Source organism: Lemur catta, chromosome X, assembly GCF_020740605.2.
Source record: "Lemur catta isolate mLemCat1 chromosome X, mLemCat1.pri, whole genome shotgun sequence".
NCBI classification, from domain to species: Eukaryota; Metazoa; Chordata; class Mammalia; order Primates; family Lemuridae; genus Lemur; species Lemur catta.
This window is the reverse complement of record NC_059155.1, coordinates 12,919,065-13,031,892: the sequence shown is the minus strand read 5'-3', so window position 1 is coordinate 13,031,892 and position 112,828 is coordinate 12,919,065. Positions and strand designations below refer to the sequence as shown.

At 40.2% G+C, this 112,828-nt stretch overlaps 1 protein-coding gene across 1 annotated transcript; it reads left to right on the top strand.

Annotated features, from left to right (window-relative positions):
* Positions 1 to 1,146: 1,146 nt before the first annotated feature.
* GUCY2F (guanylate cyclase 2F, retinal) lies at positions 1,147 to 96,096 on the top strand. The gene is made up of 20 exons (XM_045538608.1): positions 1,147 to 1,367; positions 8,475 to 9,289; positions 19,103 to 19,404; positions 31,704 to 32,058; positions 33,468 to 33,552; positions 37,403 to 37,499; positions 42,036 to 42,167; positions 50,777 to 50,866; positions 61,659 to 61,835; positions 64,413 to 64,569; positions 70,148 to 70,297; positions 73,341 to 73,489; positions 75,758 to 75,921; positions 76,696 to 76,888; positions 80,196 to 80,370; positions 83,763 to 83,861; positions 86,856 to 86,950; positions 93,319 to 93,407; positions 93,499 to 93,587; positions 96,005 to 96,096. Exons 2-19 carry the CDS (start codon positions 8,560 to 8,562, stop codon positions 93,584 to 93,586), a joined length of 3,327 nt encoding a protein of 1,108 aa, XP_045394564.1. The 5' UTR covers positions 1,147 to 1,367; positions 8,475 to 8,559; the 3' UTR covers position 93,587; positions 96,005 to 96,096.
* The last annotated feature ends 16,732 nt before the right edge of the window (positions 96,097 to 112,828 follow it).

The window sequence follows — 112,828 nt, the reverse complement described above, 5'->3', positions numbered from 1 at the left end:
AAAAATGAAAACAATATGTCCATATAAAAACTTTTACACAAAGTTAATAGGAGCATTATTCATTATAGTCGAAAAAGTGGAAACAACCTCAATGTCCATCAACTGATACATAGGTAAACAAAAGTGGCATATCCAACAAAGTAGAATATTATTTGTCTATAAAAAGGAATGACATTCTGATTCATGCTAAAATATGGATGAACCTTGAAAACCGTATGCTAAGTGAAAGAAGCCAGTCACAAAAGACCACATATTGTATGATTCTATTTATATGAAATGTCCAGAATAGAAAAGTCCATAGAGACAGAAAGCAGATTAATGGTTGCCTGGGACTGGGAGGAAGGGAGGAATGGGGAGTGACTTTTAAACAAGTATAAAATTTCTTGTGGGGATAACGAAATTGTCCTGGAACTGGAAAATGGTGTAGGTTGCACAATCTTGTGAATATACTTTTTAAAAAGTCCCTAAATTGTGCATGTAAAACGGATGAATTTTATGGTAGGTGAAATATATCTCCGTAAAGCTGTTATTAAAAAAAGTGTCAGTCATATAGTAACCCTTATTTAATAGAAGTCATTATTAGCTGTTAACACCTCAGTTCTCACCTTGGGAATTCAGAACAGGGCCCTGAGTAGATGGTGCCCAGGACAGAGAGGGACTGATAAGGGCAAAGGGGTAGATCTAAAGTATGGGGGGTGTCGGTGTGTGTGTGCAGAGGTGTGGGGGGATGGAGGGGGTCTCTCTTGGAAGGAAAGTGAGTGACGGCAATTAAGGGGGATAGAAGAAGGAGGCAAACATCACCTACTTTGAGTTTTGCAGGGAGCCAGCCTGCATCATATGAAAGATGGGCTGGTATCATATCCTGGGCTGGAATCACGGCTGATGAAGGTTCTGGCATTTAGAGCTGTCCTGGAGAAAAAGTGACTTGTGGTTATTAGACAGAATGGAAAAAGGAAGAACACAGAGGCAAAATCCAAGGGTATGTGAGTCTGACTTTGAAAGGTAGAAGAAGGCAGTAGTCTGTGGACGCATTTATCTAGAGGATTCTAATTGTTCGTTAATCTCTGGGTCATTGCATTTAGGTCAGCACTAACTCTGCTACAGGTGGGATCAATTTAAAGGATTAGATGTGTCATTTTAAATCCTAATCCAGGTCTTGGTCTGGGGATGCTGAAGAGTGATTGAAAAAAGGTTTATTATCGCTCTCAATTATTTACCCCATTAATGGAATTTATCCACAGATTAGAGTCCTTGGCAGGATTATGAATGCATAGAGGATGCGTGGAAATAGACACACTGAGGTAGCTATGCCAGAAATTTGCATGCGCAGGCGGGAAATTGAAGACATTTGAGCGGTGAATTACATGGTAAGTTGACAGCTCTTGTTTATAAAAAAGATTGTAATGGGGAAAAAAACACAGCCCACTTGTGAGCTCAGACTCTGACTGAGATACATTAGTTTTACTGCAATATGTATTTAAAAAATTAAAGAAATGAATGAAAGAGAGGAATAAAGAAGGAAAGGAGGGGGAAAAAGCCTTCAAGACACTTTAAGTCAAGATTTGGGCTCAAAGTCTCATCCAAACTTTCATTTAGTTTCTATCATGATTCTTTTTTATTTCTTCCTGACATTGTCTTGTATAAGCTGTTAACTTGATTCATGCTGTAACTGCAAAGATCAATCAATCATTCATTGAAGTCCTCAACTTGACAAGTTAGGATGAGGAACCACTTCTTCCCTCAGAGCTATTTGTCATACTCTTTCTTTATACATGTTTAAAGAACAGCCATTTTCCTTGTGAAACCAGGCTTCCCACCAGATTGTGAAAGCTACCTGAAATGAAATGATGCATCCCTATGCTCTAGCCGCTTTCCATAGAAGCCTGATCCCACGCAGGTGTTAGTACCTGAGTTACCTAGGCAACGGCCCCAGAACAACTGCGAATCAGTCATATTCTATTTCCAAAATTTCATACCTTCAAATTTTGTTTTAGTTATGCCCACATTTCCCGCTAACCTCAGGGAAACCTTCAGCTGGCTTGTTTTGAAGACAATAGACAATGTGATTTATACAAGAACTCTGTAATTTTTTCTTTAAACCCAAATCAACAGGTGAAGGCTTAGGGCATCCTCCCTCCTTCCTTCCCTCCCTTCTTTTCTACCTTCCTTCCTTCTTCCTTGGTTTTCTTTTTTTTTTTTTAAAGAATACATTTCTTTCTGTAAAGTCTTGAGTTGGGAGATCAAGGCTAAATCCTACAGCAACATAGAACTTTCTGGTTCTCCAGGGAGTTCTTGCAGAGTTAGAAATATCACCCAATGGGTGACATAGATACCACAAAGAACGTAAGGGCAGACCTTCAGCTTTGGGGTTGTTTATCTTGCAGTTAACAGAGAGAAAAGAGCAACAACAAGTAAGAACAAATGGTAAGGGGCATTTTCTGACATGTGGCTTGAGGAAGGACTCATGTTGTAAATGTATAATCTTGAGAAATGCTAAGAAAAAAAAGCCAACTTTTTAGAATGTTGGATGGGGCAGGCATTGTGCTTAGGAGGAATAACCTGAATTATATTATAAGTGTAGTTTATTATATCTCAAACAAGAAGCAATATAATTATTCAAAGTATGTGCCTAAACTATCGACACAGTTTTGCCATCTTAACGGTAGCTTGTTTATGCCAGCAGTGAGTGGTGATGAAATCACAAAAGGTGTTTTCCACAGCTTTTGTTGACAATTGAATATTTTTCCTTGCAAGAAGTGGCTCAAAGCCTGGAAGAAGTGGTAGTCAGTTGGTGCAAGGTCTGGTGAATACCATGGATGACAGAGAGTCTCTGTAGTTTGAGCAGCGTTGTTTTTGCGACATGTGGTCTTGTAAGAGGATTAGCCTGTCTCTATTGACCAATCTCAGCTGCTTAATCAGAAGCATCTCCATCATTTTATCCAACTGGTTGCAGTAGACATCTGCTGTAATGGATTGACCAGGTTTCATGAAGCTGTAGTGGATAATACCAGTGCTGGACCACCAAATAGATGCCATTAGCTTTTTTTGATGAATATTTGGTTTTAGACTGTGTTTTGGCACTTCATCTTTATCCAACCATTGCGCTGAATGCTTGCAATTGTCAAAAAGAATCTATTTTTCATCACACGTAACAATACGGTGTAGAAATTTTTCCCTTTTATGTCGTGACAGCAAAGAAAGGCAAACTTGGAGACGATTTCTCTACGCTCATTTAATTCATGCGGTACCTATCTGTCTAGCTTCTTTACCTTGCCAATTTGTTTCAAATAGTCCAACATTGTTGGAATAGTAACGTCAAACCTTGATGCTAATTCATGCGTAGGTTGAGATGGATTCGCTTCCACTACAGCTTTCAGTTCATCATTATCCACCTTGGTCTCAGGTTACCCACATGGCTCAACTTCAAAATTAAAATCACCAGAACAGAACTTCTCAAACCATCTAAGTACCGTGTGTTCATTAGCCACATCCTTCCTAAACACTTTGATGATATTTCAAGCTGTCTGCGCTGCATTGGTTGCATGATGGAACTCATATTCATAACTAACATGAATTTTTGACTTATCCATGGTTTCACAAAAATTGCTCTAAAAAAATTTGAATGACAATTACAAGCCAAAACACAAGTGTGAAAGAATGAGGTCGTACCTTCACAATAGAAAAAAAAAAGAAGTGTCAAAATGAAAGGTTAGAGATATCAACTGTCAAACTTAGAACTTAAGGAAATCAGACATTTCATATTTAATAACCTAATACCATAAAAATGCCAGCCTTATACCTAGAATAGACAGCTGATCACTCCCTTTACCTACCTGCAACCAATGCTTGTCATTGGAATAATATTAGAGATTAATTTTTTTGGCATAAACTTCTCCTCACCCCCTATTAGAAAACAAACACCATTGATTGGGGAGGAGTAGAGGAAACTGTCAAATATTATCATTCATTTACATATTAGTGCAAATTACTTAAAGAGCTTCTTTCTCTAGAATAGTTTTTCTCTCCATTAATGGAGAGGGAAGAGAGAGAGCTGGGCTAGAAGTTTGAAGACAAACTTTACCTATTGGATAATTTTGTCAAAGGTGGGTCCTGACCCAGGCCTAAAATAGAGTCTTTCTAAGAACATAGTAATATAAAGTATTTCATTTGTGCCCCACTATTCCTATTCACTATTCATTCAACAAATATTTGTTGAGCACCTATTATGTGTCAGGCACTGTGCAGGGCACTTGAGATATGATGGTGAGCAAAAGCACGCAGAGAACTTACAAACATGGCCTTACATATGAACCGTGTTGGTGGACATTATTGCTCTGTCCCTCCAGAGATACATGATCGCTTTACTTGGTGAGATGTTTTTTGACCAGGCTTCTATACTCATATATATATATATATACACACACACACACACACACACACATATATAGTAGTTGCAGTCCTAACACAGACAAGGTTCTCAATGTCCGTGTTTGTTAATAATGATGATAAAATAATCAATGGTTTTGAGAACTCAGGTTTCAGTGTAGCATTAACTCCAGTGTTGTAGGAGAGAGGGGTCTTCACATTGTAGGTGCTTGATAGAAGATTCCAGGCCAAAATAAAAAATGATCAGGAAGTGGATCTGCCAGATGGAAGTAAGTGCAAACCACTTGGGGGAATCCAACTCCAGCAAGAAACTAATTAGAGCAGCAAAGGCTAGAGAATGTTGAATGAACTCAGAAAGCAGTTTAACAAGGCAGACATTTACAAAACTAAGTGCCTGGACGAAGTACAGAATCCCAGGATCACTGTACGTCAGAGAAGAAAAAGACTTGCAGATCCTCTAGTCCAACTGAAGGGGGACAAAAGAGAGACCTATAGGGGAGAACAATTTGTCCAAGGTCACATGGGGAGTTAGTGGCAGGACTGGGTCCAGGACCCTGGCCTTCTGATTCTCAATGCAGTCCTTTTTCCAAACAAGCAAGAACCAGTATTTACTGAAAGACAACTGCATGCTTCACATTCCAATTTGCTTAATCCATTATCTCAAAAGTATTAAATTAAATTTACTCCCATTTGCAGATTAGGGAGTTGAGAATCTAGCACGTGGTGTGCAGAGTGCGTGGTATGCGTGTGTAGCACGTGGTGTGAGCAGTGCGTGGGAGCTAATATGCCAAAGGGTGTGCTCCTGAGACTTCCATTCTGGTACGTGAGGATTAGCTTCACGTAGAATATAATGTGACTGGTGCGTCCCACCCCCAGATGTGCAACACTGTGCCGAGTGAGGGGTAAGTGCGCAGTCCCAGGGCTGGGCTTAAACACTAGTGGTAAATTTTTTCTGGTTGGATAATGAATTTCTGGTCACTCCTCCCAATTTACTTTGCCCCTCCCCCCTTTATCTAACTTAGTCTTTCATGGGGGACTAGAATTTCATTAAACCACAAATGAATCATTCAAACTCAATTGGAGTAGCATAGAAGTTATATTAATTGTAGTCTCTTTCACTTCATACATTAGGGGCTGCCTGCGGGCATCCTAGTACTAGTGCTCAATCAACTGATATGCAAATACCCAGTCTACCATGCTGTGCTGCCCTCAGGCAAGTTACTTATCCTTTCTGAACCTCAGTTCCATCTTCTGTAAATAATGGTGATAATACCTACTTCAAAGGGCTGTGATGAATTTTTTTTAATTCTTTTAAAATAAGGTAATACATGCAGAGTGTAGCCTAGTATTTGCCACATAGCAAGAACTCAGTAAATCTTAGCCTTTGTCAATCTAAGTGCTAATTTCTGGATTAAACATCTGGCTTCTGGGAAAGAACCCATCAAATTGGTGGGTTTGGGGGAGAAGAGGCAGTTGTTTGGCTTCTTTGACTTGCCACTGTGAGTAGGCCTCTGTTCCCCATATAGAGCTGTCCACACTGCTGCACACTCCTAGTGGTTGAAAGAGTGAGGTCCTATAAAGACAGTGTTATACAGTTCAATATCCTTGAACTGTATGACAATACAGACCAGAAATAGGGACTTGTCCCATACTATTTGAGAAAAGGGGTTTCTCCTAGAGTGCATTGGCTCTCAAATTTTCATAAAAGAGCAAATATTGGGGGTGGGGGAAGGTGGGAAGAAAATCATGTGGCTCTTGACCAGAGCTCAGCTTGTAGTACTGAGTTGGAAGCTCTTTGAAGGCTGAAGATGAAGCTCACATTTCATCTATCCTATATTTTACTCTCATACATTCAATATAGTCAGTGCACAGAATAGATCTATTTGGTGGGAGAGAGGCTGGACTAGATTATCTTTGAGTGTCTAGAATAAATTTGAGGTTCTTATGCACATAATGAGCCCAGAGCCATCTTTTCACTACCCCTAAAGCAAAGTTGGAAGTCTCACTGCCGCCTGCCCCCACCTACCCCACCAGAGCTCACAAAACCCTCAGCCTCTGGCTCATGTTGCTTCGTGAGATGTTTCCTCCCCCAGGTCTTTCTTGACTCTCATTTAAACCAGCTTTCACCTGTTTACAAATATTGGGACATACTATTGTGCAGAGTCTTTAAGATCCACTAACTAGGTGTGCTTCAGATTGGTCTCTTGAGGAGTCAGGGTTTCTCATAAAATTGGAGTGAGGATTAAAGATAATGACCAACAGGGCTAGCACAGCTAGAATTGTTGCTAGCAATAAACAACCAGTTGGGCCTGACCCATACACACCAATGCTTATTATCAGCCCTGAAGAGAGCCATCCCATTATTTGATCTTTGATTAGAATTAAGGATATACTAAGGATTTTCCTCTTTAACATCTCTCCCAAGCAACTGATTCTTCTCATTATGTCTAGAGAGGTTATTCCTAACCTTGGGCCAACTTTAATGTGTTATTCATTCATTTCACAAACATTCATCTGATATCTACTATGTTGGACACTTGGCTAGGCAATAGTGCTGTAAGTAGGACCTCTAGGAGCTCCCAGTCCAGTGGGCTCTGTTCTCCATAGAGAGTTGTCCTCACTGTTGATCACTCCTTGTGGTTGAAAGTATGAGGTCCTGCAAGTACAGAAATATCAAACAGTTACCTATCCTTGCCACAACATAGACCAGAAATAGAGAAGAATCACAGTGATACTTTCTCTAATGAGCATAAGTATGAGGTACAGATGGAGAAACAATGAATTCAACCTGAGGGTATTCACTAATGCTGCACAGAGTAGAGAATACTACAATTGGATCTTGAAGGTAGAGTTCTTCAGAAGAACCCAGAAAGGGAGCATGGGAAGAGAGAGAAAGGAGGACATTCCAGGGAGAGGGTATGACATTTTCCAAATCCTAGGCTTGACAGATGATGTGACAAAACTAAGAGAAATTCACTACAGTACACAGTGGGAGATGGGGTTGTAGACAAAGGCAAGGGCCAGACCGAGAAAGGCTTTCCATATATCATCTTAAAAGGGTTCTCTACACTTGCTGACTGGACTTCATTAATTCCCATTCATTTTTTACTCATTGTGGTCCCTCGACTTTGCAGCCTTACTTTCTGAATCCAAATCCAGTGGACACATTTCTATCTTTAGCTTATTTGACTTCGCAGCAGAGTTTGACACCAATAAACACTTTCCATCCTCAAAGTTTCATTTTCCCTGAAGATACCATTATCTCCTGGATTTTGCTGTTTTCTGGACCTCCTTTCTGTCTGACCCTTAAGTGTTGTAGGTTCTCAGGGTTTTGTCCTTTGTCTTCTTTCTTTACTCCACAGATCTCCTATATATAAATATATATATATGTATATATATTTATCTCTGGGTCTTTCTGCATGTTGTTCCTTCTGCTGCTTGGAAGGCTTTTAGCCCCAACCTCCCATGCAACTCTATTCACTTGGATAACTTATTTTTTCAATACTGAACCCAGAGAGACCTCCCTCTTCCTCCTCTCCTCCCCTGAAATCTGGGTTTAGGTGATCCTCCCTGTCTTCCTCTGTCTGAGCTATCTCAATCCTAGCACTTTTTACTCTGTATTGCCATTATATGTTTATATCTGTCTCTCTCCAAGAGGGCTGTATGGGAGAGAAAAAAATAGACATATTTAAAACTATAATAGTAATAATAACATGACTAATATAATGCTAATGACATGCCAGGTCCTGTTATAAGCACTTGCTGTATGTTAACCCATGTAATTTTCACAACATTGTAAGGTGAGCAGCTATTACTGAAGTTGAATTAATAGGACCTGGTGATGAATTGAATGTTAGGGCAGAGAAGAAGGGGTCTCAGTGATTCCCAAGTTTCTGACTGAAGCAAGTGGGCAAACAGTGGATAGAGATGCTGAGAGAAGAAGTACAGGAAGAGGAGGAGTTTTGTCAGGGTGGGAGAAATGAACTTCCAGTTTGGGGACTGCCATTCCTTTGCCATTCTTTCATAACCGATATTTCCAGAAGCTTCAGAAATAATGTGGGTAACAAACCTTTTCCTCTGATTGACAGGCATTTGGAAACACCACTGCCCATCTTGGGAGAGCAGAATAACCCTCCAGTAACTCATCATTAGCTTGCTGGAAGCAGGAGGGCTATGTTCCTGGGACCCTGGCCTTTTTCTCAACTTATGCTCTTGTTTGCGGTTCCCAGCAGACTGCCAGGACACCATGGCCTTGCATCCTCCAAGCTCCTGTGGTGCTTGTGTCTCCTGGCCCTCCCGTCCCTCCTGCAGCAGGTGTGGGCACTCCCCTACAAGATTGGGGTGGTGGGCCCTTGGGTTTGTGATCCCTTGTTCTCAAAGGCCCTGCCTGAGGTTGCTGCTCAATTAGCCATTGAGAGAATTAACCGGGACCCATCTTTGGACCTGGGTTACTCTTTTGAATATGTGATTCTCAACGAAGACTGCCAGACTTCGAAGGCCCTCTCCAGTTTCATTTCCCACCACAAGATGGCCTCAGGATTTATTGGACCTACCAACCCTGGCTACTGTGAGGCAGCCTCGCTCCTGGGAAACAGCTCGGACAAAGGGATTTTCTCTTGGGCATGTGTGAATTATGAATTAGACAATAAAAATAGCTACCCGACCTTTTCTCGGACACTCCCTTCTCCCATCCGGGTGCTTGTAACTGTCATGAAATATTTCCAGTGGGCTCATGCTGGAGTCATTTCTTCAGATGAAGACATTTGGGTGCACACAGCCAATCGAGTCGCAAGTGCTCTTCGGAGCCACGGCCTACCTGTAGGGGTCGTCCTGACCACAGGACAAGACAGCCAAAGCATTCAGAAAGCTCTCCAGCGGATTCGTCAGGCAGATCGAATTCGCAGTAAGTGCTTTCTCCCAGCTGAGGTTTAAATGTGGCTCCAGCGAAATATATTACGATCTCCAAAAGGTTTCCTACCCTCACACCCTAGGATAGCACATTCCTTCCCATCTTTATGCCTTTGCCCCTTTTCACTCACACGCAGGCCCTGAGACTGTCCTGCTTCGACAGAGCCTATTTTACGCACTGAATAAAGGTACAAAGAACTCTGTGGTTCAAATGTCCTTGGATGTGGGTGCCTGCTCTCAGCACCTCGGTGTGGAAGAATGGCATTGAGAGCACTGTGGCCACACACCCTCTCTGCCCTTAGGACCCTGGTAGTTTCAGTCCCGCCAAAGTGGGCGGGGGTCTTCTTAGGACCTCATTTTTGTTTGTTCTGGTCACTGAGGAGATATTTGGCATGGACTCCCTTCTGGGTACTTTCTTACATAGGTGCCCAGTGCCCTTGTGGGGCACTTAGAACCTTTCTTCTTTGGACTCCAACGTGACCACCCTTACCCCTCCTCACAAAGCAGGGCTTTTTTTTTTTCTGCAACATACCACTAGTTGATATGGAGGACACCTAGCTGATAAATGACAGCATCTTAAAATGAAAAGACTGCCTAAATTTTAACATGTTTCCCCTTCCAAGGGAAGCTTTATGTTCAAAGATGATTCTTACAGAAACTATGCACAAAATGCAAAGCAAAGGACTTGAGTCACTGAAGCTACCATTCCCAAGGTGAGCGGGGTGGATTTTTTGGGAAAAGGGGCCCCTTCCTGGTCCTCTTGAATCAGGTCTCTTTTACTTACACTTAGGGCAAGCCCTTGTGACACCTCGTTTTGATTTTTATTCTATTTCAATTTTTAAGTCTCCACTTTGCCTTCCTCTGGAAGTGGCAGTGATTTGTGAGAACACTGCTCATTCATTCCCCTGTTGTAACCACTCTACCACTTTAGGATGGATAGCTCCAGAAACGAGTTGTCAAACTGATTACTGCTAGGATTAGTCCTGGTCCCAGTCATTTCCTTAACATAACAATGGGCTTGTTAGAGAACAGTCCAGCTTAGGCCTGGCCTTTAACCAGATGCCCATTTTCAGTTTCAAGTGTCTCCAGTATTGGACCTTAATTATGATCATTATGGAAGGATGAGGGCAAGAGGACTTTTTAATTCCACAATGACAGTAGTCTGCTTCCAGCTCCAGTTTATAAGATCCTGTAATATTAAGCAATCAGTGTAGCTCTGATTACTTCATAATAGAGCTTGATATTTTCAAAGTAGAGCACAGAATTATTTTTAAAGATATAAAACCATTTCCAGGGAGGAACCATGCCAGAAACAGGCTAGCATATTTAGTGTCAAAACTTTATAATATGTTACAAATATTCGTGAAGCCCAGTGTCTCCTGCAAGTTTACATTCCATGAGTGTTTCACATCCCACCCATTCTAAATAGTATACTTTGAAATGACATTTTGGCCTGTACCATGAAATGTTAAATAAATCTAGGTCATGAAAGCTCTTTGGGCTGTCAGACTGAGAAGAATTAGGATTGAGTGCTCACCACCCACAATCCCTTTGAGGCAGGGAGATAGCAAGTGTACATATTATTACCATTAGCGATTCATTCCTTTAGGTCAAGGGTTCTCACTCTGGCTGCACTGGAACAACCTGGACATCTTGTCAAGATGACTAGTGCCAGAGTGCCACCTCCAAAGATTCTGATTGAATTGGTCGGTGGTGGGGTCTCAGCAAGCACATTTAATATTTTAAATAGCTTCCTAGGAGCTTGTAAAGTGCAGCCACAGTTGAGAACTACTGCTTTAACATAATAAAATGCAAGTAAATTTTCCTCATTTTAAGTTACCAGTCATTTTTGTCTTAATAAACTTTGTTTAGTCAGATTTGTTTAGTCAGATTGTTTCCTTTCTAACAGTGTGAATCAGCCCACTACGGGAATGAAAATTTTGAGATTGGTAGGAGGGACCCTAGAGAGGTTGATTATGGAGCAAAGGAAGTCCCTAAGTAGCGAGGACAGCAACAGGAAGTGGAGGAGGGACTCAGAGAGATAAAGGGAGTGAAGACAAAGGTCTACACTCCAGGATTTTTCCTCTGGTTTCTGACAAAAGATAGGCAGATTCAGATGAGGCATGCTGGCACTTCAGTGACATGAGTCAGAGTGTGGGTGGGAGTGGGGGCAGGTAAACTGAGCTGTCCGTTGGGCTGTGGCCTGAGTACAACCTTGGGCAGCTCAATGTGCAGTATTCAAAGGAGTGTGTGGTACCCACACTTGGTACAGCCACGTGTTGGCATCTGAGGGCATGCCAACTGGTGGGTGAGGTGTGGCAGTAGGAGTTGTAGAAAGGGAGTGAATGTTAAAGTACTATAGACCTTGTCCTTGTCCCCTCGATCATCTGTTCAAACAGTGCCCAGCCAGTGGGAGAATGAGAAGCAGTTTCCAGAAAATGAACAAAAATGGATCATCAGGGCTCTAGCCAAGTGGCGCAGGGTTCAGGGCATATCTCTGCTCCCATTAGAAAACTGGTTACCTGGGTGAGAAATTGAGCCAGAAGCCAGTGAGTAGGGATTAAGCCAACATGGCAGTGAGGAAGGTTGCAACGCACCAGGCACAGCACATACCAGACTAAATCTCTAGCTAATTTTCCAGTTCTTCTCAACTGGTGAGACCGAGGCAGCCAAGTAGTCCTGACTGTTATTTCTCTTGACTGAGAAGGACTAAAATGGCACTAAGCTTTTTGTATTATCTCAGCTGAGAAGGGCTGAGGAAGGCAGGGCCTGACCTCTTCCCTATTTTGCCTATGGTGAGGCTACTTCTTAACACTGTGGGTCCCCAAGCAAACCTTCAGACGAGGACCCTTTGTAATGTACAAAATACAGTGCAAAGGGACCCCTTCCTTTGGAGGGGCTGGACAATATTTGGAAGTAATAGAAATAGTTGGAAGGTTGGTTTTGCCTGATCTGATAACAGTGATGGCAATGCCATGTCACAGTGGCAGTGATGGTAGTAGTGATGGTGGTGGTGGGGAGGGAAGGGAGACAAAAGCAGCCTATTACTGGCTGGTATGCCACCTTTTTCTTATACATTAATGTTTCCAATTAGGAATATCACTGGCACCTTACTAGAGTTAGAATGTCAGAAACATGTTTAAGTTGTGCTTACTTAACACCAAGGTGATGATATACTTAATAGTAAAGGCAATAATAACAATAATAATAGCTGTGGGATCTTGGGAGGGGAAAAAACAGAGGTGTTATTAGATCCTACCATAGAGACAATAAAAGCAACCATAATATGACTTTACATGTAAACCAATCTCTACAATTTATTTACAAGGCATTTGCACATAGATCATCTCATTTAATCCTCAGGATTATCCAGGAGATAGGTGTTTTCTTTCAAGTTTTATGACACCTGTGAGTCTCACAGTAACAAGTAGGTAGGTGTAGGCATTATTAACACCAAAGAATGGGGTAAAGTCCCAGAGTAGGGGGATTTGGCCTCTCCCAGATTCTCAACTCATTTCCTTTAAGCCTTGGGAGCAATTACTGATTTTCCTTATTTCTGACAAATTCAAATAGGAGACATATTAAAGACAAGGGCCTCAACTTGTAGTCAGGACTGCTACGTGTGGTTATGTAGGTTGTGCCCTGAACAAGGCAACCTAGCTGATTGGGCTTGAGGACTAAAATCCAATCCACTCTCTGCTCCTTAAACCATGAGCCCTGTTGAAGGTTTTTGTCCAGTGGCACAAAAGAGCATCCACTTACCAAGCAGAGCACCTGTAGGATTGCATTGACCCAGAAGGGATTCTTTTTCTAATTCCTACAAAAGATAGCAGGAGGCCCTGCCTACAGCTCGTTAGAGAATTTTTCAAATGGCTGTTCCAAGTCCTCCTGTTTTCTCCACATTTTTTTTTTTACCTATCAGCCCTATGCTAGGCTGATTGTGAAATCCTTTCAATTTGGGCTTACCATGATGTTGGACCATTTGGGACTTCCTTTAAATCTTTCCAAATTGGGAACACTTTGTTATAATATGATCTTAAATAAATATGACATAGTCATATTGGCCTTCTCTTGTTCTTCCAAAATTAGATATCTGGTTGCTATCATATTGCCAGGGACAGGATAGCTTCTTCCCATCTATCAAAGATTCTTATACATAAGAAAAATAATAATAATGGCAATGATAATAGTTAATATTTACTGAGAATTTAGTATGTGCTAGCAATTTTTCAAGGGCTTTGCATGGACCATTTCATTCAATTCTTGCATCACCCCTATAAAGTAAGGCCAATTAATGTTTACCTGCTTTATGGATAAGACTTCTGAGGCTAAGAGGGGTTAAATAATTTATTTAATGTCACATAGCTAGTGAATGGGAAAGCCAGGATATGTATTCAGATTAAAGCAGAGGCTCTCAAATCTAAGTATGTATTAATACCAGAATCCCATGGAAGGCTTTTTAAAACACAGATTGTTGGGTCCCTCTTTCAGAGTTTCTGATTCAGGAAGGCTGGAGTAAGGCCCCAGAATTTGTATTTCTAACAATTTCTCAGGTGATTCTGATGCTGCTGGTCCAGGGGTCACATTTTGAAAACCACTGGTCTAATGATAGACCTATGCTCTACTGCCTCCTGTCCACTTGAAATCTGCTCCTGAAGCATAATCACTTGAGATCCTGTGTTCTGTATATGGTGCATAATTCATCCCTTCTGTTTTTCTTTCTTCACTTCTGGGCCAACTGGTGAAATTCTTTTAAGTGCCTCAAGGTACCAGGTGTCAGCCCTGTTTTCCTACAGTAGTAACAGTGATCCTGATCATAGTATGACCAGGAGCCTTAGTGCTGATAGGGAATTTGGTATAGGATTTGGTATAGATAAATATAAGTAAATATAAATGGTAAAAGGACAATTTGCCTTCATGAATAGGTCCACTATCAGTAATGATTTATTGAAGATTCAGCACAAGAGGAAATCTCTAAACATCTAGGCTTCCTGCATTTAAGAGACCTTAAATGTGTCTTCCATCATGCTGAGTTACTTGGACCAGTTCAACACTGGTGGCAGTTAAGTAAGTGGTGGCCTCAGGACTTAAGGCCGAAAATGTGTGGGGTATCCGCAGCTGACAGAGATAGCCACACATCATCTAGTGTAGTGATCTTAAAGCATACTTTGAGGGCCTCCTGCATTGAATCACACTTGGGAGTGGGGCATGAGAAACATACAAAGCCTTCCACCCTCTTCTTTAACAGCCATTTTATAGACTCGTCAGGAGAAAACTGAAAGGAAGAGGGTGTGAATCTACTTCTTTCATAATTTGGCCAGATAGGGGTGAGTCCTGGGGAAATGTGAGACTTGGGATAAATCTACATGTCCCTCTCCTCCTCTGGCCTGCCTTCCCTCCTGTCTCTCAACAACGGTTAAAACAAAATAGGTTAAAATGAATGTCAGTGGCAGAAAATGTCACAAAAGGGTTAAAATGAAGATCAAGGACAGTGGAATGGGGGGTTTCTATAGATTGGGAGTGGTATTGAGGGCTCACAAATATGAATATAGCTCCTAAGGATGTCTTTAACACTAGCTAATGGAACCATTTCCATCTCACAATGTGTCAGACTGGGTCCAGTTTCCTACATGGAGGACGCCATAGCCAGTAATCTGTAAGAAAAAAAAAAGTGAAGTTTGTCTTCTGAGAAACACAGTTCTTCTATCTCAAAGAAATATTGGATAGAGTATTTAAATATAGGAAGAGAAATAGGAGTTGAATGACTTGGGAATTGGCTTCCCTGGAGTTTTATTATATTTTCTTCTGTTGGCATTGAGGGTGAGAGAGAAGGTCCTAGACTCCCTGCCATAGTCAGTGCCATAATATGAAGAGAAAGCTACCAGACAGCAAGAGTGGGGCTCAGGTAGCTCAGAGAAAGTGCCAATATCATATCCTAATGAGATGTGATCTCAGGAGGGTGTATTTCTTGGTCCTTGTTTTGACTAAAGAGTAGCTTGACAGGGATGGAAACTTACAAATTAGTATTATTATTCAGTGGCTACCTGTTGACCTGGGCCTTGTCTAGGATTTAAGATTTCTGTACGCTAATCCTTTCCTGACAACAACTTACAGGTCAAATCCCATTTTAATGAATGTAATTTTAAGATAATAAAGCTATTTAGTAAAATTATCTTGTAGACCAGATCCATCTACAAATCCCTGTTCATGAAGCATTCAATCTATTAAATTAATATTCTATTGTTTGAATTCAGTATTTATACTTTCTACTTTAATCATGTTCAATGGCAAGTTCTTGCCATACAAAAAATAGATGAGCCTGTGTTCATTCCCTCTCAAGGTTTCTATTTCTTCATCTATAAAATGTTGAGGATGCATTGAACTAGTTGGTCTCAAAGGGTCTTCTTAGTTGTAAAATTTAGACCTTTTGTCTTTTTTTTACTGTTTTATTTTTTAATAGAGACAGGGCCTTGTTCTGTTACCCCAGCTGGTGTGAATGGCATGATCATAGCTTACTGCAGCCTTGAACTCCTTACTTAGTTCAAGAGATCCTTCTGCCTTACCCTGCCAAGTAGCTGGGACTATAGGCATGTGCCACGACACTTGGCTAGGACCCTTTGTCCAAAATGTCATCAGTATGGGCCAATAAAAGAAAATTTAAAAAAATTAAAGAGGAGGACTCAGATTGAGGTTAAGGTCTTGGGCATAGTTAATGTACTAGACATTAAAGACAAGCATGGTAGTATCTACCTACCCAGCAAATATCACTTCCAACTGTTCCTCCATCCTAACAATCCAAATATGCTCATGTCTCACATATCAAGGAACACACAAAAAATACCCAAATGTACAACCTCTCCTCTTGAAGAATCTATTAGTTTGCCAACATTCGTCTTAACAACATTCATCATGTGGATAACATGTACAAGGATATGGAGATAAATAAGACACAGTTCCTGGCCTCAAGGAGCTAACTTCAATAGTAGAAGCTGACATAAGGGCAATCGATTTTGTAAGTGCCATGATAGAAGTTAGTTCAGGGTAAGGTAGGGGCTATAACCCAGTGTCACAAGTCAGTTTCCCTGGAAAACAGTCTGTCAGATGAAGCTCTGAGTGCAGGAAGCTTATTGGATGAGTGCTTTCAAAGATACCACCTGTGAGGGACACAAGGCAGTAGCATGGGGCAGAGAGAAGAATTGAACTGCAGTATAGTCACAACAAAGGCATTGACCACTCCCAAGGGGAGCTCTGGAGCTGGTATGACTCTTCAGAGTTGTCCAGAATGGAGATAAGGAGACTGGGCCATTCTACCTCCATGTTGAATAGTTATTAGGTGCAGGCTTATCCAGAGGAAGAGGTACAGTGTGTGGTAATAATTATTTAACAGCCAGATATTCAGGGGAAGAAAAGCCATGATTTGTAGTGTTTGCTGATTTCCATTGTGTAATGACTTTCGTCATGGCCAATTTCAAGCTACCAACGTGATGTTAACTGGCTCACAAAATCCCTGAAAATTTAACCACAGGCTCTTGTGAACTAGCACCGGCCCCAGCATACTACATTGGGAGAGGTGGCTCTCCTTAGCTGAGGGAAATTCTCAGAGAGGTATCAGCTATCAGATGCTAACATTCCCAGCAGCTAGAGGAATGAGTGCTTCAGTCCTGAAGTGTGTATCTGGGTGGTACACCATAATAACACCCACTATACATAGTGTATGTTAAAATATTTGCTGTATTTCAATTACCACAAAACTCTTAGTTCTATTTAACATTTTCCATGTAGTAAAGTAATTTTAATATCCTTTTAAGTAAATTAAATGGAATTGTATCTCTGTTGGGTAACCTTGATCAAGTCATTTCATCTCTGCTTTTGTAGAAGAAAGGTGCTAGGTAATACTGACCTACCTGCCAAAGATATCTGTTGGACAAACTAGCCAACTACCTGAAATACCTGACTTTACTCATTTTTTCCCCATCAGTGGACCTGCGACTGGAATAATTTGACCAAACCAGTTCATATTTAATGGTATAGCCAAATGTAGAGAGTGAGGGACCTTCAGTTCTAGTTTCTCCTTCTATAATAAATCCAACTCTTGCCTTGTCAAACCTCTCTGGCGCTCCATTTCCTCATTATACGGTGTGTGATTGCGAACAAGTGAGCCTGAATTCCTTGTGTGGCTCATGAACTAGCTCCAGATATATCCCTAGAGAATATTAAGGCAGGTTTGAACATCAGAATGCATGTAGAACCTCTTAGGGTAATTATTTTGAAAAAGCTAAAGGTCATTTGAAAACTCAAGTTATGTTGTGTTTGTGTGCGTGGTGTGTTTAAATCAACTTCATAACTTACTAGTTGCACCTTAATAAATGAAGGTACCAGTTCCAGCTCAAAGGGGAAACTTTCCGGGACTATTTAGCAAGTGTAAAAAAGGTTTTTTGAAAATAGATGAAGCAATATGTAAATGCCAAAGACCAGTCATTGAACTTAGTTAAGCACACTTAGTTCCTGAGATTAAAGGTTCCGTGTAAGCATGTATAATTAATATTTACTAATGGCAATAGGACCTTTGTCTTTCTTCAAGAAGCTCAGAATACTTGCCAGGCATTATCTAATTAAACTACTCAATGTACCTGTGAAATGCATTGGAATCTACATTTTAAAGATGTGGGCACTGAAGCACAAGTAGGCTTAAACTAAACTCATTTAGCATGCCAAGAGAGAAATTGGATATAAGAATTTCAGTCTCATGATCTAGCTGCCATTCTTCAACCGTGGCCCACTCTAATCCACTCTATTATAGCATAGCCTTGCCAAAAAGCATAGACTCATGAGTCTAGGAAGAATTAAATTGAGTGAAAATTAATTCCAATTACAGGGAAATTAGATTTTAAAAACTTGAACATATCACCCATAATATTATAGGTTGAGTATCCTTAATCTGAAAATCCAAAATTCGAAATGCTCCAAAATTTAAAACATTTTGAGCATCAACATGACACTCAAAGGGAGTGCTCATTAGAGCATTTCGGATATCAGATTTTTGCATTAGGGATGTTCAACCGGTAAGTATAATGCAAATATTCTGAAATCCCCCCCAAAATCTGAAATATTTCTGGTCCCAAGCATTTTGGATAAGAGATACTCAACCTATAGGAGCATTTATAGATGTGTGTGAATTAGTATCCTTTATTGCCTTGGTAACGGTGAGAGCAGTTGGTCAAAATCTACTGGAGTGCATGTTTGTAGGAGATGGACAATAAAAAACCAATAGTGGCTATGGTAATATCTGCCATCCTCTCCTAGCCTTCTTATTCTTAGGTATGATAGTAGCTTCTGTTTGTTGAGTGCTATGCACTAAGGCCATAATATGAATTGTTTCCTCCAGTCTCCACTACCACCCCATGAAGTACATAGTTTCACCTCTATTTTATGGGTGAGGTAAAGAGAGGTTAAGTAACTTACCCAAGGGTAATAACTTGTGGTGTTAGGATATAAACTTAGGTCTTCCAATCCCAAAGCCTCTTTTCTATGGTACCTCCCATTTATTATACTAGTTCTTGTTCCTGTCTAGTATTAGGCTCTGCAGCCTATAGGCATATCTTTCTTGTCCCTATGCCCAATCAGGAGTCCCTGAACATACCTCAGCCTCAGCTAAAGACCTCAACATCTTGCTCATCTTGGAGGCATAAGATATACATTATTTATAAATTGTTTAGAAAACATTTATTTATTTGTTCCATCTGTAGTTGCTGGTACTGTATTTTACTAACATATTGCTGCCATAACTTCCTCTCTTTGTTGGTTTCAGTAATCATCATGTGTATGCATTCGGCCTTGATTGGAGGAGAGACTCAGATGCATCTCTTGGAATGGGCTCATGATCTGAAAATGACTGATGGAACGTATGTCTTTGTTCCCTATGATGCCCTGCTCTACAGTTTACCTTATAAGCACACCCCCTACCAGGTCCTGAGGAAGAATCCAAAGCTTCGGGAAGCCTATGATGCTGTGTTGACCATTACAGTGGAATCCCAAGAAAAGACATTCTATCAAGCCTATACAGAGGCAGCAGCTAGAGGTGAAATTCCTGAGAAGCTGGAGTCAGATCAAGTAAGTGCAAACTCGCAAGTTATCATGAGCTGAGAATCTAAAACATCAGGATGGTAAATAATTTTCCTACCAACAGTCTCTATTCCATAGGAAGCCCAATCAATAGCAGGCAACCACAGGCAAATTTAAAAACACCTTTAGTTTGCAAAAAACATTTATAAAACAAAGACACATTGTTGAAGAATTATTTTTTATCTTTAAGCAACCTGCAATGACAGCATACAGTCATGAAGAATAAATATATTTAAGAACAGGGAAGCAAAACTTTAATATATACTGGTAATGTTCAAGGGGAACTAATGAAAAGAAGTCCTATTTGTGACTCAAGTTCAGAACCAATTCAATAATAAGATAAATGAGCTGGTATATAGGAAACTATTACCTTTATTATTGATAATGCTGGTATTAGAGGATGTGGCTTCTACCTGTAGGCATTTGAGCTTCCCCATACTGAACCTGAGGATTAAATAAACTTCTCCACCTGGTCACTGGCATTACTGGACCACTGTAGTCCTGCCCCATGAGAGCAGGCCTTTTGTAAAATGTACAATCTGGAGAAGAATAGCAGAGCACATGCTCCCTGCAGATAGCCCATTCCCAGAGAAAGAAGGTAAGATGCAGATATTTAGTTTTCCTTCCAAACTAACCAGTCAGATCAAGTCATTCCTCTTTTGTGGGGAGGAATGAATAAGTGGATGAAGAGAGGCCAGGAATTTTTTTGCTGGTAGACCTATCTCTATATGAAAGGAATCATTTGGAATGGGGAAGAAGTCCTTCCTTCTAATAGACAAGAAATAATATTTAAATATGTATAGATGAATGTATATATAGATATATTTCAGCTTCAAATCATAGCTAATGAAGGCTTAGAGAAAGCAAAAGGGTGGGAAAGGGAAGATAGTAGAGAAAAGAATGGAGAGCAAAGACAAAAACAAAGAGAAAGAATACAAGGAATATGAGAGGAATGTGAGAAGGCAAAAGAAGTCAATTAAATTAGAAAAATACAGAGGAATTTCTTTTTTTTTTTTTTTTTTTTTTTTTTTTTTTGAGACAGAGTGTCACTTTGTTGCCCGGGCTAGAGTGAGTGCCGTGGCATCAGCCTAGCTCACAGCAACCTCAGACTCCTGGGCTTAAGCGATCCTACTGCCTCAGCCTCCCTAGTAGCTGGGACTACAGGCATGAGCCACCATGCCCGGCTAATTTTTTTGTATATATATTTTTTAGTTGGCCAGATAATTTCTTTCTATTTTTAGTAGAGACGGGGTCTCACTCTTGCCCAGGCTGGTCTCGAACTCCTGACCTCGAGCGATCCACCCGCCTCGGCCTCCCAGAGCTAGGATTACAGGCGTGAGCCACCGCGCCCGGCCTACAGAGGAATTTCTAGAGGTTGGAGGTCAGATGTAGAAAGTAGGCATTTTCAGAAGTATTTAGAACAACACATATATAAATTTAAAAGCGCTGGCATTTGCTAGCATACTGTATTAGTCATATTGCGTCTGGCTACGAGTAATAGACAGCCCAATACAAAATGACCTAAGTAATAATTCTTTTTCAAAATTCGAAGGTAGGAGTGATCTAGGGTTTTTTTGTTTGTTTGTTTGTTTGTTTGTTTGTTTTTAGAGATAGCCTCTTGCTCTGTTGCCTAGGCTGGCCTTGAATTTCAGGGCTCAAGCGAGCCTCCCACCTCAGTCTCCCAAGTACCTGGGACTATAGGCACGTGCCACCATGCCAAGCTAATTTTTAATTTTTTTTTTGTAGAGACAGGGTCTCACTATGTTGCCCAGGCTAGTCTCGAACTCCTGGCCTCAAGCGATCCTCCCGCCTTGGCCTCCTAAAGTGCTGGGATTACAGGTGGGAGCCAGTGTGCCTGGCCCTAGGGTCAGTTAATTTAACAGCTTAATAATGTCATCAATTCACCAGGTTCTTTTCATCTTTCCACTTTACAAGCCATAGTATGCTAACTTGCCCTCATGTGCTGGTTTCTCTCATGCTCTCAAGATGGCTGCCAAAATTCCAGACATCATATACAGGTGGAAATGTTCAGAGGTGAAAATGGGAAATGTCCTTCTCTTGTATCTCTTTTCAAGAGTGAGGAAATCTTTTCTAGAAGCTCCCCAAGCAGACTTCTCCTCATACCTTCTTGGTCACAATTGTGTCCCATACCCATGCCTAAAGCAATAATCTAGAAAGAGAAATGTGACCACTGTGGTTAAAAAGTGTAAACAAAATATATAGCTGCTGGAAAAGTGTGAACAAAATTGAGATTTTGTTGGAAAGGAAGAAGTGTGAACAAAATTGAGATTTTGTTGGAAAGGAAGAGGCGGTCAGATAGGCAGCTGATTGTGTCTGATACTCATATTCTTTTTATCCTCCCTTTAATTCTTCATCCTGTCGGCTGCTTCTCTGTCTGCATAGTGATTTAGAGGAAACTTAGGTTTACATATCTCTTTCTGCCCTGAGGATTGATAGCAAAGATTTTGGTGATTCTTGTTCTAATAAAAAAAAGTGACTAGCAGAGATATTAACAATGCTGGATTCGAACTTTATTACTACTGATAAGTTTATGATAAATATCACTCTCTTTTAGGAGACACACACACACACACACACACACGTAACTGAAAACAACTGGTCAATTAAGTTGAGAATTGCAAGAATCCCTCAAATTGCTAAGAATGGTTAGTCAAGCCAGTTGTTTGATGTTGTATTTATAGGCAAGGAACCAGATGGTGAATTTTTGTACTTTCTAGCCAATGATATGGTATCATATATATACAGCCTAATTCATCTTTCTACTTTAATCATGGGATGGAGGGAAGGGGGAGGGGTGTGTGTGTGTGTTCATGCATACATGTGTATATGTGTGTGTATGCTGTTCATATATGTGAGCAGATATAGTGATACAAAAAACTCAGACCATCTACTCTTGATATTTGCTCCAATCCCTTTGAGCTTGTGGAAAACATAAGGTAATTAAGGCAAAAAAAAAAAAAAAGACGCCATTAGCTTGGTTGCTAGGCAGCCTGCACTCTGCTTTAGACAAGGAATAGAGCAAGCTACAACAAAGAATTCAGAGCTTATAAAAAAAAAGCCTGTTTGGATGCATTTTTACTCCCCACTTTGCAGGTGCTTAGGCTGGACCTTCATAACCAAAGAATGCTACAGAGGGCTGAGACAATTATCTTCACATCTCTGATAAACAAAACCTTGTTTTCCCTAAATTACCTTGCTCAAATATATTTTTGAAGGCAGCCAGTATATCAGAAAGAGCATATGATAAGGAATTAGGCAAATTTGGGTTTAAAGCCCAGCTCTCATTCTTACTAGCTGTGTATCCTTGGGCAAGTTACTTAGACTTTTGAGTCTCAGCTTCCCCACATGTAAAATGGGTTAGTGAGTTATATCTTCTGGGATTATTGTGAAGATTAAACAAAATAACATGTATAAAGTGACTTCCACTCTTTCTCCTTTGAGGCCAGGATGACCTTATTGATTGATGGTGACTTGGCATCTAAGTTACAATCTGACTTCAGCTTCCTATTCTCTTGAAGTATTCTGATTACTGGCAGAAGGTCTCTCAATATTTCCAGCTTTCAAAATTATTTTGCTCTTTGAATTTTAAATGGCATTTTCTCAGATCAAATTATGTAGTTCAGGTCGGATATGCAGTGGCTCACACCTATAATCTTGGGAGGTCAAGGCAGGGGGATTGCTTGAGCTCAGGAGTTCAATACCAGCCTGAGCAACAAAGTAAGACCCCGTCTCTACAAAAAATGGGAAAATTAGTCGGCCGCGGTGGTGTGTGCCTGTAGTCCCAGCTACTTGGGAGGCTGAGGCAGGAGGATTGCTTGAGCCCAGGTGTTTAAGGTTGCAGTGAGCTATGAGTAAGCCAGTGCCCTCATGCCCGTGCAACAAAGTGAGACCCTCTCTCAAGAAACAAAAAACAAACAAAAACAAACAAAATAAGTTATGTAGTTCAATGTTTGCCTACCCCTGAGCTTTTGTTGTTTTTTTCCCTATTCAGTCAACAGGTCAATAACTATATATTGAGCACCTGTGATGTGCTAGGTACTATGTTGAACTCCAGATAGAACAGTAAAAAGACAGATAGGGTTTCTATTGGTGATGTGTTGGAGCCAGTTCACAAAAGTTGACTGTGTGCAGCTTTTCCCAAGCCTGCATTCAGTGACATCATGTTGGTAGCTTGAAATCAGGAATGGTAGTAGTATCTACACCACAGAAATTGGCAAACGCTATAAATAAAACCTTTTTTTCCTCTCCACAGAGCTATTGTTAAACATTTACTAACACATCACTTGTTTCTGCCCTTCTGGGGCTTAAATTCTAATGAGAGAGGTAGATAGTAAGGGAATGCATTAGCAAGATGGCTGTATTTCTCTCTTACCCAATAACTTTGAAGGAAATTAAAATTTCTATATATAAGGTATATTGCCTATAGCAGTGGTTTGCAACATCTTTTAATTTATACCCATGCTTCTTTAAAAGGTAAAAACAAACAAAAAACTATCAAAGTGATGCATGCATATAATTTTAAAGGTCAGGAAATACTAAAAAGTTTATATCAATAACAAAGCAGTCCCTAGGCCTCATTCCTACCCTTCATCAGAAGCCACCACTTTCTTGCTTTTCAGCTCTTTATTCTGGTATTTACTTCTATGTTTCTAAACACTATAGTGCTCCTGGTGTCTCCTGATTAATCAATTTTGGGCATTATTTGTTGCATTCCTATTATAGTTGAGGATTTTTAGCCCTTTTTTACTTCCTTACCCTCCTTCAAACCCTCAATATGGTTATGTCATAATTTTTAGCTAAATCCATATTTAGTACTTTTAATACTGTGCCTATGTAAATAGCATTAATAGCTGATCCATGTAATATACTAGAGTTATAGTTCATGTCATGTATAACTTTTTATTTTTTAATTTGCTCACCTTAATTTGAATTTCTAAGTTTTTCCACACTTTCTGATAAGACTGTAAAATCCTCTCAAAACAATTTTATACTTGGTAAAGTCTGTTAAATCCCTTCTCAATTTCATCTGTTTTTGCAGAGGCTCTCTGTCCTCCTATTCCAGTCTAAATGTGTTGTTCCCTAAGGCTGCTGCACAAGTGTTATGCTGGGATCTGCATTTTCATCATCCTGGAAATTCCCTTTCTCTCTCTTTCTGTGCTGCATCCACTATTTCATGAATCTCATGACTCCCATTTTCTTGATTTACTCTGTCATTTTTGTGGAGCACATCCTCTAGTAGTTTCTGAGAAAGCTACAAAGGAGGCAAATTTTTGAGATTGTGCATGTCTGAAAAGTTGTCATTCTATACCTTCACTTTTGATTGATAGTTGACTGAGTTAAAAATTATTTTCCGTCAGCACTTAGAAGGCAGGACACATTGTCTTTTAATTTCTACTCTTGATGTTGAGAACACCAATGTCATTTTTATTCCTAATCTTTTGATGCAACATATTTTCATTCTTCTCCATTCCCCTAGAAGCTTTTAAGATTTTCTCTTTATTTCTGATGTTATGAAATTTCATGATGATGTCTGAGTTCTTGACATATATTATGCCGCACATTTGGTGGGGCCTTTCACTGTAGAAGCTCAGTCCTTCTGGGAAATTTTCTTCTATTATTTATTTGATAATTTCTTCATCAACATTGTCTTTGTTCTCACTGGAAATAATACTATTAGTTACATATAAGATTTCCTGGGTTGATCTTTTAATTGTCTTATTATTTCTTTTGTATAGTCCATATCTTTGTGTTTAGTTTTCCTTCCTGGGAAAGTTCCTCATCTTTGTATTCTAACTCTTTTAGTGATTTTTAAAATATAGTTTAGTTATCATATTTTCAACCTCTAAGAATTCATCCTTGCTGTTTGATTATGTTATTTTAATGGCATCCAGCTTTTGTTTTATCAATATAGTATTTTCTCTTATTTCCCTGAGGATAGTCATTATAGTTTCTTTGAAGTTTTCTTCTTCTTTCTGTTTTATCTCTATTTTTCCCCAGTTCCTAATTTTTCATGTTTCTTTGTTTTGGTCTTTCTGTTTCATGTTGGAAGCTTTCCTTAGGTGTCTGGTGATCATGGCTGTATGTTCATATTTGATAATGAAGCTCTAAAAGTTAGATTTGAAGGTTTATGTGCATGGTGGGTCTGTTGACCAGTGGGCTTCAGTATAGGGCAATTGGCTAATCTGTTATTTTTTGTTTGTTTGTTTGTTTGTTTGTTTTGGTCAATATCTGTAAGTCTTGGCTCTTGAGCTAGTCACTTTCTTCAGAGAAGAGTCCTCCAATCTCCTTCTTGGGAGTCATAATCCTATCTGCCAGTATTCTAGAAGCAATGTTGAGGGAATGAGTCTGGGATTCTCACCATTAAGCACGAAGACTTGTTTTGTGCCTCATCTCACTTCCAACTTCCTTCGAGTCTAATGTCCCAGCTCTGGGGCTGCTCTGAATCAATTTAACCTGCTCCCTGCAGAGGTCTGCTCTTCTTGATACAGGTGTGAATGGGAGATGTCTAAGTGCTGCTTACACAGACATTCAAAGAGCTCTCCCTCTTTCAGTGTTCAGCCCCTCCCCCACTTCTTTAGTACTTAGTACCTCTAATTACTAAGCCTTTCCAGGATTCTGAGGGGGCAGACTTGCTTGTTGCTTATCAATATTCCCCTCTGCAGGTACTTAGGTTTGACTGCCCTCCACTCTGCTAAATCAGTTACCACTTCTGTAGCAGCTTTCCATCTTCATATTCTGTGGTTCAGGGTTACAGATGTCTCCTAATACCATTAGATATGGAGGTTTAGTGTTTCTGTTCTTTGTTCTCCTTGTTATTTGAGATTGATGTTTGAGAGGAGGAAGAGAGTGAATAAAAGAAACTTGATTTCACTATCTTTAATCAGGAAGTTTATAGAAAGTCATGAAAGAAAAAAGAAGTCACCAAAGGATGCATGTGATATTCTTTTACTGGTAAATTTACCATAGCCCATTAATTTAGCAAGTATTTATTAAGCTCAGATATAACATGATGGTTAAGGGCATGGACTTTGAAGGCAAACTGCCCTAAGTTTACTTAAGTTCTTTATATCTTCTTTTCATCGTTTTTAAATTGGGAATAATAAAAGTACCTACCTCACAGGGTTGTGAGAATTAAATGAATTAACACACTAAAGAGCTTGTCTGGCATCTAATAACCTGTCAGTAAACATTAGCTATTATTATTATTATAAAAGTTGTTATGGTTATTATTACTGTGGGTCAAGAACTGTGCAGGGGATATAATAGAGATCAAAATAGAAACAAGACCTTCCCTTAATGAAGGGGAACTGTTTTATCATTTCAGAGTGCTAAGGACATTGAGTCTAAAACTGGGACTCTAATACTTATTGGTCACAAATTCAAGACTGAGATAAGGGACTTGAAACACTACACTTCCAGGATGATACTACCAGAGCCCTGTGCTCCTCTTCTGAAATGCAAACAATAGCAGCTGTTATGTATTCAGTGTTTACTCTGTATCAGGTAGTTTACATAAATGATCCCACTGAATCCACAGAGAAAGCCTACAAATTAGATATTAATATCTACATTTTACGGATGAGGAAACTAAGGCTCAAAGTAACTTGCCCAAGGTCATACAGCTAGCAAGTGGCAGCGCTGGGATTTCAACCCAAGTCTGCTACCAGAACCTGAATATTTAACCACACATTAGGCTTATTGTAGTGTTTTATTCCACTGTACTATAATATCTAATGCTAATGCTTTATTCAAGCAAAGTAACATTGCTAAGTGACTAATACTTTGATTTGAATAGATTTACTGGCTTTTTTTCCTTTGATATAGGAGGTACTAGGGCTTTATGAGGACCTGTGAAAAGAGAACAGTAAACCAGAATAGAGGGATTTAGCAGGTGGGACACCAGTGACAAAATTCCTAATTTGGTCTCAGGATGATTGGGCAAAGATTGTCACTTTGTACCTTTATACTTTGGCACAAATTAGACTTCTGAATTTGGTTCTGATGCTAGCATTTTTCCTTTTCATTTTATTCCCAATGCTTGTTTTTAATGAAATTCTATTGGCTACAAATGCATATTGCTGGAACACACATTTTGGATATTTTTTCCAAAATTTAGCCTTATGTGGTTAAGCAAAGGAAATCCTCTGAATTTCTTAGCAAGCTTGGGAACCAAAGGGCATTGTGTTCATGAGCATCACATCAAAGATATTGATCTCTTGACTAAGTCCAAAGGTGGAGATCATGCATTATTGGAGGTACCACCTTTAATAACAGGAATTCAATTATGCTTTGGTTTCTTGATCTCTGTGTGTGCCTGGCTTTTTGTTCAAAAGTGATGTTGCCATTTTTTTTCTCAAGTGATGGCTTTCCATGCCATATTTTAGTGTACACTTCTGAGGACAAATTTCTTTGAAAGCCAGTTTTGTGTCTTCTCAAGCACAGTAAATATGAACTGATGATAGACAACTTAACAACAGCAAGAACTAGTAAATTGAACAAATTCAGATATCACTGCTTCTGATCCAGACCTTATTTTCTAGGATGAAAGCTCTAAAAAGCCTAGGGTAAAAGTCTAGGGTAGAGCATATAAAGTTACTGAATAAAAATCAGTGATGTGATTTAGTTATCATTCATTTATTCATAATTAAACAACTCATTTAGATTTAGGTCTATACAGTAGGCAAAACAATAGACTGAGTCATCAGTGGTCTCACCATTCTGGGCTATGGTATCTACAAGGTCATCTGTCTGACCTGTTCCTGCCAATCCCGTCTTACTTCTTTGGAGCTGTAGTGAGAAGCCAGGACAGAAGACTGTGGAGAATGTCCCTTCTTCCCTTGTCCCATCCTCTATCTCTTCTCTTTCTCATTATTTGCAGGAAGTGCAATTAGAGACCTTTTGTGATTGATACTAACAGCGTGCCTTTGACTTATGGGAAAAGAAAATTCCCGTTGCTGAAGGGCACAGTGGGTGAAAGAGGAACTCAAACCAACTAGAACACAAATCCAAGCCCTCGGAATGAGAGTGGGGCATTGTGTGTGTGTGTGTGTGTGTGTGTGTGTGAGAGAGAGAGAGAGAGAGAGAGAGAGAGAGAGAGAGAGAGAGAGAGAGAGAGAGAGAGAGAGATGTGGTGGAGGCTAGAGAATCCTGAAGAACAGGTTTCAGGTTTCAGTCATCTTGGAAAGTTGCTGTCAGTTAGCTCTAACGGGTTAATCCGAGAGCACAAAGGGCAGCACAGTTTGGCCAGCTGAAAACCCAGTGTGATGGGTCAACTCAGAGGCGGGGGGTGTTGTTTTTGAGTTCCAATCCTTGCTTTTGTCTGTGGGTAGATGCAGTTTCTTTCCCAGAAGGCTCTGTGCCTTTCAAAACAGAATACTAGTATTCTCTCAGCTTTCAGGGGCTTGCTGCCCTGTGGTTTTATACTCATTTGTTTTACTAGTATTGATTTTATACTCCACCTTCCATCCTTCACTTATTGTCATAACCTACCAAAGCCCTAGAAAATAGCCAGGCTCTTGCAGAAATCCTAAAGACAATCAAATGTCCGAGAATGTCAGGAGGGGGAATTAGTGAAAATTTCTTAAGAGACCTCAGTGTGTTCTAGGCAACTAAGTGTGGATGCCTTGGTGGCAGCACATGTCATTCATTTATGATCTATTTCTACAGAGTGCATGTTGAGGCAAGGTGGTAAAAGGAGATCATTGCAATAAAATTCAGGAAACTGAGATATTGATTTCTGCTCTGCTACTAGTTAGCTCTGTTATGTGGGCAAGGTTTTTGGCCTGAAAAACTGGAAGAATGGAGTAGCTATTAACAAAACTGGGGAAGACTCACTGTAGATGGACCAAGAAGATTTGTGGTGAAGATCAGGTGTCCAATTTTGAGTATATTCAAATTTAACCAAGTAGAGATATCAAAGTAGGCAGTTGACTACATGAGTCTAGAATTTAGGAGAGGCATCTGAGCTGGAAGTATAAATCTGAGAGTTATGGCATAGATATGGTATTTAAATCCATGAGAACAAAAGAGATCATGCAGGGAGTGAGTGTAGATAGAGAGGAGAACCAGACTGGGCACGGTGGCTCATGTCTGTAATCCTAGCACTCTGGGAGGCCGAGGTGGGAGGATCACTTGAGGCCAGGAGTTTGAGACCAGCCTGAGCAAGAGCAAGACCCCATATCTACAAAACATAGAAAAATTAGCCGGGCATGGTGGTGTGCGCTTGTAGTCCCAGGTACTCGGGAGGCTGAGACAGGAGGATCGCTTGAGCCCAGGAATTTGAGGTTGCTGTGAGCTAGGCTGATGCCATGGCACTCTAGCCTGAGAGACAGAGTGAGAGTCTATCTCAAAAGAGAGAGAGGGAGAGACAGAGAGAAAGAAGAGAAGAGAAGGGAGGGTAAGGGAGGAGAGGAGAGGACCAAAGACTGAGCTGTGGGGCACTCCAATGTGAAGAGATCAGACAGATGAAGAAGAACCCTTATATAGGCCAAATCAAAATGACTGCAAGCTAAATTTGGTCCCTGGACTAGATCAGGAGTTAGGAATTTTTGTAGGAGTTTAGAACCACAAATGATCACAGGGAACATCTACTCCAATGAAGAATGCTAAACTAAGAAACAGGAGACTTGGGTTTTAGTCTTTATTTTATGCTCAGGTGAGTGAACTTGACAGAACACTTAACTTACCTGGGTCTCCCTTTCCTACCTATGAAGTAAGATAGCTAGACCAGATGACTTCTGAGGTTTAGAGATACATGATTCTGTATCATCATTTCACAGAGGACAAAACTGAAGCCCAGAGAAAGGTGATAAGTGACTTGCCCAAACATCCTGGCATTGGGAACTGACCACAAGACAGTGCGTTGTCTTCTATACTGTTGGTTTTAAACCCTGTGTGCATATCAGAATACCTGGGGAGCTTTTAATAATACTGATTACTCGGTCTCATACTTAAAGCATCTCTTTTTGTTGGTCTGGTTTGGGTTTGGAATTGATATTTTTGACACTCTTCAGGTAATTCTAATGTGCAGCTAGGGTTGACAACCCCCTGTTCTACATTAACAAGGCATGGAAGTGTCTTGCCAGCCACTATACCTCTCTGCATCTTGACTTGTATTTCCAACACAAAAACAATTCACCCAATTAAAAAACCCCCTCTTTGTGATCAGATGAAGGTTGTTACAGGAGTTTAGCTTTCTAGACCTTGTGAAACCAGAGTAGCAAATATCAGCTTTCCCCGAAGCTCAGTAAAATGGCATGACCATAGCTTTCTTGAACTCCATCCTAGAAGTGAAATGTTATGGAAAACCATGAAACCATGGCCAGATGTGTGTGGGGTGGTTGTGGTGGAGGGGGGTAGGCTTAGAGAGGGGAGGAATTGTTCATGCTTCCTCTCTGCCTTTTTGGAATGAAGATACAAGGTTTGCTGCAAAAATAAACTTACAAGGTTAATGAGAAGTGCATAAGGAATAGTATATAGATATTGTTGCTTTTACGTTATTTATTTAGCAGGTGTAGTCTTACCATCCACCATAGCAGTCTTACCGTTTTACAGTAGCTTCTCACTGAAGTTTTGCCACTTTGCACGCAAATAGGATATAGGATTTCCTGAAATCCTACATTCACTATACACTACAAACTTTGGCTTTACATAAGTGGGTGTATATGTGTTAGTGTGGGTGTCTGCATGTGTGTGCCTGTATGTCTCTGTGGGGGGGGTATATGTTTAAAACAGGATTCAAGTGTTCACTTTCTCTGGGGAACATGTGTCTAGAAAAATAGACATTTTGAACTAAGACAGAATACAGATACAGACTGTAGAAACACATTATTTGCAATTTTTCCACACATACCTACCACTCTAGTAGTGCCAGCAAAATGATTTTAGCATGTATAGTGCACTAGTAATTAATCTGTTATATTTTCTTTGAACTCCCCTGGTCTATTCCATACTTGTTTTTAAGTGTCCTTTATAACTCTAAATCACTTTCTTAGTTTAGGAGCATAAAACTCTATTGTGTATGACTTGGTTTACTCATAAAATTGTCATATTTGATATATTTAAAGATGTGAAGGCCTGGGGGAGAAAAACAAAAATTCAGGGGAAAAACCAAGCAAGTCCTCAGAAACAATTTTTTTTCCTCTGGGTCTTCATAGCTCTACTCCACTCAGACGTGCAACCCATAATAATGAACACAGGCTTGGAATATACGCTGAGATCGCTCTAGGGTGACTAGGGCTCAAGATAATTGTAATTTTTAAAAATAGGTTTCACCGTTGTTTGGAACCATCTACAATTCAATTTACTTTATCGCACAAGCCATGAATAATGCTGTGAAAGAAAATGGACAGGCTAGTGCTGCCAGCCTGGTTCAGCATTCCAGAAACATGCAGTTTTATGGATTCAACCAATTGATAAGGACAGATTCAAATGGAAATGGAATTTCAGAATACGTAATCCTGGACACCAACTGGAAAGAATGGGAACTCCATAGCACCTATACTGTGGATATGGAAACGGAGCTGCTACGTTTCGGAGGGACCCCTATTCACTTCCCCGGGGGCAGGCCCCCTAGGGCAGATGCAAAATGCTGGTTTGCAGAAGGGAAGATCTGCCGAGGAGGTAAGCAATGGAAAAATCACTAGTAGTCAATTTGGCTCAGCTTGGGTTATAAGGGAACCTCTCTAGGAGAAGGCGTATTTTACTATTGAAACACTCATAAAATCAGTCATTTGCATTCAGGTGACATAAACTTCTTGGCATTCTATCTAGTTAATTTAAAATAATAAGAACAATGAGAGGTACTTTACAGCCTGGAATAATCATCCACCATTTAAAAGCCTCCCCATCACTCGTTTTTAAAAGTATCCCACTCTTTCCCAAAGAGGTTACTTCCCAAAGAAGGCATTAGCCCTCTTCTTGGTCTTTTGTAGGCTATGACCTGTGATTGTTTCCCCCTGCTAGAAAAAATACCTATCTGTCCCTTGATGCATCCAAATCCTGCTAATCAGGTCCCACCACCACAGAAATACTATGTCTATATCCTCACCTCTTGGAACTCCCACTGAAGTAAAAGTCTATCCCTCACAGCTTAGCACAAAATTGCTTTTCAATTGTATATTGTGTATCGATTTTATCTCCGCCCCCCACTCCCAAATATATTGCTCCTTGAGGGCAGGGACCAGAGCTAACAATTGTTATGTCCCCCCAACTGCCCAACACAGTAGGCATCCAGTTAATACTTGCAATTTGATTGGTGGAACTCCTCTAGCTTGTGGAAGAGGGGAAACTTTGTCAAATCTCTGAGAGCCAGAGGGGAACTTTGGAAGGACCCATATTATTCTTATGCAAGTGTACACCACACTCTTCCAAAACCAAATGCATCTGTTTGAAATGGGCTTTGCTTTCTATTTTGATTTAGCATGACATACCCAACCACCTCTTCACTCACATCATTATATATTTCCCTCTGAAATCTTAGTAATCTATCCAAATATTTAGATTTTATGGAGGTCAATTTACATGCTGCAGAAAACACTAATTATCAAAACCAGACTCACCCTCATCCTTGAAGGACAAGTACTATGTTTTTCATCTATAACTCATGAGGTCTGTGGGCTTGGATGAATTAAAAAGGTCTTTTATTTTATGAAGGCAACATAATACTTACCCTTCACAGGTGAGATAACATATTTATTCTCAAGAACTCTATTGCTGTCCAACTTAAATTAAGGTACTCAAAGTTTTCCAATCGTGGACTTTTTCCTCCAAAGAAACACCTTGGTCAGCCTTAATTCATGTGATTTGTTATTGTCACAGTGGTGAGTGGTTTTGCTTCAGAACAGTGAAATTGCTTTCTGTGTCCATAAAGTCAACAAGACAGACTGTGCTATAGAAAAATGGAATTAGGTTAGGTAGATGCAGCTTGATTTTAGAGTCACCAGAAAGCATGAAGAGTCACTCTGTGGTGCCCTTTATTTACTGCCTTTTTCTGATAATGACATTCTTCCTCTTCCTCTCACTCTCTGCAGGTATCGACCTTGCCTTTGCCATCATGGTCTGCTTTGCTTTGCTTATAGCCCTGCTGACTATTAATGGATTTGCTTACTTTATAAGGTACATTTTTTTTGTTCTTTTGGTATATAAAAAATACAAGCCAATAATAGCCTTGTTAATATTGATTTCCAGGAAGTCATGTTTCAGTACAATTGCCTCATTACATGACCCACTGATTTTCTTTTTTCCATAGTGATTTACCATCACTACTGGCCCTATTTAGAGTGAAGTGTTTTCATGATGCCAAGAATAACTTCCTCAGCTGTGTTGTCAGTGTTGTAGCCTGTGAGTAGATCTGGCTTTCAACACAATGGTGAAATAAGGCCCATCTACTTCCTATCTGTGCTCCCTCTTCCCCTGGCAGAATCTCCTATAACCATCTCCTTTCCCAAATGGTATGTACTGGTAGGGAATGGAGTTGGGATATTTTAAGGAATTCCAATAATTTAGGCAGACTTTGGCCAGAATCCAACCTCTAGCAATAATGGTGCTAACTCACAGGGTTGTAGTGGGGATTAAATAAACTAAAGTAAGTAAAGCACCTAGAACAGTACCTGACTCATAGTTGGTGCTCAATAAATGCTAAATCTCACCCCCTTCCCAGGAACACGAGACTGTCGTGGTGATTGTGGGGAGCCCTGGATCCTCACTTTGACACTCATGCCTTTTGTCCAAGGTATCACATTCCAGATTTCTACTGTTTTTCTTCCTTGAACAAAAGCTATCCTATCTAATCATCAACAACATCATTATTATCAAGTCTTTGTCTTCCTCCCTCAGATCCCTTAACAGGTCACTAAATAATCTAATGAGCTATTTCAGAATCAGGGATAAGTGGCTGAAGATAGCTTAAGAGGTTAACTCTTTCTTGTAAACTTTGCATTTTAACAGTTGGACCCTCCTCTCCATACTAGAACAACTGGGAGAGAGTGAAAAATGAAATCAGTCACAACCATCCCACTTTACCCCTTCCACCCTGCAAACCACACCTTTGTCACCTCTTTGTAAGGGTGGTCCTGACAACAATATGGCATGGATTGGTAGGGAATGGAGTGGGCCTATTTTAGTGAGTTTCAAGAAAAAGTGTCTAGAGTATATTAAATAGCTGTGTGACCTTGGGCAAGCCATTTAACCTCTCTTGGCCAGAATTTTCTCATTTGTACAATGAAGGAATTGGATTAGTTGATGTTTAAGAGCCCTTCCAGCTCTGATATTTTAATGAATCTGTGAAATCCTGGATTGAAACCATAACAGGTGTTACTCTTAGTGTTTAATATGTTGGCATCGCTGTGAAAAACTACTATTATCCAGTCTCTCCAGTGTTAGAAATTTGATAAAGCCACACAGCATAGTAGGTAGCTTATGAATCATTAAAACACACTTGATAAAGACATTAGTTCAAAGGAAATTTTTCTTTTAATTTCTATGACTGTGACATGTTCTTGCCAAGAGAAGAAATTTAATATCTTTAATTTAGCTGCAGCCAAAGAATAAAGTATTTGATTAACATCATTAGTGAAAATAAATGCCATCCAATCCAAAAGCTTCTCCCTCTAGAGAGATTTGAGGAGTAATAGATTCTGTCTACCCAATGTGAAAACATCCAGTGGCAAAGTGAAAAGGGGAGTCACTCAGCTGCTTATGTTACTTGTCAACCTCCCAAATGACAGTTGTCACTGGTCTTTCCCACTGAATGGACTGGTTCTTTGGGCTTTGAGTCTTTGAGTTCAGTCTGCAAGTTTTGGAAAGGGAAGGAAAAAAAGAAAAAAAACATGGAGGGGAGGGGTTTGTTTGGAGTTGGTGGGCTGAAGGGCAAAGATTGAAGAGGAAAATGATTGGAGAGGAACATGATTAGAGAGGAAAATGATTGGAGAGGAAAATGAGTTTGAGACAATTGGTACTTCAAGCAATCATAGAAAATGCAGAGATGGGAGAGAGGTACATCATTTCCCAGAGTCACTTGGTCCTTGGTTCTTCAGCTAACAAAGCACAAAAGATGCCCCCTCTTTGCTGCCTTCCTCCCTCTCTCTGCCCACCACGGGTGCAATCAAAAGAGCTGAGCGGCTGATGAGATTCTGTAATAGATGGTGATTACTTGCAGGAGAGTGACTCTTTGTTCCTTCCTTTTCTGTGTGTTTTGATTGTTTAAGCTTTTTTTTCAGAAAGAAAGATGTGCAAAGAACCCAATCACCCCAAAACAAAGGATTCTTTGAACTCCTCCTTTCTCCCTACTCGTCCGAACCAGATTGCATCGCCTTTCTATAAAGCTCTCTCTGCTTTGTTATACTAATGATCATAATGGTAATAATGAGCCCTTATACTTTCATAGTGCTTCATGCTTTTCAGAACGCTTTCAAATATATTATCTCATTTGATTTTCAAAACAACTCTGTAAAGCGAGTAATGCGAGGACTATTATCCTGCTAGATAGATGAGGACACTGAGGCATGAAGAGGTTAAATTATTTATCCAAGGTCACCTGCACCTGGCTAATTAATGGCAGAATTTGTACTGCACCCCAGGTCTCTGGATTGAGAGTCCGGTTTGCTTTCTGCTAGAGTGGACTCTGTAGCATGATTATTTTTACAGGTGTGCCTGTATTAAGGCAATTCACTACACATATGAAACAGATAAGTTAGGGAGTGATACTTTACTTTGCCAAAAGATTCATGTGTTCTACCCAAGAATTCACTACAGGGCTCTTTTAATTTTCTCTGCAGGGCAGCAGCTCCCACAGTGATAAGGGACATATTTGTTGGCAGACAATTAGAAACACATTAATTGTTTGTTTACAAACCAGTGAAATCACTGAGAAAAACTGACTGGGTTGCTGGTACTTAAAGCTACAGTGACATGGTAGACTTCGTGGAACAACTTGACAAAGCATTTTGTCAAGTTGCATTTCAGTGGTTGTTTTCTCCGCTGTGGGCTCTTGGCTTTAATACATTCCACAGAGTGACCATCATGGGGTATGGAAACAGAGAAGCCAAACTGTAGTTGTCAGAGCTCCCAAGACAAAACAGAACAAAGCGACCACACCAACTGATCTAAGGTTCCCTCTGTATCTTCAAGTTGCCCAGTCAGACCTACCTGACTGTGTGGGTAGACATCATAAACTCCTATGTGTCTAGTAATTGATTTGTAGAAAATAATTACATTCACTGCAAATTAATGGGGATGTTTGGAGAGAATCAGGTTTAAACTGTGTCTATGTAATGCTCAGACAAGAGACCAATTCAGTAAAAGGAAAAAAAAAAACCTCAGTCAGCCCACTTATTTGGAATCATGGAGACAAAGCAACCAACTGATTGAATTTTTCCACCTTTCAACCTGTTGCTTTGGCAACGCACAGATGCAACTGTGCAAGACAAGTGGTCTTATGGGCAGAAATCTGGGCCCACAGCCAGGGACCAAGGATTCAAGTTCCAGCTCTGCCTCAGGCAAGGGGATCTCACACAATTTGCTTAATTTTGTTTTGTTTCTTTAATGTGTTTTTGTCTATAAATGGAGATTAATGATTTTTGGCCCTTATATTATTAGGATGGATACTCTGGCATATAAGAAAGGCTGTTGAGTTCTTTAAAAGTATTCAGAGGTGTTGTTTTGAATGTGCCCTTGATGTGGGATCACAATTTTATTAGTCTGAGATATCATTCCCATGCAGCACCCTCACTCCTCTCTTTTGGTGTCTCTCCAAGAGCATTTTCATTTTTCTCTTTTGGTCTTTATAACTCTATAAGTTATGAGGGCCAGGGTTGCTGCCTCCTTTTGTATTATGGTAAAAATTCATGTGTTATTACCTTCATAATTATCATGTATATTCTTTAACTGCTATCTAAGGTCAAATTAACCCTAGCTTTGCAAAAACATCCAGTCCTCATGTGACCTTCTGATTTCATGTCTGTTTCAGGCGTCGTATAAATAAAATCCAGTTAATTAAAGGACCCAACAGAATTCTACTAACTTTGGAGGATATAACATTTATCAACCCACATTTTGGCAGTAAGGTAAGGTATAACCCCTTTTTGTGCTGCCCTGTCCAATATGGTAGCCACAAGCCCCAAGTGACTATTGAGCACTTGACATGTTGCTAGTCTGAATTGTGATGTGCCATAAGAGCAAAATACACAGCGGGTTTAGAAGACTTAGTATAAAAACATGTAAAATATCTCATTAAAATTTTAAAAATGTTAATTACATATCAAAATGATATTTTAGATATATTAGATTAAATAAAGTATATTATTAAAATTAATTTTACCTGTTTCTTTTTATGCTTTTTAATGTGACTACTGTAAAACTTAAAATTACAAATGTGGCTCATGTTATGTTTCTATTAGATAGCACTACTTTAGAACAGTGTTGTGGAATTGAATGCAGTACACTTTGGGCAATAGTTTAGCTTTAACTTCATGTAGTTCTTGTATATTTGGACTCAACATTTGATTGTTAGTTCCTCAAGGGCAGAGGTATATTTTTTTAATGTTAGCCCACAGCATCTGACAGGGTGCTTATGATATGGTAGGTGCTTGTAAAAGGTTGGTGAATTAATCAACTAGTGAATAGAGTTGAGTTTCACCAAAAGTTCTGTTCTGTTTGTGATTGTGTTGTAATTGGTGATCTTCATTAAGGGCTTGCTACTGTGCCCTACCCCTGGGCTAGGCTTTGGGAGAGATGACATGTAGTCCCTGCTTTCAAGGGGATTATAATCAAGTTAAAGAGACAAATCATACCGCGTAAGAGTTGATAGGTGTCATACTGCACAGAGACACTAGAAATGCAGTAAGACTTCAGAGGAAGCAGATCACTGGAGGAAGGTTTTTCAGAGACTCAGCATCAAAGCTGGGTCTCAAAGATAGGATTTGTCTAGGTCGCAGGTCAAACTGGTAACCACTTTTTTTTTTTTTTTTTTGAGACAGAGTCTCACTCTGTTGCCCGGGCTAGAGTGCCGTGGCATCAGCCTAGCTCACAGCAACCTCAAACTCCTGGGCTCAAGCGATCCTCCTGCCTCAGCCTTCCAAGTAGGTGGGACTACAGGCAGGCACCACCATGCCTGGCTAATTTTTTCTATATATATTTTTAGCTGTCCATATAATTTCTTTCTATTTTTTTAGTAGAGACGGGGTCTCGCTCTTGCTCAGGCTGGTCTTGAACTCCTGAGCTCAAACAATCCACCCGCCTCGGCCTCCCAGAGTGCTAGGATTACAGGCGTGAGCCACCGCGCCTGGCCTGGTAACCACTTTTTGTTTGACCTTCACAATTATAAAAAAAATAGTCGCTAGAATCTTGAAATTGTGAAATTACACATAATAATCTGGATTTCTGAGTTTTCTTTAGAAGTTGGAAGATCTACCAACCTTGGGTCTCATTGTGGCAATTGGCTGTAACTCAGAAGTAGTTGTCCTTTTTAGAAGAGGCATGCCCTCTGCAGTTTGATACAGTTCCCATCACTCTATATTGTCTTAAACTCAATGAACTTCATCTTTTTATATTGCATGCCTGGCCCTTATAGGCATGCTAGGCAGAGGAAACAGCATAAACAGAAGCTTGGAGAAGAGACTAGTCTTTGCATATTCTAGTATGTTGATAGCATGATATAAGAAAAATATGCAAACACATTATATCATCCCCATGTGCCATTTGCTCTTCCTACACAACTGGACCAGACTTGAGAACTAATTATTATCTCAGTGACCAAACTTGTCACATGCATAAATGTGACTCTGAAAGGTATGTTTAATTAGTTGGCTGGGTAAGAATGGATTTGCATGGTAATACCCTGTGCAGTTGGAGTCAAATGAATCGTTTAGCTGTTTGATTTAATTCTCAATTACAATTCTAATTCTTACTTGTTTAAATCATCAGATCCTTTTATAAGGTTGATATCATCTGCCTGGAAATATATTGCTGAAAGCCAAAACTATTACTGTGGCTAGAAGCTACACTCCATCCTCATGCCATAAAATCTTACTGATATTAGTCTCCATTTTTGAAGCCACCAGAGGAACCTAGGACTCATGGTGGTAGAATTTGTCTGGATTGGCCATATTCATTATGCCCTTGTGTGAAATTTCCTACATTAAGTAGAAAGCATAGATGCTGAAATAATAAGCTCTGAAGCAATGCCAATACATAACCCAATACTAAGAAAAAAGATGTTCAATTCTGCAACAAGATATTTTATCCAGAAATTGGTAATGGGTAGTAAAAGTAGAAGACTAGATAGAAGTTATTGTTAAATGTAGCAAAATATAATAAAGTTTTGGTCAAAAACCATAAACCTATTTTTAAATCGCTACTTCTTTAGTGGTATCCATGTCAAAATGACATTACATTTCAGGCCAATTGCCTAGTGTTTTGGCTCTAATGTATCAAAACAATAAATATGGCTCAATTTTGAACTGAGTTACCCTTTTTGCGTGTAGATATTGTAGTAGTCCAGTGTAGTCTGTAAAACTTCCACCTATGCCTCATCCCATGGTACTGAGATATAAACTATATTTGGGTGACTAAAACATACCAATTCTCACAAAATCACCATAAATAGCTGAGTAGTGCTACCTTCAGATGAACAAAGTGCCTATGGTTTTAAAATCTTGCTCATGATGATAGATCTTTTTTCACTTGTGCATAAATTTTGACATAATGAGAGTAAAAAACAATCATCACCCTTTTTTGCCATAAGAGTAAGAAAAATGAATAGCAACAGGGATTTATAGGCCTCATAGGGATTTTTTTTTCACTATTTTGGCCCAGGTGGAAAAGGATGGCATTACCCTAGGAGAACATAGCTGTTGGCCTCCAGATCCCTTTTGGCATTTGGCTTGTATCAGGGATTCTGATGGAAAAAGATAGGGGAAGCATACATTTTCCTTAATTGCTGTGTAGTCACAAACTTGCAGCTGGCTGTGTCTAATCAGTCAAGAAGCCAAGCCAAGAATTCCATCCAAATGGAATGTCTGAAAGTGTAAACTCTTGGTGAATATAAAATTAATTCAGTCTAGAAAAATTGGCAGGTCAGGAGAAGTCAGGTTAGGAAAGGAAGTTTTTAGAAGAAAGTGAAGCTAAAGTTCAAATATGTATGTGGATTTTGGCAGATTCTCTTGCTTTCTCCTTTGCCCTTCATGGAGAGTTTTATATCTCAATATACAGATCTAGGTGCTCCTGCTGAGATATGAAAATAAAGAATGAAAGGGAAGTAGATTCCTCTCTGGCCTTGCTCTGTTGGGGAGAGTTCAGGTTGATGCAAGGGTTATGTGAAGAGTCAAGTTTTACATCTTGTCTGAATTTTGAGCTGTTGGGATTTCAGTACATTGGGGGATGAGTATAGTTTACTATTGTTTTGGAACTTTGACTGCAATAGTCTTGGTAGAAGGAGCTTAACTCAGGGCTAAGTCAACTAGTGGTCTTCAGTTGATCAAAGACCATTAAGGGCAGAGTGTTGGAAAGTACTTAAGACTAATTTTTATTGGCAAGCAAGAGTGAAATAGAACATGATATGGTAGAAAGAGCACAAGACCAGAAAATAGAACATCAAAATTCTTGTTTCAGCCCTTACATATCCCTCTAGGCCTCTATTTTTCCTCATTACGAAATGAGAGTGTTGGAGGTGGAGGTGAGTGTTGGCCTAGACGATACCAAATGTTAACTGCTAGCTCTGAATTGCTATAATTTTAAGAAAGGCACATTTGCAGATATGGAGAAGAATATGAAGAACCTGTTGATTTATTACATCTTCATGTGAAATAAGTCTGCTCGTTCAGTTGAAAATATAGAAGTTCAATTTTAAAGGTTAACATAGATTGCAGATAACTCTTCTTCTTGTCATTCTACTGTGAAGTTCCCAACCCTCTCTTACTAGACTTATGTGTATAAGTTAACAAATCAAGGAATAGAGAATTTGGCCTACTTAAGCATCAGACTCATAAATCATAGGCAGATGATCTACTCACTCTCTACCATATTATTGCTTTCTGGGATACCCTCTGCCATAAATCTTACCTGCACAAAGAAGGATGCCATTCAGGATAGTATAACAAAATGAGCCAGTTCTAAGAGTTAGGAGAGTGGGATTCTATCCTAGTTTTGCTATTTTCAAAATGTTAGATTTTTATAAGCAACACTCCTTATAACTAAATAATTGACTTGCTGTATGATATTGGGCAACTTATTTCACCTTTTTTGGTCACAGTTTCTTGTCTGTAAAATGAGGATCCTAGATTCAGTTATGACAGGTATTCTTTCTTGCCCTCCACTTCTATGACTAATCCTCTCTAGGAGATGGAAGCACTTGCAAATCTTTACCTCTTTTGGTGGTATATGGAGGTTAAGCAAGGTACCAGCCTTGAGCTAAAGAAAAAAAATGTTCGGAGGGACAGGGAAAATTAATCAATCTCATGTTTATAGGGTTCAACTCATAGAGCTACTTTCTTAGTAATAAAAAAGGGAAAACCAATAAGTATAGTATCTATACCATAGGTCAATATTCTATGCCAAATCACGAGTATTTTATTCATAACCTTCCTTTCCTAATCCTTTCTCAGAGAGGAAGTCATGCCAGTGTAAGCTTCCAGATCACCTCAGAGGTCCAAAGTGGGAGGTCCCCAAGGCTCTCCTTTTCTTCAGGGAGTCTAACTCCAGCTACCTATGAAAATTCCAACATAGCGATTTATGAGGTAAGACATTCAACAGCTATCTAATCTGCTGCCTTCTTGGATTTTAAAATGAGGAAAGGAGAAAGTGATTTAGTAACTAGTCTTTGGGCAAAAATGTTGAGGCTTTTGGCAAGTGTTTCCAGTTTTTTTGTGTGTGTCCACTTATGGACTTGTTTGGTGGACATTTTTGACAATTCTTTTCCTCAGCAACTAATCTATTTACTTATGACTTCATTGATCTTTGAACTCCATTTATGTACTATGCATGTACAAAATGTCCTTGAGACCCAAATACTTAAACATGTCACTCATTCCAGAAGATATATAGATAATAAGAGAAGAAATGACTTCCTGAGTCTACTGTTTGTGATAAGATGTCTAGAGACATGCCTGTACAGGGTAGGGTTTGGGGTTCCCTTCTCTTCAAATTCTAGTTGCTCTTCTTACACCTGTTATCCTCTGATATTACTGAAACTTTAAAAAATTATTCATTATTTCTTTCTCTTTGCCTGTTCTGCCTCTTGGAGTAACAGGTTACTTTGTGCTGCATAAAACAGAAATCCTCTTTATTTTACTGAAGTTTCTGTCTTTCAAGCTTTAAGAGGCCACTCCATACCCCTTGTTCTATGATACTGGAATTTGGCAACCAGAACAAATCTTGCATCAGTTGGAGAGATGAGCCGTTTCTTCTCAGCAGGAAAGAATTAAGCAGGGAGTAAAAGAGAAACTAGACTGCCTTTCTGCCCCTCCTAAGTAAGATCTGCCCAGTGTGGTTTCTTTGTTTTGTTTGAAGATACTCCAAAGAGCAGCAAACACTCTCAACTTCAACAGTAACTACAAAGAAAGTCCAAAATAGGACAGAATGAGATTTTAGATTGTCAACCACATTGGATTTTCCAAGTGAATAATCTCCTCCATTGGATAAATAATTGACAGGGGACTTGCTCAGGTTTGAATATGTTCCCTTCAAAATTCTGATGTTGACACTTTATGGCCAATGTGATGATATTAAGAGGTGGGGCCTTTAGGAGGTGATTAGGCCATGAGGGATCCCCACTCATGAATGGGATGAAGGCTCTTATAAAAGAGATTTCATGCAGCGTTTGGCTAGCTTGTGCTTCTGCCATGTAAGGACACAACATTCCTCCCCTCTGGAGGATGCAGCAATAAGGTACCATCTTGGAAGCAGGGAGCAGCCCTCATTAGACAACCAACCCTGCTGGTGCCTTGATCTTGAACTTCCCAGCCTCCAGAACTGTGAGAAAGTAAACTTTTGTTCTTTATAAATTACCTAGTCTTGGGTATTCTGTTATAGCAGCACAAATGGACTAGGAAATTGGCACCAGAGAAGTGGGTGTTATGATAACATATACCTAAAAATCTGGAAGCAGCTTTGGAACTGGGTAATGAATAGAGGATGGAACAGTTTTGAAATGAATGGTAGAAAAAAACTTATATTACTGTGAATGAAATATTAAGGGCAATTCTGGTGAGGGCTCAGAAGAAGAAAAGAGCTGTACAGAAATTCTGATTCTTCTTAGAGATTACTTAAGTGGTCGTGAACAGAATGTTGGTAGAAATATGTATGATAAAGGCCAGTATGATGAGGTCTTAGGTGTAAATGAGGGATAAGGTATTGGAAACTGGAAAAGAGGCCATTCTTGTTATACATTGGTGGAGAGCTTGGCTGAATTATATCCATGTCCAAGGAATTTGTAGAAGGTAGAACTTGCACACAATGAACAAGGATATTTGGTGGAATTAATCTCTGCTTAGATTCAGGGTGCTGCATGGCTTCTTTTAACTGCTTATAATAACATGCGAGAAGAGAGAAATTATTTAAAGACAATTTATAACCACAAGGGAAGCACAAGGTAAAGATCTGAAAAATTCTCAGCCTGGTCATGGAAAGAATTAAAAAGCATGTTTAGGAGAGAAAACCAAGTATGTGGCCAAAAAAATTTGATAAGAAGGTTAGTATGGATAGAGGGAAGCAAGATGCTATTCATCAAAACAATGGGAGAATGATCCTAAAGGCATTGTGGAGATCTTCAAAGCTGCTATACCCATCACAGACCCAGTGTGCCAGCACCTTGAGGACCTAACAGTTTCAAAGGAGGGACCCAGGGTACTGAAGGGGCCCAGGACACCTGTGAGATCTCAGGGCTTGCCCCCCAGGACTGACTCAAGTCTCTGTTTCCCACATTCTGGTGCACCACTCCTCGATCTCCCCAGCCATGACTCAATTGGGCCTAGGCATGGCTCAGGCAACTTCTCAGGAAGGTACAATCCATAAATCTTGGCAGTATACACATGGTGCTAACTTTGCAGATATGAGATATGAAGACATGGCTGTCTCCATTTAGGTTTCAAAGGATGTTTTGGACAGCCCTGGAATGGAGGCAGCAACTTGCCACAGGGGCAGGGCCGCTGCAGAGAGTCCCCACTAGAATAATGCCCAGTGGAACTACAGGGTTAGGCCCACAGCAAAGAGTTCCCACTAGGGCAATGCCCAGCAGGACTGTGGAGTCAGGGCCACCACAGAGAGCCTCCACTAGGACAATACTTAGTGGAGCTGTGGGGACAGGGCTTCCCCTGAGACTCCAGACCTGTGGAATCACCAGAATGCAATGCCAGCCTGGAAGAACTGTAGGTACCTGACTCCAACCCATGAGAACTATGCGTGGGTTGCACCCAGCTAAGCCATAAGGATGAGGTCCACTGTGGCCTTGGGGGCCCAACCTCCACCCCAGTGTGTCCAAGAGTTGGGACATGGAGTCAAAGAAGATTATTTTCAAGCCTCGAGATTGAATATTGTTTGCCTTGTTGGGTTTTGGACTTATTTGGGACCTGTTACCCATTTCTTCTTGCCTATTTCTCACTTTTGGAATAGAAATGTCTGTCCTGTGCTTGTCTCACCATTGTATTTTGGAGATACATAACTTGTTTGATTTCACAGGTTCACAGCTGGAGAGCAATAGAGCAATTTGCCTCGGGATGAACCGTGTCTTGAGTCTCCTCATATCTGACTTAGATGACACTTTGGACTTTAGACTTTTGAGTTGATGCTGGAATGCGTTAAGACTTTTGGGATAGAATAAATGGATTTTTCATGTGAGAAAGACACAAATTTGGGGGAACAGGAGTGAAATGCTATGGTTTGAATGTGTTCCCTCCAAAATTCAGGTGTTGCAACTTAATGGTCAATGTGATGTGGTATTAAAAGGTGGGGCTTTTCCTCCAGAAGGTGCAGCAATAAGGCACCATCTTGGAAACAGGGAACAGACCTCACCAGACAACCAAACCTACTGGTGCCTTGATCTTAGATTTCCCAGCCTCCAGAACCATGAGAAAATAAACTGTTCTTTATAAATTTCCCAGTCTCAGATATTCTGTTATAGCAGCACAAATGGACTCAGGCCTTCAAAACCAAGATTGGCATTGTTTTAGTATACCTGAGGGCTTTGACTTAAATTAGTGGCAGGAAACTTCTGGATCTTGCCTTTTTCTTAATTTAATCAAAGAGGAGATTTGCTTCAAATATAAACTTGAGGTATTGGAGAATTGGCAGCTCTACTCTCTCAAAGACCTAAGATAAGGTAATCAGATAGTTTTTGAATGTCAAATGGAATGAGCTGATGATGGCTTTACAAATGTATTGACACCTCTAAGAATCTGAAGTAAATCTCAATAATCTTGGTTTTTAATCTGTAAAATGAGGGGTTGAACTAAATTCTCAATCCTGGTTGCTCATTAGAATCTCCTTGGGGAGCTTAAAAAATTACCTATTCTCAGGCACCACCCCCAGCAATTCTGATTCAGTTGGTATGAGATGGAGCCCAGGTATTGGCATTTTTTTTTTTTAAATTCCCTGATATGTGCAGCCACGGTTGAGAATTGCTGGTCTAAGAGACCCTGTAAGGCTTTTTCTGGCTCAGATATGCTATGATTCTCTGATTCAGTAGAAGAATTTATGTGTTAAATTGTGGTATGTTTTATTTGGTGGGGTTGGAAGGTTATAGTGTAGAATTGAGAAGAGAAAAAATAAACATCTGTATGTAACTGGCCTTTAAGAATCTGTCAGATATTTTCTCATTTTGGAAGGAGGCGGAGAGCTTAGTCCCCAGAATGACTGTTGGTCGGTCAGATCATGAGTATTTCTGAACTGTGGAGGCCAAAGGGGGCCTTTATCTCACAAAAGGAGGGTGTTAGTGAGAATAATAGCACATGGTGAAGTCAAGATTAGGCTGATGGCAGGGTGTGAATAAAGACAGCTGAGGCTAGAAAACTGCCTGGCGAGGGCTAAAGAGGACTCTGGGAGGGAATATAAGTCAATTGAATCAACATATCAAACAAAGAAGTCCAGTGTACCTTCTGAAACGGTCCTCTGTTAGGAGTGTTATAAAGAAGGCTCATTATCTAGTTTCTGTTTAAAATAAATAAAAAATTTCTAATAATTGTTATTGGAAGACTCTGAATTTCCTGATAATGTGCCTGGGGCAGCAGATACCTAACAGCAAAAGACAGGCTTCTCTAGGACGTGCCATAACATCGTACTACACTGACACATATTCACACTTTGTACACACGGATGCATAACCTTAGGAACTGCACAGGAAAACCAGCCCTTATTTTACAGATACCCTTTGAAATGTGAAAGGAAAGCCAGATGAGCCAACTGCTGAGCAGAAAGAGCTGTGAATGACAGATGTAGTGGGGACATGTCATGGTCTGCTCTGGTAGCCACAGTCTGGGGGAGAGGGGGTGAGGTGGGCAGCAGTGTAACCCTGACACACTCAGGGAGAACCACTGAACTCATCTTCCCTCTTCATTTTCTGACTCCTTCTGCCTCTCTGCCTCTCAGCCTTTCCTTGTGTTTTCTTCTTTGTCTCACCTTTCTCTCTGTCCCCATTCATTTCCCTTTCCCAGAGCCTTTTTTCCTGTCTTCCCACTGTCTATATCCCTTATAGCTCTCTCTCTCCCCCCTCCCTTCCACCAACCACCTTCTCTTTCTCATTACAGACTCATAGATCATCAGAGCTAAAAAGGACTGAAGAAACCATCTAGTGAGTCCAGCTCTATCAGTGAGGAAACTGAGGTTCAGGCAAATTGAGTGGCTGTTTTAAGGTCACCCTTGAGTTTGAAGCAGAGCCAGGTCTAGGATCTAGTTCTCTTGGCTCTTAGTTAATACACCATGGCCTTAGTTCAAAACTGATGGACTTTAAATTACTTCTAAAAACTTTAGTGAATAGAGTTTGATGTTTCTTGTTCTTAATTAAAAAGTGAATGATGAGTGAAGTATTTTATCATTCTCTTTTAAAAGAAAAAACCAAAACAAATAGTGCATGTGTGGTGAAGATAAAACCTGCCCATTTCCTCCCTTTTCCTCATTATTCATGAAGTAGGACGCACACAGACTCAATAAAAATTTGCTTGCAAAATTTATGAGAATTATTTAAATCTTAAAACAAACACACACAAATCCCCCAAACCAAAGAAAGCCCAATGAGAAGAAAGGGCAACAAAGTGGGAGATGGGGAACCTTGGTTCAGTTTCTGGCTCTGCTACTACCTAGACTTCTGACCTTGGGCAGTCACTTAATCTCTTCAGGCTTCAATTTCTTTGTCAAAATATTAAGGGATTGGGCCTGGGATACCTAAGACCCTTTCCAGCTCTCACATTTGGTGATTTGGCAGGAAAAAGCTCTGCTTAGCTGCTCATGGCAGTTAATAAGCCAGAGAGAAGGCTAACCCATATCTGCAATAGGGCTAATTCTAGGAAGAAGGTATCAAATACCAGGTGTAGGGCAGGGTCAGGACTGCTAGTACTGATGTTCAGGTTGTGCACTGCACGGGAGCACCACGTGTAAGAGAGTACTATACTATTCACATTGTAGACATACACTAACTGATATGTGAGTGGTGCAAGAGTGGGTATAGAGATTCTGGCTCCCCTTTCTAGTCCTGGAAAGGGGTGGTGGAAGAGCCTTATCACATCTCCATCTATACTGGCACATCTGACTATGCACATACACAGTCACTGGTAAACACATGTGTAGCTGCATATGCACTATTTCAACTATGCCCCAGAAATTCCTCGAGGATACTTTTCTCTTCTGCTTAATATTTTTGGATGTCCAATTCCAGTTTCTCACTCCCACCCCAATAGCCTAACTCCAAACCTGACAAAGAGGCCTCACCTGGCAGGCAGAGCTTGGTGATTTGTGGAGCATCCGTACTGCTAGTGAAATGTGCTCCTTGGTGTCTGGGGGATGTGTCAGTAAATGAGAGTGTGGCACATGCCTGTATGTATACAGCCAGGGCTGCTGCCTAGCATCACAGGGCTGCCACAGGCTGTACAATAATATACTCACATAATTCGGGGTTTTTTTGTTTTTGTTTTTTTGTTTTATTTTATTTATTTTTTTTTTTGAGACAGAGTCTCACTCTGTTGCCTGGACTAGAGTGCCATGGCATCAGCCCAGCTCACAGCAACCTGAAACTCCTGGGCTCAAGCAATCCTCCTGCCTCAGCCTCCCGGGTAACTGGGACTACAGGCATGTGCCACCATGCTTGGCTAATCTTTTCTATATATATATTTTAGCTGTCCAGCTAATTTATTTCTATTTTTGGTAGAGACGAGGTCTTGCTCTTGCTCAGGCTGGTCTCAAACTCCTGACTTCGAACGATCCTCCTGCCTCGGCCTCCCAGAGTGCTAGGATTACAGGTGTAAGCCACCGCACCGGTGTAATAATTCTTTTTTTTTAACTTGAGAGAAAGCACCCTTTTCTAATTAGCATGAAGATGTCATGGCAGCTAGCGTGACCATGGGCCAAGTAACATAGTTGCAAAGGTGCTGGTAAGGCTTTTTTGTCCACCAGTATTTCCCCACACATTAGCTGATTTTGTAAATTCTCAGTTAGACTTTTATTCTTTCAGCTTAAGATTTAGCCTTTGATCCCTCTAAAGAGCAAAGTCGTCTGAGTGGTAGAACTTCACACTTGTGTCAGTCCCTCCTGACCTCTATGAATGAGTTTTAGATCCCTGACTGAGAGCAGATTTTGATCAAAGAAACTTAGTGAGAGGTAAATGAAGAGCGTATGAATGAGGGGAGTATCACAGAAATGGGGAAAGGGGAAAGCGGAAAGGGGAAAGGCAAAGACTGGGGCCGTGGGTTGCAAACTTTAACATGCATCAGAATGACGCAAAGGGCTTATGAAAACACGAATTGCTCAGCCCCTCCTCCACAATTTCTGATTCTGTAAGTGTTGGGTGGGGCTTGAGAATTGGTCTTTCTGACCAGTTCCCAGGTGATGGCTGCCGCAGGTAGTTCAAGGCCACACTTGGAGAATTGCTGAGTCAAATGCTTTGATCATGCTTGCAGGCAAGCACTGCTCCTGGACTACCCTTCTGAGCTCTGTGAGCACTGAGCATGGCCAGTGTAGTTCTGTTCAGCAGAGGAAGGTCTTTGAGAGGCATTTCCTAATTAAAAGGCTTTGAGTTTCTTGGTTAGTAGATGTTGACACAAAGTGAGGGCAAGTAACTCAGAAGCCTGCAGCTCCCATTAGCCTTTGCTCCCAGCAGGTTTCCAGATGCAGTGCCACAGCTGGATATATTCCTTATTCTTGGAATTTGACTGCACAGTGCTCTCTGCTTTATTATCTCTACTTGATGACAAGTTGGCGCAGCCGGAAATGGAATCTCCAGGCTATAGGTAATAGATGTGAAAGCACTTTGAAGAGTAGAGACCATTGTGCAAATGTAAGGCATTATTACTATTATGAAGAAAAGGGAATATATATTTGTACTGTTTTTTTAAAAAAAAATTAGGTTGGACAGAAACTAAATAGAGCTTGATGACTGATGAATCCTTGAGGCTATGCACATAGAAGAAAATTATCTATCAGGCACTGGTGCTGAAGGGAAGACAATAAAATAATTGTTGTTTTTGACTTGACAGCAGCCTTAGAAATAGCAGTTTGTACTTAATAAGTACGAAATAGACTTTTGAAGGAGCCTAGATTACTCATATTACTATGGTAGTACATTTGTGCATTCAAATGAAAATGTTTAATCAGCATTTAAGCCAAATGGTTTATGATTAAAGCATAAGAGCACCCCCTCCCACATACACACAAATGGCCTGTCCCACAAGAGAAAAATGGATCAAGGTAAATGTAGGAAATATTTGCTGCACTATATCTCCCAATCTCCCACCTTACATTTCCCTCCAGACGCCTCAAGGCAGTGGGAATTACAACTACCAACCATCAACATTAATCGCAGGGAACCTGGTGCTACATCATTTAGTAGCTATGAATAAGTGAAATGACCTAGCACTTTCTGCAGTTAGTTAAGGAAGGCTTTACACAGCGTGGTATCATTGCTTTTCTGAAGTCTGCACACTTGCAATTGTTTCCCTGTCTTGAGTAATTGGAATTTTTAACTTTAACTTCTGTGTATGACCTCAATTTAGCCCAGAATACAGTGTCCAGGAGGTTGAGGATGGGAGAGGAGGAAAAAGTCCATTTGGGTTGGTAGTATAACTATAGACCATTCATGTGGAAGGGACATTGTTCTAAAGCTTCTGGCAACTAAGTCTCATCACTATTCTCTACCTTTTCTTTCTAGGGTGACTGGGTATGGCTGAAAAAGTTTCCCCCTGGAGATTTTGGAGACATTAAGTCCATCAAATCAAGTGCAAGTGATATGTTTGAAATGGTATGAGAAGCTCTCATTTATATATATTTCCACAAAAATCAATCTATTCTTCTCCAAAGTAACTAACCCCAGCTGTCTAGGAAGACCCCTTAACAAATCAGTGCATGGTAACTGTAGAGTTGTTACTGGCTTGGTATGATCATGCGATTTAATGGCAAAAATATGGGTTCTGGAGTTAAAGAGACATGAAGTATTCAAATCCCAGCTCTACCACTTAAGAGCTATATTAACTCGGGCAAGTCATCTACAGTACCTGAGCCTTAGTTTCTTTATTGGTAAAAGGGGTATATTAATGTCTACTTCCTAGATTGGGATGAGAATTTAAAGAGACAAAACATGCAAATCATCTTGCAAATTTTCTGGCACATAGCTTCTTTGTAAAATGGTAGCTATTATGATTATTTTCAAGTAAATATACCATAATCATTCAAAATCCCCATTTTTGAGACCTGGAAAAATCACCTGGTAATTTCTAATTCTGTTCAAAGAGTCCTTGGATAGTTTACTTAAGGAAGCAACCTGTAGATAAGACAGGGATGCAATGATCCCTTCCAAACCATTTAAAATCATGGCTCCTCCTTGAACTTTGAGTCCATACAAGATTCATGGATACTGTTTTGGGTTCCTTCAGACTCTTGAGAGTGGGATTTTAGAAGGTAATCATATATTTCTCCACCTATATGAAGCAGACAATTTCAAATCATTCTAACAAATCTGAATGAAGCACCTACTACATCCAGAGCACTGTACGAGTGAAAAAACAAAAGAAATGGAAGAGATGTGACCCATTGAGGACAGGATGTTCCCTAGGGATCAGGATGAGATATTGTGATTTGATATTTTTCTTGTATGTGACTTTGATGCTTGGAGATGAAGGGAAGATAATGAGAGATGAGTCCAGAAAGGAGACCAAGGTCAGAGCTAAAATAGGCAATTCCACACTGGTTTGATGATCAAGGATGCTACACAGCAAGCTAGATCCAAAATATGGAACTAAAATAGTTCCAAACCTGGGGAAGCTGATATACTAGAAGTATGGAAATAAGAAGACAGGTATTGACCCAAGGTAGAGTGTGTCCATGACATCTTTTTTTTTTTTGGTAACTTTTAATTTGGATATAATTTCAAACTTGCAGAAAAGCCGTAAGAATAATTCAAGGGACTCTTGTATACTCTACCCAGATTCAGCAATTGTTTGCATTTTACCCAGTTGCTTTATATTATCTGTTTACATATTTATGTACATTATTTTTCTGAACCATTTGAAAGTAAGCTGTAGATACTAGGCCCTTTTACCTGTAAATACTTCAGTGTGTTCCCTAAAAATAAAGACATTTTTGTACATAACTACAGTATAATGATCAAAATAAGAACATTTAACATTGATACAATACTATTATCTAAACTACCATCCATATTCTAATTTTGTCAATGGCTTTAATACAATATATATAGCTAATTTCCCCCCAGGTCAGTTTCCAATCCAGATTCACACATTGTAGTTGGTTGTCATGTCTCTTTAGTTGCCTTTAATCTGAAAGTTTCTCAGACTTTTCTTTGTTTTTCTTCACCTTGATATCTTTAAAGATTTCAAGTCAGTTATTTGGTAGACCATCTCTTGATTTGGGTTTGCTCAGTGTTCCTTGTGGTTAGATTTAGGTTATGCATCTTCAGCCAGAACACTACAAAATTGATGTGTCTTTTTCAGTACACTGTATCAGGAGGCACAATGTCAATCATCCCAGTATTGGTAATGTTAACTTGATTATTTGCCATAGTTGATTTCTACCAAGTTTCTCCTCTGGAGAGTTACTGTGTTTATCCCATTGTGATTAATACATAATTTGGGGGGGAGATACTTTGAGTCTATGTAAATATCCTGTTCTTTATCAAAGTTTTACCCACTAATTTTAGCATCCATTGATGAATTTCTATTTCCAGCATTCTTTCTACATTTACTGGTTGGTATTTTATTATAAGGAAAAACCTTTCCTTCTCCCCCATTTATTTATTTATTCATTCATTTATATCAGTATGTGTGTATGGGTTTTTATTTTATTCAATTGGTTAGGATCTATAATCTATTATCTATCTATCTATTTTTCTATGTAAAACCATAAGTTCATACTGAAGCCTCTAATTCTGATCCAATGCCAGAGCATTCATTTTGGCTTTTTCCTTTTCCGTATTTGTAACTTTGTTCTCCAACAAGTGAGAAAACTGCCTCCCATTCTCCTCATGACATCTTTTTGTGTGTTCCCTTCACTAATTTGTGTGGCCATGTTAGGCACAGAAAGCAACTCAACCTTAGGGAAAAGGCCACGATTTTCTAGACTTTACCATGTAGAAGCCCGTAATTCCTTTCTAGTGGTTTTATGAAGCTGGAGGTAGATCTGACCATACTACCATTGTGAGTCCATCACTGCCTTGACTATTTATGTGCATTCATGATCTTGAAATGACAGGACTGGGTACCAGGGGCGGGACTAGAAAGCAGATCTTGGTGATCCAGGTATAGAAAGAAGCAGGGCACAAATAGATGGATGTTCTTGAAAGGCAAACAGCTGGAGTCAGAAGGCCAAATGGCTCGTAACTTTCAACATCTTTTAGGATTCCAACTTCTGCAAAAGTGTATGCAAGATCATCAGGCTGTGTCTCTCATTCTCATGTTGTTCCCCTTCATCTGGAACTGATTAGCATACCCCCTGCTCCTCCAAAGACAAATGGAGAGTATCCTGGCACTCTTCCTGGGCAATTCTCAGTTCTTCAAGGTTCTCTCTGTCTCTCTAAGAAATGTGAAGAGGAAGAAACTTCTGTTGCTGTGAAACAAAGTGTTAATTTTTGGGAAAAAAGTTTTGGATCAATCTAGAACCTCTACTGAGAATATCATCTTCTGCATAGCCATTTCTTCTCCAGTGGTGGCTGTTATTATGCCTCAGTACCTCAGGATCATGTGGTGGAATTGTATTCCTCGCTCACTGATGATGCTTCTCCAACAATGGTCCCCTTCCCGTTGTTAAACACACACACACACACACACACACACACACACACACACACACACGCATGCATGCACACACACAAGGTTTTGAAGCTAATACCTCTCTGTTTTAACGCCCTGTCCATCACCTGATACTGTCCTCTACTCCTCCCCCGATGTATTGAATATTTTGAGATATGGCTCATGATCTTCCTCTCTACTCCAAGACCTGCCATTATGCTGGCAACATCAATGTCCATGTAGACATCTATATATCTTGGCTATTTCATTCTTTGCCATATTGTCTCTAATATTAATAATCTCCTCCATTCTTCTTTGGCCAGGCACTGCTACCATTATACCTTGGGCTTTTTCATCTTCTATAACTGCCACTGAAAATGTTTCACCTCCAAAATCATAAATTCAACCATCACTACTCTGACTATAACCTCCTTTTTCTCCCAATGATGCCTATATTTGACTACATCAAGTCTTCTAGTCTAGTGACCTATACTTTCTTCAAGCCCATAAGCCTTTCCTTTATTTCCTTTCTTTTCCAATTTAGATTCCATAATTCATCATTTGAACACATTCTTATTTCTGTCATTTTGGTCAGACACACTTGCAAAATTCCAATTCTGTATGATCCCAGCTCTTAACTTTGTGCCTGCACTTGAACAGCCAAATATTGTGGCAGAAAGTCATGCAACAAGGTATGTTGTTTCCACTATAAATTCATGGTTTCTTATCTTTAAATGTCCCTTACCACTATCTTGTAAGTCTATTATACTTAACTGGTTAATTCACTTTCTGTAACCCATACATCAAAGCTTCTCCATTCTCTTTAAATCCCCAATGTCCTTTTCTTTCTGTATTTTTACTATTACCATCCCTGTCCAAGCTACCATCATCTCCCACTAGGATGAATTATCTCATTGTGTTTTTCAATTTTTATTTTTAATTGCACTGAAAAACACATAACAAAATTTACCATTTTAAAGTACACTGTTAAGCAATGTTAAGTATATTTGCATTGTTGTGCAGCATATCTCCAGAACTTTTTCACTTTGCAAAACTGAAACTCTGTACCCATTATTAAATGACTTTCCATTTCCTCCTCCCCACAGCCCCTGGCAAACATCATTCTATATTTTTTCTATGAATTTGAGTATTTCAGATATCTTACATATGTAGAATCACAGAGTATTTGTCATTTTGTGACTTACTTATTTCACCTAGCATAATGTCTCATTGTTTATGAAATACATTTTTTATTCAGGTATAATTCACATAAAATAAAATGTATACATCTTAGGCATTCTGTTCAATGAATTTTGACAATTGCATATATATGTTCCCCCAAACAAGATACATATTATGTCCATTACCCCAGGAAGTTCCCTTGTCCCCCTTTTCCGTCATTTCTCCTGTCCCAGAGGCAACCACTGTTCTGGTATGTATTAATATAATTTAGTATTTCCTTCTGTTCTTAGATTTTATATAAATGAAATGATACAGTATATTTTATGCCTGGCTTGTTTCTGTCAATGTAATGCTTTTTAAGATGAATTCATAATTTTGCATATATCAGTAGTTCATTTTTTGAATTGCCTAGTAGTATTTCATTTTATAAACATATCACAATTTGTTTATCATTTTCCTATGGATGAACATTTGGCTTATTTCTTGTTTTTTGGATAAGGCAATTATAAACTTTTTTAATTGTGGTAAAAAAACACATAACATAAAATTTACCATCTTAACCATTTTCAAGTGTACAGTTCAGTAGTATTAAGTATAGTCACATTGTTGTGAACCGGATCTCCAGAATTTTTCATCTTACAAATTTGAAGCTCTATATCCATTAAACAACTCCCCTTTTCCTTTTCTTCTAACCCCTGGTATAACTACCACTCTACTTCCTGTTCCTATGAATTTGACTACTTTAGATACTTCACTAAGTTGAATCATACAGTATCTGTCTTTTTGTGACTGGATTATTTCACTTAGCATAATGTCCTCAAGGTTCATCCATGTTGTAGTATGTGACAGGATTTCCTTCCTTTTAAAGGCTGAATAATAGTCCATTGTATGATCCATTCATTCATTGATAAACATTTGCGTTGCTTTTACCTCTTGGTGATTGTGAATAGTACTGCTTTGAACATGTGTGTACAAATATGTCTTTGAGACCCTGATTTAAATTCTTTGGATATGCATCCAGAAGTGGAATTGCTGATTCATATGGTAGTTCTATTTTTAACTTTTTTGAGGAACTTCCATACTGTTTTCCATAGTAGTTGCACCACTTTATAATTCCACCAACAGTTCACAAAGGTTCCAATTTCTCCACATCCTTGCCAACATTTATTTTCTGTTTTTTAATAGCAGTCATAGTAACAGGTGTTAGGTGATATCTCATAGTGGTTTTGATTTGCATTTCTCTCATAATTAGTGATGCTGAGCATCTTTTCATAGACAAGTATAAAGATTTTTGTACATGCCTTTTTCTAAACATATATTTTCACTTCTCGTGGGCGAACATGTAAGAATAGAATAATTGAGTTATAGAATAGTTGTATGTGTAACTTTATATGAAACATGCAAATAGTTCTCCACGTTGGCTATAATATTTTACATTGTCATCATAAATGTTCCAGTTGCTCTAAATTCTCAGCAACATTTGTCTTTTTTTTTGATACTTTTCTTTCCAGTGTGTGTGAAATGGTATTTTATTGTACTTTAATTTGCATTTTCTTGATGACCTAAGTTGTTAAGCACCTTTTCATGTGTTTATTATTTATTTGTATATTTTTTGTGAAGTATCTGTTCAAGTTTTTGCTCATTCTTAAAACTTGTGATTTTTTTTGTCTTTTAATTTTTGAATTATAGACATTCTTTATATTTCCTGGATAAAGTCTTTGCTGAAGTATTTGTTTTGCAAATATTTTTCTCAATTTGTGGCTTGTCTATTAGTTTTCTTAATGATGTCTTTAGATGAGCAAGATTTTTAGTTTCAAGGAGTCCAAGTGCCCAATTGATCAATTTATTTCCCTCCCTCCCCCTTTCCTTCCTCTGCCTTTCTCCTCTCTTCCTCTGTATGCCCCTCCTCCTCCCCTCTATTTTAGAAAGAGTTTGTGTAAGATTGGTATTATTTATTATTTAAATTTTTAATACATTCCATCAGTAAAACTATCTGGTCCTAGGATTTTCTTTGTGGAGATGTTTTTGAAAACAAATTCAATTTTTTTGTTGAATATGGGACTATTAGGATTGTTATTTCATATTGTACCACTTTTAGTAAGTTGTGTTTTGCAAGAAATTTGTCAATTTCTTTCAAGTTGTTGACTTTATTAGTATAAAGTTGCTTAAAAATTCCTTTATTATCTTACTGATATCTGTAAGATCTGTAGTGATACCACCTCTTTCATTTTTGACATTAATAATTTGTACTTTTTTTCTTGATCAGTCTTGTTAGAGATTTATCAAATTTATTACTTTGCTTTAAAGAACAAAGTTTTGACTTTGTTAATTTTCTCTACTTTTTATCTGCTTTCTAGTTCTAAGATCTCTGCTCTTGTTATTATTTCCTTCATTCTACTTATTTTTTTGGTTTAATTTGTTCTTTTTCTGGCATCTTAGTGAGAAACAGAGATCCTTGATTTTTAAGTATTCTTTCTTTTTTAATATAAACAACATATTTCCCTTTAAGCTCTGCTGTAGCTGCATCCCACTAATTTTGGTATGTTGTATTTTTATTTTCCTTCAGTTTAAAATAATTATGATTTTCGTTGTTATTTCTTTTTTGTGCATGTATTATTTTGAAACATATGCTTAATTACCAGATATTCTGGTGTTATGACATCTCAGGAACATTTTAAAATGCGTAAAAGCATCTTTAAGGTAACCTAGGCCAGTGGTTTGACCCAGGAGCAGGTGTCTATGGTGATTATATGCTTAAGGGTTTCATGCCAGATATGAGGCTAACAAAAATCTTGAGAGACAGCGCTCTTGAACATTTGATGGTAGCCAGCTAGGAAGGTATTATGGAAGAGATAAAGTGCATGTCTACCCAGTAAATGTTCATCTTCCTAAAGAATCTTGCTAAAGCAGGTATTCCAAACATTCTCTGCATCCTGTGGTTGTCCAGAATCTTAGTAGGACATGACTCAATGTAGGTATCTACCTGCTTCCTATATAGGATATTCTGTATTGGTTATAGCTGAAGACAGTTGACTGTAAAGATGACGGCAAGGATCTAGACCTGAAATTTTCCCATGCTAGGACTTCTAGTGTAATGCTAGATGTTGTAACAAATAGACCTCTAAATATTTAATGTCTCAAACATGGCAGAAGTTTAATTCTCACCCAAATAAGAGTACAAAGTGGGTGGGTATTCTTGCTAGGCAGGTGACTCTCCTCCAATATGATGATTCAGGAACCCATGCTATGACCATCTTTTGGCTCTGCCATGTCTTAGGGCCTTGTCATCATCTACATTTATCCATAGAAGTGGGGAAATAATGGAGAAGGAAGTATATTTGCTTCTTAAAAGCCTTAGCCAAGGAATGGTACATATCACTTCCTCTCAAATTCCACTGATACATATGGCTATACTTAAGTCCAAGAAAAGCTGGGAAATGTGAATTAGTTCTTTTCCCAGTAAGAAAAAGAAATAGATTTGTTTTGAACAGCTAGCAGTCTCTGATATAACCACTTCATATTGTGCCTTCCAACAGAGTTCCAGAGCCTAGTACTTTTAGCTTCTTGGTTTGTAAGAGAATAGAACCTTAGAAGAAGATGCCTACTTTGCTATGTGTGGGCTGAATTTCCATAGCTGCCTTAACTGGTTTAGGTTGCAGTGGACTAGGAGAATTGTTGTGGGTGCCAGGCTTTTATGCTTACAAGGCAACCTTGGTGGTCAATAGCTGCCATTCCCGCCAGGGGTAATTTAACCTTGGCTTGGATCACCTTGTTGGAGAAGCAAGCGTATTTTCTAAGTCCCCCCATATCAATAAATGGCCCATCATCCTTTGAGTGCTCAAAATAGAATAATCCTTGATTTCATGCTCTCCTTCACTCCCCACACCAACAAGTCATCTGATTTGTAGCTCCAAAATACACTTCAGATCTTCCCATTTCTGTTCATTCAACATTGTTACCATTCTAAAGATATATATATATACATATATATATACACACACATACATATATATCTGTGAAAAAAATATATTTTTATACACAAAAACATATATATATATATATATATATATCTGGGAAAATATATTTGTATGGTAAGTTTCTGTAATTAATAATTTCTTAATGGTCAAATTCACCAGACACTTTTCTTTATCTTACCTGACCTCTCTGGTATTTATCATGCTTTCCTGAAATTCTTTCTGGCATTTGTCTCAGTTTCTTGAAACTTGTTCTGTGGTATTAATGATGTTGTTCTAAATAGGCTCTTCTCCACTGATCTGGCCTCCCTTGTGAGTCTTTATGCAGGCGTTCTTCCATTTCTCATCCTCTAAATGCTGCTATTTCCTTTTTCTCTTTATTCTATATGCTTTCCTTGGGTAATCTCATCCATTCCCATTAATTTCATCTACAATTTACATGCTTACAATCCCCACATCTATTTATCCTGTTCAGTCCTCGTTCCTGAGCTCTAAACCCTGAATATGCAACTGTCTTTGAAATAGTTTCACCTTGCTTTTATATAGGTAATCATTCTCAGTATGTCCCAAACTCAATTTACCATCAGTCTTTCTCACCACCAAATTTGCTTTTCTAACTGTCTTAGGTCAGATTCCCTGAAAGCTGAGCCAGTGAAGGAAATTCTTGTTCAAATTACTTATTAAGAGAATGCTCTCAAGAGAAAAGAGTGAGGGAAGCAGGATAGGGCAGGGGTAGAAGCTAAGCAAGTATTTGATCTCAGCTGGAGACTAGCAAAAGTATGATCTCATGGGGAAATGCTGGAGCACAAGTTATACAATAAGTCCCACCTTGAGGCTAGGGAGCTAGACTTTTGTACCATCCCCAGTCAATCAATTATTGCCTGAGGTCTGTGGGTGGGGCCTCGCCTCTCAGGTAAGGTGTCTCACCTTTGGTTTGGGCTCCAGAACAGTTTTCCTGAAAATGGAGTAACTGTGTTATCATCCAGCATTCATAACAGTTGGGGGATGCATGGTAAAAGGAGGGATATGGGTGAGACACCAGCACATCCACTTACTATGCCATCCCTAAATTCCCTATATTCATGTATAACATTACCACCTACCCAGGAATCTAAGTAGAAATCTGGAAGTGATGATGGAGTCTTTTTTTCTCTTTCATCTCCCTTATAATAATTTTAGAGGGCAAGTATTGAGCGTCCATAATATAAATTTCAAATTCCATAGCGTGGTTCTCAAAGGCCCATGGGATGTGGCTCCTGTCCACTTCTCCAGCCTAGTGTTTCGTATTCTCTCCCTTGCACTTTGTTCTGGCCACCATAAACATGTTGCAGCTTCCTCAATATAACATGCTCACACTCTCAGTCCCTCTCATCATGTTACCTCCACTTAATTAACTCTTACTTGTCCTTCAAGACAGTCCAGATATTGCCTCCTTAGGGAAGCCTTCTTTGACCACCCCAAGCGGACTTAGATACTTAACATCTGAGTCTTCTCAGCATCCCATGCCCCCTTTCTTCAGAACACATTGCCCAGTAAAATATAATTGTCAGATTACTTGTTTATCACTCCTCATTGAATGTGAGCTCTTTCAGGACAGGAATTTCATCTCGTTGGTCTCTGCTTCTCCAGCATGCAGGCCAGTGCCTTGGACATTGTGGGCACATACTAAAAGCTTCTCACATCAGTAAAAATAAATAAATGGATGTAAAGGGAAAGTGTAGCCAAAATTTTAGATGTTTCTTCTGAAACAAATTTTGTAAGCTCTGGATTGATGTTTATATAGAGAAGTTATTTTAATAGGTGCTGGGTATTCACAGAAAGACAACCTATTCTACCTTTTACTGTACTAATCCTCTTGGGTCGCTGAGCGCCATTCTAGAGAGTCCCAAAGGAATTAGGGAGAAAGCTGCAGCTCCCGCATTCACTGTAAGTATGTCAAAAGAGATCTCGCTCTCCGAAATTTCTCCTTTTAGGCCATCACATTTGTTTTCTATTGCCGCTATAACAAATTAGCACAAACTTAGTGGCTTCAAACAACCCCAGTTTATTTTCTCACATTTCTGTAGATCAGAAGTCTACGCAGACTCAGCTGGGTATTCTTCTTAGCATCTCACAAGTCTGAAGTCAAGGTGTCAGTTATACTGGGCTCTTATCTGGAGGCTTGGTGGGGGGAACCATTTCCAGGCTCATTCAGGTTTTCAGCAGAATTTGGTTCAGTGCATTCATAGAATTGAGGTCCCCATGTCCTTGCTGGACGTCAGCTGAGGGTGGTTACCAGCTTTTAGAGGCTGGCCACATTCCTTGGCTAATAGCCTCCTTCCTCCATCTTCCAAAGCCAACAATGGTGTGTTGAGTGCTCATACTCTGAATTTCTCTGACTTCGTCTTCTGCCCTCCTCTTCTACTTTTGAGGGTTTATGTAACAAGATTGAACTCACCCTGATAATCTCCTTTTTGCCATATAACATAACACAATCACAGGAGTACTGCTAGGGGTTAGAGATCACGGGAATCACAATTCTGCCAACCACAGACACCAATCATAAGAAGAGTGAAGAGAAGGTTATGTGCCCTCAACTTTGGTCCCCAATTGAGACAGGACAACTGTGACTCTCCTCTCTCCCTCCCATTTCCAGATGAAGGACCTCCGTCATGAGAACATTAACCCTTTATTGGGCTTCTTCTACGATTCGGGGATGTTTGCCATTGTGACAGAATTCTGTTCCCGAAGGAGCCTAGAAGACATATTGACAAATCAGGATGTGAAACTCGACTGGATGTTTAAATCATCACTCCTGCTGGATCTCATCAAGGTTAGTGGAAAAACTGAGGAAATCTTGAATTTTCCCTGTAGATTAGAACTTTAATGTTTTGGGATTTTTTTTTTCTCAGATCATTGTGATCATTTCACTCCTCCACCTTCCTTCCCAGGGTTCGCTGCCCCCTGCACAGTTCTTTTGTTCATATCTGTTAGAAGGTATGGATATAGATAGAAAGGGTTTGCCTCCCCGGAGCCACCAATTTGAGGGCCAGCTTTTTTTTTTTTTTTTTTTTACTTCCTATTGCCACTGAGCACTTTTTTGCCTTAAGCTATCCTTTCTTCCATCCCATTTCTCTGCCTTGTGGATGAGTACTTTTGGTGCTCATTCCCAGATTCTTTGATGCTACTTAACCCTACCTCCTACCTAGCTTTCACCTTCTAAAAGGTGGCTCAGTCTAGAACAAGGTGTTGGGTCTTTGCATGCTATAGCTGTGGTTGTGGAACTTGGCGCCACTGGAAAGATTACTTGTTCTATCAGGCAGCAACTCCATTCTTTGAGTTAAAGCCAGCTGACACCCAAGGAGGTTCATGGATAAGTCCATGGATAGGCTTCTGCGGAGCCCATGGACTCCATGGAATAATATACAAATTGTATGTATGTCCCTTTTTATGGAGCTGATCTGGGTAATCAATGACATCTTGAGCTTTTTTTTCTTTGAGACAGGGTCTCTCTCTGTCACCCAGGCTGGAGTGCAGTGGTGCAATCATAGCTCACTGTAATCTCGAACTCCTGGGCTCAAGTGATCCTCCTGCCTCAGCTTCCTGAGTAGTTGGGACTACAGGCATGTGCCACTATGTTTTTTTATTTTTTGTAGAGACAGAGTCTTGCTACATTGGCCAGGCTGGTCTCAAACTCCTGGTCTGAAGTAATCCTCTCTCCTCAGCCTCCCAATGTGCTGAGATTATAGGTGTGAGCCACTGCATCCAGTTTTTGTACTTTTCAATTCCAGAATTTCCACCCATGAGCTTCTTGCATATTGATCACAGTCTTGATTTCTGTATGCTGCCCTAACCCTTTTCCAGAGGGCTCGAAAGGGAAAGATATTGTCTCATTCCAAATCCCTGTTAAGATAGGTGTGATTAGCCTCCTTTTAACAGAGGCTCAGAGAGGCTAAATGGGGTACATTTTGTTATATAGTGCCTGGCACACATAGTAGGTACTCAATAAATATTTCTCAGCCAATTATTAAGTGGCAGAGCTGATAATAGAATCTAAATCTCCTGATTCCTATGTTAGTGCTCCTTCTACTCATCCTATAAGCAAAGCCCAGTGAGTTAAGGAAGAAGCCTCTGAATGACAGTCCTCCTAGGCCCATGATGAATGAAATCCAAGCATTAGACAACCTGGGGGAATCTTGCCCACTGTAGACTCTGCTTAGAAATATTGGAGAGTGCATACTATCTGAGAGCACAAGATCTAAAGCAGCCAAATACAAATAGGTGTCAGGCTGTAAAATAGAGCCAGATACTTAAAAGGACTCTTAGCATAAACAGTTCTGAAATGACTGCTCTATTATATGGATGTATTTATATGCAGAATGATTAAACCCATCTGATCAAGAGACTTGGTAGACCACATTTGAATGTCACATGAAGGCAGCCAGACAAGCACAGAGATCAGTAGAACTCAGCTTTCTTCTTCTTTTTGGTTGTCTGTTTTTAATTGCAAAAATAATATATTAAATTAAATTTAAAAGTCAAATGATATAAATATATATTGGAAAAATAGTGACATTTACTCAGCCCTTTTTCTTCATACCCCACCACCAAAGTTATCTGCTGATAACAATTTGATAACTAGCCCTATAATTCATTTCATGTGTATTTACATACATTATAGATGACTTTTTAAAAAATATAAGTGCTGTCACATAGTTCTGCAGCTTGCTATTTTTCACTTACTTTATGGCTTAAAATTGTTTCCATGTCATTACATACAGATCTATCTTATTCTTTTTAAGTGTTGCAGAATATTTCACAGTGTGGATTGTACCACAATCTAGCCAGTGCCTTCTTGATGTCTATGTATTTCCAATTATACACTATTATAAAAGCAGAGCTACAATGAACATTCTTCTTTTTGTTTCTTTGTGCATATATGTAAACATTTCTCTGAAGGAGAAGTAGAATCCCGGGGTCACAGAATAGGCATATTTTAAATTTGCATAGCTATTACCAAATTGCCCACCCAAAAGTTTGTACCAATTTCCATGCCTGCCAATAATAGATGAGAGTGGGTTAGACCTTTTGGGGAAAATCAGAATCTCCAAATTCCTGGCAATTATATGTGTATGGATCCATTCTGTGTCTGAAATGTCAATAAATCTCCCAGTAACACAATTCTCTATACACACAGGATATGATTCTTCATCGAAGCATAAAATTTTAGAGCTAAAAGGGACCTGAAAACCAATTCATGTTGTCAACGGTTTGCTTTGCCTGCATATAAGAGAAAAAGGCTGAATTCTGGATCATAATAGCTTATGCCATTAAGAAGCTCAGAAAGTGGCACTAAAAGCACAAAATAGTTAAATAAGTTGCTAAGTAAATCCTGTTGTATCATCTGCAGGGCATGAAGTACTTACATCATAGAGAGTTTACTCATGGGAGGCTAAAGTCTCGAAACTGTGTGGTAGATGGGCGTTTTGTACTAAAAGTGACAGATTATGGCTTTAATGAAATCTTAGAAATGCTGAAACTTTCTGAAGAGGAACCTTCTGCAGAAGGTAAGCAATGAATTGTACCCTCTGATGCACACAAAGTAACTCCAAACTTCAAATGAAAATATGCACTGAATTAAAGCCTCGGGCTGATTTCAACACCCTACTTTTGTTGAAAATCCAGCCTTATTTCCAAGCCAAGGGACTTGAATGAAATCTGCCTATTGTAACCTGGGCCCAGCCTAGCCTTCTGAACAAAGCCGGTGTAATAATGTTCAGTTCCTGCTGTGGCAGGATTAGGCTGTATTGTTTGGAGACCCCAGTAGTCCCTGAAAAAACTTGCTGAGAGCTAGGCACACAGTAGGTGCTCAATAAATACTTGTCAAATTGAATGGAGGGTAATTTGGCAGCTGGACCCCCACAAAGTGCATTCTAGAATAGGATGTCACTAGAGCATACTGGCACTATCTCTGTCAGAGAGGAAGAAACAAGGAGGGAGCCCTCAGCAAATAAATGCTCCTATAGGTTGTATGGGATGGCTTCAGACAAAACTGTGGGCTTCTAGTAAATAAGTAGACATGCCTGCATCAAAGTCAAATGAAAATGTAGAGACAAATCTCTAAACAAAATCTTTTATTTGGGAAAACTGAGTTGCAATTCAGGGCATACACACAGACCAGGGTTGTCTTTGGTATACTCGAAGAACAAAGAAAGGTTGGGAGTTTTATTAGAAAGAGAAATGGTATATATTATTTGGAAAGAAAATTCACAGGCACTAGGAAAGTTTCTGGGAGAGGGCAAGCTCTGATTGGTGAGTGGTGACAGTCGGTAAAACTAGTCTTAGAGTCAGGGCAGTTTGTTTCAGCAGGTACTAAGTAAAACAGGTCTTAAGGCTAAAGCAGGTCATTTTGGCAGCTGGCTTGAGGGATAATCCCTCAGCAGGTGCTTGAGCCTCAAGTGCCTTTTTTTCCCTCCCCCTGGTCTCTCGACTTTAATTTAATTGGATATGACAAGATAACTCCAATTCATACCATCAATTTTCATGCCTGTAACGTCCATTTTGTGTTTTTGTCTTCTATCTAGTGCACCAGTGGCAGCACTAAACAATGCCTGTAGGGGTCATAACAGGTCAAAGAAATAGGAGAAATCTGAGATGGGGGTGGATGGGTAAGAGACATGGGTGAAAGGACTGATGGGAGAGAGGGAGGAAGAAAGAGAAGGAGGAAAAAGGAGAGAGACTGAACAGGGTTAAATACATATAGGAAACTTGGGCATTAAAAGTTTTAACCAATATTGCAAGGATGAAGAGGAGAGATAGTGACAAAAAACACAGAAACAGACAACCCAAAAAAGAGACACAGGGAGAGATACAAAGCTACAATATGTATTCATATTCTTAAAAGGATCATTAGCATTATAAATTTAAAAACTGCTGACTTTACTACAAGATAGGAAAGAAGAATGAAAGAGAGAGACACATGCACAGAGACAGACAGTTCAGTCATTGGTGGCATCATCTTTGCTCTTTACAAGACACGTGGAATATTAAAATTTATGTAGTCATCTACCCCAACTTTCTTATTTTACAGATGAGAAAATGGAGACTCACGATTTCCTCAAATCGTGCAGCTACTTAGCAGCACTTCTAGGACTTTGATTTAGGTCTTCTCAAGTCTAGCCCCTATGCTGCAGAGATGGCGAGACCTTAGCATTTTGTCAAAATTAGTCATGTGTAAAAGCTAAAACACAATACCCAGCTTCCCAGAGTTCCATTTAATTCACTGATTGGCAGCCTTCGAACTTAAGAAAATCTGGTCTTTGACTGCATAAAGGATAGCTGCAGTGTTTTCTTTTTGTTGTTGTTTTTTTGCTCTGTTTTCTTTTTTGCTTTTTTTTTTGCTCTGTTTTCTTTTTGATTTTTTTTTTTTTTTTTTTTTTGGCGGACTGTATCTGTCTCTGTCTCTCTCTCTTATCATTTCACTTCACTCTCTGAATTGCAGTGGCAACCTGGATATCCAGTCCCTTCTTCACACACTGCAGCCAGGAGGAGCTTTCTAAACTGCAAATCTGATCATGTTACAACTGTGCCTAAATCCATTGAATGGCTTCCCATTGCTCTAAGGATAAAGTTCAGATTCCTTTACATGGCTTATGAGCTGAGCCCTGCGTGGTCTAGGCCTTGCCGACCTCGTACGCTTAAGCACTACCCCTCTGTCTCTACACTCCAGCCATACTGAACTACTTCCATTTGTTTATTTACACCAAGTTCTCCCTTACTTCCAGATCTTCGCACACACTATGTCCTCTGCCTGGGACACTTTTCCCTTCTCATTCTGTCATGCACTCATCTGGGTCCAGCCAAATTCTACTCCATCTTCAGGGCTCAACTTAAGTATCACTGCCTCAATAGGCTTTCCATGACCCCCTACACTTGGCTAAGTTGCCCTCTTTAGGATCTTTGAGGGCCCTAAACCTTGTTGTAATACCATACTTTGTTAGTCTTACTTGTTTAATTCTTCCCTACCCAAACTATAAGCTCTGTGAGGGCAGGAAACTGGCTTGCCTCCCTCAGCACCTTTCACAGTACTCGACAGAATAAATATTTGTTGAACCAATATCAATGAATGAATGAAATGAAACGAAATAAGGGAACTGGCCTTCCTTAGATGACAAGGCTAATAGAATCTTATAATTGAATTGTCCTTGGAGGTCATCTGGCTCAACTTCCATTTTACAGATAGAAAAACTGAGGTTAAGATAGGTGAGCTATTTAGTGGCCAACCTGCGATTTTGAGTCCAGGTCTCTTGACTTCCAGTTCTGTGTTCTTTTATACTATACCACACTAGCTCTTCAAAGTCAAATTTATCACCATAGCAAGGCTCAGAGTTAGTACTGGCTCAAGCAGATACAAAACAAGCCAAAGTAATTTTTATAGTTTTCCTGAGAGTTCAAGTCTAATGGTAGCTAGTGTCTCTTACTTGGTTCTGGAGAGGGGATGAGGAAATGGGGATGGGTTGTAAGTGTATTCATTACTGCCCACTCTCAATTATATAAGTATAGTGCAGAAAAAGCCTCATTTTATCCATTAACAACATACATGTAAGTGCTCTCTGAAAATACTATTTGGTAATGATTGTATTTAATCACCCAGCTTTTTACCAGAGAGTTTTGCCCTCTTTTCCCTTCTTGTGCTTTTAAATGTGCAGGGAGAAAGGATGCCAGGAAGAAGTAGCTGCACCATTTTCCCTGCTCCCAAATAGCCACCCCTGCATTCTCTCCCTGCCCCCAAACCATGCTGCCTAAAACCTCACAGTCAGAAATGTATTCTTTTGACTAAAGTAGCATTCAATCTTTTCAGTTTTATTTGTAAATAGCAGTCCTCCTAGGCAGGGAGACGTAAGAACAAACCACTACAGTGAGTGTGTCAGAGACTTTCATGGGGGTGGGTGGTGGGTGGAGGGTCGGTGGTGTCTGGTGGGGGGATAATAGCAGGGGACACTTGGAGAGCAAAGAGAAAAGGTGGGTGCATGATGGGGGGGGATGAGGCTGGAATTTCTTATTCCACCATTTTGATAAGGATTGGCTGAAAATAAGAATTTCCAGGGTGGGTTTCTCCTTCCTGGGTTTCACTAAAAATTAAAATCATCTCTGACCTTTTGCCTTCCTTCCTGCTTCATAGAATCTTGTCGGCTGGGCTCCCTTCCCAATACCCAAAATTTAACAAGATGAAAAGTTAGCCATCACTTTCCCTCTGCCACCCTCACCCTTAGCAGACATTCTTCTCCAACCTCCCTATCTGGACATCACCGTGTTGTTTCCTCCAAGTCCCTCTCCTTCACAAGGCACAGTGAGCCTGTTCCCAGCTCTGTCACTTCCTTCTCCATTGTAGCCTTCCAGTGTATCTGGTTCCCAGTCCTGCTGCTGCCACCCCTGCCCCCATTCAGGCCCCTTTCACCTCACTGCAGTTCTTACTGCAATAACTTCTTAGCTAGTCTCCCTGACTCCAGCCTCTCTCCTTCAATCCAGCTTGTGCAGGTTGCCAGATTAATCTTCCCCAACACAGCTTTCATCAAATCCCTCCCCAACTCCAGCACCCCTACAGCCTTTTGTATTCACTCCAAATGCCTTCATTTGGCTCTCAGGGCTTCTCACCTTCTGCCCCCATTCTTCCAGCCACCCCCCTCCCCCACTTCATCAACCCCATTTCTCCTTTCTCATTATTCCTTAACAGAGCCCTTCTCTTCAGCCAAGCTAATCTTCTTAGCACCCCTCCCACCCGCAATTTGCTCCTTTCTGCCTCTTGTTCTTTTGCACATACTGTTCTTTCTCCCAGCAAAGCCCTTACCCTCTCAGCTCCAGAAAGCTGCATCCTTAACCTTCTTAACAAGCACATTTAAGATTTAACTTTTCCAGGAAGCCTTCCTGGATTAATTTGACCAGCTCAGTTTTTTATTAGTTTGAACCTGATGGAATTGCCAATATCCAATGATTTTTGACGCACAGAAATGGCAATTTCATGTGATTCAACCTAAAACACCTTCCCTCAACTTTTGACTACTCTATTTATATTGTTAAAGTATATTTCTTTATATATTGCTCAAGGTACCCCCCCTCCCTGAAAAATTTATGACATTCCGACTGCCATAAACTCTGAAAACAGAGATAATCTTTTGTCCCTCATGGGGCCTGAAATGCAGCAGAGCACACAGTGAGTGTCCAATTTTGGCTTTTAATAGATTCATTTCCCTATACTCTCTCTCTTGCATTGCAGGTAGGTGTGCACATGTCTATCTTGCCCACTGGTCTGTGAACTCCTCAAGGGCAAAGGCGAGGTCTGATTCACCTCTGGCACCTCCCTATATATAGCACAGTGCCTGGTACATAGTAGACCCTCAATAAATATTTTCAGAACTGAGTTGAAGGAATTGCTGCACCTTTTTGCACTGCAAGGAACAGAAGCGGCTTGAGGATCCTCTAATCCTGTGGTCCCCAACCCCAGGACTGTGGACCTGGATGCGTCCGTGGCCTGTTAGGAACTGGGCTGCACAGTAGGAGGTGAGCGGTGGGCAAGTGAGCGAAGTTTCATCTATATTTACGGCCACTTCCCATTGCTTGCCATCCCCCACACCCTGGTCCATGGAAAAATTGTCTTCCAAGAAACTGGTCCATGGTGCCAAAAAGGTTGGGGACCACTGCTAGAGAAGACCTGGAGAAAGCAAGTTGTGAATCCCTGAGTCCCGGCACAATCAAATTACCAGACACATATAGATCTCCGTAAACAGCAAATCCATGGCAACGGGTCTGGCAGTGCACTTGCCTTTCTCTGGAAACCTGCCAACTGCTCATTGCAGGCTCGAGAGAGCAGGAAAGCAAGCACCAGTTTCTCTACATGGAGCTTCTCTGCCCTTCCCCACACCTCTGCTGTGTCTGCCTGCGTGGTCCTGGGGTGGAGAGAGTAGTATGTTTTCTCTGTATGTAATTCCTTAGATGAATAGATTGAGACCCTGGGGGGCCCTGGCATGCCAGTCTGTCTAATAAAAATATAAAGCAGTCAATAAAACAGCACCCTTGGAGCGCTTAAGGGCATTGCAGATGTTGTCAGTTAATCTCCCCTGCATTTATTACACAATGCTTTCTTTTCAGAGTTGCTGTGGACCGCCCCTGAACTGTTGAGAGCCCCAGGGGGCAGCAGGTTAGGTTCTTTTGCAGGAGATGTCTATAGCTTTGCCATCATCATGCAAGAAGTGATGGTCCGAGGTGCCCCATTCTGCATGATGGATCTGTCTGCCGAAGGTAAGCAGAGGTGAGAAAAGGGCCCCAGGGGCCCACCATGACTCAGATCATCATGCTAACCCAGGCTGTCGTGATTTGCCAGAAGAGTGTTTGTACTAACAGCTGCTAGTCTGCAAGCACACCATGTTGTGTGCAGGTGGGACTTGGAGGCAGACAGCTTTAGGCATCTGGAAGAAATTCCCCCCACCCAAGAAGCTGGTCCTTTTTCAAAGTGTGACATAAGCCAAGGGTCTATAGGACCTATATTAATCCCTCTGCTTTTTTTTTTTTTTGCGATCTCCTTTATGCTTTTGAGACACTCTCTGCCAAGTATTTTAACACCCCTCCCGATGCTCCTGGATGCCAAAGTCCTCACACTCCTTCCCTGTGACACACCACAGCCTTCCATCCTCATCTCCTATCAAGACACTTGGCTATCAGGGAAGAAGCACCAATGGATGGTAAAATCAGTGGGCAAAAGTTTGAGCGGAAACAGGATATCTGCATATTCTTAAAGTGTGAACCCACAAGATACTTACTAATTACAAATGGAAAAATAGTAAGTTTGCAAATGGAGGATTCTGTAGACACCACCTTAACCAAGTGATTAAGGTTACCATTAATAAAGTATTACTAGTAATAGGCATATCAACATCATGTACCCCACTAACATTATGCACTAAGAAGGGCACATCACCTCTGTGGTATTCTCACCAAGAAAAAAACGCATAACTTCAATATAATCATGAAAAAATTTCAGACTAACCCCAGTTGAGTGACATTCTACAGAACTGGCCAGTACTCATCCAAAGTATCTAAGTCATGAAAGACAGGAAAAGAACGAGGAACTATAATAGATTGGAAGAGAACAAGAGACAACAATTACATGCAATATGGGAGCTTGACTTGGATTGTAGAACAGTAAAAGGACATTAGGGGAAAACTGATGAAATTCAAATAGGAACTCTAGTAACAGTATCATACAAATGCTAATTTCCTTTTTACTATGGTTCTGTAAGTTGGTAACACTAGGAAAAGCTGAGTGAAGGGTATACAAGCAATTTTGCTATTTTCACAACTATTCTGGAAGTCTAGATTTCTTTTAAAATATAAGCTTTTAAAAATGAAAAAAGAAAAACAAAAACCACTTAGCTATTCTTTGCACCACTCAGGGTCTGACATCACTCTTCTACTTAAAACCCTCCAACTGTTCCCTGTCACTTGTTAAATGAAGCTGAGACTCCTCACATGACATACAAGGCCCTTCACAATCTGGCCACTAGCCACCTCTCTAGGCTTATCATTTGTCACTCTCCACACTCCAGCTAAACAACGTGACTGGCAGTGCCCTCAAAGCATCATGGTCTCTTCTACCTCTGTGTCTTCATATGTGCCCTTCACAATAACTAAAACTTCCTCACCTTCTTTCCACTTTACCTCATCCAACTCATGTAACCTCCTCTGGGAAGCCTTCTCTGACTCCTTCAGTATGGGTCAGGTGCCCACTCTGTGCTCACCTGTGCCTATCTCCACTAGAGCACTTATATTGTTTGCCATTGTTTATCTCAATTGGACTGTAAGATCTTCAAAGGCATGAATCATGGTGTGCTTAAGCAGAGAGGTGACCCATTCAACTTGGTGGTATTCTGAGAAAGGGACAAGGACTTCCCCTGCCAGAGAATGAATGTCAGTCATGTTCCAAGAGATTCATTCCCATGGAATCTATCACACCTAGAGCAGGAGAAACCATTACTGGTACAGGCCAACCTGAGTCAAAGGAGCAGAAGGTGGGATGTCACAAGGAGCTGAGAAGTCAGAGGCAACAGCTGAAATTCTTTCATGGAGGCAATGGGGCACTTATTAGAGTATGACGCAGCACTGTTGGAGTGTTACAACCAATGCAGGGGTGGGAAGGGCACACTGGTAGGGCAAGCAAGGTTTGCGTGAAGATGTGGAGGTTAGAATTGGGGTGGCAGGGAATGGAATGAGGATGAGAAATGAACCTGAAGAAACAGTTGGGGGCACGTTAAAGAGCTTGAATTTTATTCTGTGGGTAGTGAGGAATCATAAAAGCCTTTTGAGCAAGAAAGTGACATGGCCAGGTTTGTGTTTTCAAAATGGTTTGGAGATGGCTAGGCTGGAAGCAGAGAGATCAGTCGGAGGCCCAGTGTGGGTTGCTGGGGATATTGAGGGCTAATGACTTTCTCCTGCTGCCAGGGAGTTTTCTCCCTTTATGAAAATATCAGTCTGGCTGATCTAGACCTTTGGTCACTAATGCCTGTTGTGTCTGAATAGGGAGTTTGGGAACTCCCAGGTTGAGGTCTGAGGCATTTGGAAACAGGACAGTGTAGTAGATTGAGACTGCCTGAGTTCAAATTCAGACTCTGTCACTTATGACTTCAGGCAAATTACTTTCTCTATGCCCCAGTTTTCCCAGTTGTAAAATGAAAATAAGAGTGCCTACCCCCCTCTCTGTAGTGAGAATCCAAGGAAATAATGTATGCAAAGTTTTCAGCCCATAGTCTGGTATATAGTAAATGTTCCACTAAAAATGGAGTTCATAGACCAGCAACCAGGAGGATCATGATGAGGCCTTGAACTGTTTACTGCAGTTCTTAATTCCTTTTGTCTAGAGGCCATGCAGGGCCCAAATCTTGGACCTGGGCTGGGCGTAAGCCTGCAGAGAGGCTAAGTGGGTCTACTGTGAGGACTGGAAGGCTTAGATGATTTGGGAGTGGGTGAGAGCAGCCAGGTCATTGAAGTTTAGCATTAGAATTGACATCACGTAAGCTGTATCTAAAACCTAGCAGAGGCAGGATAAAGCTGTGCCTAAATGATATCAAGAGTTCATTTGATTAATTTCTCACCCCCTCCCCAACAGTCTGATGCAGCCTTTGCTCAAATACAGTCAATATTACAGGCCACATAAGGAGAGAGCAAAGGAGATGGCCCTTCTGTGTTTTCTCCTGATCCATCCCTTTCTTGGCTAAAACTCAATTATCTCCACTGAATTTTGGTGTTTTTCCCATAATTTGTAAACCTTTCTCTTATTGCATCTGTACAGAAATTATACACAGGCTTAAGAAGCCTCCTCCTGTGTACAGACCAGTGGTTCCTCCTGAGCACGCTCCTCCAGAATGTCTCCAGCTGATGAAGCAGTGCTGGGCTGAGACTGCAGAACAGCGACCGACTTTCGATGAAATATTTAACCAGGTAAGGATTCTGAATCTTATTGCTAAGAAGCCATCCTCAAGCCAGTCTACCTAAGGCTAACTCCTTGGGTCCTTGTCATATTGTGGAAGGAACCTCTTGCAAAGGGTAAGGACATGCCTCTTGGAGAAGCAGCCTGGGGGGAGGGGGGCTACTTTGAAGCCCTTGGTGCTAGAGCCTCAGCAGCACATCATCCAAGAGTCCAAGTGTTGGTTCTGGTGCTCTTCTGTGTCTGTCTGAACCTCTGCTCCAGACCGTCTACAATCTGTCCTAATCAACCTTTCAAAGATGGAATTGAACCACTTGTCATTTGCAAGGCAATGGCACTGAGACAGTTAGGAGATGGGTATCATGGAATACATGTGACTCCTCACTGAGCTGTGTTTGCTGAGATCCCAGGGAACTCTGACGAGTGTACCATTTAAGTGACACCAGGTTGTTTTGGGAGAGTCAGGAAAAATATGGGATGTTTAGAAAGAATGTTCAAGATGAAGGAAAGTGCAAATGGGGAGTGCAAAATCAGGAGATTCCTTGGGTTCCCAGGGAGCTACTTGAGGCAGTAGGGTACATGAAAAGTGATAACCTCTCTCCTTAAGATATTGAATTTCTAAAGAGGTTGATTTTTTCCCTAGAGGTGGAGATTGGAAGGGGACATGGAAGAACGGATAGAATGAGCCCTGCTGAGAAAGCTAGGGTGCAGTTCCTATGTTGGAGCATGCAGGTTAGAGCTTTGTTGAAACGACAGGACACCGAAACTGAGGGTGCTCTCTATGAGTGCTGTGTCAGCTCTGGCAGGGAGGCTTTTGAACCTGGCTGGAGTACAGCACTGAGATGCTTTATGAGTGGCAGGTATCTGAGGCGGAAAAGACAAAGAGTTGGACTCAAAGCCTGAGGGGCCCTGCTTATGAAGTCATCCGTATCCCCAGCTAACAATGCCTCCATTAGCCAGCCCGGCTGAGTTTCTTGAGGACACTCGAACAGGTGTTCAATAGTATGGAAAAGGCAAAGAACCATGAAGGTCAGATTTCTAAAAAACTTACCATGAGGCAGGAGAAAAAGCATTTGCCCTTGTGTTGATGCTAGAGATGTTATTTCAGAAGGCAGCAGAGAAGCTGGTGATAGATAGGAGTGCACATCATGCGACTTTCAAACAAAACATCGCGGGGGCTGCCCTCACTAAGATGCTTCAGTGGAAGTTTAGACTGTCTGATGACAGGGCTAGCCTCCCAACTTCCTGCAATTAATAAAGCTTAAGTGAGAGGAGGAGGAGTGGGAGGTTTTCTAGGGGAGCCCAAAGGATCTGAACTGGCTACTGAATTTATCTCCAGGACTTTGGTGGACATGTAGATGTGAACCAAGCTCAGAAGGAAACTCCTAGTGTTGGCCTTGGGACATTGGATGCTAAGTGGAGCATATGTGTTCCTGCTGTATAAGAGGGCTCATTGGAACAGAACCGTAGGTGTCTGCTTAGCAAAACCAGCACCAGTTTTTTACTACTGCGAACACAGCCGTGTGCATGCTGAATATAGCAGCATGGAGAGGTTGCCACTCATCTTTGTAATACTATGCCAACCTCCTTGTTTCTATAGACGGACAAGGTCCCAAGAAGGTGTATTGAAAATTTGTGGCATGCAGCCACCTCTAACAGATCAGGGCATAGAATGGGTCAAAACCAGTTAAATAGTTCCACATGACCCTGACTGACCTGAAGAACAGGTACCAGGGGACACCATTATTCTTGGACCCCATAGTAAGGAATAGGGGTAGATCTTATCATGTGGATCTTGAGCCCTCTTTAAGAGGTCAAGAAACCACACATTGTCCAAGAACTGGCAACACAGTAGCATTTGAGGATAAGGATGATTCAGTAGGCTGATTATCTAGAAGAGTAAAACAGCACTTCTGCCTTCTTTCCCCTTACCCCACCCACAACTTGCCTGGGCTCAAGACCAAAATCTGTTGCCTTTGAAGTGTCTACTATTCATGTGATACTGTCTTAGAACTGAAGGATCCTGCCCAGAGCACCTTTGCTGAGACTTGAAAGAATCAGAAGGACAGGGGAAGAACTACTGGGGCTGGGGTGGGGAAGAGCCCTGTGAATGAGCCAGGGTAACAATGAGGGTGGGTGATGACTTTTCCTATTTATATGTGGTTTCACCTTTCCTGCACTGGCATTTTAGAGGAAAAGATTTGTGGTAAGGGGGCTTGCTCCATCATCTCTGAGTTTGGGGAGTAAGCATTCCCTGGCTCCTTTTTCTGTTTTACTTCCAGTTTAAAATTTTCAACAAAGGGAAGAAGACCAACATAATTGATTCTATGCTTCGGATGTTGGAGCAATATTCTAGCAACTTAGAAGATTTGATCCAGGAGCGGACCGAAGAGCTGGAAATTGAAAAACAGAAAACGGAAAAGCTTCTAACACAGATGCTACCACCGTATGTGTGAACACCTGAGGAGTGTGAATCCTTATAACAGTGTGTTCTATTAAAAAAAAGAAAAAAAATTACCCATCAACTAACTTCTCCCTCCCCCTGTTCTACACCATCTCTCCTCCTAGTAGGTTTGAATCACACCTACAAATCAAAGTAGAATTGGAAACCAAGGGAGCAGAGCATACATCCTAATTTTTCACTACCTGTGGATCATGCGGGTCATTTAAGTTTTTGGTGCCTTGGTTTTTCTATGTCACTTTGTGACTTTGCCAGGAGGTTGACTAATTAAAAGAAGGCAGTTCTTTAAGCACCTAGAGGAAAGTAGCATGTTTTTTTTTTCCAGGTCTTTTCCTCCCTTAGTTGAAAACCTTATCTATTGCTACAATTTCCAAATTTTCCAGGGCACATTATCATGTTGTAACCTGATCGTCTTGGAGGTAATTGAGCAAACTAGTCTCATGAAAAGGCAACCACCTGGGAACATTCCCCAGGGGGCTGAGGTAGAAGTATAGAGAGTTGAAAAAAACTCCACGAAGGCACGGACCTGGTCTGTGTGCTCAGCGCTGTATTCCAGCACCTGGCATAGTGCCTGGCACGTTGTAAGCACTCAAAACATGTTTGCAGAATAAATGAACAAATTAATGTTTTCATCTAGGTGACATTTTCTTCATAGTCATTTACTTAGCTGTGATTTTTAGAATAATTGTGTTCTAGCAGGTGTATGTGGCACGAAGGGAGGCAAGTGTCCTCTTAGGAATAGCTATGTCTGCTTTTCAGATCAGTTGCTGAATCTCTCAAAAAGGGCTGCACAGTCGAACCTGAAGGCTTTGACCTGGTCACCTTGTACTTCAGCGACATTGTGGGCTTCACCACCATCTCAGCCATGAGTGAGCCCATTGAGGTGGTGGATCTTCTGAATGACTTGTATACACTCTTCGATGCAATCATTGGCAGTCATGATGTCTACAAGGTAGGTTAATTAGCAGAGAAATACATAACAGAGTGAAATTTTTACATGTGGCTCATTTATGTGTATTCCAAAATTGAAGGATACAATTTTATAGAACGTTGTTATTTAGAAATAAAAATTTAAATGGTACATCTCTTTCGTTGGTATCCCATTGGAAACAAAAGCCAGATAGAATGCATATAATTTCCTACTTTACAAAATAACAACTCTGAACCCAGTAAGATTGCAAATTTCTTTTGAGACTTTTTTCCTAGAACTGGGATGAAGAAGAGGTTGAGGCCAGAAGAGTTATTGCATGTCAGTGGCTGAGTACCCATAGTGTAGGCAGTATTGTGCGAGGCACTGAAGAGGATAAAGAAGAAGTACTGGTGTTTTTCTCATAGTTGGTGACTGTTACAGAGTTCATCTTCGTATAGTTTGTGTGGAGCTTATATATGCTGTTAAAATTTGTTCTCCTCCCTTAGGTACTGTTTTTAGACAGGAAGGAACTTGGTATTATACCAGGGAGCTATTAGACCTGAGGCTCTTTGGGACTGCTACAGCGTAACCAAAGGGCCCCTTTTCCTTGGTCTAAGGTCTACGGAAGTGATTAATTATGAGTAAGCCCGTACCTCCACCTTCCCCCACTCCTCCAGCCTGTTAATTTCCACTCTTTCTGTCAAAGGTTGCAGAAGATGAGTAGAGAATAGATGATTACATTCACTCATTTTGGTATCATGCTTCCTTACTCTTGTTTTTATATGCTGTCTTGTCTCTAGGCAAAAATGACTAAAAATCTTATAGCAGTAGGGGGGCATTTCCACGTTGTCTGCATCATGGATACTTGTCTTATTGATGGAGAAAGATGCCTTAGGCATCCCAAACGTTAGCTCCTCTGTCCCAGGACTCAAGGTAGAGCTGGAGAATGAGTAGCTCCATTCATTGGATCCTTCACAGTAGTCTGAAATGTTCCAGCTCTCAAATCAAACACAGGCAAATGTGTTTATCTCAGATTAGACAGGGCCCTTTCAGGTCAGGCAGAGAGCCTCAGGGCTAGGCCAAGCCACCTAAATAGGGTTCAGAAATAGACATCATATCTGTCAATCGCAGGAGTTGCAAGCTAATCAAGAAGCATACATGGAAACCACGGTGAAGGAAAAATCCATGGAATCAAACTACCTGTCTTAACTTGTTCAACTCAAGCAGCCTGAAGAGAAAAACAAATCACTGAAAGCTAATTCAGTTGAAACTAAAATCAAAGATGATTCAGCATGGGCAGTAACACAGCTACTGCTTTAATCAATCCAGCTGATTCTGTTCATATAATTGTTGGGGATTTTAGGAATGAGGCCATTAGATATTTTGGTACTTCTTTGTTGCAGTGGGGAGTTAGTGGGCTATTCTCACGACAGAGCAGGGCTATATGAATCCAAATATGGAATCTAATTTTTCAGTCTTGTTTATTAAAAACAACACAGTGCAAAGGAAATAAAAATTGAACCAGGAGTGAATGACCAAGCCCATTTGTATTTTCATTTTCTTTACCTGTAAAATTGGAATCACCTCCCCTGGCACTTGATAATCTGAAATGGAAGTGAGAAGGCTGCTGCAGAATTATGATGTTTGTTATTTGTTTTCAGTTTTGGTTCTCTGCCACCACGCCCATCTTAACCAGATCCCTTTCTAAGCCTCCTCTTCCCTTTCATTGTCTTAATGCTGGCTGACGCCACCCACAATTCCCCACAGCAGTCTATACACCAAGGCCATGTATGCCCATGTTCTCTGCTTTTCTAATCTCCTCATCCATATCCTTGGGGTTTCCTGGGTAACTAACTCATCAAAGCTGAAGGGTCAACCACCAGTCTCTGATAATGGCCAGCCATTCAGTTTCTCCTCCCACATAGCATTTGCATGGCAACCCTTCCTTCCTCTGTGCAAGCTGGCATGCGTATTTAAGGGCAGGAATCCTTTCCTCATATTGCACCAGGCAAGGGAGTACCCTGGATGGAAGCATGTTGAGGGACAAAGTCCTATAGGTGTAAAGGGTCATTGTTATTGGCTATATAGAAAGCCATGATGAGGAGCCTATTGTTGATTGCTAAACTTCTTTCTCTGGGGCTGAATCATACCTACAGTCCAAAGGCCGGTTTCAAGATATACTCATTTGGTGATGACGATAATGATGATGATGGTGATAGCTTGCACCTAATATATGTTATCATCCACCAGACAGCTTTTAAGTGCTTTGACATATATTAAGTTATTTAGTTCTTAGAAAACCCTACGAGGTAGGTACTGTCATTATCCCTGTTGTATGGATGAGGATGCTGAAGCACAAAGAGATTAAGTGATTTGCCTATGGCTACACAGCTTGTAAGTGTTGAATCTGGGATTCTAACCAAGGCAGTACGACTTCAGAGTTTCATGCTCTTAACTACTGTATTCTGTGAGTGCACTTTTCTAGGAAAACATGAAATTTAACTGGATCCAAACCTGGAGTAGCACCGTCTGGCCGGCAAATTTCATAAAAGTTCTTTCAGCTTACTTATCTTTTAGATTTACCTGAATAGCTTCAACTTACCGGTCATCTAAAAGAGTGAGCACAATTCTGTGGGGAAGATGAGGAACACAGATTTGCATTTATTTCCAGGTGTCTAGGTCGAACTGCCCCCTGCCAAGTAGTTGAGAGCCAATAATGCTGCCCCTCGGGGAGTTAGCAGTAGGAGAAGAGGTGGGAACTGGTGGGAAAAGACCCAGTTCTCATACCCAACAAGCCTGCAAAACTAACTTCAGCACATTAGCAAGGCAAAGCAGCTAAGGGAACAGACTCTTCCTTGTTCTTCTTTTCCCTTTCCCTATACTCACCTTAAGGCTGCCCTTGCTTATTTGCCCATAATCCTCTAGAGAAATGCTGGCTGGGGGAGCATCATAGGGTGCTCCCCCAGGGACATACTAGGGACAGTCCCAGAAATCTCCCCTTTTACTTTTCCCAGGAATTTCTCAGAGCCTGATATTTTTCTAAGGTCAGTCAGGAACCCATGAAGTACCTACACTTATTTCAGAATCTCTAGGTGTGGGGCTGAGACATTGGTATTTTTAATAAAGCTCCTTAAGTGATTCTAACGTGCAGCCAGTCCTATGAACCATGGACAGCCCCTCTCTCTTTCCTCACTTTATAGGAAGACAATCTGGCCTCCATCATGCCCTTAAAACTCTGTGAAAAAAAAAGAAAGAAGCTACTTGCTAATTTTCATCATACCCTTAAAACTCTGTGAAAAAAAAAAAAGAAAGAAGCTACTTGCTAATTTTTATTTCCTCTGATTCCCAGGTAGAGACCATTGGAGATGCCTACATGGTGGCCTCAGGCCTCCCAAAGAGGAATGGCAATAGGCATGCAGCTGAGATTGCAAACATGTCCCTAGATATTCTGAGCTCTGTGGGCACCTTCAAGATGCGACACATGCCAGAGGTGCCAGTCCGAATTCGAATTGGCCTGCACTCAGGTAATGACAACCAGTTAAAGCAAGAGAAAACATTCCCATGAGCCTCGAGGAAGACTAGAAAGGGAAGGAAGAGAAGGTTGCTCTCCCCTGACTCCTGGCCGCTGATTATCCACGTGTCCTGGGTTGCATGCTTCCTTTATGCCTACCCAAGTTTACTCTCTTCCCAGAACCTGCACTACCACAGTGGGAAGCAGCTATTTTTCTAGGCACTAAACCCTTTCTGTCTACTATTCTGGTTAGAGCCAACACTTCCACTTTTGACTATGCTGCAAGATCAACAGGTATATGTTGTATTGAGGATAATTCATTTAATTAGTTAAAATCTCAACTTCTGAAGTATTTTTCTCCTACACTTAATCCCCTCTTTCTTGATTATCTTCGAGCTCCCCTCCTTCATTGTATCCTTTCCATCTAGCTTCACACATTCACTGGTATCTTGACAGACATCTCACGATGTCGCCTACTAGCTCCTCTTGCATCCTTCTCCATTCCCCATCTCTTTCTCTTTGCTATGCTATTCTAGTCTCCTTTTCTTCCCCTATCCTTTTCATCCCTCTCCTACAAAACTTATTAAAAGAATGACACTCACTGTGCCATTGCTTTGCTATCCACTCTTGCCATAGCACCTTTGCAATCTGGCTTTGGTCCTCACCACTCTCCCCAGCCCTTGTCTGCCCTTACCTCTCTGCAGCATTTAACATTCATGACAAGCTTCCCTAAAACGTCCCTCAATTGGCTTTCATGACACGCTCCTCGCTCTCTGCATGCTGCTTCTTTGCTTCATTTACTGGTTCTCTTAGCTGCTGCTGTTTTCTAACATTTTCTACAAAGCTTTCAGTCTGGTGATCTCCTTGCTTTCTACACATCCTCACCTCTAATTTGTTTCTCAACCCACTCCAACCTGGCTTTCATTTTCTACCAGTGTCTAATAATTCCTTTTGTTTCTCTCTGTTCCTTATATTGGTATTCCCCAAGGTTCTGTCCCTATCCACTGGTTTTCTCTCCTACATACTCTCCTGGGTGATCTCATTTATATCTATGGTTTAACTACCACTTGTGTACTGATGACTTCTAACTCTATAGCTTCAGCATAGTCTTCTTCCTTAAACATCAGCCTTATATATCCAACTTCCTGCTGACATTTCCACCTGCATGTTCCATGTAGATCTCAGACTCAACGCATCCAAAACAGAATTATTTTCTTCCTGTACAAACTTCCCCCTCTTCCTGTATTTATTCTCTATTTCAGTTGGTGGTACCATCATTGACCAGTTATTCTAGTTAGTCTTGAAAGTCAGTCTCCTTGATTCCTCCCTCACTCTGACCTTCAACATTTAATCAATTACTAAGTCTTGAATGTTTTACCTTTTAAATATTTCTTGAATCTCTCTTGTCTCCCCTTCACTCTCACAACCCGAGCCTAGGGCACCAGCATCTCTTGCCTGGATCACTGTAATAGCATCTTCTTGCTTCCACTTTATCTCTTTCCATCCATCCTTCTCCTAGTCATTAGCATAATCTGTGTTTTCTTGTTTTTCCTTCCACTAGAGTTTAAGCTCCTTAGTGGCAGGAACCATATCTTACTCATGTTTGTATCCAGAGCGCTTAGCACACAGCAGGTGTTCAATATTTTTCTTTTAAAGACTAGTCCTCTTCTCTCATTCACACTCCAGTTTCACATCTCCAACCCCCTTCAGCATACCTCTTCTTGTATGATTTACTATTATTTAAAATTTAACATATTTAAAACTTTAAGTTATCTTTCCCCACAAACTGGCATAAACTCATAAGCCCATGCCAATTTTCTCATGGCTGTCAATCAGACAGCCAAGTCTGTTGGTTCTCCTTTCATAATGTCTCATAATATTCTCTTTCATAATGTCTCTTTTATCACCTCTTTTTAGCCACCCACTTCCCATCATCTGCTCCTTCCCAGTACCTTGTGTTTGGATTACTGCAACAGCCATCTAAAGGGTTTCGTTGGTTTTATTTTTTCCCCTTTCAATGCATTCCATACACCAATCTGAGAAAAAAAATAAAAGAAGAAAAAATCCTTTTCATTATGTTATTTCCTGCTCTCAAAATTCTCTAGTGGTTCAAGGTCCTCCATCTTGTGCAACCTACTTAATCCAACCTTGTCTCCAGTTTCTCCCCAGCCACACGAATTAGGCAGACTGGTTTCTCTGAGAGTTTCCTAAAATTCCATGCTCAATCCCAACCATGAGCCTTTGTTTATTTTCCTTTTTCACCTATTCAAATCCTACTCATCCATGAAGACCCAGATCAAATCCTACCTTCTCCATTGGACCTTCTGGATGGAGTCAGATTCTAGTAAGCACTTCCCCCCATTTTCTAAACTATGTAGCACTTCTCTCTGTATTGTTTACCTTGCTTCAGCCATACATTGTCTCAGGTTGTTGCTTAATTGCTTCCTGTTTGGTAGTCTCTTCTCTACAATTAGACTTGGACCTCCTGGAGAGCTGAGACCATGTGTTACATTTCTTTCTTATTCATCTCTGTGCCTAGATCAGTACTCAGTGAGTGCTTCTGAATGAGTGAGAAGTGAATTAGAATGAGAATATAAATTGTGTAGACCTTATTTTTATTCTCAGCAAAAAGAATTTTTTGAAACAAAATACTTAATTACTTTCTTTAACTCAGAAAAGAGCAAAAAGATAATGCTGAAAACTTTAAACATAGAAACAGAGCAGAGACCAGAAAAGTGAGGGTGAAGAACTTCTAGATGCTCCCAAACTGACTTTTCGGTATGGCTGCTGAAATTTTTTTCAATTACCCTGAACACCTAACACAGCCATATTAAAATGTAAGAAAAGAAAACATTCTCAAAGGAAATAGAAAATATTCTTGGATTGTCTATGTATACTGCTCTTCCACACCCCTAATGCAGGTAATAGAAAGTCAATTGTTTGTATTCAGATTTTTTAACCTTCTTAGCAATAATTCTCTTGCTGTACACAGTTTGGGAGAGAGACAGACCTATGATATCCTTTCTTCCAACCCTGTGACAAGAAAGAGTCACATTTTTTCCCTTGCAACAAACATGTTTGGATCCTGAGTCCCTGCTCAGGCTTTTCTGGTTTGGGTTGATGTTTATTTGTCCCTGTTGACAGATATAAGCATCTTGGTTGTAACTGTTACTTGGAACAAAGATATAAATCAGAAGGGTAGTCATGTCTGAATTGTTATAAATTTGCTTTCCTGTAGGGCAAAGAGTTCGTTACTTAATATAGTCTTCCTTCAGATTCCCAGAGCTATTTGATGGCAACTTTTATTCTTTTACAAAGCTACATTCCTTCCCGTTTGCAGAATTCCTCTATTAGCATTGGGCACATACTTGTTGACGGTAATTACAATCACCTGCTACTCTATAGGGCCGGTTGTTGCCGGAGTGGTGGGCCTCACCATGCCCAGATACTGCTTGTTTGGAGACACTGTAAACACAGCTTCTCGAATGGAATCAACAGGCTTACGTGAGTACCTGTAAAGGAATGGATGGGATGGTACCATCCTATAATTGAGAAAGTGATTCTTCCTCAAGAGAGGTGACAGGGAGCAGAGTACTTGATGATTTAATATTTTAAAGAAAAATAAAAGGTAATTTGAGAAGATTAAGATTTATCACACATTTTCCTGGTCTCTAATGGTAAACCAGTAGGGGGTGATGTTGGACTGAACATGTACCTTTCTTACAGAAATGAAGCTGTAGCTAAGTAACACTGAAACAGCCAGTGAATTTGATCAAAACAACTAAAAACGTCTTTTGGGTAAAGGAAAAAATTGGCCAGGCTGGCGGGTTTGTGGGAGTCATACTGAGAAAAGAATTAGGTAAGGGACTGACATTTTCAGTCTTTCAACTAGTTTGTGGAGGCACAATCAAGCCAGCTGCCTCCTAATCGGCTGCTGTTTGCTGCTCTAGTCCTCTTTTTGAACTAGTTAGGACCCTAGGAGTTCTGGCTTCATAAAATAGCCCCCTAGAACTTAGTTAGAAATAATCCCTCAATCTAAGGAGCCTTGGTATTCTGAAATAATTAATTCCAACTTGCCTGTATATAAAACCTTTAGCTTCTATCAAAACAAGCATAGTATCAAAGATACCATTCTTTCCCCACTTCTTTGAGGGAAAAAAATGGTCCAAACCATTATGATATTTGTCTGTTCCTGGCAAGATGCTGGCTCAACTCTTCCTTGGTTATTTACTGACACTACTGAGGCAATGTCAGAATCACAATGTGCCTTTTACTTATATCATGGTTGAACAAAGCATTTTTTTCATCCTATTATAGGAAAAGCATAGAGAACATTAAATTCTATGTACAGTTTTCATGGATTTTATACTAAAAAAAAGGAAAAGAAGAAAAGAAACCACTTAAGCCCTTAGCAGTCCTGGCTTTGGCAACTACTAGGCAAAACAAGCTCTTTCCATACTTCAGCAACATACTCAAACTAGTCCCTGATGCTATGGTGGCCTATATCACAGTGGGTGGTGCCCTGCCTGACCTCACTCCCCATCACTCATGTGTAGAAACAGGCTTACACAATGGGCCCAGTCTTAGTCAATCTAGCCTGTGCAGCCATGATTAAGGAGGCAGCATGGAACTTAGAAGCTGTTGTCAGAATAAATTTTCTGACATCTGGGAAAGTCTTCCAACTCCACAGATATGGCAGAGGCCATGGAAGTAGTCATCCAGGAACTGCTGCATGAATATGACTTTGTGTATGACTTTGCTCTTGAAGTGCAACCCAAGATGAAGTGAAATTGATCATGGAACCGCAATGCAGATTTGGCACAATACTCTGGACTGATGTAAGCTTGTAGAAGGCTGAAGTCATATTTTGGTCTGCACCAGGGAAAACTCCACACATTTCACATTGGAAATATAGAGTTGAGAGCACAAATTGAATTTCGAGATTTAGGCAGCACCTGTCCAGTGATCAGCTAGGATGAATAAAATGGAGTGAATCACCCACAGCAGGTGTTTATTAAGCATTGACTGTGCAAGGAAGGCATTGTGAGGGATACAAAGAAGCATACACACACAATCCCTGCATGAAAGGAGCTGGTTAGTGTGCTTTTCTAAAAGCTAATGACTGTGACCCAAATATGGTGTTAAACTCCACAACTGAATGAAGATCCGTAAAGAGGTAGCCTCTAACCTCACATTGGATATGAGATCAGGACATGTCACAAGTCCATTAACAAAAGATCAATTTCATCAGTATCTCCCTTGTGTCCAGTTGACTCCACTAGAATTCTGGAATGGAAGTGACTAGTCAACTCGCCCTGGAATGATCCTTCTTACCACACAACTGGATGAACTGTCTTACCACTTCTTATCATGCAACTGGAATGAGCTCTTTCTCTTTTGAGCTGTGTGTTCCCCACCAGCAAGGTTACTCTACTAAAAGGCTCCCTGAACACCAGATACTGGTGGCATGGCACACATAGGGGCTGGCTAGAGATACACTGGCTATGCATGTGGCTTTCAGGAATAGGACAACTCTTTTTGAGCAGGGGCTTTGGGTGACCATGCATTAATGAGAAAGATACAAACAATGGTACTGAGCTGTCAAGAGAAGTAAAGTCATGTGAGTATACATGGCAGAAATTTCTTCCAGTTCTTTTCAGCCATTCCTTCCTACTCAGATTGTAATCAGCTTCTAAAAGAATGATTTTCTCAAGCATGTGTGAAAACAAGTCTTGGACTTTTATTTAAGACTCAACCTTAACACAGTCTCACTTCATAGGGTGACAGTTTTCAAGAAGGTCAACGTTCTTACCTCAGTCAACAAATGATTCTTCTTCATCAAAGAATTGCACTTAGGTTCTAAATAAAATTTTAAAGTGGTAGTTCCCAATATAAAGCTCTTATCCCAGGTTGGGATCATTGGTTGGCAAATAATACATTCATGTGTGTACATAGCTAGGTGCACCCATCCAAAGGTCAGCTATGAATGTACAGTTTCCACAAAATGTTTGTTGATGGAAGTCTTGGGATATTTCTCATTGATATTTGATTTTAAGTATGACAATATTGAGAGATAGTTGTAAGGCTGTATATGGAAAAGATAACCTTTTGCCTCTTGAATAAGATTATGTGAAGCTTGGGAGTTCAACCCTAGTAGCAGCCTGTGAGAGAAGCTGCTGAGGCCAAACTTCCCTCAGAGGAGGTCACATTTCAGCTGAGAGCACACTTGTGGCTACTGGTTTCTCCCTCTCGACCTTCGAGTTAAATTAACACCTATGTATTGCACGGCCTTTCATCTGAGAGTGTCTAGGAGGCTGATAGGTGCTACAGCTAGCGCCTTATTTGGGCCTGGTGAAGAAGGCCATCACTCCCGCTCCTCCTACTGTGAAACCCTAACTAAGGTTCTCTCTCAGGACTTTGCTTAGGGGCTAGTTCATTTAGAAGTGGGGACATTTATTACATTGATATTAAGCCAAAGTCATGCCTCTCCTTTTATAGCTTATCGCATTCATGTCAGCCTCAGCACTGTTAAAATTCTTCACACTCTGAATGAGGGCTATGAAGTGGAGCTTCGAGGAAGAACAGAGCTCAAGGTATAATGTCCTTCTGTTTTTTGAACCAAACTACTTGGGCACACTTGCTTCTGGAGAGGTCATGGTCTGCTGAGGGAGTTTACCTGGGAGTCTGGGACTCAGAACTGTAATTTGGGCAGATCTCTAGCCCCATTTGGGATTCACAAAAGATTGTTCCCCTTTGCCTCTGTTTTCTTATTTTTAAAATATGGCTAAAGTGGGGAGGGTTGTTGAGGTTCCTCCTGCATTTTCAGACTGTGAGTAGCATCTTTTTCTCCTAAAGAACTATCCAGAATTTGGCTTTCCAGTGAGCTGCAGTATTATTTACATTTTCTAACTTCTGTTTTGTTTACTCTTTGGCAGTCCCAGACATAGTTCAATAAGTCACAGATTGGTGAATCTGAGTTTTCTATTCACCTGCTCAGTGGTCACCCTTTCTTTCAATCCACAACATTGGCTCACTATTTACAGAGAGGCTATATTTCTTTCCCCAAGAACCAGGAGTAACAAAGTCAATTTCTATGAAAGACGAACATTTTATAGCACCTTTTCTCTCTGTTAGGGCTTATCAGTTGATCTGGGATTCAGGATTAGAGTAATTTTCTCTCTCTTTTTTGCCATTTCCACTGGATTCTCCTTATCTCTTTCTGGATGACCCCAAGACCACTGGCTGACCTAGTTGTAAGAGACCTCAAGGACCTAATAATCTAACCCCCTCATTTTCACATGAAGAACCAAGGCCCAGAGAGATAAAGTAATTTGAGCAAGGTCAATTGATAGCAGAATCAGGCTAAGACTCAGGAAGTCTAACTTCCTGTTTAGTGCCCTTTCTATGACACCATGCTGCATGATTTTCTCAGTGATTATTTTTGGGCAAGGCAGAGTCAGGGCACTGAGTGATGCACGATTTGTTTCTGTCATTGCTATGCCTTCTATAAATGGTAGCAATTTACACGTAACTACATTTCAGAAGTTAAAGGTTGGAAGGCTTAATTCTAGTTGATCGCTTCCTCTTCCGGTTAGTACTAGTTTGTCTTTTCCAATAGATTCTTAACATCTTTCAGCAAGTGGGATGAGTCATTTCCAAGGGAATGTAGGCTCCTTTCCCACCTCTGCAGAGAACTCAGACAGTGAGATGATGGGGGTGGGGATATTACTTGGGCAGTGAATCAAATTGCCCAAGGCTTTTGTGATCCCTCTATACATTCTGTTATTTTTCAGCAGAGGAAGATAAATGCAGCTTTGTTTCCTGAAGCACTTTGCTCTATACTGCTGGGCACAGATTCTTCATTTAAAAGGTGAAGAAGTGCCACTTTCAAAACTGAAAGAGGAAAAATGTGCCACCACCGCCATGGTTTTTATTGCCCCACGGATTCCATTCAGGAGCACTCACATCTTTGGGTGTTTCAAGTACGAAAGCAGGACTTACTTCAAAAGAGTACTTTGCAGCTTCATGATTTTCCCTAGCCCAGGGAATTTGGGAACATATTGCAGCAAGTTGAAGGAAGAGCCTTTCCCTAATGCCATGTTGGGCTTTGGTTCTTGGGACAGGGAAGAGAAATTGAGGGGGAGAGACTGATAGAGAAGAGGAGAGAGAGCCCCAAAGGAAAGGAAGGGACAATAAGAAGAAGGAAGTGGAGAGGAAGTAAGACCGAAAGAAAGGACTGGAGAGGAGAGGAGATCCTTTGTCTCTGTACCCTCTGCCTCTCCACCAGAAGCAGGTATATTGCACATTGCATAGTAGGGGTTGGAGGGCAAGAAGTTTCTAGTCCACTGGGGACATGTAGCATTTCCCCAATAAGACCATATCACCAACACGCTTCAGAAATTCCAATTCAACATTTTCACCTCTCACCCACTCTGCTGCTGGACGCAAGAGTTGCTCCAGTACATGGGGCAGAAAGACCACATTTAATGGCCAGCCAGGTGTGATTTCAAAGTTGATGCCTAGAAACCTCCTTTCCATCCAGCTGGCTGATGCTTGAAATTCCTCTGTTAAAGCCTTTTGTCCTGGGCTCAAGGTTTGGATCCAGTAACAACATTCTCCCTTCCCCCATCTCCTTGATGAAGTTGTTTTCCTTAGTGGAATCAAAGATGTGCATTTGGTGAGAGAAAAGAACATAGGGCAGTTGAGTAACTGGGTAGACTTGGGGTACAAAGAAAGAGACCAGGCCGGGCGCGGTGGCTCACGCCTGTAATCCTAGCACTCTGAGAGGCCGAGGTGGGTGGATCGCTCGAGGTCAGGAGTTCGAGACCAGCCTGAGCGAGACCCCGTCTCTACTAAAAATAGAAATAAATTATCTGGACAACTAAAAATATATATAGAAAAACTTAGTCGGTCATGGTGGCACATGCCTGTAGTCCCAGCTACTGGGGAGGCTGAGGCAGGAGGATCGCTTAAGCCCAGGAGTTTGAGGTTGCTGTGAGCTAGGCTGATGCCACGGCACTCACTCTAGCCCGGGCAACAAAGTGAGACTCTGTCTCAAAAAAAAAAAAAAAAAAAAAAAGAAAGAGACCAACATTAGGAAGCTGAGGTCGCTTGGGAGAGGACTCATTTAGAGATGAGAAGCTGGGTCTCTCTGCCCACTGCAACTTCCATTTGTCCTTCAGTGACAACAAACTGTCAATGCTTAACTGGCCAATTCTGCTTTCACAACATTTCTCTCCTGATGGGCTAGTGAGTGATAAATCATTTTATTACCTCTTCTCTTACATGAGTCCTGTTTCAGTCACTATTTTCATGCCAAGTTTGATGCTCTTTGCTTGCTGAGATTTTTGTATATATCTAGGCTTATCAGTTGTATTTAGCAGGGACTTTTAAGTAAATTTACATTCTGGAAAGACTTTCTCAAATGACTGTTCTCAGCCTGTTTATATTGTCATTGCCAGAGGTGGACACTAAAAATGTTTTCAAAAATGTTTTTATTATAAAAATATCACAGCTTATGGAATAAAAGAAAAATTAGATAAAAAAGAAAAAACAAAACAAAGAAAAATTTTTATTGTAAATTGACAATTTATAATTATGTATATTTATGGGGTATAAAGTGATGTTATGATTTTTTAATCATGTGGATTAATTAAATCAAGCTAGTTAACATATCCATCACCACAAATACTTAACATTTTTTGTGGTGAGAACATTTGAAATGTACTCTCTTAGCCATTTTGAAATGTACAATACTCTATTATTAACTATATTCACCATGTTATGCAATAGATCTCAAAAAAAGCTATAATCCTCCTGGTAGCTGAGATTTTGTACCCTTTGACCATCATCTCCCCATTCTTCCCACCTCCAGCCTCTGTAATCACCATTTTACTCTCTGCTTCTATGAGTTCAGTTGTTTTAGATTTCACATATAAGTGAGAACATCTGATATTTGTCTTTCTGTGCCTGGCTAATTTCACTTAGCATAATATTCCCAATTCCATCCATGTTGTCACAAATGACAGAATTTCCTTCTTTTTAAAGGCCAAATAGTATTCCATTGTGTATATATATTATAATTTCTTTATTCATTCATCTGTTGATGAACACCTAAGTTGATTTCATAACTTGGCTGTTGTGAATAGTGTTGCAGTGAATGTGGGAGTGCAGACATCTCTTTGACAAATTGATTTCAAATCTTTGGGTAAATACCCAGAAGTGGGATTGTTGGATCATATGGTAATTCTATTTTTAGTTTTTTGAGGAACCTCCATAATATTTTCCATAATAACTGTACTAATTTACATTCCAGAGGTGAACACTTTCTGACCTTGTCTCTGAATTCTGGGGTTAAATAGTATTTCATTCTCAGTTCCCTAAGCATTAGTATTTGTTTTATTTCCCTCAATCTCTTCCACCCCTACTCCCAACCCCTAATACACAGAGGAGCACTCGTGCACACACAAGTGCACAAATGCGCACACACACACACACACATCGGCAATTGAGATAAGAAATAATGAGGTTGTATTGACAGATTCATGAAGGTCAGAAGGTCTGGCCTGTGATTCTTGCCCCGTCAATGACTCAATGTATGACATTGGACAAGTAACTTCATCCTCTCTCTGAGCTTTTGTTTGTCCACATAGAGGCCTCTTTTGACTTGTGGTTATCAGGAAGCTCATTAATCTCGCAAGCTTTAAAATTCCCAACAGTTGCTTTTTGGCCTCTAGACTGGCCTTTTGACTCCAGTGTGTTGGAGAAGCTATGTGATGTGGAGGGAAGAGCCTTTAAATTTGGAGGGTAGAAGAGTTGGGTTCAAGTCCCAGCTGTGCCTGCCTATTAACAAGTCATTTAATCTCCATGAACCTCAGTGTCTCCATTCACAGAATGAGATTAATAATAAATTTACCTTCCAGAATTTTTGTGAGGATTAAATAAGAGAGGAGATGCCAAAGTGTCTTAAAAGTGTCATGCCATTATTTGGGGGATTCCTGGGACTGGCCAGGGACTGATACTGGGTCAAAGAGTTTGTTTTAGGCTTTAGTTTTTGCCATACTTGTTTTTCCTCCCTTCAGTGGAATTGTGGAAGTGGATTGGATAGACATCTAGGATTCGAAGAATTCTCTTGGATGAGCTCCAAAACCTCAGAGAGCCCCTGGAGCTCCCCTACATACTTTTTGATTTGGAAACTTGCCTAAGCCCATAACACTTCTGTCCTCTTTTGCAATGATTAGTTTTGGCATCCCAGTGTGTCCTAAGACCCACCCAAATCTCTGGACAATCCTGGCATCCACAAAGCTCCCTTGGGTATTGCATGCTGTTGTGATAACTTCTAGATCTCAAGACAGTCAACTATGGCTGGGGCTGGGGATCCTCTCAGTTTAAACTTTAACAGTATGTTTTACCAAAATGAAATCCAATGATGCCTTGAGTATTCCAAGTGCACAAGGGTTGAGAATACTAGTTAATAGAACAGTCTGATTATTTACTGAGCAACTGTCTGATTAAGACACTGTACTATGTCCTGTGAAAAGAAGAAAGAGCTTTGGAGGTAGAGCAGTTAGGCTCAATGTGTTTAGAACCCAAAACATGGCCTGATAGTTGTTTTTGTTTAACTACATGGTGAGCTCCTTAAGGACACAGGCATCTCTATATTCCCAGCCCTGGTACAGGAAGAGTGGAATAAATGCAAGAATGAGTGATGGAATATATTTTTAAGTTGTTCACCTCCTCTGAAAACACAGTGGCCCCAAATAGTCCAATTATTTGAGGTTTAGGGAGAGTTGGTTGCCATTTCATGGAGGTTGGGCTATAGTCGTATTCTTTTTCTACTTGCCTCATGGAGGGCATGTTCAGAGCCTTGAACAAAATATTCACAAAATGCTCTGAGATTCTCCAATTAAATGTGCTAATTATTATTATGGTTGTTATCATTATTATTAAGGGATAAATATACACAATGTAAAATAGAGAACAGTGGATTTGATATTTAAAGGGGGCCAAGCTAATTGGAATTTCTAAGTTAAACAATTTCTAATTGTTCCAAATGACAGCTGCTGAGCATGAGACCATATTTCAGATTAATGAGTTAGAAACATATCCCATTACTTTTCTCCATATTAGTAAACACATTTTTTTCTTATGGATTGGAAGAAATGAGAGGACAGACAAAAGAAAATTGAAAGAAGAAGAGAGAAGCATGTCGAAAGGAAGGTTTACTGGAAACGGGAGGGCAGAACAGAGGCAGAAAACTTGTCTCCTCTGAGGTCATCACTCAGGCTCTGGGGTAACTAGCTTGAGTTTTCACTCTCTTTTTCTTCTCAGACCTATGGTTGGTTCTTAACACCAACTAACAGGACTATAGATGGGTACCTCCTTGGGGTCTCACCCTACCTGTACGCATCCCTTGGCAGAAGGAAAAGAACAGTGCAGAAATGTAGATATCTCAAGGCAGCCAGGATGCCCTAGGCTTAAAAACAAAGTTTCACAGCCTGTTTTCCATTTCTATTCCCTTTTTGGGTTTTGCAAGAGCTGTTGGATGACAGGGTGTGGGGGTAAGTAGACTCTGAATATATGTACCCTAGATACAAAAGACAATGATCAGGGCAAAAATGACAAACGAAATCTTCAATTGAGCATCCACATGTTTGGTTGCTGTGACACCAGACATCCACACATTCCCGAAGATGGAGCTCTGTGGTGACAGTAGACAAAACATCTGGAAAAGTGTTCACTTTTCATTTGGCTACTCTGGAAGCCTATGGAACTTGCCTGAGCCTCAGGTACATATGGTAAGGAAGCCCTGTAGGAAAGAAGAATTCAGGGACAGGTGACAAAGGGAAAGCAGAGGCAATTTGTGAGCCAGCCACAATGCCTGTATCCTATTGACCAGAAGGAATTCTTTTGGAAAATTGATTATAACATGCTTAAGATTTTCCATATTTTCTATAATAAGGGCAAAGGCACAGAGGAGACCTTCTGGCTGGTTGGAAAAAAAGGCTTCACGAAGCCTCTTCCTGTGCCCCCACCAGTGGGCAAAGATGGGTAAGTGAAGTTCACACTTAATTGGAGTTTTCCTATGCCCTGCTCTGCTACACTCTTCATTACTAATTTTGGTGTGTCCTCTGCCCTACAGGCAGTTGGGACATGGCCTACAACCAATGGAGATAGCAGCCTTCCAAAGAAGAAAAGCAGAAAGGCAGTTGGTGAGAAACAAGCCATAAGGTAATTGCCAGGAGGAAAACGGAGCACAGGAGCTTGCCAAATTTTTAAACCTGGGGCTCCCTTTGGCATGCATGCCAGTCTCAGCCTACACCCTGTTGGCAGAGTGTGATGGAGCTGGGGGATTTCCAAGCTCCACTGAGGTGGGCAAAAACCTTGTTTGGGAGAGGCCTGTTGCAGAGTGAGCTGCACCTCTGGGAAGGTGGCTGCCCTGGCCTGAGAGAGACCCTTGTCTCTTGCATTGATGACACATTTGAATGCTAACAAGGCTGGCTTTACTATTCAATTGTCAGGTGGGTGCACCTGTGTCTTTCATTGTCGAGCACTTGGGCCACATGGTGAACTACATCAGGTCTTTAGAGACTTACATCTATCTACGCAACATAACAATATTGTGACTAACCCCTTTTCCTGGGATCTATTGGCAAGACCATCTTGGAGGGGATGCTTATGTCATTTCCTCCAGAGGTGCTGCCTGATCCCTTCCAAGGTCAGCATTGCCAACCAAAATAAGATTGGCTACTCCTTGACTGCCTAGCTTGGATTCAGGATAATTTCTTGCATCCCTCCTTCCCACTAGGATGGTATAATTCTGAAGCAGCAACAAGAATTCTCCCCATATATTTGTCTGTGAGGAATCCATTGCTTCCTTGGGCTCTTCTCAGTATCTCTTCTCTTCTTTATCTTGCTTTCTTATTCTCTCTTCCATGAAACTTTGACCCTGCAACTGCTTGCTACCTCCACATATCCTAGGAAATCACAAGATTCTAAGGTAAACATTAGGGAATCTCCACACACTCTTGTTCCCTTGTTCTCTAGCACAGGGGTCCCCAACCTATGGTGAGTTGAACACATTCATTCCTAAGAACATGTTCGAGTTTGCAGCAGAAGATACTGCAACTGATGCACTATCATTGGCTGTGTACTTAGTGCTTTCCTGGCATGCAGATGGATAGTAGCTTAGGTCATTTACAGATTCACTCATCTGGATCCCCTTGACAGAGGGCCAGCTTCTGTGGGCTATGGGTATATGGAACAGATTGAAGCTGCTGGCCCAAAAGAGGATTCCACCTCTGGTCCTGGCCTATTAGCACTTATGTTTTAATCAGCATGTTAACTGACCACAATGACCTTGGTGGCCTGTGCAAATCACAAAAATCCCCAAGAAGAGCACCCTTGAGAGATTTCAGAAGGCTTGTCCTAAATCCAAGAGCTCCCAGATACCTCACTTATCTATTAAATGCCCTATGCCGATATCGCCCAGCATCACCACCTATTCCAGAATGTTTCCTACTTTTTGTGAATTTAGAGGCTGACACTTACTGGGACACAACTTACAAAAGACTTACAATACATATGAATGCCTCTGACCTGCTGCTGCCATCATGGGAGATGTTGGGGAAAACTTGAAACCTTTAGAGTGTCCCATGGGGTCAGATAGGGAGGAAGATAAAAGGTGCTGTGAAAGGGGCCACAACTTTGGTCAAATGATTACAGAGCTGCCTCTCAGGCAGGGCCCTGCTATTGTCCTGGTAGCTCCTACTTCATGTCCCCAAATATCCACCACTTCTCAAACCTGGTTTTCCCTTTGTCTGGTTACTTTCCCTAAAATTTCACCAACTACCATTAATGGGGCTGACAAGCCTCCTCTTTTAATCATAGATGCGCCTTTTGGAGGGTGAGGAACAATTAATCACTCATATCATAATGAAAGTGAACTGAACTAGCTGTTCAGGAGGACTTGGCAGTTTCATTTTGATTGGGACAAGGAGCAATGAGGAAGTTGGCAGTTTTGAAGAATGGAGAGTCACAGTGGCGGGCTTGGGAGAACACAAGAGCAATGGATCCCTGGGAGATGGAAGAAAGGTGAAAACAAGTATTAAGGTGCAAAAGTCACTTTGGATTCCACCTCTTTTAAACCTTTTCTTTGAGTTTTCCTTGGACCCAAAGAACAAGGAGAAAGCACATTTTTCCTCCTGCTCTCAGGACCCAGGACACCCACCAGAGCTATAATATAACTCTGTTCCATGTGGGTTAAATCAGTCTTTGTGGACTGGCTAGAAACCTGACCACCACACATATAGCACCGTTACTATGGAGAAAGGCATTCCAAGTTCCAAATCATCAACTTATAAATGTTTAGAACACACCTCGTTAGTAAGTTGAGGACCACCTATATATTAACATGCCCTCTTTTTGTTGAATTTGTAAAAACCCTTATAAATAGCAATATCTTATTATGCAAACCTGACACATGTAATAACATTTATTTGTTCAACAATCCAGGAAATTTTAGCAGTTTGCAAGCTGTTCATGGAGTAGAGTGGTGATACGGGGCTTGGAATCATTCATATTGAAATCTTGTGAAAGGCCTAAGATAGAGAAGGTATGCTTACTGTTTTTTTCTTTTTCCCACCCAGGAACAAAAGACTCCAAGATTTGAATCTTCTCATGGTGAGGCAATGGAAAAGCTCACTCCAGTTTGACAAATTGTTCTGCCTATATAAGAAATAAGTGAATGACTATACCTCAGAGGATGACCAATCTCTAGAGTTATTCAAGCCTAATTCCAGTGTGAGCGGGCCCCTGGGAAGTAACTTTTATAAACTTTGCTTATTATTACCAAGCTATCACCAAAAGGCCATTTTAATATAAACTGCAATGGATGTGAACCCTAAGGAAGGGTAGAGAACCACCTCCAAGTTTAGTCACTCCAAAATAGCAGGCCAAACTTGGACTAAGATAAGAAGGTCTCTCTTTTCACAGAAAAAAGTAGGAGGCACTTTGTTTTCTTTCTCATTTTGTTTGAATCTCTAGAAAGTATTTAATGAGCATAATTTATAACTCAGATACTATGAGATAAGTGCCAGGAAAAAAAATCTTCCAGCAAACATACATCTGAATCCCGGTCCACTGTGACCTCAGTTGGGTGGAATGCATAGGGAATAGGGGGGAGAAGAGTCTGGTTAATTGTGTTGTTTGGATAACTGAGGGCTAAGAAGTTTCTTTTTTTCTTATGGTTATCATCCAAAATCTTTCCAAAACTGTCATGGTCTCTTATCCTGTCTAAGTTAGGCAACATAATTGAATTGCCCTTGCTAGGTGAGCATCTCACTGAGCCTTAGGGTCATATTCTGAGCATGATGGAATAAATGTAAAAGATATTGTTGGGGTAGAAGATATAAAAGTTGTAGGTGAACTGAGCAATTCCCTTCAAATTTTGTGCTTTTCCTTCCTTCCTCTGCCCACCCTGCCTCTGAAGCCTCTACCCCTTCCCCTAAAATAAATCTTTTTGAACATTTGTTTTTACTTTATGCTTTTAGTTTTCCAGATTCCACTTTCAAGGGGTTATTGGCAGTGGCTTGCCACAGTCACATGGACCAAAGCAATAAGGCTTAAGACACAGGCATGTTTAAAATAGTTAAGCAAGCCTTTCCTTTCTTTTATTATAAAAAATAATCTCTTTATTAAAACAGCTGAGCCCAAACATATCAGCCAATAAAGCAGTTAATTCTTTTAGAACAACCCTTTTTAGAGAAAGAAATGCCTAAGGCATAATTTGATACCTTTCTCACTAATATTTAATTTTTCCATTATCAACTCACCCTGATTCTGAGCTTAGAGTCAAAAGCTCTTCCCAGCAGTTTTCTCTCAACCTTCAGTCAAAGCCCCTTGGACTACTTATCTCTTAAGAGAAGCTAACTTCTCTTGGCCTCAGATGGTTTATTTACTATGCCAAAGCTGTTTAAGAGGATGTAGAAAAGGCTGAAGTTGCCTTTCAACTTTATTGAGCTGAGTTTCTAATTCCTTTTTCTAGACATGGCAAAGGAGAAGCAGACATAGAATATCATCCTCTACTTGTGTCAAGGTCTCAGTCAAAAGCTGAGATTTTTAAGACTTAACTTCTAGAGAGAGGCAAGACCCTAAGGGATGTTTCAAAGAAACAAGCCTTCACTTCTCCCAGGGGAGGTAGCACTGTTCTCTCGTATGAGTATGAAAAGATAGTTGTGGGCAAAGGAGAGGGATTGGGACTGCAGCTAAAGGGAACCTTGGATCAGTATTCTCCCAAACACAGTCCAGTTCTTTGCCCTGGGAACTATAGCCCCAAGATTGGACCTGGAAAATAAGGACTGCTCAGCCAAGATCTTTTATTAAGCAAGACCAACTGAGAGTGATCCCTAGGTCTACATCTAATCCTATTCCCTTTTTCCCTCCTTGGTATTTCTCTACTCCAGCACGTCAATCAAGTATATCTTGTCTAGCCTACTAATGCTGTCTTTATTCATGGTCACATCTTCCTTTGCCTGATTGTATCATGAGTCCCTATGTAAAACTACTCCATCCATTTTTGGATTCTTTTTTATTAAGACCTTCTGCATTGATCAAAACTAAGTTTTCTTCAATTTGCCTTAGTGTTTTAATTATTTGAGTACAAGAAAAACACTCCCTACTGTCAGGTAGTATTTGATTCTTACATACAACTGGTTTTTTCTCTATTAGCCTGTTGCTACTAAGCACAGCGGTGTCAGTTGGTAGTTAAGAGGGACCAAAACAACTCCTTCACAGCTAAGGAGCTTATATTCCCTGTACAAAATGAAATATTTAGAAAATAAGTTAAAGTTTCCAAACATATTTAAATTAGTTTCATCTCATCCCTTATATCTGCTTTCCTGTGATTTGCATCTTTTAAAAATGGACTATTGGAAAAAGAAAACCAAATGCAATTGAACTGCAAGTTGGGTTTATGCTTATTTGAGGTTTTACTGTACTTTACAACTGTAACTTAACAAAATGGTCATCCCATGAGGAATTATTTAATTCCCTTTCTTTAGATTTTTGTCCCTACAGATCTCAACAGCAATATATGTTCGTTGTTGAAAATTTAGAAAACACAGAAAGGCACAAAGGAAGTTAAAATGGCTCAAAATCCCTTTAGACCCCTTATTCTACCTTTCCTGTTTGGGTTCACTTCATAGACTATTGCATATTATTATAGCAACCACCCAGCCAAAGAATACTTTAAGTCAGCTGATTCTCAAATTAGCCCACTTTGCTTTTATTTTATTTTATTGTTGGCAGTGTTATTCATATTTTTGATGGCAGAGCCTGAATCTGTTTAGATTGTGTGCAGCTCTCAGTGATCCACTTGTTCTTTATTTCACTTGGCATAGCAAAGCAGGAGGAGCTAGCAGATGGCTATCTCTACCTCATCAGAGGGCCGTAACTTGGTTTGCTACATAAAGCTACTCTACCAAGAAGTATTGTTCCAAGGACTCCCATTCTGCCTACCTTGTCTTAGACTCAGTATAAACAACTTTATTACTAAGTTACTCATTTAATCACATTCTTGTCCTTAATCCAAATAGAATCAACTAGCAAGGAGTGGGAGGTGGCAAACAGCCAAACAGTAATACTTCATGCCCTGGGTGGTCACATCTATGTGACATCAAACAATTGAATGTAACTTAAGCACACAGTTGAATCAAGTAAGCATCAATTAGCTGAAAGGCCACAATGGATTGACCATTTTACTTTAACCTCTTCTCCAACCAAAGCTGATGGACCTAATGAAGCTTATTTCCCAGCTGGCTGGTTAATTGTAGCCCATTAAAATAAGGGAGGCTGTGCATAGAATCCTCTTTCACTCCTTCTGTGGTCTATGCCTTTTTCTCAGGTCAAGATGATTGTTAGGTCTACCATAGATATAAATACGAGTTACCTTTTGCAAAACATGACACATATGTTATTTGTGTGTTGTTTGGGTTTCTCCTGGATTAGTTTGTAAAAACCTTGCTATCTTACCTCTCTTCCAGTTTGGATTTTCTGTAAGCCAAGCAATCATGGATCTCTTTCAAAGAGACACTGAGAGCAGAGGTGACCATTAATCTATACACGCATTTTGGCTCACTGCAAATAAGAGTGGCTACAGATGTCATTAAATATTTTTCAAAGGTGACTAATTCAAAGCAAACGAATATACACGTAGAGTTATAGAGTCAGCAGGGCCTTTGGGGACTATCAACCCCGTCACAGTATGGAGGAGAATATGGGGGCTCAGAGAGGAGAAGCCATCTTCCTAAAGTCACTATCTAGTTAGTAGATGAGCAACTGCTTTTACCAAGTCAAGAAAGAGATCTGAATTATCAAGGAAAACCCCAGACCCCTGACCTTTAGGAATACTACTTAGAAATCCTGAGATAAGTTCCCTAACAGTATGTACAAGCACAGGCTTGGCAGGAATACTCTGGTTCAGGGTCTTTTGAGATAGGTGACTGTACTGACACCATAGTAAGGAGAAATAGAGAGAGTGAGAAAAGATGGTTGTGACTCTGTAGAACCTACCTCATTGGTCAAATTGGGTTGACTTAGTCAATGACTCTGCAGGACAAACATTAATATGAAATATCCCCATTTATGCCTATAATTTGAAAGCACAACACTACTTTAATGATTTTTAGTGATAGTATTCCAAAAGTATGTCACAAGTTGGTTATGTTACTCCCGAGAAGTGATCTTTTTCCTCTGTGTGTGTATCTTTGTTTGTATTTAAGTGTATTTTTCTGGGATCACAGTTCAAATCTTGTCATTTTGCCGTTGCAAAAACTTCAATGTTCCTCTATTTTTGTAAATTCCTTATTTAGGTTCCAATTTAGCTTTCCCTACCCTTCTTACAGTTAATTCTGTAACCCAAACCTATTACTTGCTCTTTCCTTCACCTTTTCTGATTCCATGCCTCTCATCATGCTGTTTCTTCCACCTGAAATTCCTTCTCTGTCTCCCACCACCACATGCCCAAATTCTACCCACCCTTCAAAGTCTAGTGAAATATTACTTCCTCTATAAAGTCTCCCTTGTTCTTGCTAATCATATGTCCGTATTTCTGAATTCCTATACTAATTTTACCTGTACTTCTTTAATGGATATGTAATATTAACTTGTTTTATAGCTGTTTGTGTATTTGTCTTGTTGTCCCTGCTATACTTTAATCTAGAGAAAAAAAATGTTACAAGTTTCTTTGGGGAAGGAACCATGTTGATTCATCTTTATACTCTGCACAGTGCCTGGCACATATAAGAGGCACCCAATAAATATTTATTGAATAAATAATGAATATTTCTATGTCTCCTGTGTATGTGTCTTTCTTCTGGGCATTTTCATTTCTTTTCCTTTTTTACTTAATGTTTTTACTGTATGCCTATCCATCTATCTATCTACCATCACCACCTTTCTCATCACACATATACAGGGTGTCCCAAAAGTCACCATACATAGGGAAAATGGGAAATTGTAGCTAAATGTACCTTTATTTACAAAATATTCATTACTAAATTTTATCTTTGTATGGAGACTTTTGGGACACCGTATACATACCTTGCTTTCTATCTGAAAAGTAGTAGAGTACTTTTATACTCCCCTCATAAAATTATAAAGAGCTAAATTAAGTCACATTTTTATTATGTCATAGTTGATTAACTTTTTTTCTTAATGGTTACTGACCTTTGATAGCAAAACCTTTCCCCATTTGTACATTGAAAAGAGTCCAGTTATTGTTTACCATGACCTTCACCTGTGGCATTGAGGGGAACCAATTTTATGGATCATAATACTTAGCCAAGAGAAATGGACACTAAAGGACAAAGGAGGGGCATGATGGCTCTCTTGACATACATGAAGAGATACCATGGGGAACAGGGTCTTGCTTGGTTTTATGTTGCCTCAGAAGATAGAATCTGGATCAAATAATGGAAGCTAGAGACATAAGGTCAACATATGGAAGAACTTTCTAGTAGTCAGAGCTGTCCAAAAATTAATGTTTGCACCTGAGATATAATGAGTTCTCTGCTATTAGGGATATTCAAAAAGAGACTAAATGACCATGTAATGGGAAGAAACTAGATGGTATTTTGAGAATTGTATGGGGAGTTGGGATAGATGGTACTTTAAAATCCCTTCCCACTCTGAAAATTTTTGGTTCTACAATTCCCTTTACATTTCAAATGTTAAGAACACATCAGAACAGGTCAATTCAAACAAAAAACCAGAAAAAAGTTATAAGAAACAGAACTAGAAGCTTCAGAGAGCCCCATGATAAATCACTGTATTTGACCACTAAATCTCACTCTGAGTTTCTTGGCAGTTAAAGCAAAAAGGGAAGAAAAGAACAAAACTGAGTTGCATGGTTCTCTGTCGAGTAAAAAATGCGTATGAGTGCATTTGCTCAGACAGATCTCTTTTTCCTGCCACTGAATTGTAGGAGGAATTTATCATGTAAGTCCTTGTATAATAAATATTGCTTATTATAACGGACAATGTGGTTTGACAAAATATATAGACATAATCTTCAAATTGAAATGTCTTTTATTCCTCTTCAAAAAGTTATAAAAGACTATAGAACACCAACTCTTAAGCCAATAAGAGTCTTTTCCCCCCAGGAAGCTTAGGTATTATGGTTTGGGTAAGTTGTTTTCTGTTGATCTGGCTTAATATAGAGACCAGGTACAGAGAACCTAGAAGAATGGACAGTTAACATGACCTTTATCTGCTCTCAAGTATCATCTGTGTCAAGTGATCATTTTGGATCACAGACAATTCATTGTAGAATTCTCTGAGGGTTGTCTCAAGGTGAATTTGTGGTCTCTGCCAATTGCTTGTGGGCAAAGAACAATAGAAATATGAATCCTAGTCCTACACACCTCATAGGGATGCTGTGAGGATAGAAGAAGAGAAAATTGATGTCAAAGCACTGGGGAAAGTTACAATTTCTAGCCTAACATCAGGGAGGAGAGATAGTGCTATTGCCACCAGACTGCATCTTACCAGGGCTCAGGCCTTGAGGAGGGTTTTTGTGGTTAGCTATTGGGAAAAGCCAATTTGTCAGATCTGCTATGAAGTGTCATTGCATATCTACAGGGGCAAGGCACTCAACCTGAGAGAAAGATGATTTTGTGAAATTAATGAAATTTTTATGGAGTAAGGACCCTCCTTGACCAGTGTCAGAGTACTGTCTTGAGCAAAGACATAGTCTAGCAACCAAAAGTAATTTCAAAATAATTCAAATTCTTGCACTAATAAAAGTCATGAAGTGAATTCAGAATAATTCATTAAAATCCCCTTTGCTCTACTGTGGGTTTTTTTTGCATCATATTTCACAGGTTTGCAGTGCATCTCTCTTCAATCCATCACCATCCCCCAACTTTTCCTGACCTTCAGGTTAAACAATTCACTTTTCTCACTACTCCCATGTCTCTGAGCACTTTATTATGTATATTAGCTTAGATTGTAGCCTATATCCTTCCCCTCGGTGCCTCATGTGTTCTTATTCTCTCTTCTTGATTCTGCATCACAAAAGGACAAAGATCAATTTTGCCAAAGATAGCAGGAAGAGGTTGGAATGGTGAGAATCTGAGAAAAACAAAATCTTCTCCTTGATGCCCTGGGGGAGGGAGAAGGCTGTGAACATATACACACTAATAACTTTCACCCCATCACACTATGACGTGGAAGTTTCATCTATTCTTCATTATGAACAGATGGATTACCTGAATCACTCAATTCCACCCCTTTTTGTTATTAAATCAATTTCTCTTCTTTTTCACTCCAATTTATAGACTAGGTTTTTGCACAAGAATGGAAATAAAAACCTTTGAAAACAAATAGTTAATTATAGCAAAACTTGGTGGTTAAGTGTGGTCAGAAAAGGTAGCAAGCCTGGTGGAAGGGCTGGGACTCCCGAGAGATGCCATCTGCAGCATGCAGAGAGGGAGCAAGGAGACGCTGGCTAGACTTCCCAATGCTTCCCTAAGTCTGCCCTCTCTGGTGCAGCTTCAATAGTCATGTGCTGCATAATGACCTTTCAGTCAACAATGGACCACATATACAATGGTAGTCCCGTAGGATTAAAATACTGTATTTTTACTGTACCTTTTCCATGTTTGGATATGTTTAGATACTCAAATATAGTTAACCTTTGAACAATATGGGTTTGAGCTGCATAGGTCCATTTATACGCAGATTTTTTTTCAATAAAAGTTACACTGAGTGTGCCTGCCTCTCCTGCCTTCCCTTCCTCGTGTTCCACCTCTGCCAGCTGTGAGACAGAAAGACCAATCTCTCCTTTCTCCTCCTCCTCCTCCTCAGCCTGCTCAATGTGAAGATGACAAAAATGAAGACCTCTATGATGATCCACTTAATGAATAGTAAATATATTTTCTCTTTCTTATGATTTTCTTAACAACATTTTCTTTTCTCTAGCTTTATTGTAAGAATAAAGTTTATAATACATAAAATAATTAAAATATGTGTTAATTGACTTTTTATGTTATCAGTAAGGCTTCCGGTCAACAGTAGGCTATTAGTATTTAAATTTTGGGATAGTCAATGGTTATATGGGAATTTTCGACTGCAGGGAGGTTGGTACCCCCAACCTCTGCATTGTTCAAGGGTCAACTATACTTACCATTGTGTTAAAATTGTCTACTGTATTCAATACAGTAACATGCTATACAGTTTGGTAGCCTAGGAACAATAGGCTATACCATATATAATAGGTTAGGTGTGTAGTAGGCTATACCTAGGGTTGTGTAAGTACAATCTATGATGTTTGCACAATGATGAACTCACATAACAATGCATTTCTCAGAATGTAGTCCCATCGTTAGGCAATGGATAATTGGATTTGGTTTATGGTGTGAAGTCCCCAAGCATTAGAAACACCTTTTCAAACAAAAATCCAACCCAAACTTCTAAAGCAAAATGTAAATAATTTTGATAACTGATCATAACATTCTTCTCGGTTGACAAGAATTCTGTTTAAGAGAGAAAATTGAATTGAAAACACTTTAAAGATGTGGGGATAACATTTTCATCATGTCATTTTCTGGTCCTAAAATACTAACTTTAGAGTTAAAGAAATCTCAGCTTCTGAACATTGCAGAAAAGGTAAAAAAAAATATTTATACCATGCCTAAATTTTTAGGTCTCTTTAAGATTCCTCATAGATTAACAAAGTAAATCACTTTAGTGATCATTGTAACCTTGCTATTTCATGTAAATAATGAGATGCTGAAACCAGATGGGATATACACTCTGACTATAGATTTGGAGAACAGTAGTTGGCATAAACACAGCAATGAGACTAACTCAGTGATTCATAGTAGCATTGGCATGATGTCTCAAGCATTTAGCAAAGGCTCTGGCATGTATTAATGAAAAAGCAGGACAAGCTTAGTGGCCGATGACAATGATATACATCCTTAGTCATCTACCCAAGTGTCCCACCCAAAGGCCTTCAAATATTCAGTTTTTGTACCTTGTTCCCTTTTATGGTCCCAATAAATAGATTCATAGAATTTCAAAGCTGAAAGTGACCTCAAAGATCATTTGGTTCAACTTTTTTATTTCACAAACTGGGAAACTAATCCCAGAAAAAAAAGTACCCTCTCAAAGTTTGCACAGCTGGCTAGTGGCAGAACTGGGACTAGAACTTCTTTTCTCCCTGTTTCAGGTGCATAGTTGCTATTAAATTCAAACACTGGCTGCCGGCAGAATATCCACTATTGAAAATGCACCAAGTGTCCTTAATAACTTCTGCAATTCAGTTCAATATATTCTGATCCCTTTCCATTATGAAGCTGATGAATCATTAGTGGTTAATTAGGTCTTCGTGTCTCACTATCATTTCTAGCCTGCTTCATGAGCTTGCATTTTCTCCCTTCCTCTTTGGCATTGATTGAAAAAGCCACACAAACTGTTTTTTGGATGAGCTTAGTTGGTTAGTTATATCACATCAGTAGAAAGGCCTCAACTTTTGATTATTTAGTCTACGCTGCTAAGAATTTCATGCCTTATACTTTCTAAATGGACTTAGTCATTAGACCTTATAAGGAAGTAAGCATATTATTCACATAAGCATGTGAATAATTCAGCTTTCTCCTCCCCCATGGGAGAGAGGCTTGAAATTGCCAATCTATGGATCAGTTTAGGATCACATATTGACCAACTAGTTTCCAAGTCCTCTGACTCAAATCTTTTTTTCTTTTTTTGAGACAGAGTCTCCCTCAATGACTCAAATCTTTTGACTGTGAAAAGTTACAACTAGGACAAATATCTACTAAGAACTGTCAAGTCTGTTTGATAATATTTTTTTCAGTTTAACTTATTAAAATGATGCTTTTGTGATATTAAGTTAACTGAGTTTAAAAATCCATGTTGTATTTATATCAATGAGTGCCAATTCACTTAATTGTGATGCTCACTGTCCTCTATCTTGGAAAAGAGAGAATCAAATGTACTCGAAGTCAGTTGTAGGCAATGAAAACATTAACTTCAGTGGAACTTCAGTTCTGACCTGTTCTACCTGTTTCTCTTTCTGGCCAGTTACATAGAGATAAGCTTAGCTTTTAGAAGGATGATTTAATATGTTGAATGTTAACCAGTAAAATGGACTATTAACCAGAGGTCTAATATACCATCCATCTAACCAATTGCAATAGAACAATTTAGAATAGGCTGTCTTCTAGATTCTGTCCAGGTTGTTACTCATTGGAGTAACTCTTTGGTTAATCTGCATTCTGTGAGACCAGTTGGGTATTCAAACAGCCTGGCAATCCTTGGCATATGCTTGGAAGTTTCTCTAGACATTTTTTCATCATAATGTTAAAGAGGCAGTGCCAGATGGGCAAGAGTTGGGTTTCTTTTCTGCTTCCCTTCCAATCCCATGTCAAGAGCCAAGGAATCAAGGCAAGGCTGACACATGGCAAAGATATCTGGCATACCCTGTTAATCAGATCCAGAGAAGAAGCCAAACCAGATAAATGGTCTCCAAAGTGGATTTTTGTTTGTGGTAGGAGTGCTGAAATGATCTGGATTGTCTATCTATGAGAAATCAAGTAACTGTGGAATTTCCAAATCTTCATTTCCTTTTTAGCTCATCATCCTTGGAATAAACATCAACTGTGGCTATTAACTCCAGGCATCATTAATTTTCTGAAGAGTCAGTTAACAACATGTCAGTTTCAAATCAGGAAATTGCTAATCTATTTCCTTTAGCAGAAAATCTCATCATCATCATTAAAGCTATCACTGTATACCTACTACACAGCAAAGGCTACATGTGCAAGCTCTTCTAATCCTCACAACAGTCCAGGGAGGCAGGTACTATTATGAACCTCAATTTACAAACCAAAAAACTGAGGCTCAGAGGAGTTAAGCAAATTGCTCAAGGCCACAAAGGTGATAAGTGGTCAGCAGAATTGCAACGTGATTCATCTTGATTCCAAAGCTCATTCTCATTTTACTATAGTAACATGATGTAAAATCATCCAAAGAGACCAAAATAACATTTTCACTGCAGACTTTGCAAGGCACTGGACTATTTGGAATTCTGAATTCTGAGAATTTATTTCCCACTTGAGGAAACAGTTTCCTAGCTTTGAGGCTTTGTTCAACAGATACTTGATGGATGAGTTAGCTGCTGAAGATCACAGAAGTGTGTGGGGGGGGGGGCGGCAAGCATATTCAGCAACCAGAGTCAGAGCATGTGCTCTCTGGGTTTTGTCTGGCATGGTAGGTGGAAGTAAGTTCCCTCTAATTTTAAAATGAAATAAGCAAAAACAAACCATTAAATCACATTGCTGTTTACTGAAGTTTCAGCCTTTTAAAGAAGTTTTGTTTCAAAATATTTAACATAGGGAAAACTATCTACTGAATCAATTTTTTTTTAAAAGTTTTACATCACTGATACCATCAATGCTTCAAGAAGGTCTACCTCTGCTTACAGAAGGGGCCTCTAGTGGATATTGAATGCTGACTGGAATTTGAATAGAACCAAACCAGGAACCAAACACTAGAACTAGCCACACTCTATTGCTTAACAGCCTTAACCCCAGACCAACTGAAGCCAAATATTCTCACTGAACTGTGACCTGAACCAATGTTTGTTGTTACTGTTTTATTTTTTTCTTAACATACAGTGAAATGATTCAAACTGGAACCGATGTTGTGTATTTTCTAAAGTGATTGAACCCAAACTAACACAGAACTTCAAAATAATTTTAATATTGAGCCTCTCTGTTTGGAGGGCCCCCCTCTGCCTTGACTGAACAATTCAGCCACACTATCTGAAGACTATGGGTCATATTATCCACAAACACATGCATGTTTTGAGAGAGCATCAGTAGCAGACTAAGGTGGAAGAGTCTTGTCTGCTTTTGAATATAATAGGATGTGTGTGGATGTCACTATAAAATGTGCACTGCCTTCCTTTCTATTCCTCAAACACGCCATGCATACCCCTCTCTCAGCCTTTGCCAATGCTATTTCCTCTGCCTGAAATACTTTGCCACCACTTAATTTGCTGACTCCTTTCTTTCAGGTCTCTGCTCAAATTTCACCTTAATAGAGAATGCTTTTTGACCTTATTAAAAACAGCACCCACCTCACTTCTTCTCTTTTTATGTTTTCTTTTTTATGGCACCCAACACCATGACAAATTATACCTTTATGTTTAGTTGTTTATTGACTGTCTCCCCCTTCCACAAGAATGTAAGTTCTATGAGAACAAGGACTATTTTGTTCACTGTCCCATCCCCAGTTCTTAGGAATAATGCTTGCCATGTGGTAAGTGTTCAATAAATATTTGGAAAAAAAGGAAAGCATGTCATAAGATAATTTGGCATAGTCCAAAGAAGGTAGCTTTGGGAGTTAGGCGATCTTAGATTTACTGCAAGCTCTGTGATTAACTTGTTGTAGTCTGGGACAAATCATGTTACTTTTCTGGAACTATTTGTTTTTTCTTTACCTGTATTATATTGTGAAAGTCAAAAGAGATAATATATTTGGAAGTCCTTGGAAAAGAAGAAGGTGCTAGATTTGTGTATGTTTCCTACAAGACCATTGAGGCCAGGTATTATGATAGAAACCATTTTCACTGGCTTAACCCCATGTAAACATCATGTTGTCTTCTCATATTCCTAAATTAAGATAAGTGCCTGGGGACCAAAAGCAAATAAGCTACTTGTCAATGGGCCTAGCCAATCTCACTCCTTGGAAGAGGATGCCTAAAGCTCAAAAAGCTAGTCTAACTGAGGCCGGAATCTTAACCGATTCTCTTAGCCAAAACTTGCACTGGTCCTGGGGATAAGCTGCATACTTGAGACATAGACTCAGACCAATTACCCATTGGATTCAGCTACCTCATGAACCAAGCTAGAGGCCCCTCAGTCCTTCGGGATTTGGTCAATTGTCGGTCTCTCAAATGGCCTAGGACCACTAGACCCATGGAAATAAGCAGTTGACCTCTTTCGTAGCATCCTGTTCTGCCCTCCTCTGGCTTGCCACAGACATACACTGAACAAGTCATCAGAAGACACTAGATATCTTGGTGTCCTGGCGGGTGTCCACCTACCCCAAGCCTGAATCCAATACAGCTAAACAACAAGCTGTTGATAAAGTCTCTGAATTGAATTTATGTGAAAGGTGCTATAGTCTGTCCATACAAAGACTCTTATTCATTTTCCATCCATCACCTGGGCATGCCTTTAGGGATTGCAGTCTGGCATGGTTACTTTGATGAAATATAAAAACAAATCTGCTTTCCCCCAAAGTTTCAAATGAATTGACTGCACGGCCATTGGCTAACTCCCCAAATGAGACTGACTACTCCACACTGCAAGAAGGATTCTGAGCTTTAAAGGCAGTAGATTGGTGGTAGGTAGAAGGTGAGGCTGCCCTGTGAATAAAGAAGAAAGAAGGAGGAGCACCTGAAGAGTCCTCTGTCCCCTAAGGCCTATGAGTCTAAGATAACTTAAGAGTAGGTTTTGAGACAGGGAAAAGGGGTCAGGAAATAGAATTTTTCAGTCTCCCTGTTCACAACTCACCCCATTCCAGTTCTGCTTGGCCACCCACCGCTTTGATCTTTTGTTTCTAGGGATAGAAGGTGAGGTGATGATGGTGAAGCAAATTCATCCATCAGTGCCCCTAGGGGTAAACTGCAGCTCCTAGCCCCTGCCCAACCTGGAAGGGACCCTCACTGCTTTTCTTCAGGCTGACCACACCAAACCCTGCCTCTGGGATCTAAGTGCTCTTGGCACCTCTTCCTCTCAGGTCTCTTATGACCTTAGCTTACCACCTTGTCAACCAGTTTAAACTGGCACCAAATCTATATTCACAGGTCAACTTATTTAAAATATTTTAAATCACAAAAGTCAGGCATATTTATTGATAAATTTTCAAAAATACATACACATATAAACTAAAATTTGAAAGATGCCCCTTGATCCCCTGATCTCCATCTCAGGAATTAATGCCATACATGGTTTTGTATGTATAGTTACAGACAATTTTCTATATACTGTATGCTCAGGCAATTCAGCCAGATCATTAAAAATTCCAGGAAAAGTCAATTTTGAATCTTGATAATGATAGATGCTTCAGACCAGAGGGCAATTAGGGAAGGTGAAAAAGCTTTGGGTGGCATGACTCTTTGAGGTGCCTACTGGGGGGTGGCAATACATGCGTAGATAATGAGTTGGCTGCCCATCATTGGGGTGGTTGTTGAGATATATGTGACACACTTCTACCGTAGCAAAATGTACTGAGCAGCCTAGATCCAGAATGAACATTCCTAGCATCCTTGGCAATGTCTGGGTTGTGGCTGAAGCCAAACATCCATGCCAGGCTGAGAGATAAGATGTCTTGGTAAAGGTAAAAGGCCAAAGTCTTTGATAAAAATTGAACTTTTCTTGGCTATTTTTCTACCTTCTGCTTGCTTTACTCTGGCCTCTCTCCCAGAAATAAAAAACCTTAATCAAGTTTATCAATTTAGTCAATCAAAAGCTCTTAGCAGAAGAGTCCCAGATGCAACCAAGGAAAATAACAAACACATATGATAGCTTCATGGCTTAGGGGTTAACCAAGGCAGTTTGCTTCTGAAGGGATGAAGAGCTGTGAGTCAAAGATTTATGGAATGTATAAGATCTTTACATTTACTCGTCCATCCAGAGCACCCTCTAGCCTTGCACCATTAATTACCTTTCCCTACAGTCTCCTCACAAAAGTCATGAACTGTGACTTAAGTTGTCCTCCTTGGGTCACCAGTGAAGAAGCAGTGCAAGAGTGGAGGTCAGGCATTTGGCCTCTGATAAGGACATTGGAAATCCCAGCAATGAGAGGAAGAACCGAAAGCCTAGCAGAAGCCAGCGGTTTCATTCCCTGACCTCTGCTTCTCAGAACCAGAGTCAATAGAGTCAGATTATTTGTAAGCTTGTGAATAATTTTGTATCTTACCAAGGACCGGAGAAAGTTATGAATCTCAGCCTTTCTATTCTACTTTAAAATTGCTGCACATTGGGAAGTGTTTCATGGGGGAATGCCACACCTTCTTCTCCAAACTGGATAACCCCCAAGTAACACATTAGGATTGTATTTAGGGTTTGTAGAACTCAGGAAATTATAATACTAATTTACAAAATATGCTGCCTTGTTCAGAAAGGACCTAGCCTAATCAGAAGGTCTAAAGATCACTGCAGTGGGCAGACTATAGTGCATGGACCCACAGAATGGAAGGGGCCAAAATCATATAGTCAATCCCTTCTAATTTTACCCTAACCCAGAAAACATCAGGGCACATACCTCTGTTTCTATCTCATCAGACCATAGGCAGGTCATTCATCCTCTTCTGTGGCTGCCTCTGACTTACCAGAGATGAGTGACTTTGGGTCATGAGAATGGTCCTTTTGCCTTGCAGCTTCCACGTCCCAGTTTTCTAAGGGCTTGGTATTTGTCTTGCTTCCCAGCTCTACCGTGAGAAGAAATTACCTTTATACAAACAAGAAGTACATTGAGGTGGGAATATGACAATGATCATAAAAACCCTGATTAACTTTCTGTTTTGAAAAACTTTTTTATTGAAATTGTATATATTTAAGGTATATAGCATGATGTTTTGACATACCTGAGCAACTTTCTAATTCCCCCCTACCACTGTAAAATTCCCTTGGGGTGTCCACAACGGAACAAATCATTTCTTTTCATCTTGGACATGACTAGACAGATGAGCCTGAGGGGTGGGTGAGGTTCACATCATGAGGCAATTAATTTATTAATAATGCTGCAGCTACCCACAGTTCCATTAACAAACATATATGGTGTGTGTGTGTGTCTTCCCCTAGGCACCTCATTAAGCATTTGACAGAGCAGTAATTAGCATTATCATCACTGATACCTGACATTGGCAGTGTTCCTTGCATCTAAAGATTTACCTTTCAGGACAGGAGGCAAAGCTGAGTAAATAACCAGCAAGTAGAGATAATAAGGCCCAGAGAGGTGGCAGATATATTGTTGGAGACAGGGTGGGTATCTTACTCCAGTACTCCTCAGAGTTTAGAATGTTATAGAAGAGAAAAAAAATCACTAAATTTTGGATTAGCGTAGGTGGCCAGATTTTATTTTTTCAACAAACAAAAACCCTATACAAGTAAAAATCTCCATTGTTTCATTTTTTCTTTTTTTAATTTCAAAATATTAAGGAGGTACAAATGTTTTAGGTTACCCACGGGAAAAGAAAACTTTTCATCAAAAAGACACCTGCATTTGAATGTTTATTGAAGCACAATTCACAATTGCAACGATGTAGAATCAACCCTAGTGCCCATCAGTTCATGAATGGATTAATAAAATTACACACACACACAAACACACACACACACACACACACACCATCGTTTCATTTAAAAACGACATCTTAACTCCAAAAAGGTAGAAAGGACAGAATAGACTTGGAGTAAATTTAATTCATAAAAAATTCACTGCATTGCCCTAATTCAGCTACTTTCAACACAGACCAGTGGAAACATGTTGACAAACTGGAACTGGTATACAGGTTGCCTTTTGTAAAGTTCTGGTCTGCATAAGAGCTAACAATCTCAGCTTTATGGAGGCATCTACAGGCTGGTCTGGGGTGACACTGGTTAGTTCTCCAGAACAGTTATATGTGAGGACATAGTGTAGGATGGTTCAGAGTCAAAAATGCAAGAAGATGGAAAAATGGTTCTTTCCACTCTCCTTCTAAGACACCAGGGTACGCCAAAAGCAGAAATGTCCTATGGGCAAATAGAGGGTTTTCCAGCAACAATCTAGTACAGCTCCAAAATAGAGCAAAGAAGCACCAGAAGACTTCCCACAGGATGGTCCCTTCCCCACCCCTCCAAACATGCGCACATACTTAGGGCACCCCTTCGTTTCCTAAC

What these genes read in the sequence shown, in the direction of transcription:
- GUCY2F (XM_045538608.1), top strand. Translation starts at nt 8,560, where the DNA reads ATGTTCCTGGGACCCTGGCCTTTTTCTCAACTTATGCTCTTGTTTGCG. An exon ending in CCAACATAGCGATTTATGAG is followed by an intron (nt 42,168 to 50,776) that starts GTAAGACATTCA and finishes TTTTCTTTCTAG; the next exon opens with GGTGACTGGGTATGGCTGAA. An exon ending in TCGATGAAATATTTAACCAG is followed by an intron (nt 73,490 to 75,757) that starts GTAAGGATTCTG and finishes TTTTACTTCCAG; the next exon opens with TTTAAAATTTTCAACAAAGG.